The 129,694-nt window shown below is 42.9% G+C and overlaps 13 protein-coding genes across 15 annotated transcripts in view; 3 read left to right on the plus strand and 10 right to left on the minus strand.

Annotated features, from left to right (window-relative positions):
• Positions 1-25,576: 25,576 nt before the first annotated feature.
• Positions 25,577-32,010, minus strand: LOC306733862 (alpha-1-antitrypsin homolog; the record flags this gene model as incomplete). Its single annotated transcript, XM_079215170.1, has 7 exons — positions 25,577-25,768; positions 25,955-26,102; positions 26,303-26,573; positions 26,845-27,495; positions 30,611-30,697; positions 31,652-31,753; positions 31,854-32,010. 7 exons carry the CDS (start codon positions 32,008-32,010, stop codon positions 25,577-25,579), a joined length of 1,608 nt encoding a protein of 535 aa, XP_079071296.1.
• Positions 32,011-37,911: 5,901 nt separating this feature from the next.
• On the minus strand, positions 37,912-48,176 carry LOC306733866 (uncharacterized protein; the record flags this gene model as incomplete). The annotated part of the gene is made up of 13 exons (XM_079215176.1): positions 37,912-38,103; positions 38,290-38,437; positions 38,615-38,885; positions 39,099-39,379; positions 39,420-39,550; positions 41,481-41,593; positions 41,924-42,019; positions 42,444-42,731; positions 43,530-43,543; positions 46,141-46,328; positions 46,511-46,658; positions 46,842-47,112; positions 47,384-48,176. The coding sequence occupies 13 exons, from the start codon at positions 48,174-48,176 to the stop codon at positions 37,912-37,914; spliced, it is 2,934 nt and encodes a 977-aa protein (XP_079071302.1).
• A 7,570-nt stretch (positions 48,177-55,746) lies between these two features.
• On the minus strand, positions 55,747-57,662 carry LOC306734835 (alpha-1-antitrypsin homolog; the record flags this gene model as incomplete). Its single annotated transcript, XM_079216235.1, has 4 exons — positions 56,993-57,662; positions 56,456-56,726; positions 56,125-56,272; positions 55,747-55,938 (listed from the first exon to the last, which is right to left on the minus strand). The coding sequence occupies exons 1-4, from the start codon at positions 57,657-57,659 to the stop codon at positions 55,747-55,749; spliced, it is 1,278 nt and encodes a 425-aa protein (XP_079072361.1). The 5' UTR covers positions 57,660-57,662.
• A 1,800-nt stretch (positions 57,663-59,462) lies between these two features.
• Positions 59,463-62,977, minus strand: LOC306733867 (alpha-1-antitrypsin-like protein CM55-MS; the record flags this gene model as incomplete). The annotated part of the gene is made up of 4 exons (XM_079215177.1): positions 59,463-59,651; positions 59,830-59,974; positions 61,717-61,984; positions 62,215-62,977. 4 exons carry the CDS (start codon positions 62,975-62,977, stop codon positions 59,463-59,465), a joined length of 1,365 nt encoding a protein of 454 aa, XP_079071303.1.
• A 604-nt stretch (positions 62,978-63,581) lies between these two features.
• On the minus strand, positions 63,582-66,340 carry LOC306734833 (uncharacterized protein). Its single transcript, XM_079216233.1, has 2 exons — positions 65,110-66,340; positions 63,582-64,220 (listed from the first exon to the last, which is right to left on the minus strand). Exons 1-2 carry the CDS (start codon positions 66,336-66,338, stop codon positions 64,082-64,084), a joined length of 1,368 nt encoding a protein of 455 aa, XP_079072359.1. The 5' UTR covers positions 66,339-66,340; the 3' UTR covers positions 63,582-64,081.
• Positions 66,341-67,302: 962 nt separating this feature from the next.
• On the minus strand, positions 67,303-70,312 carry clmnb (calmin b; the record flags this gene model as incomplete). Its single annotated transcript, XM_079215178.1, has 8 exons — positions 67,303-67,326; positions 67,572-67,654; positions 67,994-68,187; positions 68,341-68,567; positions 68,649-68,741; positions 69,313-69,408; positions 69,508-69,569; positions 70,234-70,312. 8 exons carry the CDS (start codon positions 70,310-70,312, stop codon positions 67,303-67,305), a joined length of 858 nt encoding a protein of 285 aa, XP_079071304.1.
• Positions 70,313-73,933: 3,621 nt separating this feature from the next.
• On the minus strand, positions 73,934-74,788 carry prkrip1 (PRKR interacting protein 1). The gene has a single exon (XM_079216238.1). It carries the CDS (start codon positions 74,774-74,776, stop codon positions 74,222-74,224), a length of 555 nt encoding a protein of 184 aa, XP_079072364.1. The 5' UTR covers positions 74,777-74,788; the 3' UTR covers positions 73,934-74,221.
• A 443-nt stretch (positions 74,789-75,231) lies between these two features.
• glrx5 (glutaredoxin 5 homolog) lies at positions 75,232-78,372 on the plus strand. 2 transcript variants are annotated; one of them, XM_079216240.1, is made up of 3 exons: positions 75,232-75,527; positions 76,742-76,952; positions 77,043-78,372. In XM_079216240.1, exons 1-2 carry the CDS (start codon positions 75,239-75,241, stop codon positions 76,912-76,914), a joined length of 462 nt encoding a protein of 153 aa, XP_079072366.1. In that variant the 5' UTR covers positions 75,232-75,238; the 3' UTR covers positions 76,915-76,952; positions 77,043-78,372. The 2 variants fall into 2 exon arrangements, with proteins under 2 accessions (XP_079072366.1, XP_079072365.1); XM_079216239.1 differs by having other exon boundaries at positions 76,742-78,372.
• Positions 78,373-79,285: 913 nt separating this feature from the next.
• Positions 79,286-87,295, minus strand: ints9 (integrator complex subunit 9). Its single transcript, XM_079216232.1, has 17 exons — positions 87,219-87,295; positions 86,705-86,832; positions 86,549-86,609; positions 86,067-86,129; positions 85,676-85,815; positions 85,446-85,532; positions 85,183-85,303; positions 84,903-85,037; positions 84,044-84,155; positions 83,707-83,887; positions 83,223-83,283; positions 82,780-82,951; positions 82,572-82,696; positions 81,394-81,561; positions 81,063-81,161; positions 80,831-80,968; positions 79,286-79,613 (listed from the first exon to the last, which is right to left on the minus strand). Exons 1-17 carry the CDS (start codon positions 87,225-87,227, stop codon positions 79,437-79,439), a joined length of 1,977 nt encoding a protein of 658 aa, XP_079072358.1. The 5' UTR covers positions 87,228-87,295; the 3' UTR covers positions 79,286-79,436.
• A 656-nt stretch (positions 87,296-87,951) lies between these two features.
• On the plus strand, positions 87,952-99,443 carry pla2g7 (phospholipase A2, group VII (platelet-activating factor acetylhydrolase, plasma)). Its single transcript, XM_079216234.1, has 11 exons — positions 87,952-88,124; positions 91,807-91,934; positions 92,911-93,061; positions 93,622-93,715; positions 93,802-93,870; positions 95,554-95,725; positions 96,097-96,210; positions 97,152-97,243; positions 97,339-97,509; positions 97,600-97,748; positions 98,531-99,443. Exons 1-11 carry the CDS (start codon positions 88,061-88,063, stop codon positions 98,629-98,631), a joined length of 1,305 nt encoding a protein of 434 aa, XP_079072360.1. The 5' UTR covers positions 87,952-88,060; the 3' UTR covers positions 98,632-99,443.
• Positions 99,444-100,186: 743 nt separating this feature from the next.
• Positions 100,187-113,605, minus strand: tdrd6a (tudor domain containing 6a; the record flags this gene model as incomplete). The annotated part of the gene is made up of 8 exons (XM_079215180.1): positions 100,187-100,278; positions 101,203-101,260; positions 101,974-102,041; positions 102,252-102,315; positions 102,397-102,449; positions 106,047-106,671; positions 108,049-108,128; positions 108,259-113,605. 8 exons carry the CDS (start codon positions 113,603-113,605, stop codon positions 100,187-100,189), a joined length of 6,387 nt encoding a protein of 2,128 aa, XP_079071306.1.
• Positions 113,606-118,618: 5,013 nt separating this feature from the next.
• On the plus strand, positions 118,619-121,424 carry sf3b6 (splicing factor 3b, subunit 6). The gene is made up of 4 exons (XM_079216241.1): positions 118,619-118,757; positions 119,265-119,383; positions 120,040-120,178; positions 120,357-121,424. Exons 1-4 carry the CDS (start codon positions 118,728-118,730, stop codon positions 120,444-120,446), a joined length of 378 nt encoding a protein of 125 aa, XP_079072367.1. The 5' UTR covers positions 118,619-118,727; the 3' UTR covers positions 120,447-121,424.
• A 2,704-nt stretch (positions 121,425-124,128) lies between these two features.
• Positions 124,129-129,694, minus strand: part of vsnl1a (visinin-like 1a) — a gene marked incomplete at both ends in the record, with an annotated part of 24,137 nt that continues 18,571 nt past the window's right edge. The window contains 2 exons of one of the 2 annotated variants that reach the window (XM_079216236.1): positions 124,129-124,326; positions 125,108-125,323. In XM_079216236.1, the coding sequence (XP_079072362.1) occupies positions 124,129-124,326; positions 125,108-125,323 (414 nt within the window). The remainder of the gene's footprint in view (positions 124,327-125,107; positions 125,324-129,694) is intronic. The other variant, XM_079216237.1, reaches the window with a different exon arrangement.

The raw sequence follows: 129,694 nt of genomic DNA on the forward strand, positions 1-129,694 counted from the left end.
TCTATGGGGTGTTGTATGACAAGTTCAATACGAGAGATAAACTCTATGGGGTGGTGTATGACAAGTTCAATACTAGAGAAACTCTATGGGGTGGTGTATGACAAGTTCAATACTAGAGACTAACTCTATGGGGTGGTGTATGACAAGTTCAATACGAGAGAAACTCTATGGGGTGGTGTATGACAAGTTCAATACGAGAGATAAACTCTATGGGGTGGTGTATGACAAGTTCAATACGGGGGAGAAACTGCTAAACTGCGAAGGTTGCGAAGGGTTGTGTGGGTCGTGCGGACAATGTATGACGAGTTCAATACGTAAGCAAAGAATCTCTCCCAAGCGGTTTGACTTATGGACTAAACATCAATGCCACGTTGAGCGATATCGCATCACTAACAGTTCAAAGCCACAGGGACTTTCCCTAAAACATTCCATAATGACTCATTCCATCTCCATGGATACGACATGGACTACAAACCAACGACGACGGGGAAACGGGGCCAGATGTCTTGTTTGACAGATGTTGCTTAGCTTAGCTTAGCGCTGTCGGCTAACATATAGTTTCTACAACACAGGGACTTCATGCTAGCTTGTTAGCCTCGGCCAGTGCTTCGTCAGAGGCCGTGCGTTTAATATTGTCTTCATAAAAACACGACAATAAGACTTAAATCTATGCAATTAAAGAGCAGCTTTTAAATATGTAGCTTACCCGGAAGAGGAGGGTGCAGGTTCAGCAGGTTGGCCTCCATGTCAGGTTTTAGACAGACCGAGGCTGCAGGATACTCAGCAGTATCTTTACCAGTATTTCAATATTTATAATATATGTACTGTGAGTGAAAGTAGTGGAGGCACTTTATAGAAAGGATAATATTTTGCTCAGGGACAAGGGTCAGTAAAGACTGCTGATGTGGCTTTATGGAGCTCATTGAGAAACTGTGGGAGTTTACACTGCTTGTGTTTCATAAGACCACCATTTTTTCTGTGACTCTGACGCTTGTCTAAATGTTCAAATTCAGAAGCATTCATTTGTCTTTATAAACTATTTTGAAGTGGATGCAAGAGGTGTATTTGTGTGCTTTACAAACAATAACTCTATTCCAAAGTCTGTCCACAACAGTCTATTTTGCAACTGCCAAATATCCAGTTGAGCGCACATCTTGGTCACAGTTTTTTTTAATAACCAAACTGTCTAAACCCATCCTAACGAAAACAACACTAGTGTCAGGAAGATGTCGGATGACTTGTCACTACTTTCTTACACTGTCCTAAAAAAAGAAAAAGGATGAGCACAAATACAGAACAAAAACAAGCCTTTGTTTCCTTCAGATAATCCATCAGGATTATACTTGTATTTAATTATGTTTAACTGATGTATACAGTAATTCGATTTACTGTAATTAGCTCATGAAATATGAGCTCACCACTCATTCATTTTTCCTTTCAACACACAAGTCAATGGCATAAACTTGAACTCTGCTCTTCATTTAAAACATTTTGTATTTTACTAGTCCCAGTTAAATTAAATGAAAGCGGAGTGACGATGTTTGCTGTCGACTGAAGTCCACTCCGAGAAAGAATCAGTTCTCAGGTAAACGGCAGTAATAATGTTTCCCGCTCTTTACAGACTAATCTACCGCCTGTGTGTTTGGGCGAATGTACATTTGATGTAACGTTAATGTCGTAATTCCCCCAAACTAACCTTCTGCTACCTGAATAAAACCACGATGATCTACACCTCCTCGTTTAACCCTCACAGGCTGAGATGGCTCCTGAGACCACGCTGAGTCCACAGAAAGGTAGGGGATCCGTTTGTCATGGCTCCTTTTTGAAACCTCTGCTGTGGAAACTCCCATGACACACAAAAGTGAAATCCATCTTTTTTTGTCCTTTTCTTTGGTGATCCTCTAGGAGCCAGTGAGATCTCAGATGCCTGCAAGCCCCTGAAGAAGCTGTGGCTTTCAAGGAAGGAAGGAAAGAAGAACTTCTTTCTACTCATGACTCAAAGTCCTTGGCGACGGTAGCCTCGGTTAAACTGGTTGTTGTTGTTGGGTTTTTTTTATTTGGGGAGGGGGAGGTACATTTAATCAGCTAAAATAAAGTATTTAATTGGCGACAAGAAAAATCAGAAACATTTATTTGCCAGGTATGTTTACACAAACGAGGATTTTTTCTTGACGGAAGGGGCATAACATTAGACATTAGACAAGACAATCAACGACAACACCAGTGCAATAGATGTTAAATTAAGTGTAAGATAAAGTGCTCAGACAAACATAACAGTAATGTAAAGTGTATGTTAAAGTGACATGTGTATTTAAATATGAAGTGTGAAGGGATGTGCAGGGGAGTGACCGGTAAGAAACTGATATCAAGCTGGAAGGAAACGTTTATTCACTTATTCATTTATTATTCATGTGCCTGCAACAGCTCACAAATCTCCGTTTGCCAAATCACAGGCGAAATAGTCTCAAAAAGTTATTTTTATAAAAAATAATCAAATGGACACATCAAATGGAATAGAGGAGCCAGGGCTCGATCCACCGGGCCTCTGACTTATGCTGTGTTCACACCGACCGCGACACGATTTTGTCACGCAACCAGATTTGGAATTTACACAACAAGTATAAAGCAGAACTAGTTATTTCCATGGTGGATGAAGGAAACGGTAACTGTTTTTACGGAGATAAGCCAGACGCAGTTCCTGGAGGAGTCGGTGAAATTCACCGAGCTGTGTGCGGCTACGGATGGTGTTATGAACCCAAACTCGAGGGTGCTTGATGTTGCGACATGTTTGGGACTTCCACAACAAGTATAAAGCAGAAATAATAGTTATTTATTCCATAGTCGATAGCGGAAATGAAAGCTATGAAATGAAGAGCTATGAGAGCTATGAAATGAAAGTGAACTAATCACTCTTTTTGTTCATTGTAATGATTTTATTCATTGAAGAGAATAACTGTACATATTCTGTGTGAATATCAAGCAGTTTAACTTTACATCTTATTTCATACAGAGTCTGTTTACTGTGGTGATTGATTTTCACGTCATTAAGACATTTTATTAAATGTATCCCGTTACATATAAACACATTCGTGGGACGCGTTCATCTCTTAAACTCTGCATCTTGACACATTAAATGGAGAATATCCATTTCAACCTTTGTTAAATCCACAGACATTTATTTCCACTTCCAGAAGAAAGCGCCTTCTTTAAAGACACCAAATACATGAAGCTGAAGTCTGACTTTGAGTAAATCCGGTAAATTAATTATATCTGATGTGCAACCACAGAAAACATGTTGATTAATAGTTTTGTCATAAAGCTTCATTTAAGAGTGAGGCCTATTACATTTACAGAATACAGTATGTGTTATTGGGTGATGAAAGTTAATAAATAGAATAGATGCAAATGTTTTTTTGGTGTGAAAAGTGGTTTGAATAACTATTAGTCACTTTGGCCAACTTTGATTTGTTTTGTGAATATTGGTGAGATGGATGTGGAGTTTACGGACAATTAAAAAAAGATAATCGTTGTGTATTTTTTGGACTATAGACTGTATTGTTATTACACTTGTTATCATAGGGTGACCAGACGTCCTCTTTTTCCCGGACATGTCCTCTTTTCGAGACCGAAAAAAATGCGTCCGGCAGGGATTCCAAAAACGTCCGGGGATTTTGCCTCGTTGGATATTTGTGTTCCTCTGGGTCTTTCACAAACTAGTTATTACGCCCTTACAAGTTTTGGAAATGGTATCTCCCTTATGTTCCACCTTCTTGCGCGAGCTCTGACTGTCATTGGTCGACCGATCTCAGTGTTGCCAGATGCACGATAATTATCCTCCAAATACGACCATTTTGAGCCTTTGGTACGATACTTGGCCATTTCCAATCTGGCAACACTGAGCACCTTGCCACCTCCACTAGTTGCATTGTTTACAACAGCACATGACATCTGCAGCCATGCCGAAACCTAAATGTAAGTTCACGGACGAACTGAGAAAAAAATACCCATGTTTTCGCCTCGGCCGTGATGCTTCGGAAGCTGAGTGCATGACATGCAGAGCAGGCACTCACGTGTCAGTGGCAAATAAAGGTGGCAGCGATTTGGAAGCTCACGTGCACTCTGCAAAACACAAAACTGCAGCAAGAGGAGAGAGCTCATCCAGTAAAGTGACAGACTTTTTTGTGAGTAAAACAGACACTTCTGTTACGGCTGCAGAGGGTACCCTTGCTTTTCATACAATAAAGCTTCACAACAGCTACAGATCAATGGACTGCACATCTGGTTTTTTATTTGTTATCATTATTGCTTTAATATATGGACAAGACACATTAAAGAAGCACCGGACTAAATGCCCCAAAAAAGATTTGTTTTACATTTACACTTTGCAATTTTGTTAAAGTTCAATAAACATGTTCATATAGTCATTTTTGTCATTTCATTTGTGACATTTGTATGCATTCACATATATTCATATGTGGCATGCTATACACTAGCAGCAGCGTTAGCTAGCAGCAGCGCTAGCTCGCTACAGCGGGGACACCCACCGAATGTAGAAGCGGCTTGTAACCCGACTTTTACGGTATGTTTAAATAGCGTCCCTAGTGGTAGCTAGCATGTATTACAATGTGTTTACAGGTTAAAGGTCAAGCCAAAGGATTAACACTGAATGTACACAATTATATTAAAGTAGTAACACTGAATGTATTATGAGCCTACATTAAGGAATAACACTGAATGTAGTAGGTGAGTTTAGCAGAAATGTACATATAAGAGACAATATTTAGGGCCCGAGTACTGACGTAGTCAGATCGAGGACCTATTGAAATGCTAAGTATTATTATTCCCGACCTATGCGCAGGGAAAAGAGGTGCTTGGGATAAACCTACATTCTTCAAACTTTGCACACCCATCAGACTCGGCGAAAATATTAATATAATTTGGGTGTCGACCAAAAGTCTGAGAAAATGTCCCTATAGCGCCCCCTTTAGGCAGAAAGGCTACGCTTTTTGCCAACTATGGCCGATTGACTTGAAATTTTACACACATGTCCGGGTGGGACTGCTCTACAAAAAACTCATCCGTGAAATTAAAATGCGCCTAATTAGATTTTCCGCCATTTTGAATTTTGTAAAAAACACATTTTTGCCCATTCCTCCTAAACGCTGGGTCCGTTTCTTACGAAATTTTCTGTGAATCATCATTGGCTCAATGTGGTCAAACGATGTTGTCAACCGTGTTGATATCTCATTGCGTTCAGAAGTTATTAACTAATTAACCTCTTAGGGGCGTGGCTCAATATGTCAATACACATAACTTCCAAATTACTTGGCCTATCTTCACAAACTTTGTAGCATATGTCAACATCGTGTCCCTTAACGTACTTAACGTATTGTTTCATAATATTCAAACACTAGAGGGCGCTGCAGTGAACCGATCAATTTTGGCATTTTCCTTGTTTTCAGGCGTTGTATTCTGACGAACTCCTCCTAGAGATTACACACGATTGTTTTCACATTCGGGCAATATGATGTTGAGACCTTTGCAGGGAAAAGTTATCAAAGGATTTTCAAAATATCGAACTATGTGAGCGCAGAGCAGCGGCAAAGAGACACCATTTTCCATGAAAATGGAAGTTGCTTTAACTCGGCCGTACATGATGGAATCTACTCCATATTTCTCATATGCCATGACCTCTTGACCCTGAAGACATCCATATGATCATTTTTAATCCTAGTCATAGCGCCACCTAGAGGCAACAGGAAGTTACATGTTTTCTACTTGTACACCGTGCTCCTCACAGATTATTCAGATCCCTCTCAAAATGCGTTGGAAGAGACTTAAGACATTGATAATGCATCACCTTGAAGATTGTAAGGATCCGTTGAACGGCGTAGCGTCGGTCCATCGCAGAAGTTCGATCCTTCGCCATGACCGAATAAACCGATGTAACTCGACTCCACATGATAAGATCCTTTCCAGGTTTCACATGTTTGATCAGCCTCCAGGCCTGAAGACATGTGCAGTCTAATTTTTAATTAGAGTCATAGCGCCACCTAATGGCAACATGAAGTAAATATTTCTATACTTTGGCTTGCTTCTCTTAGTCGGTCAATCAGATCAACTTCCAATTACTTCTAGACAAACATAAGACTTTCATGATGTCAGCCCCTAAAGCTTTTGATTTTTTGTGTAACGCTGTTGCCGTGGCGCCCCATCCTTCGCGGTCAACAACAAAGTCACTTTTGAGGAACTAAGCATGCTCGAAACGTAACTAAACTTGGCACACACATTTAAAGGCAAAGATGTAGTTGCCTGATATGACTTGAATGACTCAAAACTGGAACTTCGGCTCGATAGCGCCCCCTACAAATATTCAATTAATCAGCCCCAGCGCTACGGTTGACCTACATGTATGAAACTTGCTAGGAATATGTAACACATGTAAACTTAGAAATAACTCTCTTGGGACCATGCTCTAAACCGTACAGGAAGTCAGATAGCGCCCCCTAAAAAAACGTGTTTTTTTTGACAACCTGTGAGTTGTGAAAGCCCACAGTTTTTGCCCCCTATCACCAATTGACCTGAAATTTGGCACACATGTCCGGTTGTGTCTGCCCTACAAAAAAGTACGTGGTCGCACTATAGTCCGCCTACTTAGAATTTCCACCATTTTGAATTTTGATAAAAACAATTTTTTCCTCAAATCTTCCTAAACGCTGGCTTCGATTTTTACAAAATTCTCTGTGGATAATTAAAGGTTCAATTTCATAAAAATATATCAAAAGCTTGTTTGTATCTCATTGTGTTCAAAAGAAAAGGAGCCATTAACTTCTTAGGGGTAAATTCAACTAAATTCAACAAAGCAGACCTCGCAGTACGTTCAACATAGATATACAATATTTGATAGGCGTATGTACCACATACAAACTTAAAAATAACTCTCTTGGGACCATGCTCTAAACCGTACCAGAAGTCGGACAATTTCATTTTCGTCCTTCATTTCTAGTTCAAATTGCCATAGTTTCCCAGTAGGTGGCGCTCTGACTATGAGTTCATATTGGCATGCAGAAGTCTTCCAGCCATGCCTCTCATAAAGCATGTTAACTTTGGAACAGTTTTGACAAAGTACAGTGGAGTTACAACAGCTTGCTGCATGATCACGAACCATATGCAATAGTCGTCACACCACTTCCACGCCGTTCCATGAAACCTCAAGCTTTTGATCACTTTTAATACAAATTTTTATCTTTTATATATATACTTAAATGTACAAAATATATATACATATATTCCATTTTCCAGAGGTCAACCTTTCTGCGAAAAAGAGGAAATACGTGTCTGTCATCACATCAAATGACAGAACTCAGTCTGCGCTTCCCAGATCTTTCTGCCATTGAGAACGAATTCAAGCTGTTCTCAACTCTTGATGATGCAGAAGAAGTGAAGAGAGTCTGAACTAGAACTGATGGAGATGCAGTGATGAATCTCTGAAGAACCAGCTTCAGTTTCTCTCCCTACCGACTTCTACTGGAGCTTGGAAAAGGCCAAATTTCCTCTGATGTGATTCTTTTATTTATTTATATATATATATATATATATATATATATATATATATATATATATATATATATATATATATAGCTTTGACAGCCCTGATATATGTATATATATACGTATATATATATATATATATATATATATATATATATATATATATATATATATATATATATACGTATATATATATGTATACGTATATACATATATATATGTATATACGTATGTGTATATATATATATATATATATACGTATATATATATATATGTCTATATATGTGTGTGTGTGTGTATATATATATATATATATATATATATATATATATATATATATATATATCTCCCTCTAAATCGCAGCTGTGACTGGGCCCTCGCTTCAAGCACGTCGGGGTAAGCCGAAGGGTCGCCGGCTCGTCCGTCCGAGAACGTTCGCCTGCCAGGCGGATGTTCGAGGCCGGGAGAGCCGGCGACCCGCAGGCGTCCCCGACGTGCTTGAAGCGAGGGCCCAGTCACAGCTGCGAGCAGCTTTAATTATTATTATTATTATTGTTTATATCTTATATATCTCTCATCCCTGTTGTTTTTATATCTTATCTTTTTTTCTGTGTAAATGGCTGCTACTCGACACGAAATTTCCCCTTGGGGATTAATACAGTATATATTCATGCATTCATTCATTCAAGGTTCTCATTTTTCTTCTTTGGTGGTCGGTAAAGAGCTAGAAACTACAACAGTCATGATTCTTAGAATAGCATCACATCAAATTATTAAAAAGCCATAGTATAGTATGCTTTAAAATGTCATAAAAAATAGTATAGCAATGCTATAATAGCATATGGTCTAGTTATATCATATGATATTATAGCATTGCTATTTTTTATGACATTTGTATGACACACTAGAATAACTTTTGTATGACTTTCATGATTTACTATACTATGACTATTTTAGGACGGTAATAACATACTATACTATGACTACGACATATTATACTACGTCTTATTCATTGATTTTAAAAACTATTCATGTTGCGGGTTTGTTTAATTAACACTTATGGAAATAAACCCAGGGCCCAGCACCCAGGGATCAGGGTCCAATGAGCAAGCTGTAGATAAAGTTCACTCAAAGTGTCAATAATCAAAGTGCTATTTCACATTCAGAGTAAACAGTGAGGGTTGGGATTTGCACACAGACTATAACATCAAACTGTTATCACATACACACACACATTCACACACAAAATGAACCAAGCCTATATCATATATCTAATTAAAGGAAACTATACATTACTTTTTTGTTATATTTTGTGTCAGTGCACTGTGTAGTTAATATTCTTTAGGTTGCATATACTTTATCTGTCACCTTCTGTTTTTGTTTGCTTATTTTACTGATGTTAAGGATGCATATAGTATTATAGTACCTTACAGTAACCGTAGTTTTAGCTAATTCAAACAGATCTATGATTTATTGAGGATAAAAATCCCTCCTCGAGGATTGCTGTGAAGTCATACTTTTATCGCTAATGAGGGTTTGTAAAAATAGTGACAGAGAAGGAAAGAAAACCACCAAGAATTCAACGACGAGAGAAACCAAGAGAAAAATACAACCCGAGACCGCTGCATCTCTCTATGAGTGTCAGTGCCTAAACTGGACACTTGTTTGTATCACCACTGTTACTGTAGGAGGAGACATGCATGCAAAGCATTGCACCATCAAGCAGAACACAGTCTCTTCTCTCATTGGTCCCACCGGTGGATCCACCATAATATATCGTCTCATCTAATGAACTGTGACATCAGAGAAGTGTCTTATCAACCTCTATCTCCACTGACTGCTGTCACGCCTCATCTGATGAACAATTAACAAGACTCCTCCATCGGCACCATCTGCACTTTTTTGACTACGCTTGTGTCTTTTTTATCTTTATCTTGTTTATTGTATATTGTGTATAAGTACGAAGAGCTAAGGGAAACCGGAGTCAAATTCCATGTATGTGTAAACTTACATTGCCATTAAAGCTGATTCTGATTCTGATTTTAAAGCTTTGTCCTTCTTACTCTGATTTCTGTCAGAACATTTGAACCCTGTCCAAACAGACGTCTGTAAATCCCTGCCGTGTCCTCCTCTGAATGAAACGTGGTGCTGACTGATCAAATAACATGTGGGCAAAAGGTCATTCCACAAAATGGCCGCGCAACAGCAGCTTAAGGGTTGTGTTGACGATTGATGCGATTGCCAACAGTTACTCATGTCAAGTAAGTTAAGCACATCAAAATGACCTGAGTTCAGGGGTCAAGGTTTACTCTCAATAGACGCTGAAACTCAAACAGCTTACATGAAGTGAATCACCCTTGAACCTGTATCAACTCGTGTTTTGGGGCCAGCTGTGAACACAACACTGACATATCCTCAAAAGTAAAAGTAAACCTTTACACACAAATTCAGAAAGAAAAACCTTTGGTGTGATAACATCATACAGCTGGTATGTGAGCTAATATAATGTTTGAAGCAGTGCAGACATGTCATGCATGTGCTGAACACTGGGATGATCTGTTTCCTGCTCTGCCAGGCTCACTTTTCCTCCCGTCACATGCGACAGAATGAGAGCGCCGTCATGGCTCGCACGCCCGCAACTTGACGGTGTGTGCATTATAGATGGCCACTTCACAGCGTGTGAAGATTAGCATGCGCAGTTTGATGCATTTGATCTTCGACATGAAGGAATAATAACCAAAGCAGAGAGATCTGAGAGGCTTCCTCTGCAGAAGGAGAGTCGCAGCTCAACACTAATGAACACATCATTGTGCAGAAAAGATGTCGAGTTTGTGATGAGTTCCTGAGAGGGAGGGGGCATGCTGCAGACTTAACTTTGCCTAATTGCACTGCAAGATATTCTTTGCTATAGAAAACTGTGCTTTTCTAAGTTGCTTTTACATTTAGCTCCAAACTACAGGCAGTTTGAATATGCAAAGCAATATTTAACAAGCAGCACTGATGACGTTGAACATCTACACACCTCTGAAAATACACAAAAGCCAACTATTTACTCCATAGCAATACTATCAGCCACTTCACTTTGGTAAGTAAACTTGTACTATAACTTGTGTAGCGCGTTTCAAAGTGCTTTTATACATTCACACGCATTCAAACTGATGGCAGGGCACAGCTTACGGGAGAAGTTTGGGGTTAAGTGTCTTGTCACGTCAACATGGCCGATCCCCTGCTTGAAGGACAACCCGCTCTGTCTCCGAGCCATGATGAGCAGGGGGCGGTGCATGGGAGCCTCCCAGCATGCACCAGGGCTTTTATTTAATACATTGTGTTCTAACTTTGCTGTTTCCACAACATCAGCTTTTATACAATTCGATTAACGTTTTTTTGAAACAAAGGGTGAGTGATGTGGTGTGGATCATTGCATGAATGGTTTTGTGTTAGCACCTAAAATATATCAATAAAGATGCTCGGCCACGAGGCTTCCTCTCTGGCAGCCGCATTGATGCATCAGCTCCCTGCTCTGACCTCTGCAGGCACTTGTCTCAGGCTTGACTAATACATCAAATTCTGAGTCATCTAGGGCTGCAACTAACGATTATTTTAATAATCGATTAATCGGTTGATTATTTTTTCGATGAATCGATGAATCGGATAAAAAAATGTTTTTATCAAAAAAGCGTTCATTTCCAACCCTTTATTCAAAAACAGAAGTGACAGTGCAAAACATCTTCAGAAAGTGCACAAACAGGTTGCTCCTTGAACATCCCTCAGCTGTTAATTAAAACAACAAAATGGACTAACACTAAAAACATACACATCTATGCTTTACATCTGCCAAATGTGAGCCCTTTTTACTGTAATTGATCCCTCCAGAGGCTGCATTTAGCATACCCTGCTTTATCAATATGTATGAAATGCTGGGACAGAGGGAAGCTGTACTGCTCCATATAGAGCGTCCTCTTCCTTAAACTCGTTCATTCTGGGTCTCTTATGACCACGACGTCACGTTGTTGGCTAAGCCCAACGGCGCGATTTGCTTCATTCTACTTTGAGTAAAAAAAAACAAAAAAACCTGCAGCCAGATCCGCCGGTGTGCCGGTTTAACGTTAATGAGTGACAGCGTGAACTGAACCAGACCGGGGGGTGACGGCATGTTTCATCACGTTACGTTTTTTTACAAGCAAGACTGAACTGTAACGGAACATAACGTAACTTTAACGACAATACACAACCCAAACACGTTAGCTAGCGTGATAGCAAGCTGACTAGCTTCCATTAAAAACAAGTTTGAGGACCATGAAGACGCTGATTGGCCAAGACTCGACTTGTCAAAGATCTTCTATTTTTGACAACATCACAACCTCAGCTTTTCTCGTGTCTCACTCCAATCTCAGAAACGCTGGCCGGCCAGTTGCTCTGCTCCGCTCTTTTTTTTCTTCTCCACGACTTATTGCCCGGCGTAATAATCGCGCGACACAACGAATCGATAATGAAATTCGTTGGCAACACTTTTGATAATCGATTTTTATCGATTTTATCGATTCGTTGTTGCAGCCCTAGAGTCATCCCTCAAAAAGGCTCAACAGGTAGATACACTCCTCTAGCAGGTATCCTGATACAGTACTTTTTCAAAGATTTGAACCTCCATAACCTCTTATTTACGCTTTAACCTTCCACCGTTTTAACCTGACTTACAGGAGCTGATGTGGTAGCTGCTCCTCCTGGGAGCATTAATACATAGAGAGAGAAAAACAATGTATGGAATACAAAATGTCCCAAACATAAAACAATAAAAGAAAGTCAGTTTACAACCAGGCTGAAAGGGAACATAAGATAATGCAGTGCGTACTCCTCCAAGTGTTCTGCACTTCAGCTGCATTGCCACAAACGAGATGATGTCATAGATTACACAACTCAAGTGAGCCTCATAGTCTGCTAATATATTTCTGTGCAGCACAGAAATGAATAGGAAGAAGAATCTGACTAGGGAAGTAAAGATACATTCAAGGTGCATCAATATGTGTTGGATGTGACATGGGAGAAAAAGTGAATGTGTGTTGATTGTGTAAACACTCCTGCAGCAACTCGTCTGTTGGCAGGTCAAAGGTCAAGGAGTGGGAGGCTGACGGCCATCTGATTACACATCCTCTCTCCGCTGTATCATCGACCCAATAAAAGCTAACTGTTCAGCCATGAGATGGTTCTTCGCCAGCTGATCCCCATAGCTGGACTTATCGTTATTTTTTTCACTCTTTCAAAAACTTTATTGACAAAACGCAGCTCCCGGTGGGAAAATGAACAGGCTTGTTCGAAAGAGCTGTGCCTCGCTTGGAATCCAGACAAGAGCAGGCGGGAGCAGCAGGGGGCGGAATTAAAAAAACTGCGGTCAAGTCGGACAGTTTTCAGCTGCCTTCAAAGTAGTCAGTAACAGGAAGTCACAGAAAAAATGACTTCCTGTTAGTTCCGAACTTTAGGCTTCTTGTAATTTACAGATCACGTTTGGATTTATTCATATGTGTTTATAAATACATATTTATGTAGAAATGTATGTGTAGCTGCATCCTTTGGTCTTTTTATGTCTGCCTGTGAAATACATTACTACTGGTTTAGATATGTATCAACCACACAATATATGTTTTTAGATTAAACGTGAGACTAATAATCAACAATCGAGCGTTAAGTATTACCACTACATATAAAATAAGGATGTTTTACAACACGTGTTTGCTGTCAAATCTAAGAGCCAATCAGCTCTCTGATGTGGCCGACAGCCAGGCGTTTCCTATCATGCACTGGCCACGCAGTTGGTGGAGAGCTACTGCGGCGCCTGGCTCTGAAATCGGGGGCCGCCTTGCTCTCGTGAGATTATTGTTGACCACGTGTGCATGACGTCAGATCAAGTCGGGATCAAGTCAGACTAAAATCCAACCGGCATGCATTGCGCGCCGATCGCCGGCGATCGATTCTGTGCAGAACTGGCTCATCTCCAACAAACCTATTATTGTCAATCACAACGGACGGTCCGCCCGCAATGGTTGGCAACTTGAATGGATTTATTGCCAACCATAGGGAGGACGATGTTTCCCCCGACTTCCTTAATTACCACTGCATAATACACCAACAAGCATTATGCGCTACAATGCTAAACGTGAAAGAGATCATGGATGTGGCAACGAATATCGCCTGTTCTGTTCGAGCGAGAGCTCTTCAAAGACGGCTGTTCCGTGCGCATCTGGAGAAGGCCGACTGTATAATAATATTATAAAAATATTAAGTCCAAACACCAAAATTCCACCATGACAGATGACCATTTGGAAGCCTGCCTGAGGCCGGATACCAGCAGCTACTGTCCGGACTATGCAACCCTGCTGGTTCCATTCAGTGAAGTCCTCAGAGTAATATGTAATGACCAAAAATGTACAGAATTGTATTGTGTCATAAGGGTTCATGCAGTTATCCAAGGTACACCAATATTGTAAATATAATGTATACTCTGTATATTTATAAATAGGTATTTACCATTATTAATGTAGGTAGATCTTTTCGACTTGGTCATTTTAAAAGTAGCTCGCGAGCCAAAAACGTGTGGGCACCCCTGGTGTATTTGATGTATTGTTGCACGATGAAGAGAAACATGGAATGACTTATTTCTGTTTTCAGGGCACACCTGAAGATAAAGGTGCTCACATGCAGAACCACTCCAAAAGTTTCTCTTTCAATATTGTCATTATCAATTAATCATTTGGTCTGGAAATTATTAGTAAGCAGTCAAAAAATGTTTACTTTAAAAAAAAGTAAGAGCAGCAAAGAAGCCAAAACCATCAAATGATTTGAATATATGTTTGAAAATGACTGATTGATTAATTGATATCAAAATAGTTGCTCATACATTTGACTGTCTAATTGACTAATTGATGGCTTCACATTTCCGTCAACAAAATGTTCTTTAATGATTCTGTGATCATGATAATCATTCTCCTGGCATGTGCCTTTTCATGGCTGTGGCGTTGTTGATCTTGCCAATGAAGGATTGCTCTCAGTGAGGTTCTCCAGGATGGAAAGCAAGTCTGTCGTTTCTGTCTGATCATGGGAAACTGATATATACTAACTCAGTCATGAGGCACTCAGCACGGCCTTGTGGGACGCCTGCGGAGGAGAAAGGAGGCCGTCAGAGTCTAGGTTGAAAACAGCGCAGGGTTATTGATCAGCATCCTCTTGAGGCTTATGTCTCTACAGTGGATTGATGATATGTTGTTCATCAGACCTTAACAAACTTAAAGAAACATTGTTAGCATTTAGGGAGATCTATAAAGTGCTGCAGGGATGAGCTATTTTTGTAGGCCAAGCCGGATGTTATCATCGCCCTGAACTAATTCATACACGTTTTGTTCAGCAAGATAATCTTCACAAATAAATACAGCTGTTGCGGCAAAAGTGGAAAAAGACAGTTCAGTGGACATTTAGCCCCGTTTTAGGTTTTAAATGAATAAAAGAAACACATAAAGTGTGTTTATTGCATCAAGGCTTTTTGACTTTGTCAGGAACCTCTATTTCAACCAATTAAAAAATAATAAAATGCTCTTGTTGAAAGTATGACCTTTGTGTTGTTGGGGTCAGTTTCAACCCAGTTATAAAAATAAGATTTGCTTTATTGGATGTTGTTTTTTTGACCTTGCAAATCTATATGTTGTGTTATGACTTGTTTTGCTTTTCATTTTGTGTTTCTGTTAAAGTTATATTGCTGAGAAAAATACTTTTTAGCCTTTTTCTTGAAGTAAATATATATGGATCGAAATTGACCCGTAAACACCATAGATGTTACTATAGTTAATAATATTTAAATAAAAACATAAATAAAACAAATTTATTTAAGATATGTGTTCTAATACTCCTCAGTAATAGTCAGGTAACAAAACAACTTTAAAAACTATGTATTTATATGATTCTCTTGAGGTTCATTTTGCCATTTTTTTGTAATGAAATCAAGGTATCCTGACAAAAAAAAGGCCCAGAGGCCCACACCAAAAATATTAAAACATACAACAATATGTTCATGGATAAGGAAGCCTAACAAGGTACCCAAGAGATGAGAAACACATTGGATGATAGATAATTCTTTTTAGTGTTTTATACAGCTGAGTAAACCCTCCTGTTATGTTCCGGGTCAAATTGACCCACTTCAAAGTATGAACATCTAGGAAAAATATTTTAAAGTACTTTTTCTGTATGAAATTTATTCTGCTTGCCTTAATTGGTGTAATCAACGTTAAAAAAAAAATACAAAAAAACCCGGCAGTGGAGGCTATACGAGGTCAGAAGGGTCAAGTTTAGAACATTTCTTTCTTTGAACATGTGAGACAGTCTCTCTTAGGGGCCGTTCACACCAGACGCGACTTTTAAAAGCGCAGCCGCTTCAAAAACGCCTTGGCAAAAACGCACCAGCCAAAAAACAAAAAACAGCCCGGTGCGTCTGTGGAGTGGGTCTGCGTGCGCAACCGGGCGATCTTTAATTGCCAGGCGGTAGTTAAAGATCGCTAATATTAATGCCTCGTCGGAGTTCATACCACACGAAAACAGGAAGGAAGTGGTAAAGTAATAAAGCCCGCCTCTTGCTTCATCCGATTGGCTGCCTTGGCCGAGTGTGACATTGATGAGCTGTGCGACTTCGCGCAAGACGCTTAAAGTTGAGAATATTTCAACTTTTAAGCGCGCCGAAAAAACGCTACAAAAACGCGGCGCGCAGCATTTAAAAAGCGTGCATAAAAGACGCGCCGTACCATAGGGAAACAATGGTTTTGCTAGCGACGCAATTTTGAGAGTCACGTCTGGTGTGAACGGCCCTTTACTCCTCCCACCATGTTTCACCACATTTCTCACACACACACACACACACACACACACACACACACACACACACACACACACACACACACACACACCTGTTCACAGCCCCATATATAAAGTTGTACACATTTCAAACTCAGTAGGAGCAAGCTCAAATCTTGGCACCAGCACCTCGCATAGCAGTGGCGGGCCGTGGGTTTTAGACCAAGGCCTTCAATGACGTGTGTCCACATCAGGAGTGTCCCGGGAATTCCTGTCTGACCCTCGTGTATTGAACACGGCGCTGCCCACTACACGGCGCGTTCATACAGACTGTCATGTGTGGACAGCAGACGTTTACTCGTACGGACGATTTCTTTGCACTACTACGGGCATGGAGGTCACACGGTGTGGACCGACCGCGGAGCTGTTTTAACCGTATAAGCACCAAGCCCCCCGCGCCTATTCTCGAAAAAAAGAAAGAAGTAGAAGTAGTGAAGAAGGATTTTTTTTTGTCACAACTGGACATCCTCATTAATGAAGTGCGTCAGGAATATTAATCAATGAGCAGCCAAGTAGTGCCTCTAGGGTGAATAGGTCACATGGGCACTACACTTAAGTCAAAAAACTAAGCTTAATTGGGAGGCAGTGGAGACTTAAGCAAGCAAGTAAGCTTCGATGGCAAGCACATGGAGCTTCGGAACAGTTGATTGACATCGCTGATTGGAACAACTGATCGCTGAATTGGACAGCTGATCGGTTACGCCGGGGTCAACAGCTGATCGACGTCACGTGCTCAGGGCCAGGGTCGGCTTTGCTGGAGGCAACCGCAGGGCGATTGGACATCGCGAGCGGCAGGAGCGGCGCTGAAGCTACGTTGAGGGCGGCAGCGACGGCGTTGGAGCGGCATCGGAGCTATGCTGAAGCTACGGTGGTGCAGCAGCGGCATCGGAGCGGAGCCAAGCGGTGGCTTCAGAGCAGGCGCTGAAGTTACGGCTTGGAAAGGAGGCGCGGCGGTACGTCGGGAGCGGCGCTTCATTGTGTGCGGCAGAGGTGCGCCGGAGCTGTGTTGGAGCTGCGCCGGCGGTACAGTGCGAAGCGGCAGAGGTGAGCAGGTGGTGACTGTATGAGCCAGAGCGAACACTCAGAACTGACTTGTGCAGCACGAACAATGGAAGGAGACGTAGCAGAGACTGAGCCTCAGATTGCAAGTCAAATGGACCTTTCTGTGAAAAAACGGACTGTTAGATTAACAGAAAAAGCACTCTTGGAAAAGATTATAAATCTGCAAAAGGAAAGAAAGACAATGTTTCAAAGAGCATATGGGCGTAGAGAAATACTTTTGGGTTTGATGGTTGATAAAAGCTATGTCAAAGAGGTAAAATGTACATTTGACCAATTCAATGCTTTCTGTGGAGAAGCAAGGGTGAAACATGAAACTTTGCTGCAGTTAGTCCCTAAAGAGGAGGTGACAAAGCAGCAAACATGGTATAACCTAAAAATGCTCAGTATCAAGCTCTTCAGTGGAGATGTAACAAAATGGTTGCTAGACAACGAAAGTTGCCCCAACTCCGAAAGTGGAGAGGTCCACAATGATGGGGCTAATGTGGAGCCTCACGACAGTGTTTCAAATGTGCAATCCAATGCGTCAAGCAAGCGCTCAGGTCGATCAAGTAACATGTCAAAAAGCAGCAAGTCTACGACATCGGCTACACGGCTTGCAGCAGAGGCAGAACAAGCTGCGCTGATGGCACGCGCTGCAGCGCTACATAAGAAACACGCTTTGGAGGAACAAGAGGAGCGACTGAGGAAGGAAAAGGAGCAGCTCGCAATTGACACTGAAGTAGCAGCAGTTGGAGCAAAGCTAGCAGTGTTGAACGCCTCAAACCACCATGACAAAGCTTCAAGTGCACACTCGGATGGAATGGAATCATATTTCAAAAAGGGAACAGCACTCCATCCTCATGCTGAACAATACAAGCCGCAGACAATTGAATCGTTTCAGCACCAATATTCATTATCGGGTAACACTCAACCAACAATGATAAAACCAGTGGAAGTGGACGAATTTGTAAATGAAAAAGCAGGTACTCAGACAAAGTACAAGTGGCAAACATCCGATCAAATAAAATCACGTCAATCAGACGCAGACCCTGGTGGTTATCAATCAAAACCACCTCAAGGTAATCCTCAAGTACTTGGAGAGCTCTACAGTCTGCTACAAAGACAGAATGATGTAGCAACACTCCTTGTGCAGACGCAGAACTCCCAGTTGCTTCCACGCAGAGAAATCCCTACGTTCGCTGGAGATCCTCTTCATTTCCGATCGTTCATGCGAGCATTTGAGCACTATGTGGAAGCTAAAACTAACAGAGGGGACTGTCTGTATTACTTAGAGCAATTCACTAGGGGGCAACCTCAAGACCTGGTGCGTAGCTGCCAGCACATGGCTCCAGAAAGGGGTTACTCTGCGGCCAAAGACCTTCTTCAGGCACATTTTGGCAATGAATCAAAGATCACAGCTACCTATGTGGACAAGATCATTAGATGGCCTGCTGTTAAAGCAGAGGACGTAAAGGGGTTACAGGCATACGCATTGTTTCTACGAGAGTGTTGCAACGCAATGGAGGACTTGCACTATCTAGATGAACTTAACATGCCAGCGAACCTGAGGACTATCATGCAGAAGCTTCCCTACAAGCTCAGAGAGACATGGAGAGCGGCTGCTTGTGACATCTCCGAAAGCCAAGGTCGCAGGTCTGGTTTTAAAGACATTATTAAGTTCATCGAGCATCACGTCAAAATTGTTCCTGATCCGATCTTTGGCGACATCCATGACACTGAAGGTGGTGTCGCTAAAGGAGACAAGGCAAAGTTGCAGCAAAAGGCACAGTTCAAAAGAAGTAGCTTTGCAACTACTGTTCTTATTGTACTGAACCAGCCAAGAGGGAAGGAAGGAAAAGCATTCAAACACAAACAGGAAGTATGTCACCCATAGCTTCAAACATTTGCTGTTTGTATTGTAAGCGTGGACATGCATCGGGAGAAATTGGACTTTCTGAAAAAGAAAAGGATTTGCTTCGGTTGCATGCGCACCGGACACATGAGCAACAGTTGCAATAACCAATTATCTTGTGTGACTTGCAACCAAAACCATCCCAGCACTCTGCACATCGACAAATGGGAAAGAAACAAAAGTGAAGACAAGCCAAAGGAACTGTCGGTGAGTGGCACGACTGTCTCAACGTGTGGCCAGACAGGGGCCGGAGGCAGTAACGGCATCCTTTCAATCTTACCTGTCAATGTTAAGTGTACCAAGGGAAACAGAATCATACAAACGTATGCATTTCTGGACCCAGGAAGTACTGACACTTTCTGTTCGGAACGTCTAATAGAAAAGCTGAACATCGAAGGAAGAAAAACAAAGATTCATCTTCGCACAATGGGTCACAGTACTACTGTTCCAAATTGTATTGTCGAAGGCTTGGAAGTCTCTGGACTTGTCAACAATCAGTTCTTCGAGCTTCCTAAACTGTTCACGCAGAAGAAAATGCCAGTGTCAACAAACAATATAATTTCTGAAGAAGAGTTGTCAAAGTGGACTTACCTGAAAGGTGTAGACATTCCTCGTATAAATGCTGATGTTGAGTTGTTGATTGGCACAAACGCCTCAAAGTTAATTGAACCATGGGAAGTGATCAACAGTCGAGGAGAGGGACCATATGCAGTAAGAACCCTATTGGGCTGGGTGATTAATGGACCTCTTCATGGAAACGGTGCAAAGCAGTGTGGAAGTGGCTACCCTGCTGTTACTGTTTATCGAATTGTTGTTGACAAATTGGAAGAACTGTTGACGAAACAGGACAATCAAGACTTCTGTGAGAATTCCTTTAATAACAAAGAGGAGATTTCAATAGAAGAAGGAAAGTTTATGGAAATGGTGGCAGGTTCAGTACAACTTAAAGATGGCCAATACAACATTAAGTTGCCGTTCAGGACACCCCAGGTGCACATGCCAAACAACTTTTCTGTCGCTAAGCAGTGAGTCAATTCACTACAAAAAAGACTGCTGAAGGATGAAAGTTTCCACAAAGAATACTCTAACTTCCTCACGAACGTCATTGACAAGGGGTATGCTGAAAAGGTGCCAGAGCATCAGTTGGAACGCACTGATGGGAAGGTGTGGTATCTCCCTCACCATGGTGTTTACCATCCACAAAAAAGAAGCTTACGTGTCGTGTTTGATTGTGGAGCAGAATTTAAAGGAATCTCGCTGAACAGCCAGCTTCTACAAGGACCCAACCTGACGAGCTCGTTGTTAGGAGTTCTGACACGATTTAGACAGGAGCCCGTGGCGATCATGGCTGACGTTCAAGCAATGTACCATCAAGTAAAGGTAGCAGAGGAACATTCCGACTTCTTGAGGTTTCTATGGTGGCCAGAAGGAAACTTGGAACAAGAGCTTGTACAGTATCGTATGACTGTCCATCTATTTGGAGCAGTATCTTCTCCTAGTTGTGCATGTTATGCCCTTAGAGAAGTTGCTGATGACAATCAACACAGATTTCCAGCAGAGGTAATTGACGCAGTCACAAGAAGTTTTTATGTGGATGATCTGTTGAAAAGCTTGCCTTCTAAAGAAGATGCTATTCTAATGGTCAAGAACATCACAGCTATCTGCAGGTTAGGGGGTTTCAATCTCACAAAATGGATCAGCAACAGTCGTGAGGTGTTATTGAAAATCCCAGAAGAACATAGATCCAAGAACTTCAAGGAGTTGGATCTAGACAGAGACAAGTTGCCAGTTGAACGGGCTCTTGGGCTACAATGGTGCATCGAGACGGACACCTTCAAGTTCAAATTTAACATCCAAGAAAAACCACACACAAGACGTGGGATGTTATCTATGATCAGTTCCGTCTACGATCCCTTGAGTTTCTTAGCCCCATTCACAATCCCAGCAAAGATGATTCTGCAGGACCTGTGTCAGTTGAAGTGTGGTTGGGATGATCCAATACCTCAACCCTTTCAACATAGATGGAACAAATGGTTGGAAGATCTGGAAAGAGTGGAAAGTTTTAGGATCAGCAGATGCTTCAAACCTAAATGTTTTGGACACACAACCTCTGCTTAGTTGCATCACTTCTCGGATGCCAGCGAAAGTGCATATGGAACTGTCACATACATTAGGTTACAAAACAACAAGAACAGAGTCCATATTGCTTTTGTACTTGGCAAAGCCAGGGTGTCTCCACTCAAGCCGGTGACCATCCCTCGCTTGGAACTGACAGCTGTTGCTCTTGCTGTTAAAGTGGACAAGATGCTGAAAGCAGAACTACAGCTGCCTCTAGAGACGTCACAGTTCTGGACTGACAGTACATCAGTGTTAAAGTACATAAAAAATGAGGACAAAAGGTTCCAGACATTCGTTGCAAACAGAATATCAACCATTAGAGAAGCATCGCACGTCTCACAGTGGAGGTACATTCCTACTGCGCAGAACCCAGCAGACGATGCCTCAAGGGGACTGAAAATTGAACACTTGGTTCAAAAGAGATGGCTTGAAAGTCCAAGATTTCTCTGGAAAGCAGAAGCTGAGTGGCCAGCGCACTCCTTGGATTTAGACGTTACTGGTGACCCGGAAGTTAAAAGGAACGTCGCAGTAAACAGAGTCGTTATTGGGGATAGTTCCAATCCCACCCAGGAACTGATCTCTCACTTTTCCAGCTGGAAAAGGTTGAGAACTACAGTGGGGTGGATTCTCGTTTTGAAGAGGATTTTGCTGTCGTTAAGCAGAAAAAGGAAGCAGTTAATTACTGCAAGTACCACCGGCGATGCTCGTCGACTAGTGGACGTCAATGTGGCAATGCAAGAGTTCAAAGCCACGTTAGGAGGACAACGGTTATCGGTGGATGACCTCTCTGAAGCGGAGACATCTATTGTTCGCTTCAGCCAATGGGAACGGTTTCACAACGAGATTGTTGCATTGACATCTGGGAAATTGAAAGTGAAAAAAGAAAGCACCATCTACAAATTGAACCCTTTTCACAAAGGAGGTCTGTTGAGAGTAGGAGGAAGACTCAATAAATCTTCAATGCCTGAAGACAGAAAGCACCCACTCATTTTAGCAAAGGACCAACACATCTCAACTCTTATACTCCGGCATATTCATGAACAACTGGGCCATGGTGGCAGAAATCACATACTCTCCAAACTAAGGAAAAGGTATTGGGTAACAAGTGCCAATTCAGCGGTGAGAAAAGTAATTACAGGATGCTACTTCTGTAAGCGTCAAAGAGGGAAGGTTGGAGAACAGAAAATGGCGGATTTACCCACCGAACGAGTTGTCCCTGACCTCCCACCATTCACAAATGTTGGTGTTGATTATTTTGGCCCAATCGACGTAAAGAGAGGTCGAAGGGTCATAAAGCGCTATGGAGTGCTTTTCACTTGCATGGCAAGTAGAGCAGTCCATCTGGAAGTCGCTTATTCGCTCGACACATACTGTACATAAAAAGGAGATGGAAACAGACTCAGTATTTGGCTGATCTGTTTTGGAAAAGGTGGACACAAGAGTACATACCATTGCTGCAAGAAAGGCAAAAATGGAATGAGGAAAAAAGAAATTTCTTGCCTGGAGATATCGTAGTTGTAGACTCAACAGCACCTCGTGGATCCTGGATACTTGGAAAGATACTACAGACATTTCCCGATGGGAAAGGACTAGTTCGTTCTGTTCGTCTTCAAACCAAGACCAGTATAATTGAGAGACCAGTGACAAAGATTTGTCTTCTTGCGAGGCTACTGACTAAGAAAGAATAATGGTGAAACCCACAATCATGTTCTAAAACAAAGAAGCAGTATATGGGTCATATGCAGGTTTTGTGGTATTGACTGTATCAAACAGTACTTTTTTGTTTTGTTTCTAGTGTAATGGCTCTTCATGTAAAGTGATAAGTAATTGTTTTGTCCGTTGTCAGAAACAATTAGGGGCCGGTGTGTACGAGCCATTTTGCTTTGCTTGATGTATGTTGAACCTCCCACCACTGGGTGGCGTAAGGCCGACTTTAACTGAGTCGGCCCTATATAATCAGGAGTGGCATTAGGGTCAGGTGGTTGCTCCTTTTGATAAGCACACAGTTTTTTGACCGCTTGGGACCGCTTGGAACGTTTTGTGTGAACACTTTGTATGACAATACTGGAATATTGGAGAGTACAGAGTAAGACAAATGTTATGGTTTATTTTATGATTTCAATACATGCAGTTAAGATCTTCCAATAAGACTATGATTTATGTTCTGCAAAGAATAAACATATTGGACGACACAACTGGACATCCTCATTAATGAAGCGCGTCAGGAATATTAATCAATGAGCAGCCAAGTAGTGCCTCTAGGGTGAATAGGTCACATGGGCACTACAATGAGTTTGAATATGTGTATGGGCGGATCAGTATGTATGTATTATTCATAATCAGAAATTCAATCAATTGAAGCAGTGAAAATAAATTGTGTGTGATTCTCTGTATTCTCATCACAATCACCTTAATCAGGTTCTACAATAATGATATGTATGGTGTACTAATAGCACTGTCATATCATTATGAGTGCTTTCAACACATCCATAAGTTTCTTAAGAGCTAAATAAACTTAAGAACAGCGCGGCATGCAGCGGCTGATAGTCTGTGTTTGAGACGGGCGATCAGCTGCGCCTGTGGTGATCAATGTCCGCGGCTCGAGAAGCTCTCGTAAATAAAGTATTTCTTGCCGGCAAAATCTATAGCGCCGCGTACAGGAAGTCATGATGATGTAAAGGATGGATCCTGGCGATCTGAAAGAACTCTCTCCCTATAAAACTAATATAACTAATATCGCTCCTTCATCAATGAGGAAGGGAGCTGCCGTATTTGTCCGGTGGGAGTGGCCAGCTTATCCAGTGAAGTTCCGTAAGCCTGCCCGGGAGCAGGTTTACATTTTTGGATGTGTTGCTATGGTGATTTATCTAAGCTTGCTTCGAGAAACCAAGAAAGCCTGACCTACGTCATCTTATCCTGACAATTAGCCCGCTAACTCAGTAAGCCAGGTACGAGAAATAGGGCCCTGGACTGAACTACATGCTCTTATAATACATCCCCTGTCATTACTCTAATTAATACTTCACTACTAGGAGGGTGCTGTTGCATCATACCATTCTCTCTCCTCCCATTTCCAGTCTGTGTCTCTACACTGTCAACTAAAGGCAAGAAGTGCCCCCACAAAAAGAGAATGTGTAGTGATTCTCATTCTGCATCGTGTCTGCAATGTGTGTCTGGAAAGGGATGAAGGGAGTCGCTCACTGTCCTGTGTGAGACAGTGGAGGGTGGAAGATGAAAGAAATGTAGATATGACAGTTTGAATTTCTATGAAATGGAAATCTATGTCCTCAATAATTGCTGAAAACATTCAGCATAATGGAGCTTGAAGAGCCATGCTCAGCGTTACTAGACTCTTTGCTGCAGCTTGGCAGAAACTTCACCGTTATAGTTGATCCAAGAGTTAGCAGACAGTTCCATCAAACATTAACGAGGACGGTATTCTTCCTCCGTCCTGTGCCAAGAGGGTTCTGGCACGGCTATCTTTCCTGATGCAACACGGCATGTCCAAAGGACTGCTGGTGCAGTAGGAGTCTAAACATGTCCCTGACAATTAGCATTAAATGTGTGTGAGATTACAAAAGTCAACACAATTGTATTTTATTTTGTTTGATTTCGATGTATTCATTGCCTTTATGGCAAAGTCCTTTTTTGTTTACTGGTATTGAAGTTATGTAACTATATTTTGTTTCTCTGTAGAGCACTTTGTAAATATTTTGTTTTTAAAAGGTGCTATATAAATAAAGTTATTATTATTATTATTACTACATTATAGACAGAAGTTGTGATTCCTGTCTAAGTGTTGATCAATTTGTTGCTGCATTAAAATAAAATGGTTTACACTTGATTTGTTAATTGTGAGGATTTTTTAATTTTTTTTTGACAGACAGTAATAAATGACTTGACATTTCGGTTACTTGATAGAGCTGTTGTCCTATTCATCAAACTAGGACAATGCTCTTAATATCACTGTGACATCTCCACACGGCTTTCAGATGCTGAGGTCAAAATGAGCTGTATGTATATCACTACAGTGTTAAAAAATATGTAACACTCGTGCCCCGAGCATCTTTACATGGCTGCAGGGTTGTTGATCTTGCCCATGAAGAGGATGCTCTTGGTCGAGTGCTCCAGGATGAAGGCCAGGAAGGGCCTGTTGAGTTTCATGGTTCTAGGCCTCATCAGGTAAACCCACTCGACGGTGGTGACCCCCGCTGCCACTGTTCCTGTTTCATCCACGCTCAGCAAGGCCTTGTGGGACACCTGTTGGGGAACCGAGAGGACGTAGTCAGTATCTAATTCCAATTAGAGCACGGGTTTTGGAAAACTGTAGCTCGCAATGGGTCTTTGCAGGATCTACTCTCTTCTATGTATTTGTGCGCATGTTAAAGAGTCATTGTGATTTTAATTCCCATTACAAACATGTGAGGGCATGTTTGCTGATCCTACCTTTGAGACTTTGAGCGGGACCTCGCCGGTTATGCCAGAGAAATCAGCATTGTCTGCGAAAGCGTCGGCCATGCCCATTTCTGTCAGTGTGCTTTCCAGGGAGGCCTCAGCGGAGATGGAGAACTTTGGCAGGTCGAGTTGGAAATAACTGAGAAACGCAGAACACCACCAGTGTTACAGTCACTTGATACATACAGTCTAACCTACAGCTTGGTCACTCAACTTGAGATGTGCTAAACAAGAACACCTCATCTACCATCTACCAGGTTAAAAGCCCAACAAACGCCAAAACATTCCCTGTGACCCAACAAACGACCACACTATCATTACACTTTACAACTAACTTACCTCCTGAAGAGTGAGTCATGCCAGTGCCTGATGTGGTCCTTGCAGATGTTGGCCTCCACCTCCTTCATCTTGCCTTCGTCCGGCAGGACGATCATCATAGAGGTGTTGCCCTTGTAGGGCAGCAGGATGATGGTGGTGTGGTTGTCAGCGTCCTGATAGAAGTCGTAGCGACCGCTCCTCTGCATCATGTCCACTTGAACCTTGGTGGTTTCGTCCACATTGAAGTTGGCTTTTCTTGTGTGGTTGACGTTGAAGGGTCTCACCCACTCTCCTGCAGGAGAAGATGGAGTTGGAATGTTAACTTATGGTTATGCATAATGTTGCAATATGTGCTATAATTATCTTGCATTCTTTTAATATCTTTCAGAGGTGTTTGTTTTAAATATCAATGGTATACAGGACCCTTGAGCTCCTTGAACTACACAAGGAGATGCATCTGAGCCTGAATAGGTGTATAGATGTGTGTTTGATCAAAGCGGCACACTATCTGCATGGATGGTCTGCTCTCTTTCAGAATTAATCGGTATGGTCTTGTGTCCTACCACTAAAGTAGACTGAGTTGATCAGCACCATGGCCATCATAGGGTCCAACTCCTTCACCATATCTGTGATCTTGTCATGGGTTTTATTAGCTATGTATCTGTTGATCTCAGCCACAGCCTCAGCAGGCTCAGCAACGTTGACATCGAAGACCTGAGCAGAGTAGAAGTGCTTGACATCCTTCAGGAACGTCTCCAAGGGGCTGAAGCCAGAGCGCAGGGCCACGGCGTTACCGACATCCAGGTTATGGCCGCCGTCCGTCAAGTGGAAGAGATGCTCGTACGCTTCATTGACCTGAGCCTGTTGTAAGGCACTGTAGCCCAAAGTGGAGAAAATCTGGCGGTGGGTTTCACCCTTGGCCCCGGTAGACAGCATGGACAGGGCGGTGGAGATGCCCAGCGGTGAGAAGAAGATGTTCTTTCCAGCAGCAGCTTTGGCACTCAGGCTTTTGTAGAGGGCAAACGCAAAGTCAGCATTGGGAGCAGACAGCTTGGAGCAGCTCATTTCTTCTCCGTCGTGGCTGTGGCCATCGGCACCATGGTGGTGGTGGTGGTCATGGCCATGGTCGTGGCCGTGGTTGTGGCTGTGGTCATGGTGGTGGCCCTCGTGGTGGGAGTGTGCGCAGGCCAGAGCCAGCAGCAGAGCAGAGAGTGCTAAGATCCCACGCGTCTTTACAGCCTGTCCATTGAAATTAGAAGCTGTTAGTTGGGCTCAGCCACAGTAATTGATAGTGGTATTAGATTATATAGAGCATTTTAGGAATTCCATTTTTACACTTTCCAAATATTACGTATTTGTTAGATCTTCAAAAGTTGTACTTTTAAACCTGATTTGTACCAATGCATGTAAATCTTATAACATTATAAAATATATATATTTTAGATAAAGTGCCATGCTTACCTTTGTAGTCTTCTTTGTTGCAGACGGTTTGCTAGAAACCTCCCCATTATATACAAGAGCTCTGAGAGTCAGCTGACAGTTGAGTCAAAGATTAACTAAGAGCCAACCCCTAGGCTCCTGTTGTGACGGTAAATGTACCCTACCCACTGTTGAGTCGTTTTAAGCTGAAGCCAGAGTTAGCCAGAGTGGCAAATTTTCATCTGCTGTCCCTGGCCAGATTTTTTTTTTATGGCAGCCTGAAAATACATTTTCAATAACACAATGCAACTAAGATAGACAGGCAGTAATGTATAGACAGAACTAATTAACATCAAACCGTGACACATCATTCACCCTGCGATAGTCCCATCCTTCTTGACAACAAGAACAATGGGGCTACACACCATGCACTGTTCTATTACCCCATATCCAGCATAGCAGCCAATTCCCTCTGAACCACTTTTCTCTTGTGTCCAGGTAACCTGTAGGGTCGTAGCCGCACCGTCACGCCTGGAGGAGTCTCAATCTGGTGCATGTATGAGGTTTGTGCGTCCTAGCAGGAGAGAGAACACATCAGAAAACTGCTTTTGCAACTGGGCAATATCTGTTCTTTGGGTCCCGGAGAGATGGTCTTCACAAAGGAGCAAGGCCGGATTGGTGGATTTTGGGACCTCAGGCCCCAGCTCCTCTCTCTCGGAAACCACGGACACCATAAAACAGACTCTGCCTCTCTCCATGCTTTTAGGAGGTTGAGGTGGTAGATCTGTGTAGCTCCACCCCTGTCAGAATGCATCGCTCGAACGGCACCTCCATTAATGGCAGAGGACGCAACAGCGCCTCGAGATGCCGGGTTGATTTACCAATTGACACTCTGGGCAGGACGCGCACCAACGGCACACATCCCTAAATGCACATTGCCTGGCCAATAAAATCGGGTCATTATCTGGCCTAGTGTTTTTTCATATCCCATGTGACCAGCCATCGGGTTATAGTGAGCCGCCTGGAAAATCATTCACCAAGCACCGTTTGGTTTGTGTAGACGCAGCTGTAGATGGGCAGTGCTGCTGTATTGTGGTTGTTTGGCCAGGACAGTAGTGTCCCTATGCATGAGTGTAGCAACTGGTATAAAGGTACCTGCTGGATAATGGAGCAACATATGGTCTTTGAGTACAGTGAGTTATGTGAGTGTCATGAAAAACATACATTATGAGTCATTACATGTTATTTGATGTTGCAATTTATCTGCCAATACTTAGTTATGTTCAACTTGTCTAGAATGGCAGTCGTCCATTTTGGTTAGTTGTTACATTATCCAGCTATTGTGTTGTCACCCACAGCAGAAGGTCTGCTGTGGCGTGATGCCGTGTTCACACCAAAAGAGTTGTGAAATATTCGCGCGAGTAGATTACATGTTAAGTCAATGCACAGACACGAAAGGTTGCAAAAAAATCGCGATAGAGGCGAAAAGGCGTTTTTCGCTTTTCCACTTTTACGCTTTAGTTGAAATATTTCAACTCTGGTGAAGAATTCGCCCGACGCGGAGTTGCGAAAGCCAATCAGCACTGAGAAGCTCCGCCGGGCGTCACCGCTGTCCTGCCGTTGCTGAATCAAACTGCTGCTGATCCGCTGAAGAAGCGCTGGAAGCGGCTTCATTCAGACACTCGTCCTGGAGAAGTCAGAGCTGTGTGCGACTACGGATAATATTATGAACCCAGACACGGGGGCGTTTGATGTTCCGACGTTTGTGGGACTTCCTCAACAAGTATAAAGCAGAACTAGTGGTTATTTCAATGGTGAATGGCGGAAATGGTAAATGTTTTCACAGAGTAAAGCCACTGAGATAAGCCCCGCCCCCTTTCCGCAGTGAATGGTTACGAAAAAGCGAAAAGGCAAATTAACCACATAAAGTCGAGTGAGTAAACTCAGGCGAAAAAGCGTTGCGAAAATTCGCAACTTTTTTTCGCCTCCGATCGACCGGATGCTGTGCCTAAATCACCAACACAGCAGTCAGTGCAGATCTGGACAAAGCCTGTGTTTGGAAATGACTCCCAACTGTTTGAAGACGACAAATAGCCTTTGATTCAGTGAGGACACATTTTTCAAATAGTTGGTGCACGTACAACAGCTGTTTTGTCCAGATCTGATCCAACTGGTGCATTCCTGATCCATCTGGCCCTTCAACACTCCCTCACATGTTGATTTGCTCTCCGTGTTTTTGTATTAATGCGTATTAAGCTTGTTTTGCACTCACTGTCTGTGTGGAAGCACTGAGCAGATTTAGCCTTGGTTATCAAATCATCTGTGGACCAGCAGACAGACATTTTGTTCATAATGAAACGGGTCTCGGTGTTCTGTGTTGCTCTCATCGTCTGCCTGATCAACTGTGGACATAAGAACAGTGGATGTAGTGTGTGAGCCTTTGGTGATGGCAGGGAGCCTTGTCACACTACGTCTGTATAGAAACATGCAAACTTACATTTTAAACCTTTTTTTAGTGAGATTTTTGATATTTATGTATTTATTTAACCACTTATTAAGCATATTTTCTATTGATTTGGTAAATAACACTGTCATGAACTGTTAAAAAAATCATTGTTACTGTCTCTATTTTATATTCTTTGTCATAATATTACTTTAAAGCAGGGGTGTCAAATTTGCGGCCACAAAACATAATACATGTTGTAAAGAAGTTGTAATTCCACAGTTTGGCCACTTTATCATAAAACCTTTAGAGCCTGGCATTCTTCATGGGGGTTTGGCCCATATCTTCATATTCAACGTTTAAAAATAGGTATCAACAGCCTGATCAGGCCCAAATGGGAAATCTTTATTATTTCCCAGAGTCAATGTTGGCAGTTGTGCTGTCTGTCTGCCTGCTGAACGACTCACCCGTCCACTCGCTGCACAATGTGTCCTTGCTCAGGTCCCTGTGGCCCTGAACGTCCGCCTCAGCAGCCAGCAGCCTTCTCTGCTGGCCTAAACAGAATCACAAAGTAATAGGTATTTTATAATTTAATTTTGTATTTGTTTTTGCCGAACAGCATCCCGTGATGCGCGTATTTATGTATACCATATCAGACAGCAGGCCTACAAAATGCATGGCCCGCCACTGTTATAAACCAATAAGGGCTGGGCACTTTATGAGCTTGAAACGAAAATAAAGATATCTATCTATAGAAACGTGTGTTGTATTTTGTTTTGTCTCAGAAAAACCATGAGGTATTACTGCTAGTGGAACCTGTTTGTAAGAACATCACTAACAATTCATAATTAAAAAAGTATTATGCACACAAGTTATCAAAAAGTATTTGCAGCACATCCAAGCCAATATATTTGAATAAAATGTGTCTACAATATTTTTGGGGATCAATTGCATTCTTCCTGCAGCACACAATATACAGTATGTCATAGGAAGATCTTTTACTTTATGATCTTGGCCAAATTCTTGAGTTCGACACTGCTGTTTACTCCGCAGAGGCACCCATGCTCACTGGTCCTACAGAAACTACAAGTTCATCATCAGTGGAATAAATAATTACCTGTTCCCTGCCGATGTACCTAGCCTGTTAGATCAATCTGAACAGAGAAAACTGGCATTATGTTGCTTGGTCAGTTCTGTTATTTAGATATTACAAAATGACTTTAAAAAAGCATCACCTACCTGTAGAGACTGTCCCTGGTGATGACTCCACGACGCCCGGTTTCCACTTCATATGAGGAGAACATTCTGTTCTCATAGATTATAACACCAGGCTCCTCCTGCAAAAGATAAAAGAAAAACGCATTATGGGGTAAAGATTTGACGTTTTTTTAACTGGTGGAAAAGTTGAGAAACTCAAGGTCTTACCAAAACAACTGTGCCACATGAGGTAACAGGAAAGTAATAGATGGCAAAGTCTGAATTAGAGTCAACATGTGAACAGCCTTGACCTTTGCCCAACAGTGAGATTGACTCGAGGTCAATGTTGGGCAGAGTGGCATCTCTCGCCACTACGACAATGAAATGGCCGTCCTTGGTGCACTGAACGGTCACTGGTGGCATAAAAACAAGCATTGACAGGTTAAAGATGTAGAACACCTTTTTTGCATCCTCCATTACGGTCCAGTGTATGACATTCTTTTCAAAACTCACCTGCCTTTCCATAGTAGCACTGTCGGCCATCAAAGCAGCAGTTTATGTCTTTGCATCCATCAGCGGTGATCTCAGGACGTCCACATGGGATTCTCGTCTTTTTTGCCACTTCACAACTCTCGGCAGGAGGATGCTTTGACACAATTGGGTTGGACATGTCAGGTGTCTGTTGGATTTGAGGGTTCTGCTGCTGCTGCTGATCCTCGATTGCCAAAGGAATTCTCAACGATTTGGGATAATTTATAGCCAGGTACGTGGATATCCATGGATAACTTCTACTTCTATAGAATCATTATAGGTAGGTGTGTCCATTATTAAGGGAAGAAATATGTCATGCCGCCACCAGGGTGGTTTGTAATTGGGATCTACTGGTCTTGGATCACTGTCAATCAATTGGCCATTGTCGTGGAGACGGCCCTGTCGTGCAGCGTTCCTTGTAGGAAGGTTCATCGACCCTTGGCCCTGAGCTTTGACCTCTATCCCAACTAAGCATGCTAGCAGTGCTAGTGCCACGGAAGAGGCGACACCCCAGTGCGTTGCCATGGTTCAACAGCAGTTTGACCAGGACAGTCACCAAGTGTACAACTTATGTTGTATATGCTGCCACATTTATACCTGACGAGGCTTGATGTGTTTTAAAAACCCTCCTCTGAGGCAGAATAATCACCAATAAGAGCTTCCCATCTTTTCAATAGCCACTAAAAAGCTTCAGAGCTGTATTATGTCATGTTTTTCTATATTATTTAGGGGGGTGATTTGACAAGCCTTTTGTCAACTTCACAAGATCAGACACATGTTCTACTTGATCAGGTCACCTTTTTTTAAAGGTCTTTGTGACCTCAAGAGCCATTTGTCCCCAAATGTTAAATTTGCTATAGTGCACAATGGCAAACATATTGATCTTTTCTCTGGATCTGGAACAAAGTTTGTGTCACACTGACACCGACACAAACACTCTTGCAATGATAACATTTTTGACTCCATCTGTGCTAGAATAAAGAAAATTGAAATCACTTTCAAGTAAACCAGATTGCTCCATCAGACAAAAACAAAGGAAATGTGCAATCACGTTGTTAGAACAATGCAAATAAAGTTATATCCGTGCAAAAAGAATAACTAATATTTAGTTATACTAAATAGCTTATTGTGAAAAACAATAATCTTTTTTTTTTGCAAAACAGAATTAGTGCAGATATGCAAGCCATCACGTTTTATCAGTGGCTGCAATGAGCTGCATCCTCTACAAATCTTTTTAAAATGTGGTTGCAGGCTTAATCCACTCCATGGATGACAGACGCTGTCTACTCCTTAAGACGGAAGTGTCGCAGGACAGAGCGGCTATGGAAAGCCACTGGGCTGGAAGTGCATCGCACATATCTGAAAGATCTCAGAGTTTCTTTTCATCTCGTTGTGAAGGAAGCTAGAACTGCGTACTTTGCAAACTATTAAGGTGCATCAATAAATAGCTGGATGTTAAGTATAGTACATGATCTTTTAGATATGACAGAAATACTGGTATTGTCCTCTAAACTTCCACATCAGCATATAGAACAACAGTGAAGCTTCTGATAGAATGCAATGCTTCTCATGTCTAATTCATACCGTGGGAAAGCTTGCACAGAACTTCCACAGAGCCGTAGAGATGAAATCTGAATATCTGAGTTTGGGCCAAACTTATATTGAACTATTGAATCACGCCTATCAAATAAATCAAAGACTGACTCACAAAGGATTTGAAAACCCCAAAAAGATGTGTGTTAGAAAAATTTACTCGACACCTTGAGGTAAAATCATAGATCAGGACATTTATTCTTCGAAGAAGGAACAGAGTCAGAATCACAACATGATATGTCAATTGCGTATCCTGGACTGCTCAATGAATGAGCAGAGAGATACCTCTTAAATACATTAATGAAACAATCACAGAAGCTCTCATGACGTCTTCAGATTCGCTTGCATGGTCATGATAACAAGGAACACCACGTTCTTCACACAGAGACATGGAGGCATCCACAGTCTCAAGACTTTCAGAAGGTCACTATTAAAGCATACGTATGTTTTAACAGGAGAGGAGGTCACATGAGAAGCCACAAGCCTTTACACAGTATATGATTAATAATATAACTGTGAAACAGTAGTTGATTAAGAGTAAATAAGTTTTTCTTCTAACAATGTGATATGCTACATGCAAAGCCCCACAGTACCGTATACTATGCCCAACGTGAACAGAACACTAGGTGGACAGCAGCAGGATTGGGAATCGGCATCAGCCCTCAACCTGCTTCTGCTCAGCAGACTGGACGGACCTCTATAGAACTGCCCGCTCAGCGTTCTGATTCAGACTCTTCTTACTCACGTCCATCGCAGAGGTCACTGTGTGGGTGGCGGGTGAGAGGGGAGACAAAGTGTATGTGTGCTGATTGTGTAAAAACTCCTGCAGCCACTCGTCTGTTGACAGGTCAAAGGTCAAGGAGTGGGAGGCTGACGGCCATCTTATTACACATCTTCTCTCAACTGTATCATCGACCCAATAAAAGCTAACTGTTCAGCCATGAGATGGTTCTCCGCCAGCTGATCCTCATTGCTGGACTTATCGTGACACATGACAGATTATCTCAGAAACAGGACTAATGTATGATTCATGACTAAATATTGGTATGGCATCAGTCACGTAATACTGGTTAGATAGGATTCATCTATGTCAGAATTTTTGGTCTTTATGTTTCTAGTTTCTAGTTTATTGTAGAAAGACTTTAAAATAGGGTTTATCATCCAAAAAGCTTCACCAATGATTTAAACATAGAGAAATATTGTAGTTGTTCAATAATACAATTAATCCTCAAAAAATGCCTTTTTTCTCTTTTTTTTTTAGAGTCTTCCTTGTTTTTGTAGAACAATCAAATTATAAGTTATGTTTGTGTTAATACGCCTGACTTGAGCCTTTAAATTAGTTATTGTATTAGCTTGATTTGTTCCATGACTTGTTGTCTGTGCAGGTTTACATACACATGATCAATACATGTCTTTGTGATGATCACATTGCATCATGCCATTTATTTGACAAGGTTTTTGTTGGAACCCCCCCTCCCCCCCTCCCGAGGTCAAAAAGGTTAAGAACCCCTGCTCTGGAGGCTTATGTCAGTGGATTGATGATATGTTGTTCATCAGACCTTAACAAACTTAAAGAAACAGTGTTAGTATTTAGGGAGATCTATAAAATGCTGCAGGGATGAGCTATTTTTGTAGGCCAGCCCAGATGTTATCATCGCCCTGAGCTAATTCTTACACGTTTTGTTCAGCAAAATAATCTTCACAAATAAGCTGTTGCAGCAGAAGTGAAAAAGATAGTGTTCGGTGGACATTAAGCTACTTGTTAGCAGCCGCCTTTTTAAGACAAGGAAAAGCCTCAGGAGAGGGGTATTAATTGATGTATTTTATGTCATAGAACAAAATGTTAAAATATCTTCAGCTTGACTGGACTGCGTGCTCTTATAATACATCCCCTGTCATTATTCTAATTAATACGTCACTACTAGAAGCTTGCTGTTGCATCATGCCGTTCTCTCTCCTCCCTTTTCCAGTCTCTGTCTTGACAGATGCAGCTGGTGGCAATTTCTTTTGGTAGGGCCATCTAATCCCAGTATGATTCAATGCAGAAAACCCATTACTACTTTGCAGTTGAATATTTAACATGTATTCCAACACTTTGACATAATAAGGACATCTTATTAATAAAATTCAGTATATTATAATTAGGGATGGGTATCGGTTTTTTTTTCAATACCGGTGCTAAAACATCATTTTAATAAAATGTATATTTTCCAAAAAATCACTTTTTTTTAACATATTTTGATCATAACTATTAATGTCCAGCATGATCTAAGCCAGCATGATCTAAAATAGATTCAAATGGTTTACACTTGATTTGTTAATTGTGAGGATTTTTTTACCATAGTGCTGGTCTACGACTTATTATTTTAATAAATAACAGTTCTGTAAATGTATATCTGTAGATTTATTTGGAACATTGTGCTTTGCAGTTGGGAAAGCTTTTTCAAGCCTGATGTTGCCTTATACATAAACAAATCCCAGTCCCTTCCACACAGGGAGGCGCGCAGCTTATTGATTAAACTAGTTGGAAGGTGCATTATACACAATGGTGTATAGTAACGAAGTAGAAATACTTCGTTCCTGTACTTAAGTAGTTTTTATCATCCCAATTTTATCATTGGGATATCTGTACTCTACTTTACTATTTATATTTCTGTATACTTGTACTTTTACTTCACTACATTTTGCAAAGAAAATTGGTACTTTTACTCCGATACATTTCCCCTGAAACCTTCGTTACTCGCTACAAAATAAAATCTATCTTTAGAAGAAAAAAAAACACATCCGGGACTGTGGTGGAACACAGACTCCACCAAGCAGGTTTTGCAAATCACAATATTCAGCATTTTCCCTCTACATCCTCTAGCCCAGCGGTCACAAACCTTTATGCGTCGCGGACCGGGTCCGACCTCGGAGAGACGGGAGACCCGACGTGTGTTCGTTATGTCCAGTCTACTGACTCTACTCCTAAATAAACCTTTAGTCCAGTCTACTGACTCTACTCCTAAATAAACCTTTAGTCCAGTCTACTGCTTAACTTATAACCCGCTGCACAAAGACAGGATGTTGAAATGGAAGCAGGGTTTCATGCTTTTTTGGCGATCTCAGGATACTCTGCCTTGGTTTTAATCCAGAACACCAGCAGAGTTGAAACAGACTTAAGTTTCATTTTTAGAGTAACGTAACATCTTGACATGTGTCAATAGGTTCCGTCTGAGGTTACCACAGACCGATGTATCCAGTCCTTTTTCACAATAAAACATCTTTCCGGCTTTGATTTTTTAAATTTAATTTAAATTTTTCATTCATTCTTTCTGTGCGGCCCGGTACCAAGGGACCCACGGCCCGGTACCAAGGGACCCACGGCCCGGTACCAAGGGACCCACGGCCCGGTACCAAGGGACCCACGGCCCGGTACCGGACGGAATGAGCATACTTATACACTGTTACAACTCCTTCATAGTGTCATATTGCTTTTTTGAGAATTATGATGATAAGTTCGTAGTAGATGCAAGAGTATACTTAGGTACAATATATTATGTTGAACATAATATATGTGGATGGATTACAGCCAACACAGTTATTTTCAACACAACTCCTTGTCCTTGGTCCTGGTGGCCACAGCACTTAAAAGAATAAACTTCATAATTCTCAAAATTCTGGCCCTTTCTTTTTTATTAAAAGCATGTACTTGTACTTTTACTTTCAATACTTAAGTACATTTTATATCAGCAAAATACTTTTGATACTTAAGTACAGAAAATATCAGATACTTTAAGACTTTTACTCAAGTAGTATTTTAATAGGTGACTTTTACTTTTACTGGAGTAATTTTCCAATAAGGTATCTTTACTTTTACTCAAATACGACTTTTGGGTACTTTATACACCACTGATTATACACCAGAAATCAGCAGCCTTCGAGGGAGAAATAAAGAGATGCTTTTAAGACTTGCCATTTTGGTTCCTTCTCTCAGTAGTTCAGAATTAATTGCTTTTTGTAATTGTTTCTGGGTTCCATGAACTCAAGGCTAAAATAACAAAATGCCAGTTGTTCATGACAAGTCTTTATTCCCTTCACCTCACCATGTTGAAACAGCAATAGCACAACAACATGTCGGCTCAGTCTGTAAGCAGATGCTTCAAGCAATATATCTACTTATATTGTTTTTTAATCGTTGTCTATAACACGACAGTCAGCTGGCTACAATACATAATGATGTATTTGGACATTTATAACCCAAGTCAAGTTCAGGTGACAGACAGTAATAAATTACTTGAGATTTCGGTTACTTGATAGAGCTGTTGTTCTATTCATCAAACTAGGACAATGCTCTTAATATCACTGTGACATCTCCACACGGCTTTCAGATGCTGAGGTCAAAATGAGCTGTATCTATATCCCTACAGTGTTAAAAAAATATGTAACACTCGTGCCCCTAGTATCTTTACATGGCTGCAGGGTTGTTGATCTTGCCCATGAAGAGGATGCTCTTGGTCGAGTGCTCCAGGATGAATGCCAGGAAGGGCCTGTTGAGTTTCATGGTTCTAGGCCTCATCAGGTAAACCCACTCGACGGTGGTGACCCCCGCTGCCACTGTTCCTGTTTCATCCACGCTCAGCAAGGCCTTGTGGGACACCTGTTGGGGAACCGAGAGGACGTAGTCAGTATCTAATTCCAATTAGAGCCCAGGTCTTGGAAAACTCTTGCTCGCAATGGGTCTTTGCAGGATCTACTCTCTTCTATGTATTCGTGCGCATGTTAAAGAGTCATTGTGATTTTAATTCCCACTACAAACATGTGAGGGCATGTTTGCTGATCCTACCTTTGAGACTTTGAGCTTGACATCGCCGGTTATGCCAGAGAAATCACCGTTGTCTGTAAAAGCGTCGGCCATGCCCATTTCTGTCAGTGTGCTCTCCAGGGAGGCCTCAGCGGAGATGGAGAACTTTGGCAGGTAGAGATCGAAATACCTGAGAAACGCAGAACACCACCAGTGTTACAGTCACTTGATACACACAGTCTAACCTACAGCTTGGTCACTCAACTTGAGCTTTGCTAAACAAGAACACCTCATCTACCAGGTTAAAAGCCCAACAAACGGCAAGACATTCCCTGTGATCTTTGAGTGCACTTTACAACTAACTTACCTCCTGAAGAGGGAGTCATGCCAGTGCCTGATGTGGTCCTTGCAGATGTTGGCCTCCACCTCCTTCATCTTGCCTTCGTCGGGCAGGACGATCATCATGGAGGTGTTGCCCTTGTAGGGCAGCAGGATGATGGTGGTGTGGTTGTCAGCGTCCCGATAGAAGTCGTAGTAACCGGTCCTCTGCATCATGTCCACCTGAACCTTGGTGGTTTTGTCCACATTGAAGTTGGCTTTTCTTGTGTGGTTGACGTTGAAGGGTCTCACCCACTCTCCTGCAGGAGAAGATGGAGTTGGAATGTTAACTTATGGTTACGCATAATGTTGCAATATGTGCTATAATTATCTTGTATTCTTTTAATATCTTTCAGAGATGTTTGTTTTAAATATCAATGGTATACAGGGCCCTTGAGCTCCTTGAACTACACAAGGAGATGCATCTGAACCTGAATAGGTGTATAGATGTGTGTTTGATCAAAGTGGCACGCTATCTGCATGGACATCCAACTCCTTCACCATATCTGTGATCTTGTCATGGGTTTTATTAGCTATGTATCTGTTGATCTCAGCCACAGCCTCAGCATGCTTGGAAAAGTTGACGTCGAAGACCTGAGCAGAGTAGAAGTGCTTGACATCCTTCAGGAACGTCTCCAGGGGACTGAAGCCAGAGCGCAGGGCCACGGCGTTACCGACATCCAGGTTATGGCCGCCGTCCGTCAAGTGGAAGAGATGCTCGTACGCTTCGTTGACCTGAGCCTGTTGTAAGGCACTGTAGCCCAACGTGGAGAAAATCTGGCGGTGGGTTTTACCCTTGGCCCCGGTCGTGGTCGTGGCCGTGGCCGTGGTTGTGGTCGTGGACGTGGCCCTCGTGGTGGGCGTGTGCGCAGGCCACAGCCAGCAGCAGAGCAGAGAGTGCAAAGATTCCGCACATCTTTACAGCCTGTCCAGGGAAATTAGAAGCTGTTAGTTGGGCTCATCCACAGTAATTGATAGCGGTATTAGATTATATAGAGCATTTTAGGAATTCCTTTTTTATTGAAATGACAAGTGAATGAATGAGTTAAACGGATATGATTTAGCATCTAAAAGCTCTACACTTCCCAAATATTACGTATTTGTGAGGTCTTCAAAAGTTGTACTTTTAAACCTGATTTGTACTAATGCATGTACATCTAAAAACATTATAAAATATATATATTTTAGATAAAGTGCCATACTTACTGTCGTTGTCCAACGATCAAGCGTGCGGGAAAAGACCACTGGACCTCAGGAGGTTAAAGTTGAACTTCAATCAGGTTTATTCAACAGAGTATCACACAAGCAGATAATACGTGATCACAGGTCTGTAGGAAGGGCAGCTCGCTCTAGTCCTCGACAGACTGACTCTTTAGGAGAGTTCAAAGTGTTATATAGTCTTTAAGAGCCTTTGTGATTGGGCAGGACTAAGATGGGAGAGTCTCCTGGTTTAGACTTTGAGATCTCCTTGGTGGAGCACAGGGTTGGATATGCCCCTCACGAATCCTCCAAGGCCACAACTATCAGTGTGTGTGCATGTTGTCAGCCAAGCGTGAATGTGTGTGCGTAAAATGTAACGATGTCGGCGAAGCATTAGTGTATGCTTGCTAACTGTATCTTGTCTGAACTGCCTAGCGAGGCCAAGTTCCTAATCTAATCGACAGTTTTTGGTAGAATAATACTTTGACCTCGCTTGGCGGTTTTGATGAGATACAGTTTGTTGTATCTCATCAAAACCGTCAAGCGAGGTCAAAGTATGATTTTACCAAACTGTAGCTCATCTAAACTGTCAAGCGAAGTTGAATTATTAATTCTAGCAAAACTGTATCTTATCTAAAACTGTCGAGCGAAGCCTCTGCACCTGGCGTTCCCTCATTTCTAGGTCTAATGATTTGGGTAAATAACCTTGAGTTGTAGATTTCTTGGCGCTTACTTCTACAATTGTAGTTTTCTCACTCTTTGAGCTAACTTGTTGTTTTCACCTCAAATAACCTGGCCTCATGGCTTGTTGTATGAATGGACCTCAAATAACCCGGCCTCCTAGCTTGATTGGGTACAATAGATGCTTCTAACAATGTTGTACAAAATGAATGCTTTAATAAGATGGATATCCTCAACACCCCCTTTTCACACCTTAATGGTGTGAATCAAATGTTTTTAACAATTATCATTATCTAATCACGGGAAAAAAAACTCTGTTCCCCCCTTTTCACAGTTACTAAAGTGTGAATCAATTCTAAGTTAACACAAGATCAGATTGTAAAATCGGCCGGGATGTCTGGGTCGTCAGTATATTCCAACAAAGGAAACTGCTGACTGTAAGGGGGCGGCATAGGGTCTTTCTTGGTCAGTGCAGTATTAATCAGACGTTCCATCAGGGACCTGAGACAGGGAATGCAACAACATCCGCAACTGACCAGAATGGCTAGAAATAAACCTATTGACATTAGCACTGAGAGGACAAGAGCTTTATACTTTCCGAAGATGTTTTCCATCCAACTGGTAAATGCATTGTCTTCCACGCCCGAATTTTCCGCCAATTTGTTAGCTAAACTGGTCAAACCTCCTTAGGCACGTGTTATACTTCCATCAGGGGCCGTGTTGTTGGGGATGTATGTACAGCAGGATTCCCTGAACATTTGACACACGCCCCCTTTTTCGGCCAACAACATGTCTAGAGCCATTCTATTTTGCCAAGCCGCTAGAGAAGTAGCCCTAAGTTGTTCAGAGATGCCTCTTACAGCGTCTCTGGTGTGGTTCAGGAATCTTTGCTGGTTGTAATAGAGGTAATTAATCCAATCTACATTTTTGTTGGGGGTAATCCATATAAAGATTGACTCCCATCCTGCACCTACTTGACATCTAGCCTTAAATTCATTGGGAACTCCCCTGGGAACTCCTATGGCATCCAGATACACCAGAGAATCCATGCCTCCCAGAGGAGTGTTGGGGTCCCAGTTACCAAACCCTGCAGATAAATCTCCTATGGCTCTTTTAGTCAATCAAGGCTTGGAAAGTTTGGGGCGTATTTTGATCAAATCATCGATGTCTGCCTCAGATAGAGTGATCAAAGTTATGGGCATCAAAAGTCTAATTAAGGCGCAGGAGCCTGTCCAATTAGGGGGTAGGATTGGTCTTAATTTCTGTTTAGGTCCACACATCCACCAAACATCAGCCAAAGCTTACGTCTGATTTTTAAACAACCTATCCGTGAGGCTTGAACAATTGGGACATGAGAGAGAGCCTTTGCCATTGTTTATCGTAAACACATTGTGACATTCGGTCAGGGGCAACTCACCCAGGGATTTGGCGTTGGATGAAGACACATTCCTTCGGATACAAGTATAATTACCCCTATAGAACTGGACTCCAGCAGGAGCTTGAACTGGTGAGACTGCAGGGAAAAGTAAGCGCAGTGAGGTGCAGTTTTTTTATATTTGTTAGAGGGTGAGAACAGAGCCATCATGCATTCAAATTCTACCACATCGTTAATAGGATTTATGGGGAATGGTGAGGTTCCTAAACTAGGTCTGGCTGCGGCGCAGGCAACACAACTGGATAGGTTTTGGGTCTTAGCGGTGTACCTAAACTGCTGTAGCCAAACATTAGCACTTGCCAGGAATCCGGTTTCCATTTCTAATCTGGCATCTGCCGTGAAATTATTCAAGTCTACATATGCCACCGGGTTGTGTGGGGTTTCTACTGTTGCGGTGGAGGGGGTGTGTCAGGTGGTGCAGCTTTTCCAACGCCAGCAGCGGTCAGGCACCGGTCTGTTCGTTGACGGCCCAGGCATCTGCCGAGCAGGGCTTTTATGTCACCCATGGTCAATTCTTCTCCTGATGTTCTGTCTTCCAGAGCCCTGATCCAAAGGGTCGCTCCTTCCACTAGAGGGGGCAGATCTTCTATGAAGCCGGCCAGGTCTCGATGGCCGAAGGGCACATACACAGTGCCTCCTCCTGGTATTGGGAGGATGGGGTACTGCGACACCTGTGGTACTTGCTGGATCCCTTTGGGGTGGTGCGTGGCGGAGTGGTGACGAGGGCGTGTGTCCATTCTTTGCGTCATTCCCAGGAAGGTTCCGGACAGCATCAGCTTTTCTTCTCCGTCTAAGCGGGGGAGGGTCAGAATTTGTGGTCTTTATGTTTCTAGTTTATTGTAGAAAGACTTTAAAATAGGGTTTATCATCCAAAAAGCTTCACCAATGATTTAAACATAGAGAAATATTGTAGTTGTTCAATAATACAATTAATCCTCAAAAAATGCATTTTTTTTCTTTTTTTTTAGAGTCTCCCTTGTTTTTGTAGAACAATCGAATTATTAGTTATGTTTGTGTTAATACGCCTGACTTGAGCCTTTAAATTAGTTATTGTATTAACTTGATTTGCTCCATGACTTGTTGTCTGTGCAGGTTTACATACACATGATCAATACATGTCTTTGTGATGATCACATTGCATCATGCCATTTATTTGACAAGGTTTTTGCTTGTTAAACTGTAGATTTGATTTAGTTATTGAATACAAATCAAAAAAAGAGTGTGATCAATTACTTAATAAACCAATACAGTGTTAATATTTGAATGGGCACCGGGGCACTTTGTACTTGAAAAGTTGGGCCCCCTGCCCCAAGGTCAAAAAGGTTAAGAACCCCTGCTCTGGAGGCTTATGTCTCTACAGTGGATTGATGATATGTTGTTCATCAGACCTTAACAAACTTAAAGAAACAGTGCTAGCATTTAGGGAGATCTATAAAATGCTGCAGGGATGAGCTATTTTTGTAGGCCAGCCCGGATGTTATCATCGCCCTGAACTAATTCTTGCACGTTTTGTTCAGCAAGATAATCTTCACAAATAAGCTGTTGCAGCAGAAGTGAAAAAGATAGTGTTCGGTGGAGATTAAGCTACTTGTTAGCAGCCGCCTTTTTAAGACAAGGAAAAGCCTCAGGAGAGGGGTATTAATTGATGTATTTTATGTCATAGAACAAAATGTTAAAATATCTTCAGCTTGACTGGACTGCGTGCTCTTATAATACATCCCGTGTCATTATTCTAATTAATACGTCACTACTAGAAGCTTGCTGTTGCATCATGCCGTTCTCTCTCCTCCCATTTCCAGTCTCTGTCTTGACAGATGCAGCTGGTGGCAATTTCTTTTGGTAGGGCCATCTAATCCCAGTATGATTCAATGCAGAAAACCCATTACTACTTTGCAGTTGAATATTTAACATGTATTCCAACACTTTGACATAATAAGGACATCTTTTGAATGCAATTCAGTATATTATAATTAGGGATGGGTATCGTTTGGGTTTTTTCCAATACCGGTGCTAAAACATAACTTTAAAACGATACCGGTGCCTAACGGTGCCTGAATTTTATTTCTTTGAATTGAACATATTACCTGTTTATAAATATAAATAAATAAATACAAAACACTTGACTTCAAACTACAGCTTCAAACTTTTTAACTTCAAACTATAAACAATATATATATATATAAAATTAAAAAAAGAACAGACGCAAGCATCAGGTGGCCTGATTGGGACCGTGTGCAACAGAACTCCAATCAGAAACTGTTGGATTCTACAAACTCTGCTGCTTTACTGGACTACACGCCATCATTAATATCAACTGGGAGAGCTTTGTTCCAGCAAGCCAAGGACGGTCGGCAAAAGCTTGTGCATGTCTCCCCAGCGATCACTCTGTGAGCGAGCACTGCTGAGTGCCTCTGATCCGCGTTATTTTAATAAAGAATCAATACTAAAAATATGCAAAATCGTATCGTTTTTAACGTACGGGTACCGCGCTACCTTTTTAGTACCGTGCAACATTACAGAGTAATGTAAAAAAAGTATTTAAATCAGCTCAGGCACCGAAAGGAAGCACCGAAAGGAAGCACCGAAATCTGCGTTGCTTTTCGGTCTGGTAGGTCCCGGTCGTTCCACCGGTCCGGTTGATCTGGGACCAGGTGTTTAACCTGTAGTTTCTCCGTCAAAGGTCTTCTCTCAAACGGGTGTTGGAGGAGTGATTATACCGAGTTAGTGTATGGTTTTCTGTGAAGAGCAGCGCTCCTGCTCACCGCTGTCATGTTGTTATAATGGCTGTTAAAAAGGTTTCAGGTCCGCCAATAAAACCCATCCACTTTTAGACCCTTTCCTCGAAAATTGCATACCCAAACTAAAAAGGGTGTATCTCTGCAACCACTAGGGCTATTTGAATAAAAAGTACACATGTGAGATTTTGTTCAGATTTGTAAATATCAGTATATATGTTACTGGTTAAGAGTAAATGTGGATGACACACAGAAAAAAGTTAAAAGGTTTCAGGTCCGCGTAGAAATAAATCACTTTCAGGATGATTATTTCTTTGAAATGATGCAGCTGTAAGGTCCAACTCTAACCCAAATCATAGCACAAATATGTGCACATTCTCTCTGCAAAGGTTGACTTTGATAAAGTGAAGCAGAACAAAGTTAGAGAGGGTTTAGTACAGAGAAAATTCAGGCAAGGACTCCAAAGTTTGTATTGGGGCCCATTTGTGCGCAAATGTGACATTTTAATTTTCTCATGTACCAAACCATATATTTCACTGGTATATTACTTATGGTGTTCAGCAGTTAAAGTTTGGGGCTTTTTTTCATAAAGCAAGCTATGATTTACAGTTTTAGATAACAATCACTCAGTCTCCCCCGTCTAGGCCCCTTAATTGTTTTTTAAAAGGAAGTGTATGACATTACAAAAGTCACCACAATTCACTTCACTATTCAATTCAGTTCCATGTGTGTGTACTGTGTACATTATAGACAGTAGTTGTGATTCCTGTCTAAGTGTTGACCAATTTGTTGCTGCATTAAAATAAAATGGTTTACACTTGATTTGTTAATTGTGAGGATTTTTTTACCACAGTGCTGGTGTACGAATTATTATTTTAATAAATAACAGTTCTGTAAATGTATATCTGTAGATTTATTTGTAACATTGTGTTTTGCAGTTGGGAAAGCTTTTTTATCCCTTCCACACAGTGAGGCACGCAGCTTATTGATTAAATTAGTTGGAAGGTACATTATACACCAGAAATCAGCAGCCTTCGAGGGAGAAATAAAGAGATGGTTTTAAGACTTGTCATTTTGGTTCCTTCTCTCAGTAGTTCAGAATTAATTGCTTTTGTAATTGTTTCAACACGTCGGCTCAGTCTGTAAGCAGATGCTTCAAGCAATATATCTACTTATATTGTTTTTTAATCTTTGTCAATAACACAACAGTCAGCTGGATACAATAAATAATGATGTATTTGGACATTTATAAGCCTAGCCGAGTTCAGGTGACAGACAGTAATAAATGACTTGACATTTCGGTTACTTGATAGAGCTGTTGTTCTATTCATCAAGCTAGGACAATGGTCTTAATATCACTGTGACATCTCCACACGGCTTTCAGATGCTGAGGTCAAAATGAGCTGTATGTATATCACTACAGTGTTAAAAAATATGTAACACTCGTGCCCCGAGCATCTTTACATGGCTGCAGGGTTGTTGATCTTGCCCATGAAGAGAATGCTCTTGGTCGAGTGCACCAGGATGAAGGCCAGGAAGGGCCTGTTGAGTTTCATTTTTCTAGGCACACTATGGGGCATGATCTCGATGGTGGTGACCCCCGCTGCCACTGTTCCCGTTTCATCCACGCTCAGCAAGGCCTTGTGGGACACCTGTTGGGGAACCGAGAGAACGCAGTCAGTGTCTAATTCCAATTAGAGCGCAGGTCTTGGAAAACTGTAGCTCGCAAAGAGTCTTCGCAGGATCTACTCTCTTCTATGTATTTGTGCGCTACAGAGTAATTGTGATTTCAATTGCCATAACAAACATGTGAGGGCATGTTTGCTGATCCTACCTTTGAGACTTTGACCTGAACCTCGCTGGTTATGCCAGAGAAATCAGCGTTGTCTGCGAAAGCGTCGGCCATACCCATTTCTGTCAGTGTGCTCTCCAGGGAGGCCTCAGCGGAGATGGAGAACTTTGGCAGGAACAGATCCACAGAACTGAGAAACACAGAACACCACCAGTGTTACAGTCACTTGATACATACAGTCGACCTACAGCTTGGTCACTTGACTTGAGCTGTGCTAAACAAGGACACCTCATCTATCATCTACCAGGTTAAAAGCCCAACAAACGCCAAGACATTCCCTGTGATCTTTGAGTGCACTTTACAACTAACTTACCTCCTGAAGAGTGAGTCATGCCAGTGCCTGATGTGGTCCTTGCAGATGTTGGCCTCCACCTCCTTCATCTTGCCTTTGTCGGGCAGGATGATCATCATGGAAGTGTTGCCCTTGTAGGGCAGCAGGATGATGGTGGTGTGGTTGTCAGCGTCCTGATAGAAGTCGTAGCGACCGCTCCTCTTCATCATGTCCACCTGAACCTTGGTGGTTTTGTCCACATTGAAGTTGGCTTTTCTTGTGTGGTTGACGTTGAAGGGTCTCACCCACTCTCCTGCAGGAGAAGATGGAGTTGGAATGTTAACTTATAGTTACACATAATGTTGCAATATGTGCTATAATTATCTTGCATTCTTTTAATATCTTTCAGAGGTGTTTGTTTTAAATATCAATGGTATACGGGGCCCTTGAGCTCCTTGAACTACACAAGGAGATGCATCTGAGCCTGAATAGGTGTATAGATGTGTGTTTGATCAAAGCGGCACACTATCTGCATGGATGGTCTGCTCTCTTTCAGAATTAATCGGTATGGTCTTGTGTCCTACCACTGAAGTAGACAGAGTTGATCAGCACCATGGCCATCTCAGGGGCCAGGTCCTTCACCATATCTGTGATCTTGTCATGGGTTTTATTAGCTATGTATCTGTTGATCTCAGCCACAGCCTCAGCAGGCTTAGCAAAGTTGACATCGAAGACCTGAGCAGAGTAGAAGTGCTTGACATCCTTCAGGAACGTCTCCAGGGGGCTGAAGCCAGAGCGCAGGGCCACGGCGTTACCGACATCCATGTTATGGCTGTCGTTCGTCAAATGGAAGAGATGCTCGTACACTTCGTTGACCTGCGCCTGTTGTAAGGCACTGTAGCCCAACGTGGAGAAAATCTGGCGGTGGGTTTCACCCTTGGCCCCGGTAGACAGCATGGACAGGGCGGTGGAGATGCCCAGTGGTGAGAAGAAGATGTTCTTTCCAGCAGCAGCTTTGGCACTCAGGCTTTTGTAGAGGGCAAACGCAAAGTCAGCATTGGGAGCAGACAGCTTGGAGCAGCTCATTTCTTCTCCGTCGTGGCTGTGGCTATCGGCACCATGGTGGTGGTGGTGGTCTTGGCCGTGGTCGTGGTTGTGGCTGTGGTCGTGGTCTTGGCCGTGGTCGTGGTCTTGGCCGTGGTCGTGGTCGTGGCCATGGCCGTGGTCGTGGTCGTGGCCGTGGACGTGGCCGTGGTCGTGGCCATGGTTGTGGTCGTGGACGTGGCCGTGGTTGTGGTCGTGGACGTGGCCCTCGTGGTGGGCGTGTGCGCAGGCCACAGCCAGCAGCAGAGCAGAGAGTGCAAAGATTCCGCGCATCTTTACAGCCTGTCCAGGGAAATTAGAAGCTGTTAGTTGGGCTCATCCACAGTAATTGATTGCGGTATTAGATTATAAAAAGCATTTTAGGAATTCCTTTTTTATTGAAATGACAAGTGAATGAATGAGTTAAACGGATATGATTTAGCATCTAAAAGCTCTACACTTCCCAAATATTACGTATTTGTGAGGTCTTCAAAAGTTGTACTTTTAAACCTGATTTGTACTAATGCATGTACATCTAAAAACATTATAAAATATATATATTTTAGATAAAGTGCCATACTTACTGTCGTTGTCCAACGACCAAGCGTGTGGGAATAGACCACTGGACCTCAGGAGGTTAAAGTTGAACTTCAATCAGGTTTATTCAACAGAGTATCACACAAGCAGATAATACGTGATCACGAGTCTGTAGGAAGGGCAGCTCGCTCTATTCCTCGACAGACTGACTCTTTAGGAGAGTTCAAAGCGTTATATAGTCTTTAAGAGCATTTGTGATTGGGCAGGACTAAGATGGGAGAGTCTCCTGGTTTAGACTGGTGGAGCACAGGGTTGGATATGCCCCTCTTGGCTCACGAATCCTCCAAGGCCACAAGTATCAGTGTGTGTGCATGTTGTCAGCCAAGCGTGAATGTGTGTGCGTAAAATGTAACAATGTCTGTGAAGCATTATTGTGTGTGCGCTAACTGTATCTTGTAAGCGAAGCATTCAGCGAAGCATTAGTGTGTGCGTGCTAACTGTGTCTTGTCTGAACTGCCTAGCAAGGCCAAGTTCCTAATCTAACAAACTGTATCTCATCAAAACCGTCAAGCGAGGTCAAAGTATTATTCTACCAAACTGTAGCTCATCTAAACTGTCAAGCGAAGTTGAATTATTAATTCTAGCAAAACTGTATCTTATCTAAAACTGTCGAGCGAAGCCTCTGCACCTGGCGTTCCCTCATTTCTAGGTCTAATGATTTGGGTAAATAACCTTGAGTTGTAGATTTCTTGGCGCTTACTTCTACAATTGTAGTTTTCTCACTCTTTGAGCTAACTTGTTGTTTTCACCTCAAATAACCTGGCCTCATGGCTTGTTGTATGAATGGACCTCAAATAACCCGGCCTCCTAGCTCGATTGGGTACAATAGATGCTTCTAACAATGTTGTACAAAATGAATGCTTTAATAAGATGGATATCCTCAACATTACCTTTGTAGTCTTCTTTGTTGCAGACGGTTTGCTAGAAACTTCCCCATTATATACAAGAGCTCTGAGAGTCAGCTGACAGTTGAGTCACAGATTAACTAAGGGCCAACCCTTGGCTCCTGTTGTGACGGTAAAATGTACCCTACCCGCTGTTTTAAGCTGAAATGATGAACATCGTAATATTTTTATATTTTTTATTTTTATTTTTTGGTTTATTTTGCAGGGACAATGCACACTAATCAACAGTAAAACTGCAAGTGAGCCAGAGTTAGCCAGAGAGGCTAATTTTCATCTGCTGTCCCATGCCAGGTTTTTTTTTTTATGGCAGCCTGAAAATACATTTTCAATAACACAATGCATCTAAGATAGACAGACAGTACAAGACAAAAAAAAGTGTATCCACATCATATATAAAACACTGGAGACACATAAAATACATTAACACTAAACAAGACAAATGCACACATACACCAAATAAGCAGAAATACCAGAACTTGTCTATGAAATCATTTATTCCCTGCTTTTGCACCTACAGGTGGGAGACTGACCACCTGGTGCAGCCAAAACAACCTGGAGCTCAACGCCCTGAAGACAGTGGAGATGGTTGTGGACTTCAGAAAGAATGCAGCCCCACCCGCCCCTCTCATCCTGTGTGACTCCCCCGTCAACGCTGGGGAGTCCTTTTGCTTCCTGGGCTCCATCATTTCCCAGGACCTCAAGTGGGAGCTGAACATCAGCTCCATCACAAAGAAGGCCCAGCAGAGGATGTTCTCCCTGAGGCAGCAGAAGAAATTCAACTTGCCAAAGAAAATGATGGTGCAATTCTACACTGCCATCGTTGAGTCCATCCTCTGCTCCTCCATCTCCGCCTGGCATGCTGCAGCCACTGCCAAGGACAAGGCCAGGCTGCAGCGCTCTGCTGAGAGGGGACTTGTTCGCTTCCAGGACTCTGAAGCGAGCTAGGAAGATTGTAGCTGACCCCTCTCACCCTGGTCACAACCTGGTTGAGTCCCTTCCTTCTGGCAGGAGGTTGAAGTCCATCAGGACCAAGACCTCACGCCACACCAACAGTTTTTTTTCTTTTTTCTTACCGGTCACTCCCCTGCACACTTCATATTTAAACACTCATGCCACTTAACATGCACTTTAACTTAAACACACATCACTTTAACATACACTTACATTAACGTTTTCTGTTTGTCTGAGCACTACTATCTTATACTTGATTTAATATCATTGCACTGTTGTTGTCGTTGATTGTTGTTTGTCTCGTCTAACGTTTCATGTCTAATGTATGCACCTTCCGCCTAGAAAAAATCCTCGTTTGTGTAAACATTCCTGGCAAATAAACGGTTTCTGATTCTGATTCTGATTTGACAGCTGCAGGAAGAAGATGATTGGTAGAAAAGGTTTTGTAGAAAATAAACTGCAACTAAGAATATACAATTCCCATTACATTTCTCCCTTTTGATCATACCCTTGATCAACATAAACAGATAAATAGAAGAAAACAAATCATAAAGTACATACAATTGTCACAGCTGGAAATGTTTCTTAAATCGAACACAACAATTCACCTAGATTCAAGTTGTCTCATCGTATTGCTATCACAAAACTACTGCTAGTGTATACTAATATAGATTACTACTCCAATGCCATGAAAACTGATTTAGTATGACGGAACCATTCCTGTTGATGGATTTTGGCAATAACACATAGACTATTTAAAACCGACAAGGGAGTATCGATGGATACTGGGACTGAAACGACGAACAACCCGAAGGGAGCGTGGTAAATTTGTATAAACCAAACGGAGTGGAGAAGGCGATAGAGGAATCTGCCAGTAGCCCTTGGTCAAATCCAGCGTCGTGAAGAAACGCGCAGTGCCCATTCGGTCCAGGAGCTCGTGACACATCATTCACCCTGCGATAGTCCACGCAGAACCGTATAGACCAGTGGTTCTTAACCTTATTGAAGGTACTGAACCCTGCAAGCTTCATCAGTGCATTCATCGAACCCTTCGTAATTGGAAAAATAAAATATGATTTCTTCAAAACATAGGTATATATTTTGTTAGTGCACAAAATGAACCATGTATCAGTTGCACACAAAATCATTGTTTTCAAAGAACAAAATCAACAAAACATGAATTTCACACAAAAACATAACTCAATGAATATTCACTGCAAATCAATGTGACGAAAAGAAGAAAAATTGTGTGTTGCGGCCCGACATTGCTTGTGTGAACCGGGCTATACTGTGTGTGTCTTGACCCCTGCCGAACACCTGAGAGTGACTCACCAAACTGCTGGGGTTCGATCGAACCCAGGTTAAGAACCACTGGTATAGACTCATCCTTCTTGACAACAAGAACAATGGGGCTACACCAGGCACTGTTGGACTCTTCTATTACCCCCATCTCCAGCATAGCAGCCAATTCCCTCAGAACCATTTTTCTCTTGTGTTCAGGTAACCTGTCGTAACTGCACCGTCACGCCCGGAGGAGTTTCAATCTGGTGCGTGTATGAGGTTTGTGCGTCCTAGCAGGAGAGAGAACACGTCAGCTAACTGCTCTTGCAACTGGGCAATGTCTGTTCTCTGGGTCCCGGAGAGATGGTCTTCACAAAGGAGCGAGGCCGGATTGGTGGATTTTGGGACCTCAGGCCCCAGCTCCTCTCTCTCAGAAACCGCGGACGAATAGATTTAATGCCCAGTAACCCGTAAAGTTCTCTCAGTGTACGTGACATGAACTAGGTGCCCTGGTCAGTCAGAATCGCTTACGGGATTCTCGCGACACTCTTTGCAGAAATGTTGCGCAACGGCAACGACTGCGCTGCGTCAGGGCGCACCAGCTAACCATCAATTCTCATCACTTGATCAAAGGCCGAGCGCAGAGTATCATCACGAGACTGCTCGAGTGGAAAATCTTCCATGGAGTGGAACTCGGGAGCTGGTGGAGTCTCCACGCGAGGCTCCGCCGGTTCCCCCTCCATGTCTGCAGTGTCGGAACAACCTCGCGTCGCCGCTGAGCACAGCGCACATATCACAGGACCATGTCTGCCGTGACCACACCTGCCCCATTAGTTTAATAAACCCCGGCCAATCGGTTCCCAAGATTACAGGGTGCGTAAGCGGGAGCTAACCGCAACCTTTATACTATGCTTTTTCCCCCCGTGTCTAATCTCGACTGACACTATGAGATACTTGTGAACGTCGCCATGCACACACCTAATCGTCACCCACAATGCCTCCACCAATGCCCCGCGCCGAACCAGGCTCTGGTGGATTATAGTCTGTTTACAGCCTGAATCCACCATTGCCTGTTGTGTACCCCTCTGGATTCTTACCGGAACGCGGTACGTCGCTCCCGGACCGGGCGAGGATGTTGGAGGTCTGGCAACCCGAATCACCTGGCCTACCTGCATCAATGGACACTCACTCCGGAAGTGTCCGGGCTGCCCACACCTCCAACACTCCTGCCCTGATGTCTGAGGACCCCTCTGTGAGTCGGGAAGGGTGCCGGTGCATCGAGGACCCAAGGAAGAGGGGCAGTCATGGATTCAGCGTTGGCCAAGAGCCTCCTCCGTCGGCCGGGTGTCGGCCAGGACGTAGCAAGCGCGCATCTGTTGTCCCTCAACCCGGAGCCAACAGCCAGGTGGTCCTCCGCCAAGGTGATGGCGGTCTCCAGTATCGTAGGGCGGTGGCAGCGGACCCATGCCGACGTTCGGGAAAGCAGTCCGCCCACAAACTGCTTCAGTACCACCTTCTCCACCACTTCCTGCACCCCTCCTGCTGCCCTGGGTTGCAACCATCTGGTGGCGGCGTCCTTCAGTCGCTGAGCAAAAGTGAATGACCGGTCCTCGGCCCCCAGTCTGGCTCAATTGGATCAATTGTATGTCATTCATTTATTTCTTTAATCAGTGATTGGTTAAACTGCGTATTAGACCCATCTTTCTTGGGCAGAATCGATCTAGCCCCACGATGCGCACAAGCCCCAGAGACGTGCACAGGAGCAGCTGAGATGTGCACTAGCAGAGAGGATAAACAGGAAAAGCATATATTTTGTGCAGATATCCTATTTTACAAATATTACAGGGCATATTCCTTAGCTCAAAAACACAAATATTGGCAATGTGTATAATGAATTTATATTATAATATTTTTTATAATTATATTAATATATATATATATGTATATATATCAATATTATAAATATTTTTTTTTTTGGTTGCTCAAGGTGGGTGGGGCCAGGCCCCGTGGCCCTCGATTGGCCGGCCGCCACTGGTCTCTACACTGTCAACTAAAGGCAAAAGAAGTGCACCCACAAAAAGAGAATACGTAGTGATTCTCATTCTGGATCGTGTCTGTTAAGGGATGAAGGGAGTCGCCAACTGTCCTGTGTGAGACAGTGGAGGGTGTAAGATGAAAGAAATGTAGATATGTCAGTTTGAATTTCTATGAAATGGAAATATATGTCCTCAATAATTGCTGAAAGCATTCAGCATAATGGAGCTTGAAAAACTCAGCGTTACTAGACTCTTTGCTACAGCTTGGCAGAAACTTCACCGTTATAGTTGATCCAAGAGTTAGCAGACAGTTCCATCAAACATTAACAAGGACGGTATTCTTCCTCTGTCCTGTGTCAAGAGGGTTCTGGCACGGCTATCTTTCCTGATGCAACACGGCATGTCCAAAGGACTGCTGGTGAATGAATCATTTGAGTGTTATAATAAAAGGTACACATGTGAGATTTTGTTCAGATGTGTAAATATCTGTCTACTGGTTTAGAGTAAATGAACATGACACACAGAACATAAGAAAAGGTTTCAGGTCCGCCTATAAAACCCACCCATTTGTAGGCCCTTTCCTCGAAATTGCATACACAAACTAAAAAGAGTGTATCTCTGCAACCACTAGGGCTATTTGAATAATTTGGGTGTTATAATAATATGTACACATGTGAGATTGTGTTCAGATGTGTAGATATCAGTCTATATGTTACTGGTTAAGAGTAAATGAAGATGACACAAAATTAAAAGATTTCTGGTCCGCCTAGAAATAAATCACTTTCAGGATGATCATTTCTTTTAAATGATGCAGCTGTAAGGTCCAACTCCAACTCCAATATGTGAACATCCTCTGCATAGGTTGACTTTGATCAAGTGAAGCAGAACAAAGTTAGAGAGGGTTTAGTACAGAGAAAACTCAGGCGAGGTCTCCAAAATTTGCATTGGGACACATTTGTGCACATTTGCGCACATCTGTGACATTTTAATTTTCTCATGTACCAAACCATATATTTCACTGGTATATTACTTATGGTGTTCAATACATCAAAATACAGCAGTTTGGGGCTTTTTTCATAAAGCAAGCTATGATTTACAGTTTTATATAACAATCACTCAGTCTCCCCCACCCCCCACAGGCCCCTTAATTGTTTTTTAAAAGGATGTGTGTGAGATTACAAAAGTCACCACAATTCAATTCACTATTCAATTCAGTTCCATTTGTGTGTACTGTGTACATTATAGACAGGAGTTGTGATTTCTGTCTAAGTTTTGACCAATTTGTTGCTGCATTAAAATAAAATGGTTTACACTTGATTTGTTAATTGTGAGGATTTTTTTAACACAGTGCTGGTGTACGACTTATTATTTTAATAAACAGTTCTGTAAATGTATATCTGTAGATTTATTTGTAACATTGTGTTTTGCAGTTGGGAAAGCTTTTTGTTGCCTTATACATAAACAAAATCCCAGTCCCTTCCACACAGTGAGGCGCGCAGCTTATTGATTAAACTAGTTGGAAGGTGCATTATACACCAGAAATCAGCAGCCTTCAAGGGAGAAATAAAGAGATGCATTTAAGACTTGTCTTTTGACTTTTGGTTCCTTCTCTCAGTAGTTCGGAATTAATTGCTTTTGTAATTGTTTCTGGGTTCCATGAACTCAAGGTTAAAATAACAAAATGCTTGTTATATAGTTATTCATGACAAGTCTTTATTTCCCTCACCTCACCATGTTGAAACAGCAATAGCACAACAACACATCAGCTCAGTCTGTAAGCAGACGCTTCAAGCAATATATCTACTTATATTGTTTTTTAATCTTTGTCAATTACACAACAGTCGGCTGGATACAATACATAATGATGTATTTGGACATTTATAAGCCTAGCCGAGTTCAGATGACAGACAGTAATAAATGACTTAACATTTCGGTTACTTGATAGAGCTGTTGTTCTATTCATCAAACTAGGACAATGCTCTTAATATCACTGTGACATCTCCACACGGCTTTCAGATGCTGAGGTCAAAATGAGCTGTATGTATATCCCTACAGTGTTAAAAAAAATATGTAACACTCGTGCCCCTAGTATCTTTACATGGCTGCAGGGTTGTTGATCTTGCCCATGAAGAGGATGCTCTTGGTCGAGTGCTCCAGGATGAAGGCTAGGAAGGGTCTGTCGAGTTTCATGGTTTCAGGCATTCTCATGGGCATGATCTCGATGGTGGTGGCCCCCGCTGCCACTGTTCCGGTTTCATCCACGCTCAGCAAGGCCTTGTGGGACACCTGTTGGGGAACCGAGAGAACGTAGTCAGTATCTAATTCCAATTAGAGCACGGGTTTTGGAAAACTGTAGCTCGCAAAGAGTCTTTGCAGGATCTACTCTCTTCTATGTATTTGTGCGCATGTTAAAGAGTCATTGTGATTTTAATTCCCATAACAAACATGTGAGGGCATGTTTGCTGATCCTACCTTTGAGACTTTGACCTTAACGTCGCCGGTTATGCCAGAGAAATCAGCGTTGTCTGCGAAAGCGTCGGCCATGCCCATTTCTGTCAGTGTGCTCTCCAGGGAGGCCTCAGCGGAGATGGAGAACTTTGGCAGGAACAGATCCACAGAACTGAGAAACACAGAACACCACCAGTGTTACAGTCACTTGATACATACAGTCGACCTACAGCTTAGTCACTTGACTTGAGCTGTGCTAAACAAGGACACCTCATCTATCATCTACCAGGTTAAAAGCCCAACAAACGCCAAGACATTCCCTGTGATCTTTGAGTGCACTTTACAACTAACTTACTTCCTGAAGAGGGAGTCATGCCAGTGCCTGATGTGGTCCTTGCAGATGTTGGCCTCCACCTCCTTCATCTTGCCTTCGTCGGGCAGGACGATCATCATGGAGGTGTTGCCCTTGTAGGGCAGCAGGATGATGGTGGTGTGGTTGTCAGCGTCCTGATAGAAGTCGTAGCGACCGGTCCTCTGCATCATGTCCACCTGAACCTTGGTGGTTTCGTCCACATTGAAGTCGGCCTTTTTTGTGTGGTTGACGTTGAAGGGTCTCACCCACTCCCCTGCAGGAGAAGATGGAGTTGGAATGTTAACTTATAGTTACGCATAATGTTGCAATATGTGCTATAATTATCTTGTATTCTTTTAATATCTTTCAGAGGTGTTTGTTTTAAATATCAATGGTATACAGGGGCCTTGAGCTCCTTGAACTACACAAGGAGATGCATCTGAATCTGAATAGGTGTATAGATGTGTGTTTGATCAAAGCGGCACACTATCTGCATGGATGGTCTGCTCTCTTTCAGAATTAATCAGTCTTGTGTCCTACCACTGAAGTAGACAGAGTTGATCAGCACCATGGCCATCTCAGGGTCCAACTCCTTCACCATATCTGTGATCTTGTCATGGGTTTTATTAGCTATGTATCTGTTGATCTCAGCCACAGCCTCAGCATGCTTGGAAAAGTCGACGTCGAAGACCTGAGCAGAGTAGAAGTGCTTGACATCCTTCAGGAACGTCTCCAGGGGACTGAAGCCAGAGCGCAGGGCCACGGCGTTACCGACATCCAGGTTATGGCCGCCGTCCGTCAAGTGGAAGAGATGCTCGTACGCTTCGTTGACCTGAGCCTGTTGTATGCCATTGTAGCCCAACGTGGAGAACATCTGGCGGTGGGTTTCACCCTTGGCCCCGGTAGACAGCATGGACAAGGCGGTGGAGATGCCCAGCGGTGAAAAGAAGATGTTCTTTCCAGCAGCAGCTTTGGCACTCAGGCTTTTGTAGAGGGCAAAAGCAAAGTCAGCATTGGGAGCAGACAGCTTGGAGCAGCTCATTTCTTCTCCGTCGTGGCTGTGGCCATCGGCACCATGGTGGTGGTGGTGGTCGTGGCCATGGTCGTGGCCGTGGTTGTGGCTGTGGTCATGGTGGTGACCCTCGTGGTGGGGGTGTGCGCAGGCCACAGCCAGCAGCAGAGCAGAGAGTGCAAAGATCCCACGCATATTTACAGCCTGTCCAAGGATATTAGAAGCTGTTAGTTGGGCTCAGCCACAGTAATTGATCGTGGTATTAGATTATTTCGAGCATTTTAGGAATTTGTTTTTTATTGAAATGACAAGTGGACAATAGTCAATGAATGAGTTAAACAGGTTTATGTATTTGTTAGGTCTTCAAAAGTTGTACTTTTAAACCTGATTTGTGCCAATGCATGTAAGTCTAATACTCTAAGATTATATTTTTTTGAGATATAGTGCCACGCTTACCTTTGTAGTCTTCTTTGTTGCAGACGGTTTGCCAGAAACCTCCCCATTATATACAAGAGCTCTGAGAGTCAGCTGACAGTTGAGTCAAAGATTAACTAGGAGCCAACCCCTAGGCTCCTGTGCTGAGAGATATCAGCCCACGCTATCGTCCCTGAAGCAACACTGTGAGTGGTCAGCACAACATGATAATAAGTTATTCTAAAAATGTGTCTTCTGAACGTTTTAGTTTCATAGTGTATTGCATTATGTACCTCCTTTATGTTAACATTAGTCATGACTTAACTGGGCTTTCTTTACAGAGGGAAGCATGACTTAAAACCTGTCAAACTGTTTTCAAGATGAAACTTTGTTGTGCTTCATGCCAAACCATTAAATAACACAATGGTTGATTTCTAAACACATGTTTACTAACTTTATAATATACAATAGTCATGCAGTATAATGGAATATTTAGACTAGGGACTGTCTCAATCATCATTTAGTTGGCCTCAATCCAAGTCGTTTAACAGTGGGAAGGCTATCTGCTGATACCGAGAACAATCCAATAAATGTTGATTAAATATGTATCTGACATACTGAAATAGGAGATTTAGCCTCTAAAGCTGACATGAGCTTCTCGATCAAAATACTAAATACTAATCAAGAAGGATGAACTTTTGGACACCTCAAATATTAACCTTTGTACATCGGCTATAGGAATAAACACTAAGCAGTGGGAAAACTAAAAACTCCCAAATCACACAGACTAAATACACTAGGGACAGGTAGGAAAACCATACAAAGCCAGGAAGTAAAACAAGGCGTTTGACTTTCAAAATATAACCGGAAACAAACAAAAATCCTAGGAACATGACAGTTACAAATTCTAGAGGGGAGGCTGCCCAAAAAGGTGACACAGCTCACCTCTGGGGATTCTACACTCTTCCTACTGGATCAGCTTGATGAGCTTTGGGTTTTCAAGGAGACAGTTGGACCCTTCTTGATTCATCGGCTGACATTTCTGCTTCTTGTGATAGATCTGTTGTCTGTTCATCAAGCTATCCTCTATTCATCATCCCCTTAATGAGCTCAATGTCATCTCCATCAGGCTGTGGTTTTTTCTTTTTGTGTTAGGAACGAATAAGCCTAGATTTTCCTGCAAAGCAATTTCCCACTAATTGCACAAGGCGATAAAGAGATGACTTGCAATGTGAAGAAAAAAATGACAAAAGAGCAAATGCTTTTGTAATGGAAGAAAAGTGCTTTATGTTTCAGGAAGGATAGTAGAGATTCAGTCACACGGATAAATTGCTGCCATTTGAATTTCTTTTCATCATTTTGTGGAGATGCGGAAATAGACTGTAAATCAACTTGTAATATTTGGGGAAATTGGAGGTAAAACAAAGCACTCTGCAACTTTGGTGTAATTGCTGGATAAGCATTTCTTTCCCCAGAATGATATGCCATGCTATTAGGAAAAAATACAAAGGATGTGATGTAAGAGAATGCAGTATTAAATCAATAGCAAAGCACAAAAAAAGAGAGAGCGGTGTTCACGCCGGTCTAGACATCAGTTGGGTCAATAATTCTCCCCATGAGCAGGACGAGCCCCGTGAGATCGTCGTAGATTATGAGCATGAATGGTCTGTTAAAGGTGATCCTCGGGGGAACAGAGAAGTCCAGCATGATGTCAGGTCTCCCCCTATCTTCATACTCGGTCTCTTCCACCTCCAGCATCACCTCATGAGGAGCCTGAAAAAAGGGACAGAAAGTGTGACTGTGAGCCATGAGGAGAAAGTTCATCATGTCCAATGCATCAATGAAGGGGAATTTCTGAATGTGTAATATGGTCTATAAGCACTTCTGCTTGGTAGTTTTATGGTAATCAATTTTGGCAAAGAAAAATAGGATATTGTGTTACTCTTTTAACCTTGGCGAGTTTCAAAGTCTTCTGCGATATTCCAGAGAAGTCGGCTAAGTGTGAGAAAACCGATGATACTCCAGACTTCCTCAGGAGGCTTTCTAAACTGTAGGATTTCCTTAGTTGGAACTTAGGGAAACGGATTTCTGCCCGCCTGTGAAAACAGCAATCAATGTTTAAATGGATTTGCTCGAAGTTGTCTTGTTACAACTTGTGGGACCCATACTGCAAGCTCTGGCTCACTGATGTGTAGAGAGCAGTAATTATTGCTGACTTAGAATCCACTCAGCATCATTCATCATGCTAGCGAACAACAGAGAGACAGAGGCTGCAGGGGACCAGTGCCATGACATGGATCAATATGCTGTACACTCAAGGATAAGCAAGCACCCTTTATGGAGGGCATTCACTGTACATGGACACACTCAGACTGTAGACCACCACACACTTCACCACTAAACCCTGAGCTACACAACTCACAAGTTAAAATCGCCTGAAATAAATACTACTTTGCGTTGTTAATCGGTTAGATTACACATATTTTGTAACTTACCCTTGCAGGGTCTAGCCACACTTCATTTGCCTTCACATAATGCAAAAGAGAGAGTTCAGTTTACAGTGTTCACAGTAGTTAAAAATTAAAAATTGTTTAGTAATGTTTCTTCGCAGGAGCAGTGTGATGATTGCTCTGGGTGATTTAGCACGAATGTGTACAGGATTTCCAGAAAAGTATAAAAAGGGAACTGTCTGCTCCTGTTATGTAAATGTTAGGAGTCGGTTCATGGAGATGAGCAGCTCGGTGTCATTAAACCATTGCAGAAGAAGAGGGTACAAATGAGATGATGTCAATAAAGGAGCGCCTGTCAAACCTTGAAAAGATGGAAGTGATGTGGGAAACATGAGGTGTGTTGCATTTGTGTTTGTTTCATGTATACATTTGAGGAAGGTTATTGCAATTTCCTCGTCGCTGCTGCCTATAGAAGGATGTGATGCTGTTGAGATCCATTCGCCTCAATTAGACCTGCGAGCAGAAATCTCAAAGACAAATATCGTAGAGTCAGGAGACATTGACAACTAAATCCCACCGGGGGATACAAAATTATATTTTGGGTTAACCAGCTACCCTCAGATTTTGCCTCCCTCGCTTTACAAGCTTGTTTTCTGAATTCTCCATCGTAATGCTGCGTTCACACCAAAAGCGTTGCGAATTTGACTCGAGAGTACCGTAAAAGTTGGGTTATAAGCCGCTTCTACCTCCGGTGGGTGTCCCCGCTGTAGCATGCTCGCAGCAGCGCAAGCTAGCAGCAGCGCAAGCTAGCAGCAGTGCTGCTTCTGCTAGCGCCCCGCTGCTGCTGCTACTGCCCGCGTCCCCTATGCCTGAGTCGGGTGTCAAGCCGGGCCTGGTCCCGCTACCTCCAGTGGTTGTCAGGGAGCTAGCAGAGAGCTAGCTGTCTACAGCGGGGAGCTAACGGGGACACTGACCGAAGGTAGTAGCGGCTTGTAACCCGACTTTTACGGTAGATTACAAGTCAATGCACAGATGCGAATGGTTGCGGAAAAGCGAATTTTCTGCCGGGCTGCACGAATGGCGTGCTTGACGCGGCGCGAATTTGCGCAAGTTGACATTTTTCAACTCGGGAGAAAGATTTGCATCAGCGTTGAGAAGCTCCGCCCGTCATCACCGCCGTCCTGTCGGATATTCGCAACGCTTTTGGTGTGAACGCAGCATAAGAGCTTGTGCGAATAAGGATGCAAAATGGCCTATCCTCAAATTTGCTGACACTTACCTAAGGAAGGCCCATGCAAGCACTCAGGAAAACATGGGGGCGCAAGGACAGCTTTACATGGTTTGCAACAATTTGGCAACACCCCCCCACCACCACCACCACCACCTACCCCGGCTTCAGGTTGCTGCGCCAGAAGCTCATGCGGGCGTCAGAGAGGCAGTCCTCCAGCGGCTGCAGCTCTGCTTTAGGGAGCAGGAGCAGCGAGGCCAGGCGCTCCGAGTGGGCCAGCCGCACCACCGTGGCGGAGCAGTTAGTGTCGTACAGCATCATCGCCTCCAAGGAATCGTCCCCCAGCATCATGGCAACATCCACACTGGCTGTGGCGTTCAGCTGGAAGCTCCTCGGCACCGTGTGGCGCCGCTCAAACGGTTGACGACCTGATTAGGAAAACAAATTGGCAAAGGTAGAAGTTGCATATCTATAATAATAACAAAAGCCGCCGCTGTGTAAATTCACCACCATCAACTGTCACAGGAGAGCATCTGCTCTATAGAGACAACAATGACTGATGCTGTGCAGTGGGCGGTATGAATGCCTCCCGACCTTGTGTTGAGAATATGCATGTACAAAAGCTGAAACTTGCATCACCCACGCAATGAGGAGCTACCTTTGAAATGCACATAATTGGTAAGTTCAAGTTTGTCAGAGGCTTCCAAGTCTTTCATCAACGTGTCAAAGCTGCGGTTGAAGGCGGAGGTGGGCTGAGGCCTGAGCATGAAACTGTTATAGTCTAGTGAGGGCTTTCCATCAACGTGTAGGCTGCTCCACACTCTGAGCTGACCACCAGGATGAACCCCACCCTCAGTATCATTCCTGCCCTCCGGCCCATCATATGCATCAGATGTGTTTCCAGCATCTTCCTCTCCAGTCTCCTCCCCTGGAGTTGTCCCAATCCCAGCTCCCGTTCCAGCTGCAGACTCTGCCCTTTGCACCCCTCCTCCCTCGTGCAGAGCGAGGCTGCGTTGCAGATCTGCAAGAGCAGATAGGGTGGCGTCCACGCTCTGCTGTGTAGCGTCGGCCGCCAGCCCCAGGGCCTGCAGGGCCTGGCTCCGACTCTCGGCGCCAGACACTCGGGACAGCAGCACCAGAGCGGACGCCAGGCCCAAGGGCGAGAACAAGATGTTGTGCTGTTGCTGCTCAGCCGCGGTGCTGGTTGCCAGGTCACGGTACGGCTCAAAGGCCAAGGCTGTGTTTAGGGCCGACGTGTTGAGCTGCTGGTTGACCTCTTGTTCTCTTCGCAGAGGCCTGCTGAGGAGTTTCTCAGGGTTTGGCAGAACAGACCCGTCTGCTGTGAGGCCTGTGAGCCACGCCAGCGCCGTGAGATATGTAAATCCATACATAACAAACACCATAGCTTCTTCTCTCGCCATCCTGGCCTGGCCTGACTCTAGGGCGCTGCAGGTTGATCTCTCAAAAGACCGGCCAAGCTTAAGCTTGGAAAAAAGTGTTGTTCTCGTGTGTTTTTTTTTGTTTCGGTGATGTTGAAAGTATATTGATCTCCCGGGGGCCGAGCTTTTGACCCTTGGGTTGAGCTCCAAGCAAACAAAGGTGTTTTTTTTTTGTTTCTTAGAATTCCAGCAGCAATGAATGTGTATGTGTGTGTGTGTGTGTGTGTGTGTGTGTGTGTGTGTGTGTGTGTGTGTGTGTGTGTGTGTTTGCTGGACAGTGAGGACAAGGCCTACTCATCCCGCCCTTTAATACACATTCTAGTCAACATGGATTTTGAACACTTATGCAACGGGTGCATACTTAAATGTTGCCCTCGTTTCACCGTGTGCACGCTGGTATTCCAACAAAGACATCGAGCGTGTGTCTCGCACGTCTACCGCACCTCAAAATACAACATTTACATGATTGCTTTGATCTCGTAGAAAGGACAAGAAGATATATACGAAGAATAAGAGGAAGATTTATTATTTATATGTCATAGTCACAAAAATGTCATGAAAAGAAATCCTGCTTTGTTGAGAAGCTTTAACTATCACACAGTATCTGTAGAGATGAGGACGATGATACCGGATCCTATGTTGCAAGTGACAGTGAGAGTCTGCGAAATGTCAAAGTGCTCATTAAATATTATCAGCTTGGTTTCACAGTGTCAATGCAGCATCTCATTACACAGCAGGTCTGGCGGTTGTCGCTGCTGTGATGCTGCGATGCCACCATGTGGTTGATAAAGACGATGAAAGTCAGTGGAATTGAAATGAGGATCTGAAAAATATATCAAATAAACGGAGCATTTTGGACATGCACAAACAGACAGAGCAGCTGACAAAATGTGTAATAATGGGGATAACAGCACTGTGAGCTTCATCTGGAACTATAACCCAAATGACTAATCATTTCTGCAGGCAGCCAAAAGCAAACAGTCAATAAGTGTTGCCTTGAGGGGAATCGTGTGACCCAGATAAAAAGTCAATCCCGCCCTAAGTGTCCTTGTTCGGCTCGTTAGTGTAAAGGGGCTAATAAGCATATTAATAAGAAGGGGGCCCTGCAGAGGGACTCAGGATGAAGCAGCAGTAGAGCAGGATCCACAGGAACAAGAGCAGCTCCAGCTCAAATGGGGTTATGTCACAAGGAGCAGCTGAGGGCTGAGCGATGAATCCTCCCTCTCTGTTGAGCAGCAGATAAAACACAGTTAGATTTAGACTACTGTGAGGCACTTTCAGAAAAATTAATAAAGACATTGAATAAACTCAAATGTAATTATTCGTGTTGAAGGAATTGACCATTGCTTGACCAGTAATTTATGTTATAATTAACTTTCATGAAGTGAAAACACACTGTGAAAGGGTTAAAGTTGTAAGACAAAGACACAGACAACTCTCAACCTGTCAATCACCTTGTAGCCCCGCCCTAAAGCATCCCCTGCTTTATGGTCTGTTTGACTCTAAATGGACCATAATTTACTAAATGAACATCTTCTATACAAGACTTCTATACAACCAGAGGACTTCTATACAACCAGAGGAGTCGCACCCTGGTAGACATTAAAGAGTATGCACGTTTATGGCACTAAAGCATTGGTTTAAATTTACTTTTTGGTGATTGCCGTCTCTTAACATTCACCCAATGCTAGTGTTCCAGAGCTTAGGCCAGCTGTGCTGTCCTTTATTTGGTTTGGGGAAGTTTACACTCCACCATCACTTTATGAGATGGGGCCAAAGTCATCCGTTAGTCTAGATATAAAGATGTTTATTCCCATAACACTAAACTCCACTCAAATCCACAAATGTATTTTCTCCCGGAGCATGGTCGCAATTTCAAAACACGCGAGTAAAGTTTAAATAATAAAGTAAATAACAAACACAAAAACACGCTACAAAGCTACTTTGTTAGTTTTAGTAAAGAAACATGATGGTTTGGCTTAAAATTACTCTGTAATGACTACGGTCTGCCACGGTTATCATTACCGTGTGCCATGCTGCCACGCCTAAACCAAGTTACCATGATTAGGTGCTCAGCAATGGTCAATTGAGCTTGTAACACTGCCACGACCTACCTGAACGGCTGAGGAGTAGCAGGCCAGGCAGGAGTCCAACCGCTTTCAACCCCATGGACATTAACACCTCCATTAGTGCCATTTCTGGGGCCAGTTTTACCGGCTATTGTTGCTGTTTTGCCAATGAGTTCTCGTCTCTTAATCTTAAGGTTCCTGTCTTCAGAATTCACGACTTCATCGCTGCATTCGTCCTTGTCATCTTCACTAGTTAATTCCATGTCCATGCCATTTTCTTTTCCGTCATTTTCTTCTTTTGTGTTTATTCTAGTTGCACCGGCTCCCCTGACTTCACATGCAGTCTCATCAGTTATCATTATTTCCTTTACTCCTGCCTTGAAACGTTCTAAATTCACAGCACTTTGCTGAGTTTCCCTCTCTTCATCCTTTTCCTCTACCTCCTGTTCTTTCCCTGACTTTCTCTTCTGCCCTTCCTCGGATTTCGGCACATTTTTCTCCTCGTTTTTGTTGTTTTCAACCACTTGGCCACATGTTTCAGTCTCTTTCTCAACTTCTATCTTCCAACCATCCACATCAAAAAGCTTTGAGCTCTTTGTTTCACCCATCAGAGCCTCTCTTTCATCACATCCATGCTTCACCAATCTAGCATATTCTGTAATTTCCTTTATCATCTCTTTCTCACAGTGATCCCCCTCATCATCGCTCTGTCCAGGAACAACCCTCTCGTCTCCACCTTCCTCTCTGCTTCTGCTGTCTTCCTCTGGCTCCAACACAGCTGCACTGAGTGCCATCTCTCTGGAGGTGCTTTCACTTTTGTCCCATTCAATGGTCCAATGAACCCCTGACTGAGCCCTGACCTTTGGTTCAACATGTTGTGCTGGAGAGTCTTCTTGATCTTCACTCCCGTTGAATGTCTTCTTACGTACTTCCAGATGTTTTGACTCGTCAGTCTGCTCTGCGCTCAAGAACATGTCTTCCTCTGTTTCCTCTTCAACCCTTGCCACTTGTCTTTTCAGCTGATTATACGGTTTAAAAACCTCTTTATTCAGATCCAGGATGTAGCTGTAGGCATCCTCCTCATCAGAGTCCAGAGCTGACACGCTGTAGATGCCTTCCTCTGAGCTCAAAGAAAGGTGACTGCTGTCGCCCCGATCCGCAGACGCGTTCTCCATCCATGATCGGATCTCCTGGCTGACTCCGCCAGCGTCCAGCGGACTGGGTGGCTGTAAAATGCTTCGACTCCTGCTTTTCTTCTTGTAGAACGGAGACATGGCCTCACTAGTGTGAGGCGAGGTGTTTCGGGAGCTCCCTGAGGATCTGCGGGCCCAACGCTTCCACAGTAGCTGCTCGCTGCTCTTCTCTAAGCCTTGGACTAATTCCTGGGCTTTCAGGTCACCGCCGTGGGTCTCTCCAGAACTGACTGACTCAAGTGATCCAAAATCTGTTGTATGATCCTGTAATATAGAGGTCAGTAGTGAGCATTTCATTATACCACTGGAATGACACCCAGAAAGCTCATAGTGTTCATGAATACACTGCCTGCCTGCCTGCTGCCATGGCCCTGCTGATGCCCCTCCTCTCTACCTCCTTCTGCTTAATGGATCGTGGTTATCTGGATCATGGACCATGCCTACTACTCATTATATGAATAATTTCTGTCATATTCATTGAATGTGCTGTAACTCTATTACGTTATTCATTCTGGCCACATGATAATCTATTGCTTCTGTCCATCCGGGGAGAGGGATCCTCCTCTGTTGCTCCGCCTCAGGTTTCTTCCCCTTTTTCTCCCTGTGAAAGGGTTTTACTATCTTTATTGGGGGAGTTTTGCCTGATCTGATGTGAGGTCCCGGGACAGGGATGTCATGTGTACAGATTGTAAAGCCCTCTGAGGCAAACTTGTATTTGTGATATTGGGCTATATAAAATAAACTGAATTGAATTGAATACATTTGTTTTGGGTGATGAAGGGATAGTATGACATCTGAGGAAATAAGCATATTCCTTTTTTTCCCTTAGAGAAGATTGATGCCTTGCTCTACCTGTGCCTGAGTCTTATTTGTATATTTGTTCACCCTATTTTATTGCAAATTTTCACATTTTTAAATGATGTCATACTATTGCACTGTGTTTTACTGTTACACACACAATCACCTAGCATAATGATAACACACTTGGCAATAAAGATGAAGTATCAAAGGTATTTACAGTCATCGGTAAAAAAATCTTCCATCCTCACAGCACTGCAAAGAAATAGTCCTGCACATAACCTTATAAAAACACAAGTAGCTGTTTTCACACTTCGGCTCCTTTATTAATCGAGGTCTAACATGTTGATTAGAGGTGCTTGCAGGCAGCCGGGCCAGCTGTTTTACCCTGTTATAAATCTTTAAGCTAAGCTAGGCTAAGCTTGCCGTTGACTGACGGTAGCTTCATATTCGACAGACTGACGTGAGAGTGGTATCAAAAAGCAACAAAGTCAAACTACTCAAAGCCGTACTAACCTCATCTGTGCCTGAACAATGGCCCAGAAACATAGACACATAGGTGATGATGGACTGCTCATCTGGTGAAGGGCCTGACACATCTGCAGAAAAGAAGAATGGATAGTTTTCTCCCATTAGCAGGGGAGAGTGAAGGAGAACATCCTGCTGTTTGAGCCTTTGAATGACCCTTAAGATATAATAAAAGTCACACAGATATGACCTTTGCTGCTCATTTCTAGCGAGGTTGACTGCTAAATTGGTCTGTAATGGGATAATGCGTCAGATTTACTCCTGCAACCCATTAATAGGTTGTATGACTATCCCATGGTGGGCTTCTCACACCTACTTAGCGTATGACTGTGTATGTGAAGAGGCAGAAAGACGTCTTTGTGGATGAAATTGGATCAATGTGAGCTGCTTTCTATTCAGTGAGCCTTTACCTTCAGGCTCCAGAAGAGGGGGTATATCCAAACTGTGATGAGCTATGGTGAAGGCCAGCTGAATGTTTTCTCGTGGTTGTCTGGTCAGGCTCTCCCTCAGGTCGACCAAGTCTGGGTTTATGGACTTAATCATGGCTAAGAATGCAAGTCCACTCCTCCAGCTCCTCCCAAAGTCACGCACCTCCACCCCAAACCTGCCAATTTAAAATTGTAAAAACCAGACTTCAACACAGCCAGCTCGCACAATGTGTTTCCCTCATTGTGGTTGTGGAGGTATATGCTCGGATTTGGAAGGTTTCGGTTGACAAAAAGGACTTTGTAAGCGGTTGGCTCCTTTTCAGACTCACTTTGATGTGCATCGTTGGACCCATTGCAGCAGAGTCTTGATTGCTTTCCCATGGTACTTTGGCTCTCTGGCAGCCTTTCTGCCTTTGCTTGGCAGTGTGTTGCAGGAGTAGCTGCCAATGTCATTTGGCTGGGGTGAGAGGTCGCTGGAGAAGGGGTCTCTGCTCGTGGATAAGGAAGAGAGACTCGAAGACAAATGCCTCTGGAGGCCTCGCGACACTTCCTTTACCTGTATGAGACGACTGTAGAGGTCAGTTACAAAGACAAGAAGGGAAATAATACATTAAGACATTATAGATAGATGACCTACCTGGAAATACAGGATCATATTCCAGACGAGGTTAAGAACAGCAGAGGGGATCCCGTCAGCGATACCTGAGGCATCGATGCCCGTTAGCTTCACCTGAGAGACAACAAGGAGTAGATATCTAATCTAATTCTTTCTGATCTGAATGTAAGTGCAATGGACAATCCAAGTCAAGTCACTGTATTGAACAGGCAAACACTCACATGTCTATCATCTAGGAAAGCCAGGGCCTTGGAAATGTTGTTCAGTCTGAAAATGCGGTGAGAAGACGACCTAAACCTGTAAAGCTAATAAAAGACATCACACAAGGAAAATGTATTTTTGAATTTGTTTTAAGGATCCTATAGGCTTACAGATGTGGTAAATGGTAAACGGACTGTACTTGTATATCACTTTTCTAGTCTTCCGACCACTCAAAGCTCATTTTAGGGTCTAGTGTCTTGCCCAAGGACACATTGACATGGACTAGTGGAGTCGGGGATCAAATCCCCAATACTCTGATTGAAGGAAAACCTGCTCTTCCACTGAGCCACAGTCATCCGAATGGTACAATTGCTAGTGAACTGAACTGAAATGGACCAGTCAAATTAAATAACTCAATAGTGTTGTATTATATTCTTCTTATTGGGGACATCAAATACTTCCACCGTATAGCATCGACTCTTACTAGCTTGCACCCGGACAGCTCCTCCAGCAGAGCCATCAGTATTCGTCCATCCTGAATGTCTGTGAACAGGTCGCGCACCTCGACTGGAGGATCACGCTGGAAATTAAAAGTAAAAAATAAAAATGGCGTTCTGCCGACTGCGTTCATGAGCTGAAGTGCAGTGATACGGTAACTCTGTATTGATTTGTGACTTACTCTCTGCAGAAACGCATTCATCCACCTGGTGAAGGTTCTCCTCTGCACTGCTCTCCTCTCATCTGGGAAGAGGAAACAGGAGCATGGCACTGAGTACACTGCAGTTTTATGACAGATACATGTGTGGATAATGGTACATACAGTATGTGTTAACCCTAAAAGACTGCAGACCATGAACACGTGTAATAAATCTTTTTCGTATTGCACATTTTGCTTGCAACTGTTAGGATGCCCGAGCGGCCGTGGAGGCAAATGAGCCGATCAGGAGTCAAAGCCGTTAGGTTGCAACTTCATTTTATTTTTTTTTCCATTCCATTGTCATACCACGGTTCCGCCAGTCTCTACTGGTCTCTACTGGTCTCTACTGGTCTCCACCAACGCGTTCCCATCACAAACAAATGAAGCTCCTTATATATCCCTGGTAACTCTAATTAGATCAGACCTACCATCTAGAGGTCATCCTATAAATGAAGTAAATTATAAATCCATAGTTTTATTTAACTAAACACATATCAAAGAAGCAAATAATCAACATTTGAAAAACAACATGTATGATTGGGCAATCAGATGCATTGATGCCAAAGTTCCCTCCCTGGAAAGGGACTATGAGGAAATGAATTCAAGGCAGGAAAAGACAATGACATGTTCTCTTTTTACAAGTACACGCAGTGGTTTAACACACTGCTATCACACAGTGGGTCATACCTGTAGTTCTAGTCACAGTACCTTGAGGCTGCTGCACACGTTGCTCACGGATCCCTCCCACTGAGTTCTTGTGGGAATCCCCGTTGGCCTTGTCCTGCATTCTCATTCAACCTTCCTTGTCTACTTATGATCCATCGGTGAGATAAAGACGGGAGGACAATTCGAAATGTCAGGCACTCTGAGCAATTAGAGGTGCTCTGAGGTTTCCTTACAGAAGAAGGATGAAAAGAAGGTGAAGTGTGGCGGTGTGTCTTGCCTGAACACGCTATCGACTCCCCCTGAGGCAACTCAACCTGAATCCTACAGGAGGGCTGCGTTTCAGAACTATGTGGAGGCATTCAGTCACATGACTTCCTTCACGGTTCAAAATGAAGGAATCAGCTGGGATCGAGCACTGGGAGGTGACAGGTGGTGCAGAGGCCTGCAATACATGTTTCTGGTTCACTGACATAAGTTCGGCTCGGACAGGAATGAAAAGTCTGGCCTTCGCAAGCAGATGTAGCCATGGTTTTTACTTTACAGTATTCACACATAACGTGTGTTATTAAGAGAAATGGTTTAAGAAACATGGAACTGAAATGTTCTTCTAGACTTGCAGCCCATCAAGGCCTCGCCACCAACAGCTGGTGTCACTAGCTTATAGCAAACTACAGAGACAAGCTTTTCAGATATTGTATTACTTTATTAGATAGTAACAGAAGAAACATCACAGGAAATACGATTGCACTTTATATATGCTTTATATATTGTTATGCACAATTCACCTAGCCAACTTCTGTGTGTAACGTACTTGGCAATAAACAGTTTCTGATTCTGAAATGAGGGGAGGGAAAGCTGGGATGTAACATGAAACAAAGGTCGCCAGACGTAAACTGGGTCGACACCTTTAATGGTAAGATTCTAACTATTAGAGATAGGATTGGTTACCTCCTGCTCTCAAACACTACTGATCTATCCTCAAATAGAGCCTTAGAAACAGCTGTAAACCCTGATACATATTGAGATGACATTTCTCCCATCGACGTTGATCTCTCCAATTGATCCAGAATGCTGCAGCTTGTGTACTAACGAGGACTAGGAAGAGAGATCACATTACTCCTGTATTAGCTGCTCTCCACTGTTTCCTGTGAGATTAAGAATCCTTCTCCTCACCTACAAAGCCTTAACTGGTGATGCACCATCATATCTCTACGGAGCTTATAGTACCATATTACCCCACTAGAGAGCTCATAGTACCATATTACCCCACTAGAGAGCTTATAGTACCATATAACCCTACTAGAGCGCTTATAGTACCATATTACCCCACTAGAGAGCTCATAGTACCATATTACCCCACTAGAGAGCTTATAGTACCATATAACCCTACTAGAGCGCTTATAGTACCATATTACCCCACTAGAGAGCGCATAGTACCATATTACCCCACTAGACCGCTTATAGTACCATATAACCTTACTAGAGAGCTCATAGTACCATATCACCCCACTAGAGAGCTTATAGTACCATATAACCCTACTAGAGCGCTTATAGTACCATATTACCCCACTAGAGCGCTTATAGTACCATATTACCCCACTAGAGAGCTTATAGTACCATATTACCCCACTAGAGAGCTCATAGTACCATATTACCCCACTAGAGAGCTCATAGTACCATATTACCCCACTAGACCGCTTATAGTACCATATTACCCCACTAGAGAGCTCATAGTACCATATTACCCCACTAGAGAGCTCATAGTACCATATTACCCCACTAGAGCGCTTATAGTACCATATTACCCCACTAGAGCGCTTATAGTACCATATTACCCCACTAGAGCGCTTATAGTACCATATTACCCCACTAGACCGCTTATAGTACCATATTACCCCACTAGAGAGCTCATAGTACCATATTACCCCACTAGAGAGCTCATAGTACCATATTACCCCACTAGAGCGCTTATAGTACCATATAACCCTACTAGACCGCTTATAGTACCATATTACCCCACTAGAGCGCTTATAGTACCATATTACCCCACTAGACCGCTTATAGTACCATATTACCCCACTAGAGAGCTCATAGTACCATATTACCCCACTAGAGCGCTTATAGTACCATATTACCCCACTAGAGCGCTTATAGTACCATATTACCCCACTAGAGCGCTTATAGTACCATATTACCCCACTAGAGCGCTTATAGTACCATATTGCCCCACTAGAGAGCTTATAGTACCATATTACCCCACTAGAGCGCTTATAGTACCATATTACCCCACTAGAGCGCTTATAGTACCATATTGCCCCACTAGAGAGCGTATAGTACCATATTACCTTTTCATCATGCCTACTACTCTCATATTAATAATTTCTGTCATATTCATTGAATGTGTTGTAACTCTGTTATATTGTTCTTTCTAACCACATGACATATATTGCTTCTGTACATCTTGATAGAGGGATCCTCCTCTGTTGCTCTCCCGAAGGTTTCTTCTCATTTTCTCCCTGTGAAAGCTTGTTTTGGGGGAGTTTGTGAGGTCCCGGGAGAGATTGTAAAGCCCTATGATGAAAATGTGTAATTTGGGGCTATACAAAATGAACTGAATTGAATTAAGCAGGCAGTCAGACCCAGTTGGAGTTGCAGATAAACTGCTGAACCTGAAAAGTTGAGGAGCAGTAATAGCTCATTTGGTAGAACTGGTGTCCTGTGTACTAAGGTTGAGTCCTTGCCACAGTGGGCCGTGGCCCTCTGCTGCACGAGGTCCCGTTTCTCTCCTCTGTATCAAATAAAGGGAAAAAATGATGCAGAAAGTAATGTATAAACATCATATAAAAGGTGTTTAACAGATCAGAATATTTTCATATGAATCGATCAAAGCAGTTAAATGCCTCTACTGTGACAGGTGACGGCGCGCGACAGGAAGAGCTCCCCCTGTTTCAAACCACGTCAGGCTGCCAGGCTTCACTCTACCTGCCTTAAGAAAGGTGACGGCTAGACACGAGACCACCACCGCCGTGGAAAGCAGGAGTCTGTCCAAGGAACATCGCACGTGAATCTCCTGAGCCTGCAGAAGTCACGCCTTTTCATTCTTTGAGTTGCTTTCTGCCACCTTGTTGTGCCCACAAGCAATAGTGAATGCAAGGAGCCGCTTCTCAAGGCTGCAACGATCATGAATATATGGTTGGTGGTGATGGTGGTGATGATGATGATGCACACATGCACTCACTTCAGGGTTCATACACATTCTGACCAAATTTCCATTACCAAACATTTAGTGAAATCTGGGTGTAAACATGGAAAAGTGAGTAATTGTAGTATTTAAACTAACAATGAGAATACAAAGCATACAGTAACCCTTAAATGACACAAATGAATGAGACAATAGTTTGATTAAAAGAATAAGCATTTATATAGATGCCTGTATGTATGCCTGCTTATATTTTGAGCGTCTTTATTTTAAAAGCATATTCATTATTTCAAACTCACCGTAAATGAACGTCATGAATAACACATTTACATGACTTTTACTAAACTTTGGGGATTTTATTTTCCCCCCCCCCCCCCCCCAAGGACTTTTCCAGGCCTGGAAATAACCATTTTAAATGTCCATGATCGTATGAACCCTGTCACTTGCATACCAAATACTACCTTGGTTGTTACTCAACTCTTACCATGTCCAAAAAGAGAATGTCACAATCAAAATGAGAATAAACCACAAAACATGTCAATGTATATTCATATTTTTATTTTAAAAAAATCCTGTGTAAATGTATTAGAGTCTCTACAACTCAACAATCCAATCATGTCACCTTTCTGAAAACTTGATCACAACTTTTGTCAAAATCAAGAAGCCCCAGAAGATGAAAGGTGTGTCTCAACGTGTCTCTTTTCCAACTGAAATCATAGACTCTGCCTCTTCACCTGGTCCGCCCTTCAGGTGAGCGGTAGTAAAACGGGGAGCACATCCACGGCCGATCATCACAATGTACAAACAGCATTATAACGCCAGTGACGTCACTCATTTCTTCCCCATGATGAAGCTCGGGGTCTCGGCGTCGTCTTCGGCTTCTCGTTCCTCCTTTTCGTCGTCGCTGCTTTCCGAGCTGTCGCGTTCTTTCTTGTTTTCGGACTCTAGCTTCGCCTTCTTCGCCATCTCCTTTTTCTGCTTGATCTTCTCCCGCTTCTTCCTGCGCTTCGCCGTCCTGTCGTCGGCCGCCAGTTTGTTCTGCTCCACCTTGTCCAGGTAGTCCTGGTCCTCGTCCTGCTTATCTGCAAACTTGTCCAGGAAGTCCTGCCTCTGGTACTCTCTGCGCCGCAGGTGCCGGTAGACGTGGAATTCCCCGCTGCCCGCACCGGCGCTGGAGCCCATCACGTCCCGCACGAACTCCGGCGGAGCCCGCGGGTTCCACTCTTTGGGCCGGTCCGGAATCGGAGCTGGTTTATCCGGGTTCCGCATCAACCGCTCCAACTTCAGACGCTGTTCCTCCGCCGGAGTTTTGGCGATTATCAGAGGCTGAGCCTCTTTACCGCCAGATATTCCAGGCTTGTTATTCTTTTGCGTGTGCGCCGCCATCTTTGAAAAACACTGTCGTCTTCTTCTTCCTCGGTGGCCAAGTCGACCCGGAAGTTATTGAGCGCTTCCGTTACCGAGAAATAATGATATATATATATATATTCCGTCTATTTTTAAATATTGTATTTTTCAAAAATAATATACTAAACGGAAGTTATGTGATAGTGACTGTTGTGGTTTTAATTTATTTTTTATTAAATCGTAACATTGAATCATTCCGTGTTTCTCCAATGATTATGACGCGCGCGTTGCTGAACCAATGGGAAACCAATTAGAATTTGTTTGGGAGCAGCTGTCCAATCAGCGTTCACGTCCCGCCCCCTTTCACGCTCACGTCATCGACACTCCCTCGCGTCAGTCAGGCTGTCTGGTTACATACCGTCCGGCCTGTTCAGAAGCAGCTTAGACACTTTTCAACGACGTTGTCGCGCAACTTATACAAGATATCGATCACCAAAGACCATGAACACTTTACTTAGAGCCACTGCGAAGTGTCTGCGGACCGGCGCGGTGGTCTGTCGGGCCGACGGACGCGTGCGGTCGGCGTCGGCCCGGTTTCTGTGCGCGGCGGCGGACTTCCAGAAAGACCTTGGAGAGATGGTGAAGAAGGACAAAGTGGTGGTGTTCATGAAGGGGACGCCGGCGCAGCCCATGTGCGGCTTCAGCAACGCCGTGGTCCAGATCCTCCGGATGCACGGGGTGGACGACTACGCCGCGTACAACGTGCTGGAGGACTCTGAGCTACGGGAAGGTCAGTACCAGCCGGGAGAAGCTGCTCCTGACACGGCAACAACAAGCCGTGCCTCTCACTCTAACGTGACACCTTCAGCGACGCTTCTTCTGCGTGATTGACAGCTGACGTGTCACGAGACGGTTTGCTTGTAGTGGATCGATCAATCTTTTTTTATTTACACATTTAAATGACTCAGAAAATGTCATTATAAAAGTCTTAACTGAGTGTATTCTTATTGTTTCTGGGAATAGCTGTTAAACAGCTGAGGCACTGAATGCGCAGGTAGAAAATCCATGGCCCGCCACTGTATTTTATATATTGTTGTTGTATTTGTGTTTGTTGCTATATGGACCCATGAGTCTGAAATAAAAGGTATATATATATATATATATATATATATATATATATATATATATATATATAATGTGTGTGTTCCAGCTGTTCTTGTTGTTTAACGACACATTTCATTTTATTGGAACATTCACAAACTAAACACGCATATCAGCCTTTTGTCAGCGGCCCTCTCTCTAGGTTTGGAGGTGTTGAGCTTTTATCAGTTCTCTGCAGCAGGACCCAAAGGGTGTGGTCCTCATTTAGGCAGCATTATGCCATCAGTTTGTCCTGTGTGAAGTTATGACAGCACTTACGTGAAGGAACAAGGAACTGTTCCTCTAGTTCCATCAGCACGCCCCTTTTTTAAAAGGGATTGTTTCAATGGGAACATGTCCTATGACGCAACAGTTGCACGATGATGCTCGACCTCAATGACCTCTACACAGACGTATTACTTAAAGTTGACACTGAGAACAAGAAGAGCAGGGTTCTTACGGTCATGGAAAACCTGGAAAAGTCATGGAATTTTAAAATGGTTATTTCCAGGCCTTGAAAAGTCCTTGAAAAAGATTTAAAAAATCCCAAAAGTCATTCTAAATGTCTTATATTCATGTCGTTCATTTACGCTGAGTTTGAAATAATTAATATGCTTTTAAAAGAAAGACGCTCAAAATATAAGCAGGCATCTACATAAATGTTTATTCTTTAAATCAAACTATTGTCTCATTCATTTGTGTCATTTAAGGTTTACTGTATGCTTTTTTTACTGTTTACACCCAGATTTCACTAAATGTTTGCTCATGGAAATTTGGTGTAAAGTCATGGAAATCCATTGGTCAGCATGTGTATGAACTGGGTATCGGTCTCTAGGTTACTTCTGCTGTGTTCCTCTCCCACAGGAGTCAAGGCCTTCTCCAATTGGCCCACGATCCCTCAGGTGTACCTCAGCGGTGAGTTCGTGGGCGGCTGCGACATCCTGCTGCAGATGCACCAGAACGGGGATCTGGTGGAGGAGTTGAAGAAGCTGGGCATCAGCTCCGCGCTGCTGAAGGCGGAGGAGGAGGCCAAGTAGGACGATCCCAGTCCAACCGACTGCCTCGGCCGCTGTGGGTAAAAGCCACGCCCCCTTCTGGCCACTAAGGCGCGGCGAGATAAGACGGCATGTTTCTTCAGTTCTGGACATTTTGGTTTGTTCCACAGCTCCAAAGACGAGCGCTGCTGCCGCCCTCCTTCTAAATGTGAACTCATGTGCCTGGCAGGTGAGGACGGCGTCTTCACGGTGGAACCAAAGCAGTTTTTCATAACCCCGTACCCACATTGTTCAGCTTTAAGCATCTTTTTGTATCTAGAAAAGTGCTATAAAAGTTTGAATTATTATTTATCCAATGACACATTTTGATAAAGCAACATCAGCGTTCATTTGGAGTCTTGCACCCGACGAATCCAAGTTTAAAACAAACCGACAAAACAACCAAGAAGCAGCTGATAGATGCTATATGTATGTATGTATGTATATATATATATATATATATATATATATACATATAGCATCTATCTCCCCGGGAAAGGGTGGAGTCCGGTAATAACTCTGTGTGTTTGATCTAGTTTTGTTATTTTTTAAGCAGCGTAATTATTTCCCTCATTTAACACACGGAGGAACACCGTTGGTTTTTGCGCTCTAGTTTTTAATTGAATCATATCCAGATTCACCACGTTCTATAATGGTATCCTTAAGAAGCGTGTTGTAAACGGCATATAGAATCCATACCCGTGTACGGTATTGGTTGGAGTCACATGCTTTGTGATGGAGTGCAGACCTTCAGACGATAACTCCTCTGGTGAACAGGAGGCTGGGAGTGTCTTTGAATTAGTTCATCTAATCATCCTTCCATCATCTTGCTCTGCTGTCCATCTTTTATACAGTTTCCTGTGTCGCACCATGATGTCATCAGACTAGAAACCTTCCAAATGCACTGCCTGTATCCCAACAGTATCCCAGAAGGAAGACCAGAGAGGGCCATACTGATGTGGGGTCATAATTATATTAATGTTATTTAATATCTGGCCAAGTTCATCTTGTATGCATTAGCCGTTGTAGCGGAGGAGACTGCAGACATGGACCCACCTCACTGATCTCATTCACGCTGACTGAACCGTCTCCTTTTGGTTCTTCAAAGTGTGTGTAGCATCTACAACACACACACACACACACACACACACACACACACCCCTTTCTCTTCATCCTGAAAACCACTCAACATACAGAGGACAAACGGAAGCAGTTATATTTGAAGTGCGTCCATCAGAGTTCGTGGTATTTGTTAATTTATCACTGAAGGAAGTGTCGTCTTATTTTTTGGAGGGGTGAGGAGAAGCCGGTCCTGTTTCCACCCTCGATGTTCCTCCTGCTGCACAGCTGTATTATCAGAGCAATCGCCATGTAGTACACTGTAAGATATTGTATATTGAAAGCACATTGTTAAATGTATTTTAGCTGCATGTGAACCCTGCACCAATTAAATATTTTGACAAATACCAAAGAAACCTGGAGTTGTTTGTTATGTCTAACCACCAGTAAGCAGAGACTACAAGTATGTGTTCACTGGTGGGTGTTATGCGGCATCAAGTACAAATAAAAAGACGATGACGAGATGTGCCTTTTCAAAGCCGAGTGTTTCTGGAGGCTTTTCCTGACCCCGTCCTCCAGAATATGCGTCCTGTAATTGTTCCATTTGTACAACCGGCTAATATGACAAACCGACCCGCTTTCATTGTCGACCAGTCGGTGATTAAATGGTTACCCTAATTATAAATGTCTAGCAGGACACTGGAAATGGAAATGCTATGGGAGCCCGTTTCCACCACACACAAACAATTGAGATAAAAAAAAGTCATGAGATAATAAAGTCAATTATGAGATAAAAAGTAATTATGAGATTCTTTTTTTTTGGCGGTAACGGGCTTCCATAGTTCCCAGCCGTCCATCATACTGGTTAAACCGGTGCTTTTTGGTGCTGTAATGTCAAAATGTTCTCTACGTAGAAAGAAAGGCCTATTATGAGCAGTTCCCTCTTTACAAGGAAAGCTCAGCATTCAGGTGGAGCGGAGAACGTCTTGTTCCCGGTCCAAAGCACCTGACTTCTTCCTCCCTTTTGATTTCTGGAGGTTCATCATCATCATCATCATCATCATCACATCTGGAAACTTGAACCTCTTCAGCCGATGAGTTGAGCACAAACTCATTAAATTGTAACGTAGGGACGATAACTACCATTTAACCTTTTGTTCATGTTGGATAATGTGATGCAAATGACATTTTATCAAATATTACCCAGAGGAACTTTGTTGAATTTCTTTTCTTACTTCCTGTATTTCCCCTGTTGTGTTTTACTGTCCGACAGCTTCCTGAATGAAGACGTTGCAGTGATGGAAAACTCAGATGATCGCTTAAAAAGACAAAACACTTTAATACAAAATACTATTTTACAAAATATAACTGGACTTCACAGTGAAACTGTAACAGTTACTGAGGCGACGTCCTGGTCCATCATCACTTCCTCCTCTCCACAGTCCAAAGAGCAGAAGAGTGAGACGTCAGAGCTTCTGCAGGAAGCGCAGCACCAGGTCTCTCAGCGTTGTGCGCAGCGGCTCGTTGTTGTCGCACACGATGTGCGTCCCGTCCTCCTCCAGCTGGATCAGCGTGTCCTCGGCCTGCAGGTGCAGGATGTGTCCGTCCGCCGTCTCCTCCACTTTCACCTCGGTGATGCCGTGCTGCAGGGAGGAGGAGAATCATTCACAATCAACTCCTTTTTCTAACATCCTTCAGAGCTTCTCACCGTGGGAATCTCCTCGGTGTGACACACTATGGAAGCTCCAGAGATTCACGTGGCTCACATGCACAGCTCCCTTCTGGATCGTGTCCACTATCTCTCAGGGGTTCAGACTACAGTACGCTATGAAGCACCCAGTCAGTGTGTTGGTTTCAGAGGAGGAAGAGGACGAAATAGTATCCCTGCTAAACAAACAAGTGATCAGAGCCGTCCCAAGAAGGGGAGCACATCCCTAACGCCCCCTTTAAATTACATTAGTCTGGGACATTTGTTTCTAACAATCTCTCTGAAGCTTATTTTCACATTAAACCCGCACACAGCAAGTTTCTCAGGTTTGCTCGTCAGGGCAAAGTCTACTAATACGAAGCCGTCCAGTTCTGTAATGATCTCCAAGGGTTTAGAGGCCGCTCTGTCTCCATTAAGGAACAGCAGCAGCAGAATATTCTCTTACATTGGGGATTATCTGAGTCAGTGATTGCGCAACGGTGATCCATATATACCGTAGTAAAACACCAAACAATAGAACAATAAATGTGGCTTACTTAAAGTAAAGTTTCCCCAGAACTTCCTTTCTTGTATCGACAAAAAAAACGGTCTCGAAGGATTTGTTAGGAGTAGGTGGGTTGTGGTAATGTGAGGGGGCGTGGCCTTCGTGAGGGGGCGTGGCCTCAGTACAGTCCGGGTGTCATTGGAGCATCCAAAGCTAAAACGCCTCACTCTGTTATCAAAGAACCGGGGATTACTTTCAGTAACCTAAAGGTTCTATAGATGCTGTTATTCAGCAACGGACACAAACATATTACACAAAAAGGCTTCAGTAAATGTAATATTTGGATTAAGCAGAAAGTAAGTATGTGATATGTTCTGCTAGTGCTTAGTAATTTAAAGATGCCCACATAGAATTCAATCTCTAATTTCTTTTCAGTAGTTTTTTATGGTCATTTGATATTCTTTTGAAATCTGCTGGGGTTAAATCCCTCTGCTATAAAAAAAAAAAACACAGCTAATCCCAACAATGTTATGCGTGAGGAGATTCTAATGTCATATGGGAGGAGACTCTCTCCTTTGGGATACTGAAGACAGCGAATGAGGCAGGAAATGTTTTTAAAAATGCTAGCCGCTATAAAGACAATAATGAGGTTTCCACAGATCTCCCACCTTCTGCAAGGTGGCCAGGAAAGCCTCCAGCGGCACGGCTCCACTCAGCAGCGGTTTGGGGGCCAGCAGCACCGGAGGCTCCTCCAGGACCCGTTTCCTCTTCTTGCTGGGCGGCGCTGGAGGCGGCTTGGGCACCGACTGGCAACCCGGGAGAGGAAGGAAACAAACCTGAAGCAATGCGGTCCGTATTTAGAACATGAATCTGCCCGGCGTCTTGTGACAAGAGACTCACCTGCAGTGTGTGTTTGTTGTCCTTGGAGTGCAACACTGCAGACACGGTTGCCAGCGAAACACCGGGTTTGATCTCAGATGGCACCAGAGCGTTAGCCAGCTGTTGAAGAATCAGACTTTTAGGCTTGAAGATTAGCCACCTGTGCTCTGACGGGACTCAACACATTTCCATAGTATCCCGAAAGGTCTGTTTACACCATAAGAGAATTACAAATATGCAACCATCTGTTTCCAAAGGCACTGATTTGATCTTGGCTCCAACATTGTAGAGTCAATGTCGATCCCTTTCACCAGACGTGTTGAAGTAGACGGTGTTGGTTCAAGCGACTCACCTCTGGCAGGATGTAGACTCGCTCGTAGCGGCGCCTGAAGGGCAGGCTGAGCACAGAGCAGCGCCTGTAGGGCATCGGCGGCGGCTGCAGCTCCAGCATGAGGTCAGAGCGGTGGGCCTGGGTCAGGGGAGGCTGGGTGTACTGCTCTGGACACACCACATGGAGGGGCTGCAGGGCGGGAGGGAGAGACGGTGAGGTGCGTTATCTCAAGTAGCTTCTATCCCCTGCTGTGTGTGCCATGTTCTAGACCAGTGGTTCTCACACTTGTTTGGCCACGGCACACTTTGGAGGAAGAAAAATATTCATGCTCTCCGTGACATAAAGGCTTTTCTGCTGTTTTTTTCTTGGCAAAACGGCAAGAATCTTTGCTGCCGCACAGCGTAACGTAAACATTTCCATGAAAGTATGGCCATTTCTCCATGTATTTATTAATGAGGTTTTATGTCCGTGTACTTTGTACTTTTGTACTATGTAAAGTTATCATGTAGTTCATGGAGAGAGTGGTCGTCCTGAAACCACAAGGTCGCCGGTTCTATCCCTTTTCTCCCCATAGTTTGCATGTCGAAGTGTCCTAGAAGTGTCCTTGAAGTGTCCTTGAAGTGTCCTTGAAGTGTCCTTGAGCAAGACCCTGAACCTCCAGTGTTCACAGCAGCACACTGCTCCTTAATTACTAAGGATGGGTAAAATACAGAGAATAATTTCCCCATTGTGAGATTAATAAAAGGATTATATATTTGTTTAAATATTTTTTTTAAGTATATATATATATATATATATATATATATATATACATACACACCTGTAATACCTCCGCACCCCACTTGAGAACCACTGTTCTAGACTGAGCTTTTATTTAAGATAGACGGGAGTGTTTAAAGTAAGGTTGCACTAGGAGTTGAACTTCTTCTGACTGATGATGGTAGTGTTTTGTTTTTAAATATACTTTATTGGAGAATATGACAAAATGATGTACAGGGATCAGCGAACAAGTATTTTAATTTTTTTTTGTGTGTGTGTTGATCTGTTTACAATAGTAATGAAGAAAGTGACAGGAAAGTAGAGCAAACAGACAACGTAAAGTAAAAAATGAGAGGAAATACAAATAATAATAGAAAGTAGAAAATAAGGGAAAAATAATGAATCAACACACACACACATGGTGGTAGTGTTGAACGTACCTGGACTTCCTTGAGGAGCTTCGACACCTGGTGGAAGTTGAGCCGCGTGTCGATGGGACAGTACACACACTTCATGGCCAGAGGCTGGTAGGGAGCCAGAGCATCCAGGTAAGAGAAGTCCGGCTCTGGAGGCGAGAAACAAACGTCACGGCGGCTTCTAGGAGGCACTTACTGCACACGTTTGGTGTGTGAATACAGCCGTAGTTACCAGTGAAGATGATGGTGTTCAGGCTGGATTTGCCCCACAGCTCCATGAAGTGGACCACGTCCCCAAAGCGCAGAGACGGGTGACCCGTGAACACCACACAGGGCTGACGGAACTCAACGCTGAAGTCTCCGTGGATGCTGGAGTAGTGCTTCAGCTTGTTGGTTTGGATCAACTGGGACAGAAACACAGGAGTTGTGTTGTCAGACAGCAGTAAACACACAGGACGTGAAGCTAGCTTCTTTGCCAACACTTTGAATGTGATCATCAGTGCTGGTGAACCACAGTGATTATGAGAGTTCCCTAATGGCTCCGTGCACTTGGTCTGATGCCATAACTCTCAAAGCTTTTTGCTGGTTTGCAGTGTCATTTTAATTATCATTTGCGAGCAGAAACCCGGATTTCCAACGATCCTGTTTCTCTGAAACGCAGCATTGAGGACTCACCTCTGCATGAGGGAATGGAGGCTCTGGAAGATACACCTTTGATTGCTTGTTGTGGCACAGCCTAAAAGAAAGGAGGAAAAAAATATAAGTTGAAATCAGAATGATCAAAAAAAGGAGTTTGAGAACAAGCGCCAGGTGACCGCAGCTCCCATCAATCACCACTGCTGTAAAAAAGATGCTTTAGTTTGTTCTGATGTTGAAAACGCAGCTGTTTCAAAGAAACGACAATACTTTTGTCTGCAGTGACGCTAGGGCCGGGTGTCTTTAAAAGGTATTTAGCGAAAATAACCCAGTAGTTGTGAAACTTCTCTAGTCAAAAGGGTACTTTGTTTGTACCCAAAAATACTGCAAGTCTCTGATTACTTGTGATGTGTGACTGCAGTGGTGAGGTCCTGCACAGTGAACTGTTGGCTTTGACAGCTTTGACATCTCCGTTTTGCCGTTTTCCTTCTACATTCTGTAAATCAGATGTTTCGCTCCTCACCACTCAGCAAAGATCTGAGAGAACTCCAGCGAGCTGTTGGCGACGGGGGAGATGAAGTAGAAGGGCGTGGTGCCCAGGTTGGCGTTGTCGATGAACTGGTAAAGACACTCCAGCAGGTCGTATATCACTCCAGACGAGTAGCACGGCACCAGCACGTTGCCTCCTGCTCGAATCGTCATGGCTACAGGCGGAGACGAATAATAAATACCAACGTTAGGATCAGCGATGACTCCAGAGACACTGATTTACTTTTATTCTACATGTACTCGTGTATGTAACGTGACATTTTGAAACGTTAATACAACACATTTAAATCATCCGGCACGTTTGTACCTACCGAGGTTGCTGCAAAATTCTCCCAGCATGCCGTCTGGGTTGGCGGTGGGCATCTGGGTGAGGCCGGTCAGAATCAGAACGTCACTGTTCTTGAGGGAGCTTTGGTCCATCGGCTGGGAGAAGAGGAGAGAGAGAGTTCCAGAGAGTTTATTAAAGAACGAGTTTGTTTGTTTATTATTCTTGAGTTATGGCCAGAAAGATGTTTTGTAAACAGGGTTCATACACATCCTGACCAATAGATTCCATGACTTTTCCATGACTTTAAACCAAATCTCCATGACCAAACATTTTGTGAAATCTGGGTGTAAACATGAAAAAGTGAGTAAATGTAGTATTTAAACTAACAATGAGAATACAAAGCATACAGTAAACCTTAAATGACACAAATGAATGAGACAATAAAAGATTAAAAGAATAAACATTTATATAGACACCTGTATGTATGCCTGCTTATATTTTGAGCGTCTTTCTTTAAAAGCATATTAATTATTTCAAACTCAGCGTAAATGAACGTCATGAACACATGAATATAACACATTTACATGACTTAAACTTTTGGGTTTTTATTTTTTTCAAGGACTTTTCCAGGCCTGGAAATAACCATTTTAAAATTCTATGACTTTTCCAGGTTTTCTATGAGCGTAAGAACCCTGTGTGAGGTCACAATGACCTTGACAGGATCAGATCATCCTTGAATCAAAGCAGGTGCGTGTGCCAAATTTGAAGAAACTACCTGCCAGCGTTCCTGAGATGTCACGTTCACGGGACTGGGACGGACGGACGCATCACAGTCTTGGACACTGCAAGTTTTCCTCAGGCCGCTCGTGTCACTTCCTCTACACTCAAGCTGCTGGACATACCTGTGGATGGGTGGTGAGGAGGGACGAGCCCGACACGTAGGCGACTTTCTCATGGTGAGACTGGATGATCCAGTTGGAGCTCCCCAAGGAGTAACCAGAGCTTAAGGGGGAGACCTGGACCGCTCCGAACAAAACCTGGAGACAGAGAGAGAGAGAAAGAGAACGTGTCACTGTGAGAACAGAAATACAGAAAGAGGACAGACACAGGTATCTTAGTAGCATGTAAACGCATACTAATTAATCCTGCATGTCCAGCATGAGGAAGGTCCTGGGTTCTTACCACTTTCTGTGAATAACCCACAAGCTGCACTTTGCTGAGGGCAGAGTTGACCTCCTGCATGCTGTAGCTTCGTTTCCACGCCCACACGTCTACTGCATCCTTCAGCGGCCCAGGGAGCATCCTGATGGAACGAAAGTATGATCAGATAAGAGGCGGAGAAAGTGACACATCAGAGGTAAAAGCTAGTGTGAGATGCTACATGTTTTATAAATATCTTCTACATGTATCCACAGACCAAGACGACAGTTTGTATCTTTTCTTACCTTTGTATTTCCTTGTTTTTCCAGCATGTGGCAGACTGGGCTTTGGGAACTCTCTCCATGAAGTTCACCATTTCCTCCATAAACAGCCTGAAGGAAAATAACAGCAATGATTTGCATGTCTTAAAGTTTAAGCAATCTCTTTTGGTTCCTCCGACTCAAACTGTTGACACCAACATGCACATTTCCCTTTAAATGACCATAAAAACAATACGATGCCTTTGTATCCTCACCTGCCGATGGTCAGCGTGGGTTCTGTGGCGTAAACCGTCCCGGTGAAGCCCGTGTGTTCAGTGATGTAGGGCAGGGCCATCATGCAGTGGTAGTTGGAGACCAGGATGACGTCAACAGTAGACAGATCCAGCAGTTCTCTCTGAAATTGCAAAGAAATATTATTTAGACCAAATGTGTATTATCGTTATTATCGTCATAGAGTATTTATTAGAACTTGAATAACTTGTGGAAGTAATATAACTATTAATAACTGTGCATGTTTGAGCTGGTACTCTGGTCTAGTCATACAGTCTGTATGAGGCATGCTTGCATTATAACTTCCTGCAGCCAAATCATAAAGTTGAAGCCTGACACTGATGTCTGAAGTTAAACAGAAGAAAGCTTTAATACCTCAGGGAGACAAAACTCTGGCTGCGAGTCCACAAACACTCTTCCTGCACACTCCTTCAGCTCCTGGAACGATAGAAAGAAAAGGTGTTTACTTCTTCAGCCCTTCATCATAGTATGCATTTAAGGTATGTACACTTTATAGACAAAAAAAAATAAAAATTTAGAAATCTCACAAAGCAGCAGCTATCAAAAACATTTAAAACCCTCAAAACCCACCTCTTCCAACTCGCCTTCACCTGCTAAACTCCTGCTCCTATCCTCCAGTTTTCTATTTTTTTTGTTTACCCAAAATGTTCTGTTTGTTTGTTTTTGTTTGCTTTGTCTTTCCATTTTGTTTTGTTCCATTTGTCTCAGTCTCTTGTCCCCAATGTAAATCGTCTTTGTGTACTTAGATAAGCGCTATACAAGTTTGAATTATTATTATTATGTTGAATGTCTGATACAGGATGTGAACTAAATACAACAGAAACAGCTCGTCATACCTTCTCCAGGTTTAGTGACCCATCCTTAGAGACCCAGCTAGGTAGCTTGGAGAGTCTCGGGCTGGATGAGAACCAAAACACATCCATCAGAACAGGTTTACCACGAATGAATTAATGAATGAATGAATGAATGAATGAATGAAGGCATTCACTCACCTGTGCACCAGAGGAAGGGGCAGGAAGTTGAGGACCGAGGTTGTGTCCAGTCCACAGTCCAGCATGATGGTGGTGGATTTAAACTTGAGGACATTGCAAGGCAATGTAGGATGACCAGACAGACAATACTGAGAAAAGGAAGGAAAGCTATTAAGAGACGCACGTGGACACCAACACAATACCTGACAGATACAGAGCAGGTCAACAGGACATCCCATTCAACACGTTGGAGTCAGAAGTTCACCCCAAAATAGCTTTAATATTGATTCATTAGAATAACTAAAAGCTCCATTCCTCAACCACCAGCTGAGTCAGTGTTTACTGTCACCACGGGCACTAGTTGACAGCTGCTGGCTGCCTAGTTAACGTTAGCCACACAGGGCTATTGACGTTAGCTGCTAAGCTAACAGAGTAGCTATAACTTAAGACATACTAAACGATGCAGTGACGCATTTTCTCCGTCAGCTGGGGGTGACGTTGCTTCTTTAATTCCGCTAACAGTCGGGGAACTCACCAGTTTCATGTTGAACGCTGATAAATGAACGTTGTCTATATTCCGTTGGCTTCACTAACACCACATCCTCCTCCAGGGTTTTTCGGGACTTCGCTCGCGTCGTTTCTCGGACGTTGGCCCTCTGCTGCCCTCTAGAGGGGCGGAGTGTCTCGAGCCACAGCGGGACAAAAACCGATCAAAAATCGCCAAATACCGATGAAAAAAGCATATTTTGTCTTTGTTTGTAAATGCCCTGAAAAAAATTACCATGTCTCACAAAATAATAACAAAAAAATGTAAGTTACGAAGGCGATAATTGTTGTCAACAAATGCACGTGCAGATTCTGATTCGCTGGCTCTAACCAGAACCATATGTAGACCAGGTTACCCCGTGTTACGTGGGGCATTGCAGGACATACATAAAGAACCCTATACTGTGGTTATGGTGACATGGGCTTGGTGGTCAGCCCTTCGCCTATTTTAATATACGGGGACATACATGACATTGTATTACATTTACGTCGGAGGATGTGTTCAGGCCCCCACGTGCGGTGCCGTGAACACACCACAGACCGCGTAGAACCCGTTCCATTCACGACTCTGGTTTAGTTCCCTCCCATGCTAGCAGTGGCTGGCTAACAGCTGTGAGGTCAAACCACTCCCTGGTGACTCGTACCGGTGGGATAACTACCAGTTACGTGGTAATGTTGCGAAACTGATGTAGTAACATTGGCACCTCTCTATCTCCGGAAGGTCTCGTTGTTTTTTAGTGTAGTTAACGTTTTTAGAGTAGTTAACGTTAGAATAGTGTTTTTGAAGCTAGCAGCTAACAAGAAGGAGCGCTTTTGAAACTCCTGTGGTGGATGCTGTCTCATGGAGGATTGGTACAGGTATTAGGCAAGAGGATATACGAGTGGTCGCGGACAGGTAACCGTCTCTCTCGTGGTAGCGGCATGCACACCTCAAGAAGTGAACTTTGGCACGCACTCAGTTATATAATACTTCGTATTGTTCCTGCTGACTTTAACATGGAGCAGAACACAGTTATTATTATGATTATCAAAGCAATACGCGGTCATACAACTGGAGATAACCTCACATATATGTGTCATGTGTCAATAATAAACTATGCCATGTAACCGGTGGTATCAAGGGACATTTTGATCCTGTTCTAACCGCAGCTGTATTCATAACCTGCATAATCAATCATTCATCATTCATAATCATCGTCGTGTTCCTCTCCCACAGGAGTCAAGCCCTTCAGGCCTGTTTATGGAAATTGTGTTTAAAGTCATGGAAATCCATTGGTCAACATGTGTATGAACCCTGTCTTTTTTTTTTTTTTTTGTCAAGTCATGCTCTGTCCACCATCAGTCATGACCTCCAGGTCCTTTGTTTTCTGTCAAGTTGGCCTGTTATATGTGTTAGTTGACGTGTTAGATGTGTTAGTTGACGTGTTAGATGTGTTAGTTGACGTGTTACATGTGTTAGTTGACGTGTTACACGTGTTAGTTGACGTGTTACATGTGTTAGTTGACGTGTTATGTGTTAGTTGACGTGTTACATGTGTTAGTTGACGTGTTACATGTGTTAGTTGACGTGTTATGTGCTAGTTGACGTGTTGCACGTGTTAGTTGATGTGTTATATGTGTTAGTTGACGTGTTATGTGTTAGTTGACGTGTTAGATGTGTTAGTTGACGTGTTACATGTGTTAGTTGACGTGTTACATGTGTTAGTTGACGTGTTACATGTGTTAGTTGACGTGTTATGTGCTAGTTGACGTGTTGCACGTGTTAGTTGATGTGTTATATGTGTTAGTTGACGTGTTACACGTGTTAGTTGATGTGTTATATGTGTTAGTTGACGTGTTATGTGTTAGTTGACGTGTTATGTGTTAGTTGACGTGTTACATGTGTTAGTTGACGTGTTATATGTGCTAGTTGACGTGTTATGTGTTAGTTGACGTGTTACATGTGTTAGTTGACGTGTTATATGTGTTAGTTGACGTGTTGTACGTGTTAGTTGATGTGTTATATGTGTTAGTTGACGTGTTACACGTGTTAGTTGATGTGTTATATGTGTTAGTTGACGTGTTATGTGTTAGTTGACGTGCTACATGTGTTAGTTGACGTGTTACATGTGTTAGTTGACGTGTTATGTGTTAGTTGATGTGTTATAAGTGTTAGTTGACGTGTTACATGTGTTAGTTGACGTGTTACATGTGTTAGTTGACGTGTTACATGTGTTAGTTGACGTGTTACATGTGTTAGTTGATGTGTTATATGTGTTAGTTGACGTGTTATGTGTTAGTTGACGTGTTATGTGTTAGTTGACGTGTTATGTGTTAGTTGACGTGCTACATGTGTTAGTTGGCGTGTTACACGTGTTAGTTGATGTGTTATAAGTGTTAGTTGACGTGTTATGTGTTAGTTGACGTGTTACATGTGTTAGTTGATGTGTTATATGTGTTAGTTGACGTGTTATGTGTTAGTTGACGTGTTATGTGTGTTAGTTGACGTGTTATGTGTTAGTTGACGTGTTGCACGTGTTAGTTGATGTGTTATAAGTGTTAGTTGACGTGTTATGTGTTAGTTGACGTGTTACATGTGTTAGTTGACGTGTTACATGTGTTAGTTGACGTGTTACATGTGTTAGTTGACGTGTTAGTTGACGTGTTATGTGTTAGTTGACGTGCTACATGTGTTAGTTGACGTGTTACACGTGTTAGTTGACGTGTTATGTGTTAGTTGACGTGTTATGTGTTAGTTGACGTGTTACATGTGTTAGTTGACGTGTTACATGTGTTAGTTGACGTGTTACATGTGTTAGTTGATGTGTTATATGTGTTAGTTGACGTGTTATGTGTTAGTTGACGTGTTATGTGTGTTAGTTGACGTGTTATGTGTTAGTTGACGTGTTGCACGTGTTAGTTGATGTGTTATAAGTGTTAGTTGACGTGTTATGTGTTAGTTGACGTGTTATGTGTTAGTTGACGTGTTACATGTGTTAGTTGACGTGTTACATGTGTTAGTTGACGTGTTACATGTGTTAGTTGACGTGTTACATGTGTTAGTTGATGTGTTATATGTGTTAGTTGACGTGTTATGTGTTAGTTGACGTGTTATGTGTTAGTTGACGTGCTACATGTGTTAGTTGACGTGTTACACGTGTTAGTTGATGTGTTATAAGTGTTAGTTGACGTGTTATGTGTTAGTTGACGTGTTATGTGTTAGTTGACGTGTTACATGTGTTAGTTGACGTGTTACATGTGTTAGTTGACGTGTTATATGTGTTAGTTGACGTGTTATATGTGCTAGTTTATGTGTTAGTTGACGTGTTGCACGTGTTAGTTGATGTGTTATATGTGTTAGTTGACGTGTTACACGTGTTAGTTGATGTGTTATATGTGTTAGTTGACGTGTTATGTGTTAGTTGACGTGTTACATGTGTTAGTTGACGTGTTACATGTGCTAGTTGACGTGTTATGTGTTAGTTGACGTGTTACATGTGTCAGTTGACGTGTTACATGTGTTAGTTGACGTGTTATATGTGTTAGTTGACGTGTTATATGTGCTAGTTGACGTGTTATGTGTTAGTTGACGTGTTGCACGTGTTAGTTGATGTGTTATATGTGTTAGTTGACGTGTTACACGTGTTAGTTGATGTGTTATATGTGTTAGTTGACGTGTTATGTGTTAGTTGACGTGTTACATGTGTTAGTTGACGTGTTACATGTGCTAGTTGACGTGTTATGTGTTAGTTGACGTGTTGCACGTGTTAGTTGATGTGTTATATGTGTTAGTTGACGTGTTACACGTGTTAGTTGATGTGTTATATGTGTTAGTTGACGTGTTATGTGTTAGTTGACGTGTTATGTGTTAGTTGACGTGCTACATGTGTTAGTTGACGTGTTACACGTGTTAGTTGATGTGTTATAAGTGTTAGTTGACGTGTTATGTGTTAGTTGACGTGTTATGTGTTAGTTGACGTGTTATGTATTAGTTGACGTGTTACATGTGTTAGTTGACGTGTTACATGTGTTAGTTGACGTGTTACATGTGTTAGTTGACGTGTTACATGTGTTAGTTGATGTGTTATATGTGTTAGTTGACGTGTTATGTGTTAGTTGACGTGTTATGTGTGTTAGTTGACGTGTTATGTGTGTTAGTTGACGTGTTACATGTGTTAGTTGACGTGTTACATGTGTTAGTGGACGTGTTATATGTGTTAGTTGACGTGTTATATGTGTTAGTTGACGTGTTACATGTGTTAGTTGATGTGTTAGTTGACGTGTTACACATGTTAGTTGACGTGTTATATGTGTTAGTTGACGTGTTACATGTGTTAGTTGATGTGTTATATGTGTTAGTTGACGTGTTACACATGGTATATGTGTTAGTTGACGTGTTAGTTGATGTGTTACACATGTTAGTTGATGTGTTTTGTGTTAGTTGACGTGTTACACATGTTAGTTGACGTGTTATACATGTTAGTTGACTTGCTATGTGCTAGTTGACGTGTTGTATGTGTTAGTTGACGTGTCGTATGCGTTAGTTGACGTGTTACACGTGTTAGTTGACGTGTAACACGTGTCTCTCCGTGTGACAGCGCAGAGGAGGAACGCGCTCAGTCTGCTCGCCATGGGGAACGTCTGCAGTAACCACCTCGGCATCCCTCCAGCCAAGGGACCTCACGCCGTGGGCTGCACCGACTTCATGATGGACCACACCGCGCAGGTGAGAGCACCACACACACACACATATACACACACACACACACACGGTCCACAGAGGACGCGCTGACCTTGGGCCCTGTGCATTATGGGTCACCTTTTATTGAGATACCACTGAGTTTCAGCATTGTGTGAAGCCACTGTGCTCTAACATGTAGAGGACAATGCCGTCCATTCATCATTTAGAGTCTAAATGATGAATGGACAAGGGTTTATTGGTCGTGTGTGTGTGTGTGTGTGTGTGTGTGTGTGTGTGTGTGTGTGTGTGTGTACACATACATGGAATCTGACTCCGGTTACACCTGCTACACACATATGACACATATGTCCCGTACTGCCAGTAATCAAGCTTATTGAGCTGCTATAACACGGCTATGTGTCAGCACAGGAAAAATAGTTTTAAAGTTCAGCGTGAGAAAAATCCCCGTTAGCTGACGCCTTAGCGGCCGCTAATCTTCCTCGGGTCCACGGAAAGGACAAAATGTAATACGTACAAAAACGTGCAAAACATAACGTGAAACAAACAGTTAAAAATACAAATAGTAGTCAGATATAGTGCAGCCGAGGACTAGGATGTATATTATACAGTCCATCCATCAATTATACAAAGAAAAAATCAGATGACTAAAAATAGCAAAGGAGAACGTCAAGTGGTTAATGTCCTGAGGTTCGCCTTTAATTGTTTTTTAAATGACAGAGTATTACCTGTGTGAGTTATGAGGAGGATGTAAAGTCCAAGCAGTAAATACATGAACAATAACTGTCCGTTTGAGGAGGTTTGTTCTTGGGGTTGGAGGAATCATGTGACCTAAGCTAGCGTTCCTTGTGTGATGGTTATGTCTGTTACATGTATATTCTAGCTGATTGAAGAAATATATATCTGATTAAATACTACCTTTCTGAAAAGGCGAGAGTGCATATAAGCTGTGTTAGTTCTGATTGAACACTGCTAATGAGTGCTGATCCGTCTGCTCCAACAGGGCAGCTTCTTCCGGCTCTACTACCCGTGTCAAGAGACGGAAAAAGCGGAAAAACCAGACTGGGTGCCGTGCGTGGAGTATTTCAACGGTCTGGCAGACTTCATGAAAATCAACAGGACTCTGGCGGAAAAGATTTTCAACTACCTTTTTGGTAATACACCTCCAAGGAAGAGCATGCACAACATGTCAGATGTGGTTTTAAACTAGTTTGTGGTGTTTAATAGGTGTATAGTATATATATCATGAATACTCTTCTTTCCAGCCTAAAATTAGAAAAACATGTGTAAAATATTCATTTTCTGTGGTATTGTTATCTGCTTTTTACTTAGACTAGATAAGGCTTCAGGCTATGGTCCAAAGAAGTGTTCAGGCGGAAATAAAACCTTATACTTTAGTGTGTTCAAACTTAAATAACTCAGCACTTAAAGTGATTCTGACTATTGAGGGAAAAAAGCTTCAGAGTGTTACTCTGAAGTGTAATGCATTAGTGTAATGCAGTTAGTTTCACCTCATTTCTCTGCACTGTTTATTGATGTTATTGACTGTTTTTGATACATGAACTAACTGGTAAGTTTCAGTTCTGCATGTAAACGTTCACACTGGAGAGATGCATGGGAACCTGTGTGACATCAACAACCCAACAGCTTTCAGGACACGTTCATCAGTTATATGACAAAAAGATCCTGTGTTTTCTTCATCTGTCTGTTCCAGGCTCCTTTAAGATCCCGGCCGCCGTGGACGCTCCCTTTAAATGCAACGAAAAATGTCCCGTAGTTATCTTCTCCCACGGCCTCGGAGCTTTTCGGTAAACCTCAACCGTGTGATCGCTGAATGGACCTTAATGACCGGGATCAGCTGCTGTGACTGACCTCTCCCTGGTGTTCCCTCTAGGACTTTGTACTCCGCGATATGTGCAGAACTGGCTTCTCAGGGCTTCATTGTGGCATCCGTGGAACACAGGTACTTCATTTTAAAGTCTACTTTTAGCTGCATGTTCACGTCATTAAAACAGGGAGCTTCTTACAGGGCAGGCATCAGGGTTGGAGGACGGTTGTCCTGCCGTACGCGTCTATAATCAGTCGAGGCCACGCGTTGGTGGCAGGAAGTTCTAGTTGAACGTAAGCCAAGCGAACAATAACAGTCTGTCTGTGGAGTAAGTGTGCAGACAATAATACGAACCAGCTCATCACATTTCTTTTCAGTATAGCGACAAGGGGACCGTATGGAGGAGAGCATAATGGCCACAGACAGAGAGAGAGAGAGAGAGAGAGAAAGAGAGAGAGAGAGAGAGAGAGAGAGAGAGAGAGAGAGAGAGAGAGAGAGAGAGAGAGAGAGAGAGAGAGAGAGAGAGAGAGAGAGAGAGAGAGAGAGAGAGAGCGAACATGCCAGTGTTGTGACATAGTTCATGGCTGTGACGGGAGACCGACTTTGTGGCCGACCCCTTCTAAAACAAACTGACAAAAGCAGCCCCGGCCGAGCGGCTGGGCTGCTTTTGTCAGTTTGTTTGAGTCTGTTACCACAAACAAACCAGAACAATCACAGAACATTAACACTCCTCCTGCGTCACCAAGTCTGAACAAGGAGGAACGGCACAAGCTGCGACTTGACTGAACTCCGTTTAAGCACACGAGCTGCCGTGAGAAACGGGTAACGGGTCACGTGATCCACCCACCGGGTTCAATTCAGTGGATTCTGTAGAACCTGTATTTGCCTCAGAGGGCTTTACAACCTGTACGCTTAACGTCCCGTCTTCACAGGGTTGTTGTGAGCCGGTCCTAAAACCCAATATAATGTATATGTGTAGCAGAGATTCATCGGAGCTCTGGCCAACAGTTATTTTCAGTGTTTTCGTTTTGCTTGCATGAGGAACTTCCCCAAAGTCGGTGTTTTACCACAGGTGCTGGAGTTTGGAGAAGCAGACAGCAGCACGAGGGCAATGTTCTGAACACAATAACACAAGATAACTTCCTCGTTCTGAGAGGTAGAACTCACTTTTGTGTGATCAATAGACTCTCGTGTCGTTGAAGAGAGCTTAGATAACGGTTAGAAAGTCTGGCAGCAAAAGGTAAAGCAGTAGAAATATTCTAAATACAGCGTCCACTCAAACCGCAGAACATCGCTTCGCTCCGGTCTGTTTCTCTACTGCAGGTAAAACATTGACTCAGACAAGCACACTTCTCAACTATTTCCCTGTAAGACATTACATTTACTGTAATATTTATAATATATACCTTTTTCCACTTCTTCTTCAGTACACAGCCTGAATCATTTGTCTTTATTTATTTGATGTGGACATCAGTGGCATTAAAATTCATACATCTATGCACAAAATAACAGATAACAGCACTGTGTTGTCTGTAGTGAAATGCTCATTTCCAACACCTGTCCATATAATGAAATGTGATAAAATAGAATAAAAAAGAGAATACATACACAAAGTAAAAGTATGTGTTAAATGTGTGAACATTGTTGTAATTTAGCAGCATTGTGTCATTTTATTTTTGTATATATCTCTCATCCCTGCTGTTTTAATATATTGTTTTTAGTCTTTAAATTGCTGCTACGCCAACATCAAATTTCCCCTTAGGGATTAATAAAGTATATATTAATTCATTCATTTATTTATTTGCTTCCCCCACGCAGAGACGAGTCAGCCTCCGCCACATATTATTTCCGAGAGAAGACGGAGTCGGAGAAGGCAAACAAGAGCGCGCCCAAAGCGTGCGGCCCGGCCCCGGACCACCTGGTGGCGGAGTGGATGTACTACAGGAACCTGCAGCACGGGGAGAGCGAGTTCCCGCTTCGAAACAAACAGGTGAGAACCTTTTACATTCCTGGAAGGGACGTTGTGTACTTTGGGAGGAGCGATCCTTCTCATGAGTCAACGGTCACAGTATGGAAAGTAGAGGTGGAGACGTCTCCTCTTTCATACAAAGAGGCTGCAGCTGGATTGCACAAGTCCGTAACCAATATGGTGCGTGACACATGTTCAAGTCCAACCACTTCCTCCTTTCCTTCAGCTGATTTGATTTTTTTTTTATCTGATATGTCTCACACGCAACTTTTATCTAACATTTCCTCTATTCTGTGTTTAAATGCTGCACTGTTGGATTCATGTGACATTGTGGTAATGCTTAGCGTGTGCTGGTTTTTCTTTCCAACTTGGGTCCTTTGTGTCTCCTCCAGGTGAAGCAGAGAGCCAATGAGTGCATCCTGGCTCTGGACAGACTCACGGAAATCAACTCGGGGATCTCAGTGCAAAACGTTTTGCAGACTCAGTTTGACTGGACGACGTTGGAGGTAAAGCCGCCCGTGAGCCCTGGTCTGGTTTCACGGGGATCACGAGTTCCTTCAGGAAGTCACACCTTCAGCAAGGCAGCAGCCTCAGAGGTTTAGTGAAGGAACTGGGACTAAAGTTATGTTTGTGTTCTTCATTCATATCGTGTCACCTTTTGCAAGTCTCCAGGAAGTTCACACAGAAGAAAAATGATTAGATAACACTGATAACAACCCAGATTCAGCATCTTACCCGTCGTGCTGTTTATTATTCCAGATAGTTTTGGTGTGAGCTGCTGGAGACGCCTGCCTCCTCTCCGCTGTGATGACACGCGGCTTGTTGGGCTTAAAGTGACAAAAACATACATTTGACAAACCCAACAGCAATGTCTCTTTCCCGACATCAGTATTATTGTTGAAAGGAAAAACAGTTTCAACATGAAAGTGCTCACAACGAGGTCTGTGGCTCTTGAGGCAGTTCTGCTGTAAGTGAAGCTGGGAGGAGCCGCCATTGTGGTTTCACACACACACTTAAGCCACGCCCCTCCTGCGAGGTAACTAACTTGTGTACAGCAGTGTGCGCGTTCCAATACCCGTACTACCACACTACACAGGTAGCCAGAGAACAACGTATTTTAAATGCAGTATGCCAGAAAGTACCAGGATGTTCTTCTGCATGCCGTCACATTTTGCAGCCCACAATCCTCTGCAGCAAAATGGTGGACGTTCCAGGTGCAAAGTTATTACAGAGTAGGACGTCCCAACTGCTGCTGCAGTGTCATAAAAGTAAGAAGAAGAACACGTGCACGTAAATAACTTAGTGAGTGCCGGTCGATCCAGACATTTGGGTTCATCCTGAGGAATTTTTATGTCACTTTGGTCAAACCCGGAGCTGAGCAGGTAACAGTCAGGAGTAGGAGATGTTTCATGGTCGTCGTCACTCACCCTCCGTTTCCTCTCGACAGAACTCCATGGATCTGTGTCGGATAGCGGCGGTGGGGCATTCCTTCGGGGGAGCCACGGTGATAGAATCTCTGTGCAAAGAGGTTAAGTTCAAGTATGTGAATTCACAAGGTAGAGGAGCAGGAATAAGACGGGACGTGAATGATAATTCGGTCTGAACGATATGGGACGTGTGAACTCTGTCGTCAGGTGCGGCGTCGCGCTGGACTCCTGGATGTTCCCCTTAGACGAGGAGATCTTCCCCCGGGTGAAGCAGCCCATCTTCTTCATCAACTCCGAGAAGTTTCAGTGGGCGGGAAACATCAGCCGCATGAAGAAGCTGGACTCGGCCGTCATCCAGCGGAAGATGATCACCATCAGGTAGAGCGCAGCGAACAGAATGTGGGCGTCGTCGTTCCCGTGAGGAACATAGTCGTGTCCTGACGCTGTGCCGATGGTTTCCTCCTCCAGAGGCGCGGTCCACCAGAGCTTCCCAGACTTCACCTTCCTGACGGGCAACTGGATCGGCAAGCTGATGAAGCTGAAGGGAGAGATCGACCCCGAGGTCGCCATGGACCTCTGCAACAAGGCGACGCTGGCCTTCCTGCAGCGCCACCTCGGTGAGAACAGCAGGGCCTCACGCTCACGGGGAACCTGGAGGAGTCATGGAAATGTGTTATATTCATGTGTTCATGACGTTCATTTACGCTGAGTTTGAAATAATTAATATGCTTTTAAAAGAAAGACACTCAGAATATAAGCAGGCATCCATACAGGCATCTATATAAATGTTTATTCTTTTAATCAAACTATTGTCTCATTCATTTGTGTCATTTAAGGTTTACTGTATCAGGATTCATACACATTCTGACCAATGCATTTCCATGACTTTAAACCAAATTTCCATGACCAAACATTTAGTGAAATCTGGGTGTAAACAGTAAAAAGTGAGTAAATGTAGTATTTAAACTAACAATGAGAATACAAAGCATACAGTAAACCTTAAATGACACAAATGAATGAGACAATAGTTTGATTAAAAGAATAAACATTTATATAAATGCCTGTATGTATGCCTGCTTATATTTTGAGCGTCTTTCTTTTAAAAGCATATTAATTATTTCAAACTCAGCGTAAATGAACGTCATGAACACATGAATATAACACATTTACATGACCTTTACAGGTTTTCCATGACCGTAAAAACCCTGAGTATGCTTTGGAATTCTCATTGTTTGTTTAAATACTACATTTTCTCGCCTTTTCATGTTTACACCGAGATTCACATCATGGACATTTGCTTGGAAATGCACTGGTCAGAATGTGTCTCAACCCTGGAACATGGACGTGAGCACGATCCCCAGCAGTCTCTCCTTGTGTCTCACCATCTGACTTTTTGCAGGACTAAAGAAGAACTTTAATCAGTGGGACCCTCTGATCGAAGGCCAAGACGACAACCTCATCCAAGGAACCAACATTACGGTGCTCCAGTCTTCCATGTGAGCCGGAGAACATACCGCTGGGGTTTCACCTGGTGCGGTGGGAGTCGGCGGAACCGAAACGGTCCTCAAAATGTCTGGCCAGGCCTGCTCGGCATCACAGACAGACTAAATCTAACATTTAGAAATCGTAATAGATAGAAAAGAAGATCTCTACCTCATCAGCAGGACAGATTTAGTTTTTCCTCGACAGATAAAAAACAGCGTTTGTTTCACGAGGCCTGAATGTTCACTGTTCGTGAAATCCTCACTTATTACCGGGAAGTTCTTGGAGAAATTCTTTTAATCACTCTCATCTTTGAGTGTAAATGAGATCATGTTATTTAACAGACTGTGTGTCTCTGTGGGCGTATGATCTTCCAACAGAGACGTGCTCCACTATGATTGCAGTGTGATTCTGGAATGAGACCGATGGGCGTTGTTAGAACAAATGGAGATCGAGGACTCGTATCTCAGATGAATTATTAACCTAGCCAAGATATGAAACTACACATATCCATCCTGATTCAGAGGGCAGCTACATATAGTAAGTAGATCAGCGTCATTAAAAGGTTAAGAAAGCACGTGCCTTCACTCTACTGTTCACCCTGAGTCAATGTAACTGCTTCTACTTTTATACTCTACCGTCTGGAATATCTGCCGTAACAGAAACCCAATAAATCTGGTTTGTATACAAACACGTCTTTAACTCGCTCCTTTAAAAGGCCTGGAAAGCGATGAGCTCACTAACTGGAAAAAATAAAATGTGTATTTTGGGGTGAACTGACCCTTTAAGAGGCGGAACCCATCCCTTCATTCAGGAGACATCTTCAGAGAAACCACACCACTGCTCCTGTGTTACCGGAGTAAACCTTTTTTTTAAACGGTCCAGTGACACAAGCGTTCTGCTGACCGACTGGTACAAATAAATAAAAAAATAATTCACATCATCTTCAGGGACATCATGAGACACTGGGATGGTCTCAAAACCTGACAATGAGCCTTTTCTTAATTCTGCAAACATTAATGCTAGAATGCAAGTTGTGCCTGAAGCAGACAGACATGTGTTGACAGTAGATATCATCATAGTCTGGCTTATAGTATACATGAGAAATAGCAGCTCACTAAACCTAGTTCTTGGGAGTGGGACTGCAGACCACACAGTAAACAGAAGTAACTACAACATTATGTAAAGAAAACCAGGACCCCATAGATCTGTACTGATATTTATTTTGCCAACTCAAATATGTCTTCAACGCATGCATGTATCCATACAAAAAAAACAAAAATACAGAAACAATCTTGAATTTTTTTTTTTTTTAAACAAAAGTACTTTCCAAAGAATGATGTGGCAGTTTATCACAACAGATCATCTGTAACACAACAAACAACAAACTGCTATTAAAGCCATTACTGTGGAGGCCCTTCAAACCACAGGGCTGGGTTCCAACAGGAACAATGACATTGGCTAAAGGATAAAGATGATTTACAGGAAGAAAAGAACAGAACATGTTCGAACTTAAAGGACATGCAGTTGCTATTTTTGTCTGATGAAAAAGGCAAATGAAGGGAACAGAAGGTTACTTGTCTGGCTGCTGCTGAACAAGCAGAACCTCCGCTGAGCCGTCGTTGACGATCAGAGAGAGATGAGTCAGGGTCGACAGCTGGGCCTCTAAAACGCAAAGAAAGTACAAAGATTAAGTGATCTGATATCACATGCAACAGATCACAGATACACAACATGCGCCAAAATACTTGTAAAGGTGTTTTCATAACCCATTTAGATATTTGTTTTCTTCAACAAAAAAGGCAAAAACCAGTAAACAACTTTTTTTCTCCAAAGTTGTATTGAATTGTTTCCATGCAGGTTTTTTTAATGCAATACTTCAAAATAAGCAGAACAATACATGATGGTGAACACGGCTAACGGCCGCAGCTCATTTATCATACTAGATCTCAGGAAACGCTTCTCTTCTCGTGAACTAGAACAGTTTACAAACGGCAGTTGAGTGCAGATTTGCGAGCGCCGAGCCAACACGGGTTAGTCTCTCTCACTCACACACACACACACACACACACACACACACACACACACACACACACACACACACACACACACACACACCGTTGTCTGTACCAGTTAGATAGGCTCGCTGGTCAATAGCTTTATACTTTTTTTTATATTTTTATACTTTTTTTATTAATACTTTTTTTTCTTCAGAAAAGTGAACAATTTAAGAATTTCCAAAAGTCAATGTTTTTATGTAATGTAATATTCTGCTTCTATCCATATTTGTTGGTGTTTATCCTTTCAAAAACAGTTTCATTGCATTGAAGAAAGCCAAATTACATTCTTTAAAGAAAGTTGATTATGAAAAAAGGTTAACTCATAATCTCATGAATCACTTTATTCAAGTTGAAGGTTTTTTTATTCACGGATTTGTTTTTAGGGTGTTGACTTCATAAAATGAGACATTTAAAGCTTCATTCCAAAGTAAAACTATTTCGTACTACCCGCTTTGATGTATCCCACTATACCTCATGCTAAAATTGCTACATATAATTATTAAAGTCAAATATTAACAGCATTACTTACCAAAACTGTCATCTGCAGACAAACATAAGTCTTCTTCAAGCGTGCCATCGGTGAAATCCTGGAAAAAAACAACAAATTCTAAACTTAGACAATGAGTGTTGTGGATATGATGTTTACTGTTGCGTGTCACTCAGCCGCGGTGTTCTGCTCCAACAAAGAATGTCAGGAAACATGATAACGTGCCTCAGTATCCTGGTAGCAAATCTCTCAGAACCTAAATAAGATCTTTTCCAGGAACCTCTTTCACAAAGGCAGATCAAAGACATCCAAGTGTGAATCTAAAGGTATCTATGAGCCACTGCTTTAATGAAACCGGACTGGGGAGGTTGTGCATTGCTGGGTTGAGTAGAAGCCGTGTGCTGCTTAATATCTGTGTTTCAAATTCTCTTCATCTTGGTGGATTTGGAGCTCGTCATTGTAATAGTAAAAGAAGTCACCCGAAGAGATGTATGTTACGCTAGCTACTCAAGTTATATTGAATGTATAAACATGCTGCCTTTTTAATGATTGTGAATAAAAACGCGACCCTGCTTGAGAGGAACTGTTGTTCCTTCATGTCATCGGGTTCTGTCTGGATCTCCAGGTGATGAGCTGGTTTACTTTTACTCTGTAGCTTTAGCTTCCATCTTTATCTTTTTAACCTGTGTTCTCTGCTGAATCAGTTTAACATCCTGATACATCCTGTCTGCTTCTCTGAAATCTCATTCTTGACAGTAGCAGCGGGGCTCCAGCCAAAAGGCTTCATCTTAACCCCCGAATGCAAACACTTACCTCTCTAGGACTGGGGGGTGTTAGCGCCAGCTGCTCAATCTCCTCCCTTGCATATTCTTCATGTGGACCTAAAACAACAAACAACAACCGGTTTAATCAGGCTTACAACCCAGCAGAATATGGTTCGTTTCTGTGGTCAAATAGTGGAATTCGGTTTACTGTCAAACCTGCATGTCCTTGTGAAAATCAATCAGTGTTAACGTTTACAAAGTGGCCTTATTTTGTTTGAAAATGTAAATTACGCTTAAATCACAATGTATAGCTGGCACATTGTGTACCTCTGCAGACGTCTGTCTGACAGTTCTCTTTGACGAGACAGGTCACCTCTTCAATCAGGTCACTCTGAAACAGAAGACATGCACTCATCACCGATGTGATGTTTTAGCGTATAATTCTAGAATTGTGTTTATTGATCTCCATTACCAAATCTGGACAGTGGACTGCGTTCTCTCGTGGCTCAGCGTCGGATGGCAGAGCTGCAAACACAGAGGAAGGTGACCCAAAGATCCTTTGTCTCAATGTAATAAAATATACTATGAAGAACATAGACGGAGCCAAGAGGAGGAGGAATGTTTTCACTTCCTCATTCCATTCTGACACACAAACATGACAAGATGGTAACCAACCAAAAGGGTGATCTTGGTGAAGAGCCGATGCCCCGTCTTCATTCTAAAACAGAACACAACAGCTGTCATCCATCCAGAGCTTCCTTGAATACAGACCAGCTCAATAAAAACAAACTGTCTTTGCCTATTGGCATCTGTCCAATCGGTACTGAGCATGTGCAACTCAGTCTAATGTGTAATGTAAATGAGCTGATGAATGATAGAACGTGATATCTGATCGCTGCATAGACTCTTGTTAGAGTTGCATCGGAGACATTTCTGGTAATGGTATCACAACAACAGTATTTAGGCTGATAATCAATAGTTTTAAGCTGCTTAAAAAATTATTTTCATTTGACATAAATCTGGTTCTACCCTACCTTGTTATGCTTGGCCTCATCCAGCAGGGAAAGGTCTCCTGTGTCATGCTCTGATGAAGCTTCTGTGAAGACAATCAGCATCAGACTCCATATCTACTGCACAGCATCACACTGCATGTCATTTAAAAACACGACGGGATACAAACAGTGACTTGTGGGGACCAAGAAGACCAAAGCTAGAAGCAGTGTAAGAGGATAATACACATTCCCTTTTATAAGAACTTGACTAACTATTACCACATATTTAAGCATATTAAACCTGCGGTATCTATTCTAGACCATCTTAGTGTATTATACATATTATATTAGAGATGACTCACCAGGTAATTGCTGTTGAAGCTCTCCACAACGACGCTGTGAATCTTGTTGGACCTAAAATGTCAGAAATGTAATGATTTTGATGCAAAGAAATACAATTTCAAAACCCAAATTGACAGTTCTGATAATACGTTTTTATTCCTGCTTTCTCCATATTCACATGATGTCTTGATAAATTCACTGTTATGCCCATTTCCACTGCACACCTCTTTCAGTAAAAGTCATAGTTTTCATTCACCAATTCATTATAGTCCCCTTATTTTCGTTTTAAGCAGTGAAGGCAACAATACAACTCCAAAAATTCAAGCCTTTTGGTTTTAGAAAAGTGGAACACTTTATGAAGTTGGGGGAAAAAAGAAAGAAATAACCGCAGCAAAGTGGTCAGTAGATCATGGCTCTGTTTAGGGCTGCAACTAACAATTATTTTAATAATCAATTGATTATTTTTTCGATGAATCGGATTAATAAAAAAATAAAAAAATAAATAACAAAAATATATAACTAAAAAGCATTCATTTCCAACCCTTTATTCAAAAACAGAACCGAGTGCAAAACATCTTCAGAAAGCACAAACAGGTTGCTCCTTGAACATTCCTGAGCTGTTAATTAAAAAATGTGAGCCCTTTTTACTGTAATTGATCTCGTTGGAGCAGAGGCTGCATTACGCATGCCCTGCTTTATCAACATGTATGAAACACTGGGACAGTGGGAAGCTGTACTGCTCCTCTCACGTCGGTTTTGACCTCCACCTTCAGGCCCAGCTCCACCTCATCTCAGCCCTGCGCTACATATAGAGTCCTCTTCCTTAAACTCTTTCATTCACATCATCTTATCAATATCTGGGCCTCTTATGACCACAACATGGCGTTGTTGGCTAAGCCCAAATATGTTCTACTTTGTAAAAAAATTAAAAACCTGCAGCCAGATCCTCCGGTGTGCCGGTTTAACGCCAACGAGTGACTGGTGAACTGAACCAGACCGGGGGTTACGGCATGTTTCATCACGTTACGTTTTTTTACAAGCAAGACTGAACTGTAACGGAACATAACGTAACTTTAACGACAATACACAACCCAAACACGTTAGCTAACGTGATAGCAAGCTGACTAGCTTCCATTAAAAACAAGTTTGAGGGAAATGAAGACGCTTTTGTTGGACCAGCCCTGTATTAGTGACCATGTTCATGATCGTTACCATTTGAATATCGGCTTTTATGGTTGTCTGCAGCTTCACCTTTGAATAGCCTACAAGTTTAAATGTAGTCTGTCTTCCAACCACCCTGAGCTACAAATACCCCAAAAAGCCATAACCCCTCTATAGAAACTGTGCAGATACATATACCATACATGGACATTACCTCTGCTGATTTACTGCTGAGACCATCATCTCTTGCACTGGTAATTTTCCAGTCATCACTTGGCTCGTTTAGGTCTGCAATGCAAATGGGGGGAAAAAAGCAGAATCATTGCGAGAAGACAGCAAAGTTTGAATGATAATCACACTCATGCCGTGTTCACACCGGACGCGGCATTGTTAAGTCAATGCACAGGTTAGGTTGCAAAAAAGCGGATTTTTCGCCGGGCGTCGCGATAGAGGTGAAACGGCATTGAGAATATTCGCAACTCCGCTTTTCCACCGGCGTTCAAATATTTCAACTCCAGCGAATAATTCGCATGACGCTTGAGTTACGAAAGCCAATCAGCGTTGAGAAGCTCCGCCCGGCATCACCGCCGTTACTGAATGAAACTGCTGGTCCGCTGAAGGAGCGCTGGAAACGGCTTCATTCAGACACTCGTCCTGGAGTCTAGTTCTGCTTTATACTAAAGCAGAACTAGAGGTTATTTCAATGCTGAATGGCGGAAATAGTAAATGCTTTCACAAACACGGAGATAGAAGCTCCGCCCGGCATCGCCGCCGTCCTGCCATTACTGAATCAAACTGCTGCTGGTCCGCTGAAGGAGCGCTGGAAGCGGCTTCATTCAGACACTCGTCCTGGAGGAGTCGGAGCTGTGTGTGACCACGGATAATATTATGAACCCAGACACGGGGCGGTTGATGTCCCGACGTGTGTGGGACTTCCTCAACAAGTATAAAGCAGAACTAGTGGTTATTTACCTGGTGGATGAAGGAAATAGTAAATGTTTTCAAGATAGAGATAAGCCCCGCCCCCTTTTCCCAGCGATGGTTGCGAAAAAACGGATTAACCACAGAGCGAATTTTTCACCTGCGGCGCGATATAGGCGAAGTGGCATTGCGAAAATTCGCAACTGTTTTGGTGTGAACACGGCATTAGGGATGGGAATCTATGCACCAGCCGATTCAATTCAATTCTGATTTAGAGGCCTACGATGTGATTATAAAACAATTACTGATTCATCTTGATGCATAAAAAAAAAAAAAAAGAAGTGTACATACAGTACATGATAATTACATGATTTTAGTCCCCATTTATGGGCTATTTTTAAAACACTGCGTATTTGCAATGATTCATAATGAGTTTGTTTTTAAACCAGGGGGTGCCCGTCAGATTGTATTATATTCGGCTGCTCAAGCTCAGCCGCCCTCACCAAAGCTCTGCTAGTATTTAGCATAGCTTAGAACCTAATCAGCACGTGTATCACGTCTGTTGCATTCAGAGGCAGCGGTCAGGAACGGACACAGCATAGTGTCACAGAAATGTTATAGGTGATCATAACGTTGAGAATTGAGTTTTACATTTCCGATTGTTGAGCATCTAAGCATTCATTCAGTAGCCACTGAAGTGCGATACCTGTGGAGACATCTGTCAAACGGGTCGCCTCCTCCACAGAACAGGTCGCCTCAGAAGACCGGGTCGCCTCTTCGACAGAACAGGTCGCCTCCTCAAAAGAATCCTCAAAAGAACAGATCGCCTCCTCAAAAGAATCCTCCACAGAACAGGTCGCCTCCTCAAAAGAATCCTCCACAGAACAGGTTGCCTCCTTGACAGAATCCTCCACAGAAAAGGTCGCCTCCTTGACAGAAAAGCTCGCCCACTCCACAGAAAAGGTCGCCGCCTCGACAGAATCCTCCACAGAACGGGTCGCCTCCTTGACAGAATCCTCCACAGAACAGGTCGCCTCCTTGACAGAATCCTCCACAGAACAGGTCGCCTCCTCCACAAAACAGGTCGCCTCCTCGACAGAAAAGGTTGTCTCCTCGACAGAATCCTCCACAGAAAAGGTCGCCTCCTTGACAGAAAAGGTCGCCGCCTCCACAGAAAAGGTCGTCCACTCCACAGAAAAGGTCGCCGCCTCGACAGAATCCTCCACAAAACAGGTCGCCTCCTTGACAGAAAAGGTCGTCTCCTCAAAAGAATCCTCCACAGAACAGGTCACCTCCTCCACAGAACAGGTCACCTCCTCAACCCTGTCACCCTGAGCAATAAAGGCAAAAATTCACATGTCAGATGTGAAAACTTCTACAGTTTGATTTCAGAATTCTGCAGATTCAAATCCTTTACTGAATGTTGGGGAGCAGCTGTGCAGGTCTGTGTCTCAATAGCTTCTGTGGCCAAGTCGAGTGGCAGGACTGCAGATACAAAGAGATAACTTCTTTAGATCAGACTTTTGCAGTCCCGATACCAATACCTGGGCTTTGGGTATCAGTGTTTAATTAATTAACTGTTTGCGTAACTGGTTGAAATAGACTGGGATCATTCTTTTATACGCACGACATCAGGCTCGACTTAAACATTGCTTTCCTGACTTTGTATAACAAACAAAATACATAGAAATCAATTTACTGAATTCTTATTTGTTAAAATATTTATATAGAACAGAGAAGGCTGAACAGTCATTAAATAAATACTTTCACTTTGCAAACAAATATTCAGAGATGTTCATTCATCAAACCTGAATATCCATCCTCATGATGAGCCACGTTATCCTCTGCGGTCATCAAGTCATTCTAAAACAAAAGATGATCAATCATTGACCGGCACACTATGTCAGTTTAGTCCTGTAAAACTATCAAATAGGTCACATACTATAATAATTTGCTCTGCGCAATAACTACAAAAAGCACAGGAAAATAACACCATCCAAAATACGGATTTTGCTTAACATTACCTCAACATGTGCGGTGACACATGCAAGCTCCTCCTTTGGGACACCATCTCCATTGTCAATCTCCTGCTCTGTAGGAACATCTATGTAGATGATCACAATCACAAAATACAGTACGTTATGAACACATGGTATTATAAATTAGACTCATTTTGGTTATCCAAATGTATTTAACACCTACCATTTTCAAAGTGGCTAACTACTTTCTACATATAGTCTATTAAACAAAGATGGTCTTCCTAATTACCTAAGGCCAGTGTAAATTATGTTGCACGGTAATGTGATAGCTTGCCTTAAAGCCTAAGTCTACACTGAGTGTTTCATGGCAATATGAAGGAATCCCTCACCAAACGCAGGAAGCACGCAGTAGGGCAGCACCACTTCAGCCTGAATCTACAAATGACAAAATGCACCAATAAAACCAATGGAAGAGGAAAAGGCCGTTTTAGAGAGTAAACTGTGTGAAGCGATACAAAAAAATGCCATGTACCTGTTTTAAGTCTTCAGACATGTGAACATGCGTCTCAAGCTGATCAACGCTCTCCTTGGGGCAGAATGCTTTACGAGAAACCTTTAGAAGAACGCAACACTCAATTGGATTCCATCAAGTCTATTTACCCATACGTGCTCAAGTCAGCAGTACAAGCAACTTCACACCTATTTGAGAGTCATTGTCACACAGCTTACCATTTTCACTGTAGTCGTACTGGTTAGAGAATTATCCTTTGCCACGATAACCTTGCTGTCATCTCCGTCTTCAGTCAGATCTGGAAATGCAAAGAAAAATGTACGTTATTTAAATATGCCATTTACCTTTAGCTGTTTATTTGATAGGCAGGAATGCATCATATTATTTACTTATCAGAAACAAAAGATGGAAGAAATGAATGTGTTTACCTGAAGAATTTATGATGTCAAAGCTGCTTTCCATACTGTAGGTAGGAAGCTCTCCTGGCAGAGACTTCAAACCGGCCATTGCTACCAGTGACTCATCTATGGCCTCCGGCGGGTTCTCATCCAATGGAGAATTGAATTCATCTGGCCCAACTAAATCCAATTTCTCCTCTTCAACTCCTTTGTCAGTTTCCACCGCACTTTTGTCACATCTTAAGATACCTTGGGCACCTTTGTTATGGAGTTTAGGTAACCTCGTTTCATCCATGCCACCATCACATAGCAACGTATCTGTGTGGGGGTCAACAAGCTCCCCAGTGCTCTGCTCTTCAAATTGCAGTTGTGTTTGGCATGGAGGGGTCAGTCCAAAAGCACCAGGTTGGTTTTCCGTCATGGCGCTCTTCCACCAGGTTTTCAGTGCTTCATTTATCACTTGGCCTTCACATTCCATCTGCACAAGGCATTTGATTTTTCCTGCTTCTCTTATTACTCTGGTGACAGTCAGCTGAAGCACTTTGTCTGTTGTAAGCGCCGACAACTCATCTACTGCACTGCTTTGCCAGGATCCATGTGAAGCATCAAAGCCGTCCAGCTCACACAAGAATGCCTGTTGAGGAGCTTCCGTCAGGTCAGGGGGTATTTCCCTCAAATCTGTAAAGTTGACTTGGGTCTTGTTTCCATAGTCCACAAAGAGAACAGACAGCCCATCTTCATCTCGGTCTAAGACTTCCGCTCGGTACCAAAAACCATCGTCTGAAAAGAGAGCAATACATGGACTGCCAGGGGAGATAGAGTCTGGGTCAATGTGCTTGTGATCGGCAGAATCTGCATCCAATACTTTTGAGACACTTGATGTAATCTTCTCAAGGTCCTCCGAGTCCACGGACTGACACCAAAAGGTCTGAGCATCACTTATAGCCGTGATGTAGACCTCTAACTTCTGTCCCTCTAAAATCTCTTTTTGGTGGTAACATAGCGAGGAGTTCAGTGGTGATTTATCTGAGTTCCCTGGCACGTTCTGCAAGATCTGTTTAGGCTGTGCCTTGACTTGTTCAGGTTCCCCACAGGCAATTTCAGAATCATCAGTTGAGCAAGGAGGAGGAACTTTACACATCACATTCACACCAATGTCTTTAAGTCTGACTTCCCACACAGATCCTGACTGCCTGAGGAAGTGGCACTTGAGCACCTTTTCTCCATTACTACCTATGTCTTCTTTGAATACTGACACGACTTCTGGGTCTAGCACTTCCTCTTTTGCAAGACCAGAAGCCTCGTTCAGCATACAGTGTGTGCTGTAGCTTGGAAGCTGCAAGAAAGACTTCTGAAGTATGCCAATCTTGGAAATTGGCATCACTGCGGTGTTTCCGAAATCGACAAATTCAACAAGAGCCATCGTTTTGCCGTGGATCTCCCTTACAACTGCTCGGTACCACGAGGAATCATCTGCGAACTCCGCTTGAACGAGATCACCTGGATGCACGTCTTTGACGACGTTGGTTTGCGGGGTGGATTGGGGATCATTTAGCTTTTCCACAATGGAGAATATGTCATCCTCCTCTCTGACAAGTTGCACATAGAAACTCAAAGGGCTATTGCAGTGCGAGACATAAACATCTGCTTCCATATCTGATGTGATAGAGTTTGATGGTAGGTCTGCCAGTTGAGGGAATTTTTCCACAACACTTTCCTTCAGAAGTTCAGTGCCAGGGGATTTGGGCTCAATGAGCGGTTTAGTTTCTGTGGGAAGACTTTCTTTTCTTGGTTTGATATGGGCAACTGCCGACTCTGAACCATTTTCTGTACTACTTGTCTGTCTTTTGTGTGGAGGTTTGTAGAACTCAAAGGGAACATGTCTAATCTTTTGGCCATTTTCACAAACATAGTCCAAAGGCTTTGATGCAGACTGCTGACTTGTATCGCCGTTCTGCATTTCTGCAGCTTGTTCTGGGGTAACTTTTGGACTCTTTTGTAAACGATTTGCTGAAGCCTCGAGTGCTCTCTGACTCTGGAAGACAACATTATTTTCTGTGTGCTTCTCAGACTGAAACATCTTCTTGATCTTCGAATTGACCTGAGTCTTTGCGTGATACAGCTCAACCTGCAGTTTCCCATCATGTTCTCGGGCCACTACTAGTGCTCGGAATTTACCGTTTGTTGCACTGGTCTCAAACCAGCTGTTCATCTCAGTGGGAACGTTGGCCGGGACATCAGAGAGACTACACAGAACTGCTTGCACAGGCACAGCCATGATGTCACTGGCCTCTCTGGGAACTGGAAGCAAGTCAGACTTTTCCACCTCAATAGTTTCACCATAATCGACAAAGTGAACCAGAATTGCTGGCTTTGTAGCCTTGATCTGTCCCCTGTACCAGTGTCCATCGGTGTATTTCGCAAAGCACAAAGTTCCAAAGACAGTTGGGAGCTTTACATTCCTAAGCTGATGACAGAGATTTCCCACTTTGATCTTGAGATCTGTTATCACATCAGCATTTTTCTCGAGGTGGCAGTAGAACTCATGGACATTGTTCACACGTGTCACTGTGACCTGTTCCTCGGTTCCAGTTTTGATATTGTGCGTTGAGTAGTAGTACGTGTCCAGACGGAAAGATGGCCCAGCAGCTTTCTTGGCAGGTGCACTTTTGACCAGATTGATAATACTGGTGCAGACACTCTCAAAAGGAGTTTCTAGATCCACAATGTTGAAAACGATCTTCTGCTCACTGTACATGACAGCATATATGGTGCACTTCAAAATCGCAAAGTTGGAGGACGCCATTTCAACAAAGCTGTGGAACTTTGCTATTGCGTCTCCATTCCACTCATTTATGGCAGACATGGGGTCAACGGGATTTAACAGACTGCATCGAAAAGCTTGGCCTTGTAGGGCAAGGAATTGTGGGCTGATTCTCCTCAGGTCATATAGGGAGATTGTCTCAGTCTGGCCATAGTCAACAAACAACACATCCACAAGTGACTTTTCACGTTTGTAAATGACAAGGGCCCTGTACCACAATTGGTTATCAGGGTGGCGAGCGATACAAGCCATTTCCACATTGGGTTGGAACTCACTGCCAGCATACTGAGCCTGTATGTCATGCATGAGCAATTTCAAGTGCCCTGTATTTTGTACTTGTTGGCACCAAAAGTCATTTGGACTTTGAATGTAGGACACTCTGACATCAATGACACTTCCAATGGGAAACATGTGCTCCTTGAATGTAGGAATTTGTTTGTCCTTACCGACAGCACCAACTGTGTTCACGGTCGTCTGGAAAGACATTCCTTTGTTGCTGTATACACCCGGGAGCCTGGCATCTAGGAGTTGTGGCAGAATAGCAGGTTGCGTGGCCATTTTAGTTTTGAGTTGTCGCTGCGTCTCAGCATGGCCAGAACTACACATCAGTGTGCTGAGATCTCTTTCTCCCTGTGCTTCAGGATCTGTTAGTTGAACAACATAACCCTCACCATATCTTTCTATCACGTGTACAATTAGATCTTTATCTTTAACTGCTTTGATGAAGAAATCACAGGCACTTCGACGCCATTTCCCATCTTTTGGCCTGACACCAGCCAGGGAGCACTTCAGTGAAAGACATGGCAGCTGTTTGAACTCGTCAGGAAGGGTCCTGATGTTACTCCTGTCCACCATTTCGGTATTTCCATAATCAACAAAGAACACCTTGACTTGTGTCTCGCTAGCCTCCGCCACAGTTGCTCTGTAGAACTCCCCATCTTCTGCCTTGGCAGCACAGTAGAGCCCAACTGTTGGATTCCTCACCACATCTATATTATCCGAGTCTTTGTACAGATGGTATATACTATCCATCAGTTCATTGAACTTATTAGCATAGCTCTGTGTTTGGATCCAAAACTCTGAAGGGTCAGATATGTGATGAACTGCCGCCGCATGTGAGGAATTGAGAGAGAGTTCTTCGGTTGGCAACCTCACTATTCCTTTCCATTCTTCTCCCTCTGCAGTTTGTCCATGAGTTAACATCTTTCTTTGATTTCTTTCTTGTTGAGCTGGATGCTTGCAACTGGATGCAGTGTTGCAGATTGCATAATCTCCAAGTGTTTTTTCACTCTCCAGAAAACAGCTCTCCTTGGAAGCAAACAGGTTGTTAATGCTTGTGTTGTCATCGCCATAGAGTGTGACATAGTAAACACCCTCAGATATGCTTTGGTACTCAAATTTGGCAATCACTGTCTTGTGCAGAAGAAGGTTCTTGAGAGAGTCAATCTGGCTGGTTGTCCATCCAACCCCTTTGTCAATGATTCCATGGAAGGAACAGATGTATGTCACAACTGGCATCCTGAAGAACTCTGAAGCCAGTGGTCTTACATTCTCCATTTGAACAAACTGTTTTGTTCCATAGTCTACGTTTAACACTTCCACCACTTTTTTGTTTGAGCATACCTGTTGTAGAACAGAGCGGTACCACTTGCCGTCACTTCCTTTTGCAGCGCACGGAAACCCAATCATTTCTGGACTTACAATGCAATTGTCTGTTCTGCCCTCACAGCATTGTGCCATTTTCCCCGAGAGTTTCTTCAGTTCTTGTGAGAAGACTTTCAACTGGCAAAACATCCGCTGGGGATTCGTCACTTCTGTGACTATGACGGTCTCCACAGTTCCTGCTGCCAACTCGGGGAACATGAAGATCTCGTTCTTATGCAGTCGCTCACCTGCTGCCATTGAGATCAGATTCTTCGGAGACCCCTCCACTCCACTGTTGGACTGCAGCGACATGAGGACAAAGTCCTGAAACACATCTGGAGACAGCTTCCTGACAATTCCCATCTCATACATTAGTTTTGATATGGAAGGAATATGCAGGATAAATGTTCTTTGCGGCACAAGTACATCTTGCACATGTGCCTTCACGGACTTTCCTGAGAGAGATTTTAGAAATTCAAGAGCCCCTGGGGACCATCTCTTCTCAGGTGAGAGTGGTAACACATTGGCTAGGACACAAAATTCCACTTCAGATGGCAGGTGGAAGTAGTTCTTCTTGCCCCATGCTAGCTGACTTGTGGTAGTGCTATGTGTTCTCCCTTTGTCAAAGAGGAACACACTGTATTTTGAGCCATTTTTGGAAACTATGCGAGACCTGTACCAAGAGCTGTCTACTTGAGCCAAGCACTGGTCACCAGGATTTCCTTCAAACTCTTGAAACGTGTTTCCAGGAGATTGAATCTCTTTGGCAAGCCACGCATACTCTGCTGTCCTCTCCTCGCTAAATTTCCCCCAGAACTCCACAAGCACACAAAGAGGATGCAAGTGGACGCTGCTTATGAGGATGGTTACATCTGAATATTGGGCTGGGAGTCCTGGGATTGAAGACATTTTGGTAGTTTCATGTAATCCAGCTACCCATGATGTTTCACCTCTCATCAACACAGCCGTGTGACTACTGGACGTTATCTGAAAAAATATACACACACAAAAACACACCATTGCCACTAACTCCTAAAATTCTTGTTCAGATATACTTTCTTGGTATTCTTCTAAAAAGGTGCATCACAAATGTAAACTCTGCAGTTACACACAAAATATAGTAAGAATCGAACCACAAATGTTATACAACCATTTCTGGTTAAGATAATCAGTTTAAGATCCTATCAATGTAATAAACAAGACATGTCTGCAGACCATCTCTTTAATAAGCTAACTCATCTAAGGCTGCGTTTCCTCTTATGTACTGGGAAAATCAAAAGGATGAAATAATACCCAATACTGCGAGTCTAGTTAATAATACATCCATGAGGTGTATGCTCATTAGAAGCAAAAACTACAAAAGTGTTAAAAAGGATTTTACAACTGAGAAAAACATGTTATTCTGTCTACGCAGCCTCTAATTAAACTCTAGTCAAGTAAACTGTTCACGTTACAAAACATTCCACTAGGAATGTGCATATATGTATTGGCCAATTCAATCCATTGCAGAAAATGCTGTCATATATTAAAAATACTCACTGCTTCTTTGTTCTTTTCAGATTCGCATAGTAGATGGCAGACTTTGCACAAATCTTGCAGAGAGCAGGTTCAGTGGAAAATCTAAAAACAGGTTCATAGCATGTTAAAAAAAACACAGGAACTCACAAAACTATTAATCAATTGCACGCAATTAAATACTAAGGAGTGATGATGAAGATATGCAATTGTACAGGTGGGCAACCTTAAGTGCATGTGCCAATGGCTTAACCAATGGCACACTAACAATGAGTGTGCAGTACAAGAATGCTTTTTGTAAATCTTGAAGAGCCTTGCCAAATTTCTGTCACAGCCATTAGCAGTTGTGCAGGCTGTTTACGGTACTTCCCTGACCCATATGCCATAAAGACTATTCATATTATTAAAGTTCAAACTTAGTCTATGGTGGGACAATATATTCATAGAAAGTAGTAGAACAGACAAACTTAAAAACATTTAAGCCATACCTGTTTGTTAACATGAGTTGGTTAAATATAAAAGACGTATTACTTTTACTTAAGCTTGCAAACCTTAAAACACTGCAGACTTAAACAACCCGTGACTTACTTGGTCTAATAACTTTTCCTCATCTGGCAAAACCCCCTGTTTGGCTGTAGTCAATTTTTTTTTAACAATAAATTTGAATAATGTTAACTATTGAGTGGCAATATTACATTTGAGATGTAAAAAAATTATATATATAATCTCGAAATAGTCAAACAAAATAAATAGTGTAAAAAAAAAGAAGCATAAATATAAAATATTATATGACGTAAATAATCAATTAAATTGTGTGTACCTTTAATATTAAGGAGGCACAAGCTATAAATTATTAGTCATTTTCTAATATAATTTTCAGAAATCAAATATTCACAACGCTCCATGACCTACATTGTACGATGTCAAGTTCTAAAGTACACGGACATAAAACGTCCTTACGCCGTTAACAGGTTACACATGCGCAACTCGCCGATTCTTGGAGTTTTGCTGCTGCGTCTCTCAAACCAGAATATAGATCTAAACGCAACAGTATGAATTGAGGAAAGCAGGCTTATTGCAGCCACTAATACTGATAAAGTGATGGCTCACATATCTGCACTCATTCTGTTGTGTTTATGAACAGGTTGCACGTTATTATCTTAAAAAGATATTCAGTGCAAAACAGGTTAATTGAGCACCACTGCCTTACCCAGTGTAGGGTGAAAACAGCAACACATAGCGGTTTTATCTGGCGTATTAGCTCTATAAAGACCATATCACGTTTTAGAGAAAAGAAACTGTAAAAAAAAAATCGGATTTAAACAAATTAATTATAAACCTTAAAACATAAAAACATTGGAGCAATAAGAAGGATAACCGAATGGTCAAACAGCTAGCTAGCAACCTAGTTAGCGTTAATGTTACACGTTTTGGTTTGAGCCGTTCGGCGGCCTAATTTAAATAAACAATTAATTTCACAGTGTTTACAGACAAAAACAAACCCGAACTCCACAGTTAACGAACCGTTTGCTAAATTAAACCGTCACACGCGCACGGGTTCAGCGTTAGCTACGGTTCCGTTCGGATGCTAGCTGGGTAGCTAGCTAGTTAACGTACTTCTGCCTTTTGAAATCAGACCCTCGCGCTAATTGGCAGGTGACGTTTACAGGTGCTAAGCTAATTCGACGCTAACTGTGGGCAGATTAGCGTGACGACTGATTTACACACAGCGCTGCTCTGCAGTAACTAATACTCACCCGTTGTGTTTTCAGGAGATCTCGCAGAGTCTTCTTCAACCCGCGGCGTCGGTTATAAACGGTTTCTGAATTACCGTGAACCCCGCGGCCCCTGGACGTGTTCACTGTTAGCCGACTCAACTGGCCGTGCGCACGCCGCCGAACACTCTAGACGCTTTCCGCCGTTTTTTTAGGGGTCTTTTTTTTCATCTGTGAGCAACCTTGTAACCCGGAACTGTTACTCTGTCACACACATTGGACTCAAATGAACTTGTACTAGTCAACACAAGTATACTAGAAGCCGGGCTCTGGTCCTGATAATCACAGATCAATAGTTTGAACTGACCAGATGAATCTGTTTTTATCTTATCATTTCATGGCTTTATCTTCATCATTGCATTTATCCGCAGCAGTTTAAAGCAGTTTAACACCGCACACACACACACACACACACACACACACACACACACACACACACACACACACACACACGTATGTGTTAATTGTACCTTATCATAAGGTTATTAGTGCAGCTAATGAATATGTGCATATCAAGACTGTACTGAATCAATTAAATTAAATTATTTAATAGTTTTTATTTTCATGTAATATTTAACAAAAAATGGAGGCCACAGATAACGCAGTATGAAATTCATGTATCAAAAATATAAACTGTGAGTTATAAATGGCTGATAGAGTGCCTTTCTCTCTGACACACACACACACACACACACACATATATATATATATATATATATATATATATATATATATATATATATATAATCATGTATTAATTGTACCTTATCATAAGGTTCTTAGTGCAGCTAATGAATATGTGCATCAAGAAACTGTTGATCATTTCATCCTCTACAAGTTTGCAGAGTTCACACACACACACGCACACACACACACACACACACACACACACACACACACACACACACACACACACACACACGTGCACAGAGATTGAACTACACTATAGTTGTTGTTCTACATTTCTTAGTAGACTCAGACAGACTCCCGGGTGCTTGTGCTGCCAACCAAGCCTTATGTGAACTGTGTCTTCCTCTGACTGGTGTAACCGCTGTCGGTTTTGCCTCAGTTGTTTCACCAGCACCTTCCCCGACACAGAAAGCAAAGGAAACATCATCATGGTCATCTGTTGAGTCATATTCTGCAGACAGGAGCAGCAGCTTGACTCAGCGGCTCTCAGGGTACGCTTGGTGCCCTCAAAGGTTTGACTGAACACAGGTTGATTATTGCATATAACAATACAGACATGGTCTTGCATAACCACTACACTCATACACAAGTGCATTTCTTCATGTGCCTGTGACCTGCCACACCGGCTGTTCTGCAATTTGCCCCCAACGTCTCTTTTTTGTCTATTTCAGTTGTTACCCCTTCTACTGAAGAAATACTATCATAATAATAAGAAAAAACATCTCATGTTGCTGAAACTGCCATTTACAAAGGTGTGGATGGCTATTTATTTTGAAATGTGGTTTTGTAGGGAACTTTTAGGCTACAAATGAATAGATTATAGATATTTTTCTGGCACTGATCCCTGCAGTTAAGTATTTGTTGTCTTTCCCACAAACTTGGTCCCTCTTCGGAGACTATTTAGTAAAAGGCAGCTCTTTTAGTTTGGAGGGTTTGTTGTACACACACACACACACACACACACACACACACACACACACACACACACACACACACACACACACACGTTTTAAAGCGCTGTGAGTGGTTGGTAGACTTGAACAACACTATATTCATCCAGTCCCTTTACGATGTGAGGAGAAGGGACATAGGAAAATGAGTGATTAATGATTGATCTGCCTTTGAGCAACACAAAGATTGATAGGAACATATATGTACGAAAAGCTCCAACAATGATATATATATTATAATAAAACTCTGCACTGGGACAACCGACATCCAACTCTGAAACCATGTGCAGCTCAGTAAAAGTGAAAGAAAGTTGAATAGAATCCCCACCTGACAGAGACAAAGTCAAATAGCTGTATGAATGTTTGGCCTTTAATGTATGCCAACTGTTCAGGTACATGAAAGAAATCACTTTACATTACAATCAATCAAGAAGTGGCTCTAGAAAGAAAACATGCACACACATGACCTTCCCACCCAATCCATTCACTGTGTATGTACTACACCACTAGGGGGAGCCATTGCACCATCATGTCGGAAAAGCGGCCGAGTTAACTAACGAATGTAGTTAGTATTCAAAGTGACATGTTGATAGCATGTTAGCAATCAGGACACAGTTATCTTAGCATAAAGCTACAGGAAGGGGAAAGGGGAAAACCTATGAATATATATGAAGCCGTAGCTGCTCTCATATTCAAGATTCAAGACCTGTCAATCACAAATACAGGAATGACGGGAGCATCTGTATTTGTGATTGACAGCAAACTCCAAGAGAATTAATCTCAAATACTGAAATGAGAGATGTTTTATAGTTATAATGAGTTGTAGTAGTAGTATTAATATTATTATTATTATTATTATTAGTAGTAGTAGTAGTAGTAGTAGTAGTAGTATAGTTGATGTTTACACACTCCGGTAAAGTAAGTGGCGGCAATGTACCGTCAACGTTTGTTTGTAGTCCGCCAGAGTAGAAGAAGAAGAACAGCCGGAAGTGAGTAACCACCGGACGACACCGCTGCCATTTTGAAAACGGGAAGAGCAGAGAGCCGGGATACTGCGTGTTTGTTTTCAGCGGTCTTATTTACACGTACTAATATTTCACCATGGCGATGCAAGCAGCGAAACGCGCTAATGTAAGTCTGAGCACGTCTGCGGTTCTTTGAGGAAAATGACTAACGGTGTTAGCGCAGTTAGGCTAGGAGCTAGCGTTAGCATGTGGCTAATGCTAGCATGCTAACGAATTGAAAACAATCACATTAACTTGTTTTAAAACTCGCCGCTTTCTTGCTTTATACATGCCTGACGCTGCTTATGTATGTGACTTATGTAGAACATCATGTGGTTTGCTATTTATTTGTTTTGTGAATGTGGCAACATTAACTTAAACATGACAACAATAGTGCCTCAAAAGCGACAACGTGCTAGCTACGTCTGGTTACTGGTGCCTCAACACAGCGTGACGCTCATCTGGTCGAGGGGTGGAACACCAGATCATTATTTATATAAAATGGACTCCATTAATGGTCATTTCGTTTAGCAACGAGACAGTGAGTTTATAGGTGCAGCTTTGATAAAAGATTACGTTATTAGCTTTCCTCTGGTTGAGTTATTATCTCAAAAGATGTTTGACTTCGTTGCAGATACGATTGCCTCCTGAGGTGAACCGCATCCTCTACGTCAGGAACCTTCCGTACAAGATCACAGCTGAGGAGATGTACGACATCTTCGGGAAATATGGACCAATCCGCCAAATCAGAACGTAAGTGTGTGTGTGTGTGTGTGTGTGTGTGTGTGTGTGTGTGTGTGTGTGTGTGTGTGTGTGTGTGTGTGCGCACTTCTGCAGGGTTAAGCAGAGTGGATCATTGTTATTGTGGCAACATAGGAAATAAGCCAAAAACGTGGCTGTGGTCACGTTTGAGTGTTATTATAACACGTAATGATATATATATATATATATATATATATATATATATATATATATATATATATATATATATATATATATAGTACAACAGCCATTGATTCATGGGACTTTTATCAGTGACATTCTGAAGCTTAAATGGATGCAAAATTATTACTTGATTTCTTGCATGTTATTGAGTGAATCAGAGCAGAGTTTTATCTCTTGAAAAGAGTAGTTCAATGTTGATTCAATCTTTATTGAGATGGCAGGGAAACAACACATGAAAGATGATGGCCAGATATTTTTTTAGACTGACATCTGTCACAATTGATGCTACACAAATTTGTAGAGCAGTAAGACTTAAATATAAATATTGTCCGTATATATTTATAGTAACATCCTATGTAAAATATATTAGAAACGGCTCTCGTTCCATTGAAATATGTATTTTTTGTTGGGCTTATTTTGGTATTGTGGTCACTTTGTGCTTTGCTCTTTCCCTCTCCTCTCAGAGGGAACACACCTGAATCAAGAGGAACAGCTTATGTTGTTTATGAAGACATCTTTGACGCCAAGAACGCCTGCGACCATCTGTCAGGCTTCAACGTCTGCAACCGTTACCTGGTGGTCCTCTACTACAACGCCAACAGAGTACGTATCACATACAGTGTCTGTAGGGATTGTCAGGTCAAATTGCAATTGTGGGATCTGCAAAAAATATAGTTTTGGGGAAAATTATATATTCGGGTTAAAAAAAGAACAGATTTGAACATGCAGCCATTCCAGATTTATTCATTTTGTTCCCCTTGTTTATCAACTCACTTTTCAGGCTTTCCAGAAGATGGACACAAAGAAGAAAGAAGAACAGCTGAAGCTTCTAAAAGAGAAATACGGCATCAACACAGACCCTCCAAAGTAGCTTCTGGAGAAACCCTTCCACCTCTACGCCTCTTTCTCCTTCTATCTGTACAAACCCTCATGTTCCTTGGTTTATGCTTGTAGTCATTTTACTGATACCGTTGGGAAAATTGTCCTTTTTTTTAATAATGATTGTGTTTTTTTTGGCTGGTGGCCCTGTTTGATTCTCAAAACTGTCGTCGTTTGACAAACAACACAAACTCTTCACAGGAGACCCGTTTCACCAGGATGTAGATGGTGTCCGGTCATATTATTCATCCTCGGTAAGATGTTATTTTTTGTTGTTCTTTGTTACTCTTTTTACACACATCCAATCTTTAAATTTAAAGGTAACCATGGCCAAGCAGTGTGCGACATGAATTTGAGTTGATCAGTGACGACTATGTAAAGTATATGGTTTCTGTAAAATAAATGCCCCTATTCTTAAAGCTCCTGCCTCCTCCCTTATTACACACTGTAGTGGAAGTGCTTTCCTCTGTGTGAACCCTTCAGATCAATAGACTGTATTCATGGTCCACATTGGCACAGCGGTTAGAGGTCGCCTGTCTGTTTGCCTGAAGCTCTGGTAATGATGCAATCCCTCAGCTTTTAGTTTAGAGTCTGCTGTGCATGTGTGAGGACTCCAGCCTCCAAGAGAACCCTATGAGATCAGTGGTATTGTGGGTAAATGCTGCAGCCTGCGTCATGTCCACTGAAAAGACTTAGTGTATTCCAACTTGTGTTCCTGTCATTGTAAATCCACCCGAAAAACACATCAAATTATGTTTCTTTGGAAAAATATGAAAATCAAAGAACACTTGTCCATGTAGCAGGCTTCTTATGGTCATGGAAAACCTGGAAAAGTCATGTTTATTTCCAGGCCTGGAAAAGTCCTAGAAAAAAAAGAAAATCCCAAAAGTTTTGTAAAGGTCATGTACATGTTATATTCATGTTTTCATGACGTTCATTTACGCTGAGTTTGAAATAATGAATATGCTTTTAAAAGAAAGATGCTCAAAATATAAGCAGGCATACATACAGGCATCTATATAAATGTTTATTCTTTTAATCAAACTATTGTCTCATTCATTTGTGTCATTTAAGGTTTACTGTACGCTTTGTATTCTCATTGTTAGTTTAAATACTACATTTACTCACTTTTTGATGTTTACACCCAGATTTCACTAAATGTTTGTTCATGGAAATTTGGTTTAAAGTCATGAGATCCATTGGTCAACATGTGTATGAACCCTGATGTCGGCTTTTGAGTATTTCATAAACTACTTTGTCTCAACAGGGACATCTGGTGGTCATACAGGGACATTACATTATAAATCAGTACTTTTCAACACTAAGCGTTGAAGATGCTCATATGGATCTCTTGCACTGAGAAAGCATAGATGGAAGCAGGATGGTTTGTCTCCACAGTTAAAGTATCTTTGCATTCCCTCTGTTAGCAGGAAAATAAACATCCACAAACTATGTCTAATACAAAATAATAATTGGTCTAATAGGTCTTTAGTCAATTATTAAATTAAAATCCTTTCTTGCCATTTCGATTATATGAAAATTAGTTGGCCTATCAGGAAAAAAGAAAAGTTAGATTTATCTAAAAAGAACTTTTAAAATAATGAGGTAAATGATAAATAGTTGAAATAGATATGAAAATAATGGATAAAAGTTGATGAAACCGACCTAAATGAAGCCACTTGAGACATTAGAAGTGGAAACCAGCGGCCCAGGTGAGTTGAGTGAACGTACCAGACAAGAGCCCATAGAGTTATTTTTATTAGATTAAATCACAACACAGGGAGTAGTGCAGCCATGTCATCAGGGACACAATACATGCTACAAAAGAATCCTTGTACACGTTTGCCTTTGCTTACATTTTGGTATCTCGACAGCAGTGATAGTGACAGAGTTGGGATTAGAAAGTTGTCTGGCCGAAGATGTTCACGTAAAGAAGTTCAGACCACACTGCTGAGACATGACGATGGACCGGGATGCTGGATCTTTATTGCGGCGCTGTATGTTTGGAGCCGCGCCTCCTTCAGCTCCTGAAACAATGGTGGTGTGGACGCAGGCCGGAGGCTCCCAGACGGGGCCGGCTAAGCGCGTGTAAGTGGGCTCACGGGTTTTATTCCCAGGGTGCACCGCGCTCCACTGAACTTCTCTACATTTGGAATGCACCAGTACGCGTTCAATGTGTGAGAGAAGGGAGTAAAAAAGTACAAAAAGACCGACTGATTGGAAAGAGAGAAATACTTGGGAGGGGTTTCCGGGGAAAAGTGGGGGCGAATCGTCCAAACTACTAAAACACATGGCTTTACGGTAAGGGCCGTCCTCTGCGCTCACGGGTGATTAGAACCTTCTCGCTGATGCAGCACTCGTTTACTTCACACTGAAAAAGACGAACAAGGAATGCTGCTCCGGGCCTAATTTCTCCTCCTTGCCTTTGAACCGCCTCCGAATGAATGGTGTGTTGATATGCAACCTGCAGGCCGGGCGGGGAGGACGTGGATGGCGGCAGTGACGCGTGGGCTGTAACTAAGTCTGATAACAATGCTCTCCAACTAACGCCGAGCTTCTTCTTTCTGATCGACCTGCAGCTGAGGGACGCTTCAGTCGTCCTCAAGGGAATCCTCGTCTCACAAATCTATCGGCTTATCTCTCTCTCTCTTTCAAATCTCTGATGCAGGTTCAAAATGGCGGATTCTACATTCAACATCTGCTAGTTAGTAACAAGGTTGTGTTAAAGTGCACGGGGAGGGAGCAGGGTTTTTAGTTCTTAGCGACACGTACTACAGCTAATCTACAAGGAAACATGCTCCCACAGTTAAAGCAGTCAAGAGAAGACGCCCCACACGACGAACCCCCGCAGTGCGATGTTAGCTTGTTTCTGCCCCTCCCTGTTCAGGTAAAAAGTCTCTTTCCTTCGCGGATTGTCCCCGAGCGTGAGCGCGCGGCTTCCATAAGGCTTTCTGTCTTCGGGTCACAGGATGCAAAACGAGGAGATTTTTTTTAAGGCAGAAACCTAACGGCATGCAAATGAACTACGTTTACATCTGTTTACTGACGGCACAAGCACGTTCTGGAAGGAAACGCTGGACGACAGACGCTCGTTCGTCCGTCTCTCTCCCGAGAAGCAAGCGCCGGGGATGACGGGCAGAGGGTCTTTATCGGAGGCAGATACATCGTCGAAGGAATTTGGTTCAGTTGATATTACTCGGCATGATGAAACACACACAGCTAGCGTCGGTAAACTCGGAACAATAAATAGAGTAGCGGCGAATTCAACGTAGCATATCACTGATGAGCAAGCTCCGGTAGAATGAGACCGCATGGAAAATACTTTGCACACTTCACATTTTGGCAGTTGATCTTTTAAATAATTTAAATATATGTCCATATTTATATTTATATATATATTTCCTGTGCGAGATGTGTGTGTGTGTGTGTGTGTGTGTGTTTGTGGCGTGCACCCGCACACTGCACTGTATGTTGTGTGGAGATCTTTTTTTTTAATAGCAAATAACATTCTCATGCACACAAGTGTTTCAAACACAAGAAGCAGATCCATTGAAAGGTAGTCCAAGCATATATATATATATATATATTATTATTATTTTTTTCAGTGGAAATAGCTGCAAACTGAATGGAACATGAAATTCTTTCTGTGCAGTCCGGGGCGGCTGGCGGAGCGCCTATTTCTGGAGGTCGCACTGCAGCAGTAGTACGATGGACGGGTCGCCCTTGGCCGCCTCCTTGAACTCGTCCAGCGAGATCTGGTCGTCGTTGTTCTTGTCCATCTTGGAGAAGATCTTATCCACCCTCTGCTGGGGCGTCAGGCCGTCCTCGTTCATCTTCATCATGATCACCGTGCCCACCATCTTGTAGATCGCCTGCAAAGACGGGAGGGAGGGGGGATGATTTACATCTCAAGCCTCTTAAAACCTGTTGAAAACTGTAGACTCCGGTCTAGACCTCTTTGTCCCTGTGTTTGAGTCGTCGTAGGAACCCCAAATTATTTCCAATACTTGTGTTTATTGTATGTATTTGTTCAGCAAAGTCTTGGGAAGAAAATGTGTATTTGCAAAAAAAATGACTTAAAAAATATATTTTGATCATAACTATAAACATCCAGCATGAGTATGAGCAAGGTGGATCAAAAAGGAGTCCTCGAGAGTTCCAGAGTTTAAAAAAAAATATTGTTTGGTGCCGTAACAACAACCCACAGACTAATAATGCACCTTTTTAGAAAGATTAAGACCTAAAGCATCACATATGCAACAATAAACACAATCCAGGAAAGCATTGGCATGTTATGAAGCATATTCAGTCTAGGAAACCTGTTTTTCGGTTAAAAAATGAATATGAATATTTCTATGACTAATCATCCAACCCACTCAGCGCCCTTAAAACCAGTACTACCCTATGGTTGGTTTATTAGACTCCCACAGTCTCGCAGGTTACAGGGATGTGTCTTTGACTGAAATCCGCCGTTGTAAGGGGGACTTATGAATGATGTAGTGAAACGTTATAATCGCTTTGTCATTTTACGTTACTTTAGCAATTGAAATGAATTAAATCGTAACTGTGGATGAGGAGATAGCACAGTTTTAGTTTAGAAAAAAAGGGGCTTTGGGTTAATGAGGGTAAAGGGACTCTTCTCGGCTGTGGTACCTCGATGATCTCCAGCATCTCCACCCGCGTGATCTTGCCGTCTCCGTCCAGGTCGTACATGTTGAAGGCCCAGTTGAGCTTCTGCTCGAAGCTTCCCCGCGACGTGATGGACAGCGCGCAGATGAACTCTCTGAAGTCGATGGTGCCGTCGCTGTTCTTGTCGAAGGTCCTGAAGGCGTGCTGGGCGAACTTGGACGCGTCGCCGTACGGGAAGAACTGGGACGGGGGGAAAGACATCAAAGGAACATTAATACTTCAGAAAGGTGTAGAAACACACCACATTTGCCATGACGCCTCCAAAACATGCATATGACTAAAAACTAGTGAGGCCACCATCCCATGTGGCCAGATCATGAGGTAGTTTGCAACTTAAAGGCCGATTAATGGAAACAAATGGTGCTATTTGGACAAATAACGGCAGAGAATAAATTTGCGTTTTAAATCGATGAATGTTCATTACCCGCAGTAATTAAATAAACTTCGATTTCCTATTCTCATCCAGGGCTTTTAAGTTCTGCAAATGTTGCTGGTCTGTGTGTCCATGTGTATAAACTAATACAGGAATATCTTATGTTTTCCTAACTAGAAGTCCTGCTGATTTACCTCACCGTGCTCTAAATCTACAGCCGGCAGCCTTCCCTCATGGATGCATGTGACACTGTGGTTCTAAAACAGGCAACAACATTTACACTGCATTGGTCCCTGAAGGGAAGTTGTCTTTTCCCTTGGTCCCCTCCACAGGAAGTTCAGACGCTTGTACCCTGAATATGAGTCCTCCAGTTCACTCACCACTGAGCGATAGTTTCATAACTCTTACCAAATGTATTAAAGCTTTTCCGACACACATGGGAGCAGTCTCGAGGCTAAATTAACTTTCTGATTTGAAGGGGCCGCGAGGGTCTTCTCATTCTCACTCTGGCACTATCAAATTCAATTTGACTCATTCAATCAAATGTTTCCAATTGAATCACTTTACTAAGAGCTAGTGCTGTCATCAGGTCTCAATCTAAACAGTTTAAAACACAGTTTATTTACCGTAAAAGTCGGGTTCAAAGCGCTACTACCTTCGGTCAGTGTCCCCGTTAGCTCCCCGCTGTAGCCAGCTAGCGCTCCTGCTAGCGCTCCTGCTAGCGCTCCGCTAGCTCCCAGACAACCACCGAAGGTAGCGGGACCAACCCCGGCTCAACACCCGATGCGGGCAGAGGGGACGCGGGCGGCAGCAGCGGGGAGCTAGCAGCATCGAGGAGCTAGCACCTTTGCTAGCTCGCTACAGCGGTGACACCCACCAATCATAGGAGCAGCTTGTAACCCGACTTTTACGGTATCTGCAAAACTAGTGATATCCCCATCAGCCTCAGCGGCACTTTGTGTTTGGTTCTAATTAGCAAAGACAAACTTCACATCAGAGTTTGTTGAGCGTGTTAGCATGTTAGCATGCTGATGTTAGCTTTTAGCTCAATGAAGCACAGAGCCACTAGGGAGGCTACGGGCTCTTTGGTACATTTTATTACCAACGCAAGTCAAGTTCACAAGCCTTAGCCAAACACACCAAATTCTAAAAATACATTTTGTCCGGACCAAGCCGGGTTTAACAGGAGAGCTAAATTCAAGCCAAGTTCACCATGCAACAACTGTCTGAAAAAGGTAACGGTGAAACTTTGCCCTTTGCACATGGAAAGGGTCGCTGGAAATGGATTGCACTTTAGTGCGATGCCGCAAAAGTCTACGGCCCTACAACTCTGCTGCGTATCATTTAGTGAACGCTATGGATCCGCTCTGATCGGAGAACCTGAAGCTCCACTGAGTGCAAACCGGTGTCATCGCTGCGCTACATGTAGGAGGTCAGAGGCTAATGAAGACCCTGTAGACGAGCACCCCCCCTGCTCTGTGGGCCGGGAGCTCTGTGGGTGCCCACCAGAAGCCGGGTGATTCATTGGATATAACCTTCCACTTGACCTCTCTGGTGAAAACTCTCAGGGCTGATGGGTAATCTACACTCAGCTAGGCTGCTCTCTGAGGACCGGTGTGCTGCGCTAACAGCCTCCATTAAGGAAAATGGATCCAACCGGGAGACATATCTGCTCTGTGTTATCATTTGAAGGAATGCCTTACAAAAACAACTCACGGTTTGATGTATGTGAACTATAAAGTAACAATTTTGCACTCAGTAGACTACAGATCTGCAACGACCAATGCTGCATTGTGTGATGACATTAATACAACCAACAGCTGGCTACTAGCTCTATTCATCCATAGGGTTAGGGGTAAGGCCTCGTTAAAAAAGTTCATACAATCTTGCCAGAAGAAAATCAAACTCACTACGCTTTGTTCCCGTGTAGCAGCGATTTACTCAGTTTGGTTAACGACTACTGTTAGCCGTTAGCCAAACACATCGTCCCTAGCGGCCGGGGGTCGGTTGAGAGTAGTGAGTGAGGAGTCGGCGGACAGTGCATGGCAGTATGACAGGCAATAAGAGGTGTTTAGAGAACGCACAAGTCACCGCAATCCCGAGAGGTCCTTGAACATGCGGCCATCGCCGTCCACCCAAAATATGATGCAGTTAGCTGCAGCAAAGGCGAGGTTAGCAAGGTTAGCGAGGTTAGCGAGGTTAGCCGTGGACATGATCCTCCTGGAGGTAATGTTTAAAAAAAGGTTCAAGTGATTTTTGGACCACAACCCCTGACCTATCGTCACTGTTTAAGGTGAACAGTTGCTTATTTACACACACAGTAGTTCTGAAGCAGCATCAGCATTCATTTGGAGTCCAGTATCCCCTCTCTTCTAGCTCTGTTTTGGTCTCCACCAACCTCTGAGGGAAATAGCTGTCTCTTTAGCTGCTACATGCTCCACCATGTTCACCAGTAGCTTCTGGACAGGTAGCATACAGTGAGTTTTTAGGGATTTTTCGGTTGTCTGTTGGAACGGGAAACAAGAGCGTTAAGAGCGATTCTAAACAGTACATTTGCTCGTATAACCAAAACAGAGTTAAATTTCCTGAAAAGTGTCAGGTGTAAAACTGTAAAGCTGAAGGGAACTGCAGAGTCAGTTGATTGTCATCTGTCACTTAGAGCAACCCCTTATTCGATAATCCATTTCATCCATGATTAACAGTTTGATTATGTGCAGCTTTAAACTCCTCTGCTGCAGTTTCAAGCAGCGAGCAATCGGAGGCACATGTACTTTAGTGTCTGGCGGTACGAGGTCGAGACGGCGTGGTCAGGAAGGTGAGGAAGAAACAGAGAGAAACAGAGAGAAAGAGGAGGAGGAATACGACGGGGTTACACTGTGAGAGTCGGTTCGGGTTGCCCGTCTGCAACCAGGTCCCACCCATGTGAATTCTGCTGCAGCAGCAAAGAGATCAGACTGCAGTGAAGAGTTAACAGACAGAAGAGGTTTAGGAGGGAAAGAGACAAGGAGATGAAGAGAGAAAACAAGAAAGGAAAAAAGATGGAGGAGACTAAAATGAGTGTGACAGGGAAAGTGTTAGAGGGAGTGTGGCAGCGATTGAGCTCCGTCCTAGTCTGGAGGAGGAGGAGGAGGAGGAGGGGAGAGGAAGCCACTGCGGCTTCTCCACAATCTGGCGAGTTATGAAACACTTATGTTATGTAAAAAAGAAAAGAAAAAGCGTAGCGAAGAACGAAAGAAAGAAAGTGGAACAGGCAGAAAACCCTCCATCTTTCATGTCGTCAAGGCGCTGTCCGGCAGCAGAGGACTAGACAGCCTGGACTCGGAGCGTCTTGTTTCCTCGCCTTCACGGCTACAGATGTTACAGATGTTATAGATGTTACAGATGTTAGGCTGTTAACGTTTCCGTTCGGCCGGACTTCTTTTGATGAGGATCCCGTTGGCCGTGCCGGCTGCTTGACGTGGTCATCAGAGGACAGGCTGAAGGCACAACAGCTGGCTTAATAACGCCAGATCCTCTGTGGATTCATTAATCACTGTACACGTTTATGTTTATTCACACTTCAGATACACTACACATACATACTTTGTTTTTGGGCACTTCTCTACTGTTTAAATGTAATTTAATTTCCTAAATTAATACACGCTGCGCTGTACACATCTTTCATCACAGTTATTTGTATTTTTTATTTTATGTTTATTTTGTATATATCTTTCATTCCTGTTGTTTTTATATTGTATTTTTGTGTCTGTAAGCTGCTACTCTGACAACAAATGTCTTTCCTTGGGGATTAATAAAGTATCTCTCTCTCTCTATCCATCCATCCATCCATCCATCCATCCATCCATCCATCTATCTAATAAAGGCTAATGTCAGTGTCTGCGTGGGTCGATGAGTGAAAGGCAAAGCCCGTTCTGTCCAACAGATACTCCACCATATCCTCCACACACACACACACACACACACACACACACACACACTGCTGTTAAATGGAACATTAAAGCCTTCCTAATGGGACTGCAGGCTCTGGTGCCGATCCAAAAGCCAGAGAGACGGGGAGGAGATGCAAGGGAAGAAAGAAGACGAGAGGAGAGGAAGAAAAAGAGGAACAGGGAGAGAGAGAGAGAGAGAGAGAGAGCGAGAGCGAGAGAGAGGAGTGAGAGGAGTCACACTTATGGCCC

Source organism: Taurulus bubalis (assembly GCF_910589615.1).
Source record: "Taurulus bubalis genome assembly, chromosome: 3".
NCBI classification, from domain to species: domain Eukaryota; kingdom Metazoa; phylum Chordata; class Actinopteri; order Perciformes; family Cottidae; genus Taurulus; species Taurulus bubalis.

Bases quoted from the DNA above. Each gene is read 5' to 3' on its own strand.
- LOC306734833 (XM_079216233.1), bottom strand. From the start codon at position 66,338: ATGTCTCCGTTCTACAAGAAGAAAAGCAGGAGTCGAAGCATTTTACAG. The intron at 64,221-65,109 runs GTAGGTCGTGGC...GCTGCTCAACAG, and splicing joins GCTACTCCTCAGCCGTTCAG to AGAGGGAGGATTCATCGCTC.
- prkrip1 (XM_079216238.1), bottom strand. From the start codon at position 74,776: ATGGCGGCGCACACGCAAAAGAATAACAAGCCTGGAATATCTGGCGGT.
- glrx5 (XM_079216239.1), top strand. From the start codon at position 75,239: ATGAACACTTTACTTAGAGCCACTGCGAAGTGTCTGCGGACCGGCGCG. The intron at 75,528-76,741 runs GTCAGTACCAGC...CCTCTCCCACAG, and splicing joins GGACTCTGAGCTACGGGAAG to GAGTCAAGGCCTTCTCCAAT.
- ints9 (XM_079216232.1), bottom strand. The intron at 85,816-86,066 runs GTATTAAAGCTT...TTGCAATTTCAG, and splicing joins CAGAGTTTTGTCTCCCTGAG to AGAGAACTGCTGGATCTGTC. The intron at 85,533-85,675 runs GTGAGGATACAA...ATTTTCCTTCAG, and splicing joins CCCACGCTGACCATCGGCAG to GCTGTTTATGGAGGAAATGG.
- pla2g7 (XM_079216234.1), top strand. From the start codon at position 88,061: ATGCTGTCTCATGGAGGATTGGTACAGGTATTAGGCAAGAGGATATAC. The intron at 93,871-95,553 runs GTACTTCATTTT...TCCCCCACGCAG, and splicing joins GTGGCATCCGTGGAACACAG to AGACGAGTCAGCCTCCGCCA. The intron at 96,211-97,151 runs GTAAAGCCGCCC...TCCTCTCGACAG, and splicing joins TTGACTGGACGACGTTGGAG to AACTCCATGGATCTGTGTCG.
- sf3b6 (XM_079216241.1), top strand. From the start codon at position 118,728: ATGGCGATGCAAGCAGCGAAACGCGCTAAT. The intron at 118,758-119,264 runs GTAAGTCTGAGC...ACTTCGTTGCAG, and splicing joins AAGCAGCGAAACGCGCTAAT to ATACGATTGCCTCCTGAGGT. The intron at 119,384-120,039 runs GTAAGTGTGTGT...CTCTCCTCTCAG, and splicing joins CCAATCCGCCAAATCAGAAC to AGGGAACACACCTGAATCAA.